This window comes from Rattus rattus, chromosome 17, assembly GCF_011064425.1.
Source record: "Rattus rattus isolate New Zealand chromosome 17, Rrattus_CSIRO_v1, whole genome shotgun sequence".
NCBI lineage: Eukaryota > Metazoa > Chordata > Mammalia > Rodentia > Muridae > Rattus > Rattus rattus.
In genome coordinates, this window is record NC_046170.1 from 36461024 (window position 1) to 36605202 (window position 144179).

A 144179-nucleotide genomic window follows, 5' to 3' on the forward strand; every position below is an offset into this window, starting at 1 on the left:
TTGTTGGAAGAAGTATGTCACTGGGAATGGGCTTTGAGGTTTCAAAAGACCATGCTAAGCCTAGGTTTCCCCCCCCCTCTCTCTGCCTACAGATCAGGATTAAGCTCTCAGCTCCTGCTCCATTGCCTGCCTGCTTCAGAAATAGAAGTTTACAGCCTCATAGTTCTAGAGTCAAATGTCCAAGGTCAAGGAGTTTATAAGGTCAGTATCCTCAGAGGCCCCTCTCTTCAACTCATAGATGACAATTTTCTCTGTATCTAACTCACCACACACACACGCACACACACACACACACACACACACACACACACACACACTGCCACCACCACCACTATCACCATCACAACCACCACCATATGTGTGTGTGTGTGTGTGCGCGCGCGTAAGTTTTACAATGTGTTACAAGTGTTTAAGTCTATTCTTATTATTACAGCAGTCCCATGGGATTAGGACTCACCTAATGACCTCATTTTAATTCAGTTCCTTTTTAAATACCCCATCTCCAAATACAGTCATATCATGAGGTCCTAAACATAAAGACATCCACACTAGAATCTGGGAGACATAAGTCACCCTATAACAGGGTCCTCTGGTCAAAACCAAGATGCCAGCTTCATGGACAACATAGTAATGAATCTCTGAGTTAAGAAGCCAGAGCTCTTAGACGCCTCCTCATAGCCTTAGAACCACAGTCCAAGGTACTTCTCCTCTGCAGCACTTTTATTTCCTTATTGACTGACCTCCGAGATGGAGTTGGTTAAGAGCTTTGAAGCATCATCAATCAACTTGGTCACTCCAACCTAAACTCTATTCACATAGAATGAAAATGCTCCGAGGCCACTTAAAAAGCAGGAGTCCAGATTGCTTTTACAGCTGTAATGTTTTATCTGCTGGGGCAAGTTTGGTTTTTCTGTCACAAAACACGTAGAGACAAACCTGGGCAATATATTCCTCTATACAATATTACAAAGAAGAGGGCAACTTCTTTAAGCCCTTAGTCGAGCACGACAAATTAATAGTCTCCATTCTTTGATTAGTTTGGTAGCACAAAGCAATGATTTGTCAGAAAAGACCTGTCTTTCACCCCTTTGTACTGGTCATTTGCAGCAGTGTGCCCCTAGCACGTTGGTGATGGTGTCTATAACAGCACAGGTCTCCATGGCAACCAAATGACATCCTCAGCTCCCTCGGTATCAGCATCTGGATGAACCCTGAGACATCCTGTCACCTCCGTGCCAACCCTCTTAGCCTTGCTCTCAGGAGTTGGACAAATGTATATTTTCTGATGTTTCCTTTGTTTACCTTCTGTCTCCTTTGGATGATCCTCACCTATCTATAATCCATCTCTACATGTCCTCACCACATCAGAGAACTCATTACAGTTGTAAAAAGCAACTTGAACTCCTGCTTCTTAAGACCGTGAACCTCAACACATGTCTTTGCTTGACTTGATCTCAGCCATGCTTCTTCCCGGGGTCTCTAGGGTTTCTTTTATTTTATTTTATTTATTTATTTATTTATTTTTATATTTTATTTATTTTTATTCATATAAGTACACTGTTGCTGTCTTCAGACACACACACACCAGAAGAGGGCATCAGATATCATTGCAGATGGTTGTGAGCCACCATGTGGTTGCTGGGAATTGAACTCAGGACCTCTGAAGAGCAGTCAGTGCTCTAACCACTGGGCCATCTCTCCAGCCCCTCCAGTATGTTTCTATGACATGACTACGGGAGTTGATGGATGAGAACTTCCTCTTTCTGGACCAGCCAAGTGGCTCATAGAGTAAAGGTGCTGGCTGTACCAAGCCTGACCACCTGAGTTTGATCCTTGGGACCCAAATAAAGAAAGAAGGAGAGAAATGACTCCCTCGAGTTTCTCCATGACTTCCACCCCAACAACACGCACTAAATATATAAACCTAATATTTTAGGGACAACGGGGTTTATTTTGGTTTATAGTTCCAGAAGAAATTCAGCACACGATGGTGGGAATGCTTGCCACACAGCCAGCACAGCCGCATGGACCAGACTCAAGAAATGTACATGTTTTCTTATTTTAAAAAAAGATAATTTCTTCCTTTCGGGACTTTTCTCCATCCATCAATAGGCTGTTTCTATTTCCCAGTGGAGAAGACCTCTAGTTCCAATGCCAGAGTCACCCATGATGCTTATAGAATGTTGAGATGATATCATGCCGTACACTGAATCAGTGACCACAGAGAGAGAGAGAGAGAGAGAGAGAGAGAGAGAGAGAGAGAGAGAGAGAGAGAGAGTATGGAAAGCCCACATGACACAAGCAGCCAGCTTGAAGAATGCTGGTGTCCGTCCCAATGTCAGACTGGGGGCATTTCTCTACCTCCAAAGTCAGTGTCCTTGAAGGCATAAATGGAAAGGTACAGACCCACGTATAAGACCTGCAGGGGGTCTTGGGCTGTCCCTGGTTATGTGTTCCTCCCATTTTGTCCTCAGAATAAAGGATGCCATTGTTCCCGATTTAGTCAAGATTCTTGCTAACAGATGACACAGACCTAAAGAAAACCAGCCTTAGATAAGAGGATTTTAGTGTCCCAAAGTAAGAGAGCTTCGAGGAATCGAGGTTTAGGGAAGAGAGCTTGGCTAAACACTACAGAATTTCCTAGAGAATCCTGATCGTATTCAGAAGTGGGATGTTTGAATATGTAGTTCAATTAGGATGGAGTTGTATGGGGCTGGAGAGATGGTTCAGCAATTAAGAGCACTGACCTTCCAGAGGCCCTCAGTTCAATTCCCAGCAACCACGTGGTGGCTCACAACCATCTGTAATGGAAACTGATTCCCTCTTCTGGTGTGTCTGAAGACAGTGACAGTGTACTCGAATACATAGAATAAATAAATAATTCTTTTGAAAAAAAAAAGATAGGATCATATTAGATTTGAGGACACTCAAATACATTTGGATAAAACCATATACTGGCCTGGAGAGTTGGCTCAGTGGATAAGAGAACTTACTGCTTTGGCTGAAGACCAGAGTTCAGTTCCCAGCACTCATATCAGGCAACTCACAACTGCATAGAAATCCAGCCCCAAAGGATTCAAGCCCTCTCTGGCCTCAGCAGTCAACTGCACACATAGCACACGTATGTGCACATGCACACATGTGAGCGTGCGTGTGCGCGCGCGCGAACACACACACACACACACATACAAAAAAATCATTTTTAACAAATATTTTAAGAAAGAAAGACATCTGACAGATACAATTGAGATGGAACGTTGGACATGGACAGCCATTGGCCACCAGAGAGCTGGGAGAGATTTCTGGACCTGGTTCTTCCATCTGTCTTTAGAGCTGTGGGAGAATTAAGGCCTATTGATTGTTTTTTAAGCCATCTCAATTAGAATTATTCGTCAAGTAATAATCCAGACTCTCATGTAAAAGATGAGAAAACTCAGACACCAGCACACATAGTTGTTTGCTTGAGGTCACATTGCTATAGGAAGGGAGCTGGGATTGCTTGAAACTGCTTTATTGAGGAATGGTTCACATACAGACAAGACATCTGTGGAAGCAATGACTCAACGACTTAGGTACCATCATGAAGTTGTGTCTCTGTCCACATTACAGTCAGTAATGAACCCATGCAGTGTGACTCCCATGCTGTACCTACAGTTCATGTGTTGTGCTGTTAGAAGGAAGCAATAAAAACATCCTAGCCAGGTAGAAAATTATAACTGGGGGCCAGAAAGCTAGATCCGTTGTTAAAGACATCTGATGCCGTATCTGATGTTCAATCCCTGGAACTCACATGATGGAAAGAGAAAATCAGCATTTTCCAGTTGTCCTCTGGGATCAGAGTGTACAACATGGCATGAGTGTTACCTTAGTCGGGATTCCTATTACTGCAATAAAACGCCATGAACAAAAGCAAGTTGAGAAGTGTAGTGGCTATTCCTGGTTGTCAACTTGACTGTATCTTGAATGGTCTACAATCCATAATTGGAAGGCTCACCTGTGATCCAGATCTTGAGGTTGGGAGATACAAGTTTCTGACCTGGATCTTGGTATGGAGATCTTGAGGCAAAGTGACTATGAACCACATGATCTTAAGGCAAGGAGATCTCTGAGTTCAAGGTCACCTGGGACAAAGCAAGTCCCAAACTCAGGCCTGGCGGTACACACCTTTACTCTGGGACACACCTTCTGCTGGAGATTTACATAAGGACATTGGAAGAAGGAAGAGTCTCTTTTTCACCTGCCTGCTAGATCCTTAGACTTCCATTCACAGCTGCTGCTGAGTTGGACTACAGGCTGTAAGTCATCAACAAATTATCTTACTATATAGAAACTACCCATAAGTTCTGTGACTCTAGAGAACCCTGACTAAGGCAGGGAAGAAAAGGTTTATTTCAGTTCATAGTTCCATATCACAGAAGGCAGAGCAGGAACTCAAACAGGGCAGGAGCTTTAGGCAGGAAATAATGCAGAGAGGCCACGGAGGAATTCTTCTTGCTGTCTTACTCTCCATCATCACCTGATGCCTTTAAAACCAGTACCACCTTTTAAACCTATTCCCAAGTTTGGCTGGCAGTGAAAAATATAGTTTTAGTCTCTTTTGAACCACAGCTTCTGTGTCAACCAGAAGAAATATTTAACTAGGGGACTTCCTACAATTATGTTGGCCTTTTCTTCATCACTGCTAATTTCTCAGCTCTCACTGGCCAGCATCAATTGTCTCAGAAAAACAAAGGTTTCACTTTAATGGTTTGTAATTCAAAATATCACTTAAACTAACTTAATAGAGTCTTTGCTTCCCCCTGAAACTTCACAAGGCATATCTCCATTGTCTGTATTTCTCCCAGAGTTCTTATCTTCGAATCTTTCACAGAACAGCCTACTGGGCTCTGAGCACTCAACAACTTACGTAGTTCAATGTTCAAATGCAACCACAATTCTCCCAAAAAACACATAGTTACAACCTGTCACCCCACTCCTGGTACCAACTTCTGTCTTGGTTGAGTTCCTATTGCTGTGATCAAACACCATGGCCAGAAGCATCTTTGAGAGGAAAGAGTTTATTTTGCTTACACTCCCAAATCACAGTCCATCGTCAAAAGAAGTCAGGGCAGTAATCAATCAGGACAGAAACCTGGAGGCAGGAACCAATAAAGAATCCATGGATGAGTGCTGCTTCCTGGCTCACTCCCTTGTGGCTTGCTTTTGTATTGCACCTAGGACTATGACACAAACAGGGGATGGTGAGATCTTACATAAGTCATCAATTAAGAAGATTCTGAAGCACTTGAAGTCCTAGCTAGAGCAACAAGACAACTGAAAGAGATCAAGGTTAAACAAATTGGAAAGAAGTCAAAGAATCTCTATTTTCAGATGATACATTAGGATATAACAAAAATTCTACCAGAGAACTCCTACAGCTGATAAACACCTTCAGCCAAGTGGCTGGATACATAATTAACTTTAACAAAACAGCAGTCCTCCTTCATACAAATGGTAAATGGGCTGAGAAAGAGATTAAGGAAACAATATCCTTTACAATAGCCACACATAATATAAAATATCTTTGTGTAATTCTAACAAAGCAGGCGAAAGAGCCGTATGACAAGAACTTCAAATCACTCAAGAAAGAAACTGAAGAAGCTATCAGAAGATGGAAAAATCCCCCGTGCTCATGGATCAGTAGGATTAACATAGTGAAAATGGCCATCTTACCAAAAGCAATCTACAGATTCAGTGCCATTCCCACCAAAATTCTGACACAGACCTTGAAAGAGCAATTCTTCATATGGAGAAACAAAAAACTCAGGATAGAGAAAACAATTCTCAACAATGGGTCCTGGGGACCAGGTGAGGGGAGAGATAGGAAAGAGGGCCAGAGGGCCAAGAGAATAAGTAGAAATCTGAAGCTGGCAGGGGTGGGAAATGGGAGACATCTTGAGAACATGCCAGAGATGTGGTAATAAGGAGGCTCCCCAGGAATCAGTGGGGCTGAGACTCACAACAGTGGTGATATGGAACCCTAAAAGGCCACCTCCTATTGTCAGGCAGTAACCCCATTGAAGTGGTAGAGACACCAACCACACTCACAAAACTTTTCACCCAAAATGTATCCTATCTACAAGAAATGCAGGGATGGGGGTGGAGCAGTGAGCAGGGGAATAGCCAGCCTATGACTGGCCCAACTTGAGACCCAACCTATGAGCAAGCTCCAATCCCTGACACCATGATATTCTGTAATACTTCTAGACAGGAGCCCGACTGCACGACTGTCCTCTGAGAGGCTCCATCCAGCAGCTGACTCAGAGGGACGCAGAGACCCACAGCCAAACAGTGGATGGAGCTCCAGAACTCTTACAGAAGAATTAGGGAAGAATCGAGGGCCATGAAGGGGATAGGAACTCCACAGGAAGACCAACACGACTCACCTGGACCCCTGAGGGCTCTCAGAGACTGAACCATGAACCAAAGAGCATACACAGGCTGGACCAGCCCCCACCCCCCGCACATACAATAGCAGACGTGCAGCTCCGTCTTCATGTGGACCCCAAGACAAGAACTAGAGCAGGAGGTATCCCTCAATCTGCTACCAGCCTGTGGAATATGCTCCCCTAACTGGGGTGCCTTGTCTGGCCTCAGTGGGACAGGATACACCTAGGCCCACAGAGACTTGACATGGGGAGATACCCAGAAAGGCCTCTACCTTCTCAGAGGAGAAGTGGAAGGGACTGTGTGAGGGGGCAACAGTCAGGATGCAAAGTGAATGAATGAATGAATGAATGAATGAATGAATGAAATTTTTAAAAAAGGAAAAGGAAATTCAACAGAGGTTTGCCCACAGTCCAGTATGGTGGAGTATCTTCTCAAAAGATGTTCGCTCTTCCCAAATGACACTGGTTTGTAAAACTAGTCCATCTGTCCATGTGTACATATTTGCTCACACATAATTAAATCCATATGCACAGAAATAAATAAACATCTAATTTTTAAAAGACGAATTGTAATGAATGTCCCAGTGCATTCCATTACTGGTGCTTTGTGATAAACCCAGCACTTAAATCTTTACTACAGATATTCTAGACTCCCTTTGGGGTGTCAAGCATAGTTACCGGATTAGGACTGGATACGTTGTTTTGTCTCTATTTTTCTCAGCAGAATCTGGGCACCTTCTGTGTGTTCTTAGTATATGGGAGAAAATGCCTGGGAAGTATATGGAGACTCCCAAGTGGCAAGCTAAAAAGAAATCTCGGTGGGTATGGGACAAGAGTTCTTGCAAAGGACCCAAATTTAGTTCCTAGCACCCGTTAGGCATCTCACAGCCATCTAAGCTATCCACTGCCACCTTTTGGACTCCCAGGGTACTGCATGTCTCTCTCTCTCTCTCTCTCTCTCTCTCTCTCTCTCTCTCTCTCTCTCTCTCTCTCTCTCTCACACACACACACACACACACACACACACACACACATTTTAAATAAAAATAAAATGTTAAAAAGAGGTTCACAAAGATCAAGTTAAAGATCAAGTTGCTGGGGTATACGGAGACATTGGTAAGCCCCACCCTAACAACTGTGGCATCCAAACCAAGACTGAATCCCAGCCGCCAGGGCTGGAGAGACAGCTCAGTCACTGAGAATCCTTGCTACTTTGCTGGACCCAAGTTGCATTACCAGCCCCTACATCAGGTGTTTCACAACCACCTATATCTCCAAGTCCAGGGATCTGACACCCTCTGGTGGTGGTCTCTGCTGTGACCCAATTATATACGCACAGGCCAACACATAGACCCAAACACCCACATAGTGATAAAAATAAAATACCATTAAAAAACAGAAAAAGAAGAAGAGGAATTCAGCCCCAATCCCTTTGACAACTTTGGCATCCAGCGGAGTTGAAAGTCTCCATAAAATTGTGCCTCTTGGTACCCCGCAAACTCTAGTGAAAACACGCACAAAACCCTAATTGACCTTTGCCTTAGAGGCCCTTCACAGTGATTTTCTGAGAGAAGTGTCCCGTAGGATCTTCCTCAGCATGGAGCAGACCCGGTACGTATTTTTTTGTTTTTTGTTTTTTTGTTGTTTTTTTGTTTGTTTGTTTTTTGTTTGTTGTTTTTTTTTTTTTTCGGAGCTGGGGACCGAACCCAGGGCCTTGTGCTTGCTTGGCAAGCGCTCTACCGCTGAGCTAAATCCGGTATGTAGAAGCACAGCCTAGCAGCGCAGAGACCGACGGGCTGAAGGTGTCGTAAGTGACTCTATTCAAGGCAGCCAGCAACACTTGGAACCCGCAGCACTGACCTGCCTCCAGCAACTGGGAGAGCATACCGGCTGTGCCACCACGTTACCCTGCCAGTCACAGCCAAGCAATTCTTCAGGTTATCAGTCAAAAGCCTCCATGGAGATGAGAAATGAGCCTGAACCGACAGGCTGTTTAAGAAGAATTTATTGTAAAATGCGGATCCAGGCACTCAGCATAAATCACACCAGATAAGGTTTGGAGAGGCGGCAGCCAGCGCACCTGGGTATGCATCAGATCTGACCTCAAACAGCACAGCCGCAAGAGGAAAGAACATCCAGAAGAGGGCAGGCCGTGGGAGAAGACGGGTAACCCTGGAGACATACATGACCTCGAAGCCCAGCGCTCATGTGATGCTGCTCTGGTGGGTGGGTGAGGAAAAATGGGGCTACATTTCCATGTCAACCGGGGAGGACAGATGACAAGATTTAGTGCCTGGATGTTTTTCAAAGTCCTGCAGTAGCACAGACATGGCGGGTGAATACGCAAACTGAGACTGGCAAGATTGTGATCGTGGCGAAGCGGAGGGGCGGATAGCTCGGGCTTCATCGCGGCGTCTTTTTTACTTCTGTGTGTTCTGATACACTGAAACCGTGTGTGAAGAAAACAGGTTTCTGTCCACATCTGTGGATCCTATCTCTGCAGATGCGTACTGGACATTTTGGGTGGCATGATAATTTAAGAACTGGAAATTAGGGAGCATAAATAAAGGTGAGTCAGCAGGTAAAGGAGTTACCTCCAAGACTGACAGCCTGAGTTCAGCGCCCAGGACCCAAGCTGTGAAGGAGAGAACAGATTCCCACAAGATGTCCTCTTAAAGCCATATGTGTATTATCAAGCATACACACACACATACACACACATATACACACTACATGTACACCCACACATGCATGCACACACCACACACATATACTAACACATATATATACACACACATACATACACACTACATGTACACCCACACATGCATGCACACACCACCCACATATACTCACATACCACACACATTTACACATACACATCGCGCACACATGCACATGCACACACACATCACGCATATATATGTACACACCACATGTACACACACACTCATGCACATACATCACACATACATAACACACATATATACACATACAATATACAACACAAATGCACACGTGGACACATACACATAGACAAAAATAAATAAATAAAGTGTTTTAATTGAAGGTATAGTTTACAATTGTCTTTTGTATACATATGCACAGTATATACACAGATATCAGTATTAAATCACTGCATGTGTCCTACATTCAGTGTCAAGACAGTTTTTGTTCCCTTCATTAATAAATTTTCATGGCAGTCTCCTTTGGCAGTGGACTTAAGTCGGACAATGTCTGAGAGCTAGTAAATGCCAACTCTGGGTTTCAGGCTCACCCCTGTCCAATATGAGATCTAGACTCTGGGTTTTTTTGTTGTTGTTTTTTTTTCTTTCTGCCAACCCACAATGCTATGAACACCTTACAAGGCCAGGACTCCCATCTACTGACTCCCAAGGCTACTGACTCCCATCAGTCAATGATTCAAGGTCAAAAGAGCCTCAGCCCAGCCTGGATGGCTCTACTGTACCATCTGGTTTTGTGTGTCAACTGACACAAGCTGTGGAGTTATCACAGAGAAAGGAACTGCCCTTGAGGAAATGCCTCCATGAGATCTGGCTGTAAGGCATTTTCTCAATTAGTGATCAAGGGTGGGAGGGCCCATTGTGGGTGGTACCATCCCTGGGCTGGTGGTCCTGGGTTCTATAAGAGAGCAAGCTGAGCAAGCCAGGGGAGGCAAGCCAGTAAGTAGCATCCCTCCATGGCCTCTGCATCAGCTCCTGCTTCCTGACCTGCTTGAGTTCCAGGTCTGACTTCCTTTGGTGATGAACAGCAATGTGGAAGTGTGAGCTGAATAAACTCTTTCCCCCCACAACTTGCTTCTTGGTCGTGATGTTTGTGCAGAAATAGAAACCCTGACTAAGACATCTACCCTGCTTCTCTATGGGACACATGAATACCGCTCCTTCCTCACCTCTCTTCAGAAAAATCTATATTCAGAGTCTGCAAGGGGCAGGTTCCCCACAGAGGCTCTGTCTGGATGACACTCTCATAGGCATACATTGGCTACACAATACAACCCCAGAATTGAGTTTGGGAGCTGGCGTGTGGGGAAAGGACAGACAGAAAACCCACCATTATCTTTTAAATAAAATGGACTGTGTTCCAATTTTCTACTCATAAACATATTTGGGGACAAAATTAAATCCATGTTCTGGGACCATAGACACTCATATTTGGCTCAGAGTATGTTTTTATATTTACTTTAAAAGTAAAATGAGAATAGAGGTCATTGGCTCCACTGGCAGTAGACTTCGAGAACATGTAGTCTGTTGAGGCAGTCATCAGAGGCATGGGAGGGGAGAAGGGACCGTGAAACAGAGGGCAGCCAAAGCAGGGTTGCATAACCATGCACACAACCATGGTGGGGTGGAGATCCACTGAGAAAGCCTGAGAAACCTTAGGGATGCTTCAGAGATCCTTCTCTGGTTCTCAGCACCCTTGGCTTGATGTTGCCGCTGGAGTCTTCCTGCTTCTAGCCTGACTCCTGTGGATCCAGAATAGCTGGCACCTGAGGAAGAGGCCCAGGTACCTCAGGAGGACGCTTTGTACATATTTGAGCAGTGAGGCCGAGAGTTAGGAGCAGAGCACCCAATGCTACAACCTAGTCACTCACGTATCCTTCTGTAGATCACTCTGACGATGAAGCCACTACGACACTTCCTCCTAGTACACCCACACATACCTCCATGTCTTCTTACCAATAGCATGTTCACATGGGTTCTCCCCTTTGGCTTTCCATGCTAACCAAGTATCAGCCCTTGGACTGGTGACATGGCCCCGTGAATAAAATCACTCATTGCATGAGCTTGGCGACCTGAGTTCACTTCCCGGATCCCACAGCGGAAGGTGAGAACCCGCTCTCAGGAGTGGTTCTCTGACCTCTGCCAATACATGCACACACGCATGCTCACACGTACAACAGTAATGAAGAAAGTGTTTTTCAAACACAAGCGTTGGTTCTTGACTGTCAGGTGCTGTCTGGTTGATGTCAAGACCAATGGCTTTAGTAGCAACAGTTCTGCAGATGACACCATAAGCCCTGTGGCCTTCGTGGTCTGGCCACCGCATGACCACACCTAGCTAAGCCTACTACTGGAGAAACACCAATACATTTGTACGGGGTCTGTGAATCAGTGCTCAGCAAAGGCTTCAGTCTGCGAAGCTTTGACTACAATGTTTTCCTGAGGGAGAACTCCTAGAAACAGATTTGTCAAGTCATCTGGGTAAGAACTCGAATATCCTGTTTGTAGAAGCATCAAAATATGCTCGCCTTTTTGTCGTTTAGTTTTGTTTTATTGCGATGCTTATCCATGTCTTTGGAAGCAGGACAGACCAACATACTGGGGCACACATGTGACAGTCAGAGAACAACTTGTGGAAGTCAGATCTCTCCTTCCATAATGTAGGTCCTGGGGATTGAACTCTGGTGATCGGGTTTGGTGGCAAGTGTCTTTGACCACTGAGCCATCTCATACCCCAGGCTAGCCTTAAACTCATACTCTCCCTAACTCGGTTTCTCAGGCACTGACGTTACAGAAGTGTGCCAACATCAAAATATTGCTTAAACCCTTAAAGTCATTGCCCCCTGCAAATAAGCTCTCTGCTTTGTACCATTACTAAATAAATAAATAAATAAATAAATAAATAAATAAATAGTTATATGTAGCTGATTGTGGTGCCCTATAAGGGCTGAGAAGAACAACGCATGACCCTTATGTGAAGCCCCATGGAAAAAATGATCCTGCTTGCAGCGACAACATGGAAACGGCAGACGTCTTCTAAAACCTCTGTCATAAAGCTATGTGACTGGTGGCATCCCATTTTCATTTGGTCAGAAGAAAGGTCAATATCAAACATGAAGTTGCGGGACTGGTGAGGTGGCCTCAGCAGTTAAGGCATCTGTGCATTGGCTACTCTTCCAGAGGACCCGAGTTCAGTTCCTATCACCCACATCGAATGGCTCACACCTGTACCTCTAACTCCAAGGGATCTGACGGCCTCTGGTGGCCTCTGAGGGCCCCTGCGTTCCCTCTGCAGGCACCAATCCCCATAAACACAAGTAAGATAAGTCTGTTTTTAAAACTCAAGTTGATTGCCCGTTCTACATAAAATCCCTCTGCGCTTGATTTTCTTTAATCCGTGTGCATGTTTTCCTATGTTCTTACATGTGGGTTTTGGTTTGGATGCTCTGTTCGCTTAATTTTGTTTGTTTATTTTGTAAGCCAGTTACAAATATTTTGTAGGGCAAGACAGAATGTAAATAAAATCGAGCTAACAATTTCCCACTCTGCTAGTCGAGAGCATTCCCACTGGGTTTTCCAGTGTCCAGAAGAGCCTGGCTGTGTCCCCACCAATGGGTCTTCAGCTCCCAGCTCTTGAGAGAGGATACACAGAATAATAAAACTATTACTGCACCAGACTTTTTCTCAGCTCTGCGACAAGCCATTGCTGGACCTGACCTCGGGGCCCCTGCTTCCTTTATTAGGCAACAAAAAAAAATTCCCCACAGGGACTCATGGAGACTTTCCAGCTGCATAGACATCCGCTTAGGCTGACTTCACCATGCAATGGCCAATAAGCCTCCCATTACCCAGATAAAACCTGAACAGGCTATGAGTATCCAGCCAGCAACACAAATACTCCTTATGTTGGCCCCACAAGGCAGTGAGACCACCACCCTAATGGCCAATGGCAGGCTCACCAGAGGGGTCTCCTTGGTGGTGACTGAGCATAGTAACTGCCATGCTCAAGAGAGAAACAGAGTCCAGTGGTGCGCAGTGAGATGTGCCTTTAATCTCAGCACTCGAGAGGCAAGGCAGGCAGGTTGAATCTCTGTGGTTCTGAGGCTAACCTGGTCTCGTAGAAAACTAGACACACACACACACACACACACACACACACACACACACACACACGGGGGGGGGAGAGAGAGAGAGAGAGAGAGAGAGAGAGAGAGAGAGAGAGAATGAATCCTAGTCTAATCTCCTAGCCATCACAAGCAGTACAGGTGTGGGCCCTAGTATCAAACACTCCAGGCAAACTTACAATCAAGCAAAATATGACACAGCAGCATGGAGGTGTCTAACCATGGAGGTGTCTAAGCATGGAGGTGTCTAAGCATGGAGGTGTCTAAGCATGGAGGTGTCTAACCATGGAGGTGTCTAAGCATGGAGGTGTCTAACCATGGAGGTGTCTACCATGGAGGTGTCTAAGCATGGAGGTGTCTAACCATGGAGATGTCTAACCATGGAGGTGTCTAAGCATGGAGGTGTCTAAGGATGGAGGTGTCTAACCATTGAGGTGTCTACCATGGAAGTGTCTAAGCATGGAGGTGTCTAATCATGGAGGTGTCTAAGCATGGAGGTGTCTAAGCATGGAGATGTCTAGCCATGGAGGTATCTAACCATGGAGGTGTCTACCATGGAGGTGTCTAAGTCCCCCAACAACTGCACAGGTCATTAAGTTTCTATCTTGGTCTCAATCAACCTGTCTGCCAGTTGATTCACACATCTCACCCATCCGCCATTGGTACCGATGCAGGCAGTATTTCTCACTGTCTGACAGTTTAGTGGTGTGTTTTCTGGCTGGGGCTGTCCTGAACACTGTAGGATACCATTGAGATTTGGATGGAAAATGTCCAACAGGCTCGTGTCTTTGACTACTTGGTCTTCGACTGTCACTCTTGTTTTGGAAAGTCGTGGAACCTCATGGAGACTCATTGGAAGAAGGGGGCCACTGAATGGGCAGTCGGTGTTACAGACCACACCTACTTTCTGTCTAATTTCTGTTTCCTAGCTTTGGACACTGGTCCAGACACCTAATGTTTCTGCCATTGCCTACCACAATGGCATATATTCCAATGAACGCTAAGTTACAAATAAACTCTTCCAGGACAGGAGGGATGGCTCAGCAGTTAAGAGCACTGGTTCCTCTTCCAGAGGACCCAAGTTCAATGCCCAGCCACCACACGGCAGCTCACAACTGTCTGTAATCCATCTCCAAGTGATTTGACACCCTCATACATGCAAGCAAAACACCAGTACACATAAACTAAAAAATAAATAAACCATTAAAAAATGAAATAAACCCTTCGTTGGACTGAAGAGACATTTCCACAGTTAAGAGTACTTGCTACTCCTGTAGAGGGTCAGAGTTCGGTCCCCAGCACATACGTTGGCTGACTCACAACCATCTATTATTCCAGCCCTAGAGAATCCAACCACCTCTTCTGGCCTCGTCAGGCATCTGGACACATATGCTTACACACGCACACAGACATAGACAGGCACATAAATAGATAATTTAATGTTTCTAATAAACCCTTCTGGTCAGGCATTCGGCCACAGCAATGAGAAAAGTAACTGAATGGAGATGCATGTAGCTGAATTGATAGAATGCTCACTTAGTGTGGAGAAACCTTGCAGGACTGCTAAAACGGCCACGGTAGCACATACTTGTAAACCAGCATTCAGGAGGTAGAAGTACAAGCAGGATGACCATAAGGTTATCTTCAGCGGCCATTCTACCTGGTTCTTCAACTAAATGTTTATGACCTCAAAGACACCTCCGTTTCAGACCCCTGAAACACATGCTTATCCTAAAGCACTCATTCATTCCCTTTGGAGGATTCTGAGTAGTCCGTATACCACTGCAAAGCCCCAGATTTCACTAGCTACCCATGTATAGAGGGAGGCTACGAAGAGGACCCCAAATGGGGCTATACATAAGTCATTGAGACATTCCACCCAAGGAGTCCAGAAAGGTGTGAATTCCATGAGGGCAGACTGATAATACCCGGTATCCATTGTAAACCCTGTGATATGTGATCAAGAAGCAGTTTCTGTGCGGTGGAGATAGACAGATAGCCCAACAGATGGTCCAATGGATAAATGAACAACAGAGACGACAACACCTAGGAACTTCAGTTGGGTCGCCCAGCCTTTTAAAGCTCCAGCATCACCACGCGTATTGACTGTGGACGGCAAGCCCTTCTGCATAGGTTGATGGAAAGATTAAATGGAAAGGACTATGTATAGCTTCCAGCATGAAAAATGTTTAATGAAGTACCTGGCACACAGCAAACGCCGGCTCGCTTCCGTCTTTTCCAGGGTCCAGAGAACAAATTAAATTTAATTAAATGGCTCTAAGATATGGAAAAAGATAGGAGAGGTTCTCACAATGCTCCCAATGCAGACAGGCAGGAGCGAGGAATTATAACCACTCATATCTTTCTGTCTGTCTCATAGTCATAACTTCACGTTATCCCTAACTCAGATAATGGATACAATAAATCGAGATGCCACAGTGCCGTGCCAAGCACTCCGTCTGTGTGCCCTAGCACCTGGGAACCTTTAGTAAGCAGCCCGTTCTACATGTTAGTCTCATCTGTCTCTGAACCATTCAGACTCTTGACACATTGGTCTCAGTGTTAATCCAAAAGCCAGAGGAAGAGGAGTACAGGAGACTTTCCCAGGCTTTACTTAGTACTCTAAACCCAGAGAGTCCTCCTTGACTCAGGCTAGGTGTCCCTGATATTGGTAGACATTAGCAGATGTGAGTTCTGGGAATTGAACTCAGGTCCTCTACAAGAACAGCCAGTACTCTTACCCGCAGAGCCATCGTCCAGCCTTGCGTGTTGCATTAACTTTTAAGCTCTACTCTTTCCAGACTTGGCAGTCTATGTCCCGTTGTCAGGGTGGACTGAGGTAGAAGGATCATGAGTTAGAAGCTAGCCTGGGCTACAGAGCACTTTAAAAGAAACAAACAAACAAACAAACAAACAAAAAGTCTATCTTCAATTTCAAGAGCACAATTAAGTTTTATTAACTCTGTTTTCCACGATGTCACCAGAGCTCCAGAACTGACCTTGTCTACATGATTGAAGTGTCACAGCCTTGGACCATCACCCCCAACCCCGAATCCCCCTTCCTTAGAGCAGAGACAGAGAAGGAGACAGCATCAGAGAGATTTTTAATGAAGCTGTCAAACATGAATTTAAAAAGAACTTCAATGAGCCTCAAATCCTCGTACTTAAGGAGGCAGAACAAAGTCATGTCCAGATGGAGATATGAGAGCTTGGGACACGGTAGACCAAAGCTGCTCTTCCCACGCAAGCAAGAGCACAACCAGGGCTCCCTGGACAAATGCATGAGTGAATGAATGAATGAATGAATGAATGAATGAATGATTGAATGAGTGGTCATCCTTGGCTAGTCCTTCTCTCCCACACCTGGTTATTGCACACTCTGGACGCCTTCTTTTGCTATCAAGGGGGAAGGTACAGAAATTACCTGTTTGGGGACCAAGCAGTCTTCAACAGTGCACACCATATTAGTGGAGAAAAAACAAAACCACAAATCCTATGGCCTGCTCCAAAGCCATCTGGAGAGATTTCCAAATTTAGACTGAGAAAGACACCTTGCCTTGGGTACCTATGGCTAAAGCAGGTACTCCATATGTCTGCTCCACCTAATTACCTTCCAAGGTGGCCAGATTCTCTCCTGGGAGAGCAGAAATCTTACCCTCTCCCCACGGCCTGCTCTTTAAGGGGGTAGGAGGTGCACTCGCGTTTGGGGGTGCAGTTGAACATGTGTGCACATGCATGCAAAGGCCAGGCTAAGCTCTGGTGCTCTCAGGAGCCACCTACCTTGTCTCTGGAGATGGTCTTCCACCGGCTTGTAGCTCACTGAGTAGGGTAGGCTTCCTGGTTACCAAGTCCCAGGGATCCTCCTGCATCTTCAGCACAGAAATAGTTTTTATATGGAGTCTAGTAATCGGGCTCCACTTATAAGCACTTTAGGAACTGGGCCATCTCTCCTGCCTTACTACTCATTCTTCTAATAATTTATAAAAACACATTTCCTTACCCAGGTTGGGGCAAAGGCCATTCGGGGACTGAGAATTTGGTGGCCACAGCACAGCCCGGCCCAGTTCTCCTGTGTGAGAATGACTGACTAAAATGGCTCTAGCTTTTCTCGGATGCCGCCCCACTCCCTCCGTGGTTGAGCAGAGGCAAGGCGCAGAGCCAGCAGCCCCTTCCCATAGGCCTCTTCTACAGAGTGACTTTGGTGTGCACACTCCTAGTCAAGCACGGTCAGCTCTGTGGTTTCTCTTTTTCACCGTCCCCCATGTCCCGCCTTCCTTCCACAGGCATCAGACCTTGTCTCTGACAGGTTGCCTTGTCCCATCTCTTCCTTTTTCTTCCCCTCTAATGGGTTTCCACCGTCCAAGTCTCCTAGTATATCCTTTGCATTGTCTGATCCTATCTGGGTGCCTAGAGTGTGGGCCCGACACAGACAGCCTGGCTGTTTAGCGAATCAGAAAGGTTGTGGACGCTGAGGGTCAGCCGTTTGTGGTTTGCATGTTGACGAATGCAAGCAGGCTCTGATCGGCCTGTTATTTTTATTTTGTTGTTGTTGAAAAGAGAGTGGTGGGATTTAGAATTTGGAGAGCAAAGAGAGCAGGCAGATGGAGGGTTGCCATGGTAACCGTCTCCTTGACCAGCGGTAGGAGACAGTGTGCAAAGTTGTATGGGAGATGGGATAATGACCAAAGTTGAAAGAAGTGAATTCAAGAGAGACAGCATCAGAAGTTGTACGTGAACAGTTGTGACAGAGAGTTAGGCAAGCAAGTAGCCATCCTCACCGCTGGCCCTGGAAGCAGCTATGCCCTGTGGAATCATCTTCCCTGACGATTGTGCCAGCTAGCTACCGCTGTGTAACAAAACGCTCCAAAGTCACTGGCTTAGAACAATACCATTCACCATTGTTCTTGTGTCTGCGCATCAGCAGGACTTGGACTGATCTAGGCTGAGTTTCACTGAGGCACCTTTGCTCTACACATCCCTCATCCTTGTCTTTGGACTACCTGGTTCTGGGAATGTTCCTTTTGTGGTGACACTTGAAGAATAGAGAAAAAATAGAAATGTGTGAGCTCCAACGTGTATCATTGCCCAATGGAAATCATGTGCTCAAGGGTTACATTAAAAACCCTTCACCTCTAAGGAGGCCTTGCAAGATCATGGGGATGGAAAAAAATGAAGGTTCTCTCACTAGGGCACCAGCAAGGAAGAAAGGATCCACGCGGGAAAGTCAACCAAGAGAAGAAACAAGAGTGATTTAATCCTCTACCATGGGAAACCTTGCCTCCCTCTAACTCTGAAGACGTGAGTGTTATCTGCAACATAACTATGCTGAGTAGTAAGAATCGCTCTGCCCCACTTCCTCTGCAGTGCTCACAGTGAGACCTTCTTTTGACCATCAGCTCTGTTCTCTTGCTAACTATCTTCATGGTGAAAAAGATAGCTGCAGGAGATCAGAAGACGCTCCCCCAACCATTCAATAAAGGTCCAACGTTGCCTTTTAGAAAGACCAACCAAGGGGCTGGAAAGACTCGCTGCTCTTCAGGGGGTGCCAGGTTTAATGCCCAGCACCCACATGGACGCTCACAATTGTCTGTAACTCCCCTGTCAGGATGTCTGACACCCTCTCCTGGTCTTCACGGACACTGCGCACATGGTGCACAGACATGCTTGAAGGCAAACAGCCATACACATAAAATAAAACATTTTAAGTCAACCAAGTATGACCAGGCAAACAGTACCTCAACCATGATATACTGTACTCCAGACAGTGCCAGCCACTATGACAAGAACGAGATCTCCTGTTAACTATACAACAGGGTAGAGTTCATCTCACAAAGGAAATGATGGCTGCTCTTAGGAAGGGTAAGGAGGGAAAGGAATGGGGAAATCAGGTAATCAGTATCCATTAGAAGCAGTCAACATACACATCTTTGTCCTCACAGAAGGCAGAGGGGCAGGTCAGATGATTTTGGAAGCATATCATAAGAAACTACTATGCCCACACAGGGAAGGTATGATGGTTTGTATATGCTTGGCTCAGGGACTGGCACTATTAGGAGGTGTGGCCTTATTGGAGTAGGTTTCACTGCATGCGTGGGCTTTAAGACCCTCATCCTAGCTGCCTAGAAGTCAATCTTCCACCAGCAGCCTTCAGATGAAGGTGTAGAACTCTCAGCTTCCTCCGTACCATGCCTGCCTGGATGCTGCCGTGTTCCTGCCTTGATGGTACTGAACCTCTGAACCTGTAAGCCAGCTCCAATTAACTGTTGCCTTTTGTAAGACTTGCATTGGTCATGGCGTCTGTTCACAGCAGTAAAACCCTAACTATGACAGAAGGGATAATGGTAACATTGACGCAGATGATTAGGGGACTCCTGATACCTACAGAAGGATTATTTGAAAGAGTAGGCATGATAAATTGGGTGAAAGGGGTTGTAGGTTGGGAGCAGAGGAGAGGTATGGTTAGAGCATCCCAGGTAGAGGAACAGGGTATGGGACCAAAAAGATAGAGAAAAGGAAGAGCTGAAAAGGTCAGTGTGGCTAGAAGTCAAAGATAAGTCGAGATGTGAGCTCCAGGGCTGCAGAGAGGAGAGAGCAGAGAGGCAAAGTCCACACGGCACCAAAAGCTTTGCAGGGTATCTGCCTTTGACTGTAAGGGTGGATGGAACCGTTGGAGGTTTCTGAGTGAGTATGGGAGTGTGGTTCAGTGGTAGAACATTTGCCCAACAGGCAGAAGCCCTAGGTTTGATACATAGCATTCCCAAGAAGAAAAGGGGAATGGGAAACAGACATAAAGAAGGAGGAAGAAAGACAGGAAGAGAAGGGACGTTAGATAAAGAACAGGATCCAGTTCTCCCATACACTGCAAAGGAAGTGTTGGAGGAGTTGGAGATCTGGACCAGTAGCTTGGTTGCTTGCCTAATGTGCACAAGGTCCTGGGTTCTAGCCTCAACGCAGTATAAACCAGGTGTGGTGCCTCACAGCTATGATCACAGCAGTCAAAGGAGGGAGGGGGAAGGATCAGATGTTCATCCTTGGCTCCCTAGTGAGACCCTGTTCCCTCCTCCCTAGATAGAGAATGAGAAAGTGGATTACGGTTGACAAGAGCAGCAGCAGAGAAGGCTGTGAGGAGATGCCACTTAAGGCCCATGAAAACAAGAGTGGAATTTGGAGATGAAACAAAATAGGCAGACCTGGAGGGAAAGACATAGAATCAACAAGAGTTAAAGAGCCATGAGGAGGAGCAAAGAGCCTTTAACTCTTGGCACCATCCTGGATTAAGGGGACTCTGTTTGACTATGAATCTTTTTTTTTTCCCATGTAGAAAGGTTTAATGAGAGAAGAAGAGTAGACGAAGAGAGGAAAGGCAGGCCATGGGCACGTGGGAGGAAGGGGGGGAAGGACAGGGACCAAGAGGGCACCAGAAGAGGAAGAGCAAGAGAGAGCAAGAGCTTGACTATGAATCTTATTCAGGGGACCCCACAGATGCCATACGAATGACCTTGGTGTGTATAAACTGGACTTCTCAATCAAAGTCCACCTAACACTACTATAAACACTCTCATTCTGCCTTCAAAGGATTCTCAGTCACAGAGACCAACAAGCTGGGGCGTGATCCATCTCATTACACATCCGTTTCTAGATCCATAGAAGGGGTGACACACACCTCTGTGGTGGACCTGACCTGGGATAATTCAACTACAAGAACTATAGGAAAACCTCATGTCTCTTCCATGCAGATGAGGTGTTTGGCTAGAACCCAATCTCTCTCCTTCCACTCAAAGGCCTAGAGATCTAAACCAGAGACCACCATTATGTCTTTCAGGCTAAACAAGCAGAGAATTTAACTTGAGGGGCTGGGACTATACTCAGTTGGTATAAAGTATAGGCTTCAGTTTTACCTCCCAGAACTCATGCATTAAAATCAAAATAAAACACCCAGGTGTGTCTATTTCATTTCGGTTTCTGGGAATAAAATACCCTGTTAAAAGCAGCTTAAGAGATTTTTTTTTTTTTTTTTTTTTTTTTTTTTTTGGTTCTTTTTTTTTGGAGCTGGGGACCGAACCCAGGGCCTTGCGCTTCCTAGGTAAGCGCTCTACCACTGAGCTAAATCCCCAGCCCCTTTTTTTTTTTTTTATTTTTTTTTTTTTTTTTTTTTTTTTTTTTTTTTTTTTGGCTCACAGTGCAGAGGGATACAGTCCATCCTGGTTCAAAAAAAAAAAAAAAGGGGGGATTAGGCTACATATATCTGTAATCAATTTATATCAGCAATCTAGAGGTGGGTCAGACTATAAAACCTCAAAGACACATTTTGCCAGGGGTAGGGGATTCTGAAATGGTGATTAGTTTTGTACAATCCTAAGTGAAGTCGCTGTCTCACAAGCACATTTATCCAGTACATGGGAGCCTGGAAAACAACTGGTCTTGTAATTGTTCATCCCAAAAAGGGAAAATTGTTTCACAGCTCTTTGTTTCCATGCCGTGCCCCTACGAACTCAGGGGCCGAAGTTTCTCGGCGTGGCTTGACAATGAAGGATTTCAAATGGAAAAACACAAAGTGTGCTATTTTGGGCACAGCTCAGGAAAACCTGTCGTCAGTGATCTGTCACCTGCGTCTAAAGCCCTCTTTGATAAATTACACAGGTGTTAAAGCCACAGGCAAGCAAATGTTCAAGGCACAATGGGGTCAAAGAGATCAAGCAAAGGATTGGGTTGAGCTTCAGCAAAGACCTTAAATCATTTCAGCAAAAAAAGAGAAAAGGAACTCTTTAACATGGAACAGTAAAGTGCCAGGGTCTGCAGGAGATTGGAAGAGGAGGATTCTGGGAGTTACACAACGCGTCCCTTTGTATCACCTGCCCTCCCATCTTCCCCGTCCAGTGCCCCCAGGTTCAAGGCCAACACAAAAAGAGAGAAAGTTCCTTTCCAGGAGCTCTTGAGTAAGTCCTAGGTTTCACTCTGATTAAACCAACTTGAGTCACATTTTCATTCTTGAAACGGAATGGGGGTGGGGGGTGCACGTCTGAATCTGGGTACGGAAGCCTATGTGGTCCATATCCAGGAAAGCCATGGTACCGTTTCTCAAGCACCATCCACCTGCCGTTGTTGTTTGAGACAGAGTCTCACACAAGCCTGGAGCTTATCAGATGGGTTAGGTTAGCTGGCCAGCGAGTTCCAGGAATGCACCTCCTCCAAATCCATATTATAAGTTTACCCCGTTGTATGGTGTGGTTTGAGTGTAAAGTGTGCCCCCATAAACTCAATTTGAACAGTTGGTCCCCAGGTCGTAGCTGTGTTTGGGGGAAACAATAGAACCTCTCCAAGGAACCTTTATATTACCGAACCCTGCTGGAGAAAATATGTCACCAGAATGGCTTTTGAGGTTTTGTAGCCTGGCCTCATTTCCTGCGCCCGCCCTCCCTCCCTCCGTCCCTCCCTCCCCCTCCCCCTCTCTGACAGCCAACGCCATGCGACTGAACTGACTTCATGTTCCTGACACCACGCCTTACCACCACATTGGATTATGTCCCTCAGGAGCTGTGAGCCGAAATAAACTCTTTATCCCCCAAGCTGCTCCTGCCGGGTGTTTGATCACAGTGACAGAAATAAATCCAATGCCCCTGGTTGTTTTTCACATAGGTCCTGAGTAGTCAGATCGAGCAAGCCGTTGAGACCAACTGAGCCTTTGCCTCAGCCCCAGAAAGTCATTTGACCTGGAGAGAATGGTTCTGACTGCTTTGGATCTCAGGGCCTGAGTGGAGAGAGCGAGAGATAGGGCTCCAGCCAAAAACATAAGCTTGGGAGAGCGAGATGCAGTCATAATACCACCCAGAGATTACCGCAGAGGAATGGCATGGAGACCCCCTCACCCAAGACAGGCGTGGGGTCCCTCACCCAGCCTCACCGTGGCCTCTCCTTTCAGCTTCACTCCAGCTCTGGCCCCGTGTCCTCGGACTATGCCGAAATTGACTCTCTCCCATAATGATAATTTTACATGGCGTCACTTCCCCCATCCGTGGCCCCTTCGCTCTCAGGGAATGTGGCTTTCGGAAGAAATCTTCCCCCGTTCTCCACATGCTGATGATGACTCGCATTCAAGGTACCCCTCCCCTTCAGCCCTGGCCACCACCTACCCCTGAAGCTACCCAGTGCGCAGCGCCCCAGGTCTCTCAAGATGGACAGCGTCTGGTATGCGTCTGCTGAGCCCACAGCCCTTCTTGGTTTGCGCTCAGTTTGTGTTCCACTCCCTCCTCTGGTCCTTCAAACCCATGGAGGACAACAGCTTCCACCCCTTGCTCCTCCGTAGGATTCCCAAGAGCCCTTGTTGGGCTTCTTAATCCTAGCCTTGTCTCTGAGATTGCGCCCCTTATGAAAAACGTCTCAACCCATCTGAAGCGATGTTCCCTGCAGGACTCTAAGTGAAATCTTTAGAACATTGTTCCTCCAGCACCACCCTCGGTCCTCCACATCCATCCCGCGCCTTCCTCCCCTCTGACTAGAGCCTGACTCGGCTTTCCCCAAACTTTTCAGCTCTCAGGTCTGTCACATTTCCTCTTTCCCTCGCCCTGAACTTCTATATTAAATACGTGTATCAGGCACAACACTCAGAACTGCTTGCCCCTTTTGATTGCTTTCTTCTCCCAGAAAGCTCTGGCAGCTCCCTCTCTGAAGGTCAGCCAGGATATCCTGCCTCAGACTCCCCAGGTCCTTGCCTCTTTGTCACTTCTCTACCTCCTGAGTCTAAAATATAGAATTTCACCTGCATGTGGTCCGTGACTTTCTCTACCCCTTCTACACTCGGGCCCCTGATCGATGATCCTGTCTTGCCTTCTACCTCATTGCAAGTCACCGTCTGCCTGCTCCAGACCCCTCGAGGCTCAAGATTCTGGTCTACACAGGACCCAGTAGGGTCATCTTCACTTGGACAACCCACGGGCAGCCTCGAACCCATCCCCCCTGGAACTTGAGCGTGTCAGGACCCCCGCTAGCCAGGATTAATAATCTCAGGGTTATGGAGGCCAGAAAAATCCCAGCTTGCTTTCTGCAAGCTGAGATCCAGGGAAACCGGTGGTATAATTAAATCTGAGGCCCAAATCCAGAGAATTAAATACAAGCTGAGTCACGAAGTCAAAAACCAGGAAACCAGGGCCTCTCACATCCAAGGCGGAGAGAGAGAGATGGATGCCCCAGCCCAAGAAGACAGAACTTGCTCCTCTCCTGACTTTTTGTTTCATTTAGCCCTTGATTGATGGGGGTTGATCTTCACTCGGCCCATGGACTCAAATTGTAACATTTCCTGGAAAGACCCTCACAAACACCCCAGAAATACCGTGTCACCGTAAAGCTCTCTGGCACCTTTAGGCCTGCTATACATACAACAGAATTTCTATCCACCACTGTCTTAGTCAGGGTTTCTATTACTGGAATGAAACACCATGACCAAGAAGCAAGTTGGGAAGGAAAGGGTTTATTCAGCTTACACCTCCACATTGCTGTTCCTCACCAAAGGAAGTCAGGACTGGAACTCACACAGGGCAGGCGTCTGGAGGCCATTGAGGAATGCTGCTTTCTGGCTTGCTTTCCCTGGCTTGCCCGGCACAGCTTCTTATAGAACCCAAGACTACCAGCCTGGTCACAATGGGCTGCGTCTTCCCCCTTGATCATTAATTGAGAAAATGCCTTACAGTTGGGTCTCATGGGAGTATTTCCTCAATGGAGGCTCTGTGATAACTCCAACTTGTGTCAGGTTGACACACAAAGCCACTCAGTACAACCACCACCTCCATTCTTCTGTCCACACTGCCAGCTCCCATCTGAGACATTCCCAGTATCTCATGGGTTTGGTTCTGTGAGGCCAATATCTAGTGGCCTCACCCTTGCCTTCTCTGCCTGCTCTATGGGTACGCACTGCCCTGGTGCTGTCTGGACAGTGTGCAAACCTGTCATTTCCAAACCTAACAGGCCAAATTGACCAAGAGTACTTAAAACACAGATCTCTAGGCCTCACCCAGCGACAGCTAAGTAGGCTCTCCAGGGTGAAGCCCATGCTTTTACATTGTTCAATCGAGCTTCTAAATGACAGACATGAGAATGTGCTCGGAAAGCCTGTGACCCACAGAGACGGTGGGGTACACCATTACATTAAATTTTCTATTCGAATAAATAAGGAAAAGCAAAGTAATGCTAAGCAGCTTCTAATGTTTTTTTCAGTTCTTGAAGTGTGGCTTGTTTTAAGTTTTATAGCAAATATTAATGATATATAATCATGGCTCTCATTAGAACATGTATATGTATGTGTATGTGTGTATGTGTCCTATATGTGTATGCATATATATTGTATATGTATATGATGTATATGTATGTGTATGTGTATATGTTGTGTATGTATATGATGTATATGATGTATATATTGTGTATGTGTGTATGTGTATATACATATGTGTATATGTATGTGTATATGTTGTGTATGAATATGATGTATATGTATATGTGTATATGCATATGTGTCATGTATGTGTATGTGTGTATGTATATGTGTATGTGTGTATGTGTATGTGTATGTGTGTATGTGTATGTGTCATGTATGTGAATGTGTATATGTATTTTGGTCGTATTCACCACCATTACCCTCTTTTGTGGATTTCCTTCTGTGGATTTCCCCTCCCCTTCTCAACTAAGGCCTCTTCTACTTCCACAGGTCTTGCTTGGCGTTTGCTTTTTGTTTAACTTTTTGGTGACCAATGACTTCAAATAGGTTCTCTTACAGCAGTATGGGCAATGTGCTAGGGGTTACATTGCTGAAGAAAATGGTTCCTTCTTCCTCAATACCCATAAACTGACTACAGCTCTTGGGGTCACCCTATCCCATAATGGAATTATTCACCGCCTGATATCATGCAGGTAACCACTGCCAGAAGACTGTGTTTTCTAAAACGGTGCCCATTCCTTCGGCTCTGACATTCTTCCTCCCCTTTCTCCCAAGTCCTGGAGGTGATGTAAATGTCCTACTTATAGCTGAGGACCCAGTCTCTCTAAGTCTCATCACTGTGACTTCACCGGAGTCTCCTCAATAACATCAGCTAATACCAAAAAAAGTGCTTCTCTGACGTTGACAGCACCACTACTTTGAGGGCATAAATACAAGCAGTTTGAAGGCAGTCCAGCAGGTGTACCCTGTAAATTCAGCCAAATAGCAATAGGAGCTTCCTCCTCGAGAGCCCAGCCACCACAAGCTGCTGTCTTTTGACCAGTTTCGTCACAGAAGATGAGCATTCTCTTGGATGGAGCAGACCCCATCCAGCTAGAAGGTGGTTGGTTACCACCAAAACAGCCCCGCCACTATTTCACTGAAAGCTCGCCTTGCTCTACAGCTTCTGACTTGAAGGCAGGGCTTCAACAATGGGTACATGAGAACTTACGGGAGATAGTGTGGCATTCCTGACTAACAATAGGGCAACAAGATGAGAGAGAGAGAGAGAGAGAGAGAGAGAGAGAGAGAGAGAGTGTGTGTTATGCCAGGGGGAAAGAGAAAAGAAATAAGGAATAGGAAGAATTCATAATATAGAATACTAAACCACTCATTTTTTTTAAAAATCAGGGCAAACAAGTGTAGCGCTTACTAAAAGGAAATAAATTGAGGCCAAGATATCAGGATCTAGGAACAGGTGGGTCAGCCACTACTCTAACTAGACTTCTGTGGCTCTCAATGCTTTTAGCCCTACTTTTAGTTTTGTTTTCCCGTGATTTACCAGATGTAATTTCCCCTTGTGAGCCACTCAACGCTGGAGAGCGTTCTTAGGCTTGCATACAGCATCTTGGAGCTAACACTCACCGCCCATTTTTGAAGCACTCGATCTAAACTGTTCTCTCTAAAAATAACTCAAGTGGCCTCTGGTACCTGCTTTCAGCCTCTCAAAAGGAATATTCCATTTTTCTTCCTAATTTCCATAATTATTCTTCCTCTGGGATTCAGACAAAGGAGAAAGGGGACTCTTAAGGCAATTTTACTTACAACCTCTGTTTTGAAACCTACTGAACCCTCGTATCCCCTCAGAACAGCAGCTGAGATCGCTGTCCCAAGCTGGTTAGTACAGCAGTCAGTCCTCCTGCCTCCAGGGCCCTGGGCCACTGAGACGCTATCTACCCAAGGGTCTGGGATCACTGTTTGGCTGGGATTCTGTCTCTAAGCAGTAACGTATGCTCGAAGCTCCTCGTCAGCCTGAGGAAGCAAAAGTGAGCACATGGATCTGCCATGTTGCTGGGAGCTTGCCCTTCCGTGTCCTAGTTCATACCAGATTCAAAAGGAATTCTGGGAAGCTGGAGGACTGTCCATCCCCTCGGCAAAATCTGAGCAGCACTAGGCTCCCATCCAGTTTCCCTGTTGTTGCATTTTCCCTTCCTTGCAGTGACTGAAAGATGCTGCTCTGCCGGACTCTGACCCAGACCTCTAGGAATTACTCACACTCAAGGGAGACCTGAGGCCCTGGTGAAGCCCAACCACTTTCCCCCTGATGGCCCCTCCCTCTTTTTTTTTTTTTTTTTTTTTTTTTTTTTTGCACTTCCTAGGTAAGCGCTCTACCGCTGAGCTAAATCCCCAGCCCCGGCCCCTCCCTCTTGAGTGCGCTCTCTCTCTCTCTCTCTCTCTCTCTCTCTCTCTCTCTCTCTCTCTCTCTGACACATGCCAAGAAAGGTTGGAGAGTTTTAGAATACCAGTATTAGATGGGGCTCTGAAAAGCTTCTCCAGCAAGGGACAGGGGCAAGACCAGAGCCCCTAAGTCTTGGTCTAAGGCTGAGCATATTGTATTCGTCAAGGTTCTCCAGAAAAAAATAGGTATGGATAAAATTAGTCATCAGTGGGGTTATCAGGAGCTCTGTTTAGGTCAGTGTCTCTGTAAAACAGCCATCTGGTGAAGGTGCTGTGGACGCCACTGTAGATCCCAGAGTAGAGTTTAAAGAAGACACAGAAGGCAGAGGGCAGCAGAGTAGCCTGCGGGGACAAAGGGTTGGAGAAGATCACCCAAGAAGACGGTAGAACAGAAAAGAGACCCGAGGCCTGAGCAAGGAGAGCCGCCAGCATTATAGAGTGAAAGAATGGCAGAACTCAACAAAACTGACTACCCAGAAATGGGAGGAGGGCCAGGGGAGGAGGCTATCCCAGAAGTGAAGAAGAGAAAGTACAGGAGGAGGGCCAGGGGATGAGGCTATCCCAGAAGTGAAGAAGAGAAAGTACAGGAGGAGGACCAGGGGAGGAGGCTATCCCAGAGCAAAGAAGAGAAAGTACAGGAGGAGGACCAGGGGAGGAGGCTATCCCAGAAGTGAAGAAGAGAAAGTACAGGAGGAGGACCAGGGGAGGAGGCTATCCCAGAAGTGAAGAAGAGAGCCTGACCAACTGTTTTAAATACTGCATACAGAATTTAGCCACAACGAAGACACTGGAGCCTGGGCAAGCACAGTTGTGGGGGAGTAGAGGCATGGAAGGTTGATGGGGTGGGAGAAGAATGGATGAGCAGATGAGAGACATTAGAAGCTGAGAGATAGCAGCCAGTCTCAACCAGCCTTCCAGAAGGCCTCTGAACCCATAAGGTTTTTTTTTTATTTTCCCTTAGCGTACTATGAATCCACTTAATTTTAAAATTTCCTTCATTTTTAAAATCTTTAGGCATGTAAGTGTTTTGCCTGAATGCACATATGCATACTACATTCGTGCCTGGTACTTGTGGGGGTCAGAGGAGGGCATTAGATCCCCCCGGAACTAGAGTTAAAGGTGGTTGTGAGTCACCATGACGCTGGGAACTAAGCCTGGTCCTCTGCAAGAGCAGCCAGTGCTCCTAACCTCTGAGCCATGTGTCCGGCACCTGAATTAACTTTCCAATAGTCACAATCTGATCCCTCACCCCAAAATCCAGACCTATAAAGGAGGAAGGCAGGGGACCAAGGATGCTATTGAATGTCTCCTTTGTGCCAGGAATTTCATATACACCATCTCATTTAATTTTTACTTAATTTATTTAATTAATTAATTTAATCATGCTCTAAGCAGCTACTATTTATCTGAGCATTGCAGGTAAGGAAACCGAGGCTCACAGAAATGAGCAAAGTCTGCTTTTCAATTTGCATCCAAACGCAGCGTAACCACCACAAACGGAAGAGGACTAAGAGAACCAGGGGGCCACCGAAGCCCCATTTTTTACACGGGTTCACGCCAGCTACTCTCAGAAACGTCTGGAGAAATTGTAAAACACAGGCTGGGGCTGGGAAGATGGCGGTGTTCACCACGCGCCTCTGTTGCAGAGCTGAGAACCATGAGCAACTCCACGAGGGAAGGGTTTGTTTCAGGTTACAACGCTTAGGTCTCCCCCCATCACTGAGAGCAGTCAGGGCAGGAACTGAAGCAGGACGGTGGAGGGGTGCTGCTTACTGACTGGCTCCTCATGGCTCTCTCAGCCTGCTTTCCTATACAACCTTGGACCACCCATCTAGGGGTGGCGTCACCTGTAGTGGGATGTTCCCCTCATATTAATTATTCATCGGGCCAATCGGGTGGGGCATTTTCCCAGTTGAAGTTCCTTCTTCTCAAATGATGCTAGCTGTGTCAAGTCAACAAAAAGCTAAACAGGACTTTACATAGTCATGAGGACCGGAGTTTGGATCCCTGAGTGCGCACAAGTGCCGGGTGGTGTAGCTGACCACCTATGATTCCAGTCTCTGAAGCTCTGAGCAAGGTCACCAGGGAGACTACGCACATCCGTGAGTTCAGAATTTGGTTGAGAGACTCTGCCTCTACAGAGTTGAGGATGATTCCTGACTTTCTTTTTTTTTTTTTTTTTTGGTTCTTTTTTTCGGAGCTGGGGACCGAACCCAGGGCCTTGCGCTTCCTAGGTAAGCGCTCTACCGCTGAGCTAAATCCCCAGCCCGATTCCTGACTTTCAAGCTCAGCCCTGCCCCCTCTCCGTGAGTGTGTGCCTGTATGTGTGTGTGCGCGTGTGTGTGTGTGTGTGTGTGTGTGTGTGTGTGTGTGTGTGTGCCCGGCCTGACTTCTCTCACTGATGGAATGAGACCTAAGAGTTGTAATCTGAAATAAACCCCACACACACACACACACACACACACACACACACAGAGAGAGAGAGAGAGAGAGAGAGAGACAGAGACAGAGACAGAGAGAGACAGAGAGAGACAGAGAGAGGGGAGAGAGAGAGAGAGAGAGTCAATTAGCCAAATACAATAACATCACTTTACAGTAGTCCAAGTGAACTAGGGTCCTGGAGGGGAGGTTGCACTTATAAATAGGAGGATCAGTCCAGGACTCACAGAATTGAGCGAAGACTAGAAGATGAGGAGGTGAACTTTGAAGACTCAGAGCAAGTGTCCTTGGGGCAGAAGCAACAGTACATGCAAAGGTAGTGGGGTGAGAGCCTCTGAAGATGAGCAAAGCAGTCACAGGACCCAGTGAAGGAAAGAGTTCACAGTGAAGTCAAAACATGATTATGTGGGTTTTATTCCACAAAGCCAGAAGCCAAAGGCATCACAAATGCACAAATGCAATCTTTGGTGTTTTCCTGTTGCTGTGGGAAAACATCATGACCAGAAGCAGCTGGTAAAAGGAAGAGTTTATTGGGGGGGAGGGGGTGCAGTTCCAGAGGGATGAGTCCGCATGACACAGGCAGGATCAGGAAGCAGAGAGCTTCCAACCTCGACCATAAGCATGAAGCAGAGAGAACTGGAAGGGACAAGGCCATAAACCCCGCCCCAAAACACACCCCCAATGACATACTTTCTTCAGCAAGGCCACACCTCCTAAACCTCACCAAACAGTGCCACCACTGTGATGAAGATGCAGTATTCCATCCAGTACCTGAGCCAGTGAGGAGCATTTCTCCCATGAACCGCCCACGGTGTGTAAGTCAGTTTTGCCTGGGAAGAGCGACCAAATTGCAATCTTAATATTCGCAATATTTTTACATAACACTACAGTCTTGGCAAACGTAAGTTGTGTAGAGTCTGGTATTCTATTGCCAACTGTAATTTAAGAGGAAGAAAAAAGCGCAACCTTCACTAATACCAATCAAACCCAGACTCCCAGAGGGAGAAATAGAAAACAAATCTCCGTGAATCTGCTCAAGCAGAAGGGCAGGCGGACCTCTGAACTCTCTCGCTGTGTCTGTTTTCTTTTTGGAATCCATCGCAGTCACCAGCGCTCTGACTGCAAAGGGATGTTGCCTAGCGTCTTGCCCTGCCCTGCTCCCTTGGGGAGGAGCCTCGCTGCTGTACACTTCCCTGAGCACCATTGGGCTGAGACTGGAGGGCAGGATGAAGTGAGCACAGGGACTTATGGGTTATGTGACTACCTGGGCTCCAGTCTCAGGCAATGTACTGCCTGGTTTTGTGTGTCCACTTGACACAAGCTGGAGTTAGCACAGAGAAAGGAGCTTCAGTTGAGGAAATGCCTCCATGAGATCCAGCTGTAAGCAGTTTCTCAACTAGTGATCAAAGTGGGAGGGCCCCTTGTGGGTGGTACCATTCCTAGGCTTGTGGTCCTGGGTTCTATAAGAGAGCAGGCTGAGCAAGCCAGGGGAAGCAAGCCAGTAAGTAACATCCCTCCATGGCCTCTGCATCAGCTCCTGCTTCCTGACCTGCTTGAGTTCCAGTCCTGACTTCCTTTGCTGATGAACAGCCATGTGGAAGAGTAAGCTGAATAAACCCTTTCCTCTCCAACTTGCTTCTTGGTTATGGTGTTAGTGCAGGGATAAAAACCCTGACTAAGACAGACAACTTCTCTTTACTTGTTCATTTAAGTCACCCCTGCAGGATGAATGGCACACTAGGCAACATGGATGTCCTTCGACGCCTCTTTCTGTCAGCCATTCCTCTGAGAGAAACAACTTAATAAAGGAAGGATTTATTTTGGCTGACGATTTCAGGGGTTTCAGCCCATGGCCAGTGAGCACCACTGCTCCTTGTTCAAAACAAGGCAAAAGATCCCGGAGAACCCATCGTAGAACAAAGCTGCCACCATGTACTGCACAGGAAGCTGAGAAAGATTGGGGGAGGTGGACAGACACAAGAAAGACCCTTCAAACACACACCCCAGCAACCTACATGTAGGATGTCATACAGGTGAAGGCAGGTACAAGATAGAAAGAGGCCTGTCACTGGAAGGATGGGCGGGAGAAAAATTTTAGAGATAGGAGGAGACTAGAGAGAGGTTGGAGAAGCAGCAGAGAGAACATGGAGGCTGACGTTAAGATTCCTCTCTGCACCTTTACAGGTTATGAATGTTCTTAAGGGATGGATGTGTTGAGGGCTTTGTGTGTGTAGGTGGGCAATTATGTATTATCAATTGGTTGTAAGTTAATTGTGTGGATGTATTGTACATTGAGCATTTAACACATAAATCTGGTTGTTGCGTTCCAGTTTGTTGAGTAATGATTTCACTGGGTGTTGGGAGTGTGAACAGAGTTTGCGACAGGAAGCCATGCTAGTCTATAGAATGCTTGGGGCTAGCATGGTGTGGGCCCACGCTAGCACGGTCCACGGAACGCTATGTGAGTCTCAGGCGTGGTAGCAACCGCCAAGGGGATGGTGTGTGAGAGCGGTAACAGAGAAAGGGCTAGAGCGCGCGGATCCTCGGAACTCACAGGAACCAGGAGGAGTGTCATTTGTAATTTTAAAGCGACACCTACTTCCTCCAGTCAGATCCCATCTCCCAAAAGTCCCTTCGGTTCTGGGGCCATCTGTGGGTTAATTCATCAATGACTTCAGAGTTCTCGTGACTCAGTCACATCCCCTACTTCGAAACACTGCTTACACCAGGGGCCAAACCCCTCAATACTTGAGTCTTTCATATTATTAACAACAAAATTGGGGGTTGGGGATTTAGCTCAGTGGTAGAGCGCTTGCCTAGGAAGCGCAAGGCCCTGGGTTCGGTCCCCAGCCCCGAAAAAAAAGAACAAAAAAAAAAAAAAAAAAAAAATTGGCACATAAACCCGAAGTGGGAGAGAGCAATAATGGAAATGATATCCGAACCACGCAGGACAATGGGGGAAAGCCGCTGAAAGGCAACCCTGTAATCTAAGACTTGGGGAGAAGGACCCAGCCTTGCCAAGGTGAAAGAGACCTGTAGGGCGGGCCTGGGTGGAACAGGACCTAGCTGTGTTGCAGGCCCTGGGAGGAAGCCAGGAGGCTGCTCAGTGGTAACAGGCAAGGGAGATTTATGGGATTTATTTTGGGATGTATTCCTAACGTGCAATGGAATGCCACCGGAGTCTTAAAGCACAGGAGCGCCTGATTGACATGGGATCACCCAACCCACGCCTGCCTCTTGAGACAGTGTCTAGACTCCACCCCTCGGTCAGCTGTTGTCTGCAGCTGTTCTTCCCCGGCGGAGGCGGGGCTATCTGACTCCCGGGAGGCTAGCGGCCAATGGTAGCAGTGGGAATTGGTCAAAATGAGTAAATGATTAGAAAACTGAGATAGATTCTCAGACACAAGGAAATCGTTATGTAAGAAGCAAAGAGACGCAACCTGTAAGAGGGGATGGGGAAGGATTTGCTGAAGATATGTTTAACTGAAGAGAAGCTAAAACCCCCTACCCACTACATACACTATCTACCACAGAGAGGGGACAAGGTTCTGCCGCTGAATGTTAGCCAAATCAAGTAAGAAAGTCTCCAGTCTTGATGTCAAGTGAGAGGGCATTACAGACTTCTTCCTCTTGGGGACAGCCTCATCCCTCTCGGGAAGTTCTCAGGGGGGACTTCTCATAGTTGTGATTTAAATACAAGGAGGAGCAGGTTAAGGGAGGAAGGGTTTCTTTGGCTGCGTTTTGAGAACACAGTGCATCATGGTACGGAAGGCGTAGTAGCGAGGAATACACTGTAGCGGAAAAGACTGGACAGTGGGCGGGGCTCTCAGCTGTGGTAGCAGGAACGTTAGGCTGCCTGCCCACATCTGGGTGGGTCAAGCAAAGAGCAAAGCCAGACCTCAAGTACACTTCAAGTCTGAAAGAGATGATTCTCTCCCGCCAACCAAACTCCAGCTCCCAGAGAAGAGTCTACACCTCACAAAACACTTCGAGCACTTCCAGCTAGGGATAAGTATTCAAACCTATGAGTGGGTGGGAGATGTTTCACATGCAAGCCACGGCACCAGCTGAAGCTGATCAGCACTGTCTTTCCCCAGAGAATGAATTTGTGCAGGATCAAGAGACTGCCCCCCAAGCCCAGGCATCTGATCTCTGGGAAGTCCTAAGGTGTTTGTTTGTTTGTTTGTTTGTTTACAAGATTACTCATTTAAGGATTGCTGTCTTAGGTAGGGTTTTCATTGCTATGAAGAGACACCATGACCAAGGCAAGTCTTCTAAAGGAAAACACTTAATTGGAGCTGGCTTACAGTTTCAGAGGTTTAGTCCATTGTCTTAAGAGCAGGAATCATGGCAGTGTGCAGGCAGATATGGGGCTGGAGATGGAGCTGAGAATTCTGCATCTTGATTTGAAAGCAACCAGGAGAGACAGACTTCCAGGCAGCTAGGAAGAGGCCCACCCCATCAGTGACACACTTCCTCCACCAAGGTCACGCCTACTCCAACAAGGTCACACCTCCTAAAAGTACAATTCCCTATGGGCCAGGGATATTCAAACGACCACAGTAAAGGGTCTAATAAGCCTCATACTATTAAGAAGAAACTTTCAGAGAGCCTCAGTGAGCTCAAAGTGAAACTCAAACATGAGTTTTGCACTTTACTCATCAGCTATCGTTTTTTTTTAAATATGTATGTGTTTATTTCATGTATATGAATACACCCAGATCCCATTACAGATGGTTGTGAGCCACCATGTGGTTGCTGGGAACTGAACTCAGGACCTCTGGAAGAGCAATCAGTGCTCTTAACTGCTGAGCCATCATCACTCTAGCTTTTTTTTTTTTAATATGTATTTACTTTTTTATTTTATTTTTTATTTTTTTTCTCATCAGCTATCTTAAAGGTGATGTCCAGTTCCTCATATAGGCCAGTGCTAGGATCGAGCTTCCTGGTTTCCTCGGAGATATGTGGGAGAAGCTGAGTGCCCACCAGACCCTATTCAACTAGGGCCTCTCACATTCTGTGTACAAGAAGGGAATGTGTACCAAAGAATCATTTTTCCCTCCTGAAATCTGAGTGATTCATCTCAGTTTAAGGGAATTTCCTCAAAACTTTGTAAATTCGTCTCTTACCCTTCACAGTGTTAAACTACCAGCATGATGTCTCTGAACACAGAACTGGAGATTCTTTGATACATGTTCCCTTCCTATACATAGGATGTGAGGAGCCCTCGGCAGATAGGGTCCCATAGGCACTCAACTGCTCCCAACTATCTCTGAGGGGACCAAGAAGTGGACATCACTTTTGAGATACTCCAAGCTGACAAGCAGTGTCTGCATTCTCAACTCACCCAAAACCAAACCACTCCATTGAACTTTGAGTCACGGTTGCTGTGTGTGCATCTTGGCATCTTGGCCAGATGAGGCGCCACCTGCCGTCTTCCCACGCTCAGCGGTGCATCATCTTCATGACATCAGATACTCATCGCTGCCTCTGGGACAACATATTTATTTGCAGCGTCTTTATTTCCGCCGCTAACGAAAGCACCATTAAAATCTAGAGCTTACGGCAAGCGCGCTCTCAGGATTGCCCCCACATTACTCAGGAGGCCCCAGATTTGGTCCAAAGTGGCAGAAGATGGGATTCAGACTGCCAGCCACCTTAGGAAAGGACAATGACTAACGCAGAGCTCTCAGGGTTCTCTTATTTGCAAAAGAAAGAAGAAGAAGAAGAAGAAGAAGAAGAAGAAGAAGAAGAAGAAGAAGAAGAAGAAGAAGAAGAAGAAGAAGAAGAAGAAGAAGAAGAAGAAGAAGAAGAAGAAGAAGAAGAAGAAGAAGAAGAAGAAGAAGAGGAAGAAGAAGAAGAAGAGGAAGAAGAGGAAGAGGAAGAAGAGGAAGAAGAGGAAGAAGAGGAAGAAGAGGAAGAAGAGGAAGAGGAAGAGGAAGAGGAAGAGGAAGAGGAAGAAGAAGAAGAAGAAGAAGAAGAAGAAGAAGAAGAAGAAGAAGAAGAAGAAGAAGAAGAAGAAGAAGAAGAAGAAACAAAGAAAAGAGCCACAAAAACTAGATGGCAGGCAGAAATATTTAAAACTAGAAAGGAAGACGTCACAAAACTAAAATCATGGGCTTGAAGAGATGGGGACACACCATGCTCCAGCCGTATAACTTATGAGGAAAATTCACAGTGCAGTGGATGCTGCCAGACTCGAAGGTCTCCATGCTACCCAATTCCATTCCCATAACATCCTGGGAAAGGGGAGACCGTGAGGCAGAAGAATAGAGTTGTGAATACCAGGGCCTGAGGTTTGGGGAAATGGGAGTCAAGTGCCATGGGGTAGGTGAAACTTCTCGGCTGTATTTTCGGTGACATGGCTGTGTGCATTTGTCAAAGCCCTTTAAGTCTGAGTTTTAATGATAGGGCTAGGGTTGCTGCGCTGAAGAAAACGTCATAGAACTATATCCTCCCCACATATGTGAGCATCCTAATTGGACCAACTGTGGATATCAGCAAGAGTCTCTCGGCGAGGCCTTGCCTGTTATAAAACCAGTGGGTAGTGAGGCCACTAGACTCTAGCCTGAGACTGCAGCCATGCCTTCCTGAACCCCCTCTGAGCTGTATGCAATTCTGTCCCAGCTGCACATGGTCTCGGGGTACGCCACAGAGGTGGGAAGTCAACCAACATGAAAACTTCCTCTGGGCAGTTTTGGGGGTGTCATCACTGGAGTGGGAGTTTTCATCAATAGCAACTGTGTTGGGGTTAGTCACATTCTCGTAAGTAACCCCAATAAACCTGTTGGTTCATCTAGCTAGACCTAGAAGGAACTTTCACTTTGATGTGTCATGGGTGCCCTATCTGGAGTGAGTAGACAGCTGTTCACACAACAAAGATGGAGAAAAGTAGTTAGATGAGATGTGTCAATGTTTGAAGTAATTCTGAATTGAATAAGCACTTTAAGACCCAATGAATAGAAGCTGTGTTGGGAGCGATGCCCTTGAAGCCCTCCATTATTGATGTTATTATTATGGTTAGCGTTAAGTATGACTGGGTTCATGGAAAATCCCCAGCCAGCTGCAGAAGACTAATACATATCTGGTGGTCAGGATGAATAATGATATGATAAAGCTCTGACCTTGTTGAGAAATACATCTGACGTCAAGATGCCCAATGTGATGACCTATGACCTTCCTGAAAAACCAACATCCTGCTGACTAATAGATATGACAAACCTGTGACCTTTCTAACATCCTGTCAACATCAGCTGATTCCCTGACCACACAAATATTGTGTCCTTGGCCTGCGTAAATGTTTCTTACTTGTCCCCTCCCTCTGTTACCCCTGTTACGGTATAAATTCAGCCTTGGGGAAAAATAAAATTGTAGCCTTGATCAGACTCTTGTCTTGGCGTCCTTCTTCGTGTCTCTTGTCCCCCATTCTCTTCCAGGTACCCCCTGGACCCGTTGCTTACAAAGCTGGAGAGATGGCTCAGAGGTTAAGGACACTGACTGCTCTTCCAGAGGTCCTGAGCTCAATTTCCAGCACTCACATGGTGGCTCACAACCATCTGTAATGAGATCTGATGCCCTCCACTGGTGTATCTGAAGGCAGCTACATATATTAAATACATAGATAGATAGATGAATAAATAAATTAATAAAAATTTAAAAACCCAATGAATAACTATGGAAAGGATGGAAAAAAATTCCATGGGCAAATTGTTTAGATGGGTATACGAGGAAATCTATGCTGTTGAATTTTAAATTTTTATTGTTTGTGTTTATTTATGTGTGTAGGTATACACGTGTCATGGTGTGTTTGTTGGGAGGTCAGAGGAACAAGTTGCAGGAGCACTTCACACCTTGTGGATCCTGGGGACTGAACCCAAGTTGTCAGGCTTGAGAGCAAGCACCTTTACCCTCTGCTTAATTACTTTCCTGTGACAAAATATCCTGACAAGGCAATTTATAAAAGAAAACATTAAGTTGTGCTTACCATTTCAGGGGTTAGGGTCCATGATGGTGGCGATAAGGCACGGTGGTAGGAACAGCTGAGAATGCATATCTTGATCCATAATCACGAGGCAGAAAGAATTCACTGAGAACTTTGTCTTTTGAAACCTCAAACCTCAAACCTCACCACCGGTGGCACACCTCCAACAAGGCCACGCCTCCTGATCCTTCCCAAACAGTTCTATTAACTGAGCACCAAGTATCCAGACATACGGGCCTATGGAGGCCATTTTTATTCACACCAGCACACTGTGGTGTTTGGGAGGCTATGGGACTTTAGAGACATGGATCCTTGCTGGAGAGAGCGTGTCACAGGGGTGGGCTTTAAGAGGTTACAGTCTTAGTTCAGATCCAGTTCACTCTCTTGGTTTCCTGGTAACAAAACGTGACCAATTTGGCTTTCTGCCCAGCTTCCTGCTGCCAGGCTTTCCCCACTGTTGTATATTCCAGCTGTCTGGAATTGTAAGCCAAAATAAATTTTCTTCCCTGAGTTGCTTCTGGTCTTGGTATTTTTATCACAGCAACAGGAAAGTAACTAACACATTCTCTGAGCAATCATCGGCTCCCCGTTAAATCTCAATGTGGTCCGAGGAAACCCTGACAAGTCATTTACAAACTCCCCGATTTGGTGAAATCTCACAAAATAGCCAGTATGCTTAGTGGGCCAGGCAGTAATAAAAAGAAGACCTACGTTCATCGCGGTCATCAGTATAAATAGAGATGACCTCTTTGGGAAACAGTAGCAAACATTTCCCATAACTTCAGCCTTGGAAATGTCTCCTAAAAGAAATAATTCAGCAAAATCAGAATGCCATGTGTCACAAATATGCTTATTACATTGTCAGCTAATGCAGAAAAATAACAATGACTAGAAATTGAATATCTAACACCGGCCTAACACCGGCAAAATGGGATGATAAATTATGGCCTATCCACTAGAACTGACACCTGAAAAGCTGAAGAGACCATAAAAATGCTAATGAGCATTGCGGGTTTAAAAAATAATACAAAATTTCATCTGCAATGGCTTTTCACCACAAATGGGAATGAGGTTTTATTGTCTGTAAACAAGAGCAGCCTATGTGCTTCAAGGTAACAGAAGCCAGCAACATTTGAGAAACAAGAACAGGATTGTATCCACTTCCGTTTCTGTCCGGACATTGTATCCACTTCCGTTTCTGTCCAGTTCCCTTTCCTTATGAGCTACAGGAGAGTCACCCCCCTTAAGTGTCTGCTCCTGGCTCATAAAACTAGGTGAATTACAAGTGTGAGGGCGGGGAAAGGGAAAGGAGAACCCTTCCTGTCAGGCTGAGGGCACAGGGACACAGCTCCAGGCCCTCACTGTTAGCAACCTGAGGATTCCCCCCCCCCTAATCTTTTAAGAACCTCGATTCTGGGGAACCCAGATTTGCATCTTTGCGGGGCTGGACCATGTGAGACAGACTTGGATATTTTATAAAGGAGATTTTAAGATAGACTTCAAGCACAAGAGTTAAGTGAAGAAATGCAGAGAAAGAACTGCATACCTCAGGCCAGGACAGGGGTTCCAGAAGAGCTACGAAAAGGGAGGCAGACTCAAGCTGTGGGTACCACTCAAGCAGGAGTAGAACTGGCTTCAGCCAGACCGTTAAGTGAGGAGCTCTTTTTAGCTCCCCAGTCTTCGTGTAGCCTATCTCTAACCTATAATGTACTACATAAGGGGAGAGTTTAAATGACCAGGACATTTTTAAAAAGTTAAGAGTTTAACATGAAGTTGGGAGCTGAACTGCAGCTTACTGGTGATGAAAGTTCTTGAAACCTCAGGAGAGTCCTGTTACATGCATGTGTGTGTTCTTGCACATAACTGTGCATGTGTGTGCGTCTCTGTGTGCTTACCTGTGCACAGGTGCCTTTGGAGACCAGAAGAGGGAATTGGATTAGGGTCCTAGAGCTGGAGATGCAAGTAATTGTACTGTGGGTGCTCTAAACCGAACTCTGATCCTCTGCAAGAGCAGCAAGCACTCTTAACCACTGAGCCATCTCTTCAAACCCCAAAGAGTGTACTTACCCCTGTGTTTCTATGGCTAAGAAGAGACACCATGACCACAGCAACTCTGATAAAGGAAATCATTTCCTTGGAGCTGACTTTAAGAGTTTCAGAGACTCAGTCCACTGTCATCACGGTGGGAGACATGAGAGGACGCAGGCAAACACGTGCTGGAGAGGCAGCTGAGGACTCTACATTCAGATCTGCAGGCAACAGGAAGACAGAGTGAGACACTGGGCCTGACTTGAGCATCTGAAACCTCAGAGCCCACCCCCAGGGACACACATCCTCCAGCACGGCCACACCTCCTAATCGTGTTACTCCCATGGCGCTCGTAGGGGCCATTTTTATTCAAACCACCACAACCGGCAAAATAAAACGTCATCCCATATCAAGGAAGGACGATCTAAGTATAAAGTAACAAAAGATCAATTACAAAAAGAAAAGAATCAAGAGGGCCGGGGAGATGGATCATTGGGTCAGGCACTTGCCATTCATGCCAGCTGACTAGAGTTTGGATCCGCAGAACCCACACAGAAGCCTGGCACAGTAGCACAAGGATCGATAACCCCTGCACTGCTGCAAGGAAGTGGATGCAAGATCTCCACAAGCTCCCAGGCGGCCACACTGAGAGTCTCAAAGCAGAGAGAAAGGGCTCAAGGCTGCCCTCGGACTTCTGTACTTGCTCTGTGGTGTTCATGCACCGATACCTGCACACACACACACACACACACACACACACACACACCTCTAAAGTAAAACAAAACGTCTGGCACGACCTTGCTGGCAAGCCACCCTCTCCCAGATTAAAGTCTACATCTACAGTTTCCACACATGGCTTACATATCAAGTCCTAACTGATCTCGTCGCTGATATAGAAACAGAAGACATGTTTACTGGGAAGAAATAGAGAAAGGGCGAGAAACAAAAGAGAAAAGAGAACACAGAGAGATGAGATTCGGAGGGGGGAAAAAGAAGGGAGAAGTGATATAAATTTATTATAATCTCCAAAAACAATTATTTTTAAAAGAAAAGAAATAAAGGTTCCAAACGCAGATGCTGACTGGGAAATATAACCCCAGGGTGCCCCTCCCCACCTACACCCACTCTGGTCCCACCCACTCCTGTCCCACCCACTCCTGTCCCACCCACTCAAGCCCCACCCACTCTGGTCCCACCCACTCCGGCCCCACCCACTCCAGTCCCAACCTCATCAGCTATCCAGTGCCCTGTTCAGCCCTGCTGCACCTGCCCAAGCCCATCTCAGGGCCGGTACAGATTCTCCCAGTTTAGCGGACTACTCTGGTGATCAGAGGTGTTTGGCAGCCTTGAGGAGAGACTAGAACAGCATTTTCACGTCTGATGTCCCTCTCTGTACCCACCAAACCCCATGGCCACCGACCACTGGCTGGAACGAACACTCAAAGCACAGTCATCAGAGAAAACAACTGGTTTGCAGAAAGGTAAGAAGAGAGTCCAGAAAGTGTCCAGTATAGGATTATAACGCTGGGTCCATTTCCAAAGCATCAGCAAGTGGAAGACACATGTCATTTAAACTGGATAGGCTTCATATGGACAAGGAAAGAAAGGAGTGAGGTGGAGAGTGAGGAGTGGGGAGAGCTGGGGAGGGTAGGAGGGGGAAGGGAAGGAAAGAGAGAGTTTATACTACAGAACGGCAAATATGAGTGCATATCTCAATTTTTAAAAATTCCAAAGTGGATAAAACAACACAATGATTTTTTTTTAAGTTGAGTTTTGTTAAGTCACTTTAGCTTGACCTTGAACTTTCGATCCTCCTGCCTCAGTCTCTTGGGTACTGGAATTATAGGTGTATACATCAGGCCCAGCTAAGAGGGTTTTTAATGGAGATGTTAGGAAACAAGTTGAGGACTCACATGACAGCACTCTGGAAGTAATAAGTTACAGAAGACAACCAAGAAAAGATCTATATTACAATTAAAATGCCAGATAGGTTAGAACTCAGAGAAGTTAACAGAAACAGTAGAAGGAACACCTACTATGTTTGAATAATTTTTTTAAGATAGACAATCCAACAGACATGATATTCCTGGATATACACATATTATTTCCTTAACATGTAAACAAAAAAAAATACTAGCATAATGGTCACAAAGGTCTAAGTATGGGAAGAGGTTTATCTTGAAAATATTTTACCCAGCCCAATATCCCTTCCTCTAGGAAAACAGGATTCGTAAATCATTATCAAACAATTTCAACATGTAATCCAGGCATTAAGAGACGGCAATTCAGGAATGCAAACAAGGGGACCCTGGGCCAGAATCCCAGCACTCAGAGGTAGAGGCAGGAGGATCAGAAGTTCCAGGTCCTCCTTAGCCATAGAGCAAATCTAAAACCAGCCTGGGCTTCAGGAGAGCCTGTTTCACAAACCACAACAACACCCATCACACAAAACAAAAACTGAGGGTTAGTGATAAGGACTGTGTCTGAACATAGATTATGAAGCCACGGAGATGGCTCAGGTGGGTAAAAGCCCTTGCCAACAAGTCTGTGCCAACCTGTCCTTTGACCTCTAAAAGCCAGCTGCAGGAGAGCAAGAGAACCAGAGGGCAAGAGAGACAGAGGGGGAGGGAAGGGGAGAGAGGGAGGAGGAGGGAGAGGGAGGGAAGGGGGAGGAGAGGGAGGGAGAGGGAGGAAGGGAGAGGAGGGAGGGAAAGAGGGAGAGAGGGAGAGAGGGAGAGGGAAAGAGAGGGAGCAGGGGGAGGAGAGGAAGAACAGAGTGGTCTATAAGTTTAGTTCCAGGGTATCCAATACCCTCTTGTAGCCTCCATGGGCACCAGACAAACACATACATATGCACAGACACATGTGCAGACATATGTGCAGGCAAAATAGCCATACCCATAAAATAAGAAAATAATAATTAAAAAAATTTAAGTAGAGGCAAAAGGGCAGAGGTTCAAGGCCAGCCTGTCCTTTTAAAAATACAGATAAGTAAATGACCAACAGTAAAGAAGGATGGGAAATACATTAATGTAACTCAGCATTGATGTTAGAAAAGTGAGCGATTAAAAGTCATCATAGGGACTGCAGAGATGGCTCAGTGGTTAAGAGCACTGACTGCTCTTCCAGAGGTCCTGAGTTCAATTCCTAGCAACCACATGGTGGCTCACAACCATCTGTAATGGGATTTGATGCCCTCTTCTGGTGTGTCTGAAGACAGCAACGGTGTACAATGTACTCATATACATTAAATAAATAAACCTTTTTTAAAAAGGAACCATAGTATAACTTACAAATCAAGAATCCAAGGAAGGGATAGGAGGAAAGATTCGTGCTAAATGCTTTCTGATTCCCTAGCAGAAATTAATTAACTAGCTAAAATTGAAACCCTGAGCTTTAAAACATCCCCATCCCCTTCCCCTTCTCCATTTTCTTTTCGAGTACTTCTCAAAGGAATAAAGAATATTTTATTGTACATCCTGTAGTAAAATAAATTTACCTAAAATTCGACAATTCTTCCCATTTCACTGTAATTTCTTGGATCTAAATAAAATTTCTAAAGTGATTTTTCTTTCATCTTAAAAGCACCTATTTTAAGTCTCGTTTTAATAAGATAGTTATCCCTTTCGTCTGACGACATATACCCATAAAATAAGATACACCTGTGTGGTGGTCATTCTCGGTTAACTGGTAATTCCTCCTCCCGTAGTGAGGTTTTTGGTTTTCTCCAGTGAGAAGTTTATTGCGTCTTTTGATTTCCTTTACACAAGCTCATTGCCTCCTCGAAGGCGGAGGAGATTGGCTGCCTGGGGTTGATGGAGGCGAGGCGGAGGGAGCAGAGGAGAAGGAGGAGGAGGAGGCTTGGCAGGGGAGGGAGCCCAGGCTCCGCAGAGGCAGGAACCTGTCCAGGAGGCTGCTGGCCGCAGAGTGACCTACTTTCTCGGTCGGGTTTGCAGCCAGCGCTACCGCGCAGCCTGGAGCTGAGCGGGAGCTGCGGAGGTAGCCAGGCAGGCTGCGCGCCAGGGCTTTCTGCGGACGCCAAGGGCTGTGGGTTCCTTCCAACCCGCTTGCTTCCTGGCGGGACATCCCCTGCAGATGGAGGCCAGGCTTCTAGAAAGAGGACCCAATCGTCTTCCTCCCGCCTACTACGGTAGCCCCAAAGACCTCTCTTTTCACCTTGGAGATGACTAGACCCTTGGAGACTCGGGGATCCTGGCCTTTTCAGTCCAAGTGCCCTCTGGTTCCCATGGCCTAGGGACACCCTCACAGCCACAGGCACAAGCCCAGGTCCTTCCGGGTCCAGGTGGCTCAGAGCACCTGCTATAAGACCGGGAAGGAGCTGGATTTGTCCTAATGGTGCTGACTCTTTCCAGCCCTTGTCCTTGGATGAATCTGCCGCACCTGGGAGTCTCTGTTGTCCTTGGACAAAGTCAACTGCACCTGGAAGCCTCTGTCCTCACTTTTTAAAATGAAGATGCGATCTTCACATTAGCCTCACGGTGGAGATTGTAGAGAAGGCAACACATGTGTGCATGCCCGACGGTGCACTGACAAGAGGAGTGTGCTTGGTGAAAATTCGGGGTTCAGAAGAAGCTCCCTGGTGGGACATCTCTGCTCCTCGCAAGTCGGGCTTTGCACGATGGGCAGATGATCTCCAGTGTTTATGCGATCCTAGTCAGAGTCCTGAGGCGACACCTCCTTCCTGTGGTATTCTTTAAGAGATACTTAGGCCTCCTGTCCACTGCCAAAAGATCTGTGTTGGGGGTTATTGGTATCGAAATAAAAATATAAGGTCACCTGGCCAATGGCTCAGGTGCTGGCCACCAAGCCTGACAACCTGAGTGCCAACACTTTTAAGGTACCTAGCAGGAAACGTGCCCATAAGAAAGAAAGGCTGGGGGCTGGGGATTTAGCTCAGCGGTAGAGCGCTTGCCTAGCAAGCACAAGGCCCTGGGTTCAGTCCCCAGCTCCGAAAAAAAAGAAAAGAAAAAAAAAAAAAGAAAGAAAGAAAGGCTGGTCACTGATAGGCAGAGCAGGGACCTCAAAGGAAGAGTGGGTAGTGGCCATCAACACACCTTACAGATTAGTGGAGGCTGGCCTGAGTTTTCTTGGCAAGATGACACATTTAATGTGGGAGAGCTGAAGCTGGTGTCCCACGGAATGGCTTCCTGGAGCTCCGTGAAGCTCCCCAAAGAGTATGCATGGTGGGGCACATTTCTGAGGAACAGTGCCCGTACCTTCCCTGAGAATCTCAGAGGGATTTGTTGTGCCAAGAAGGCTGAGAGCTGTTAACAGCATGATTTCATGCCTGCCTGGGAAGTCTCAGTATATCCCAGTATCCTCAGGCCAGGACACTAGCCTCTGGTTATGTGGTTTCCCATCTGGCTTGCCTCTAGGAAGAGAATGCAGGAAGCTGTTGATAAGGATTACTTGGGCCCTGTGAGAGAAACTGTATTTCTCACTGGAGAAGAGAGAGAGAGAGAGAGAGAGAGAGAGAGAGAGAGAGACAGAGAGAGAGAGAGAGAGAGAGAGAGAGAGAGAGAGAGAGAGAGAGAGAGAGAGAGAGAGAGACAGAGAGAGAGACAGAGACAGAGAGAGAGACAGAGAGAGAGAGAGAGACAGAGACAGAGAGAGACAGAGACAGAGAGAGAGACAGAGAGAGACAGAGAGAGAGACACAGAGAGAGACACAGAGAGAGACAGAGAGAGAGACAGACAAAGACAGAGAGCCATAGACAGAGAGACAGAAAAAGACACACACAGAGAGAAAAAGATAGAAACAGGAAGAAAGAGAGACAGAGAGATACAGAGACAGAGAGACAGAGACAGAGAAAGACACACAGAAAAAGAGACAGGAAGAGAGGGAGAGACAGAGAGAGACAGAGAGGGGGCAGAGACAGAGACACAGAGAGAGACACAGAGAGAGAAAGAGACAGATAGGAAGAGAGACAGAGAGAGATAGATGGGGGGCGGAAAGAGAGACAGAGAGAGGCAGAGGCAGAGACAGAGATGGGGACGCAGAGGGAAGAAGACAGACATATCTACACAGCTGTAGGTACAAGAACCACAAAACCTGGGGTAATAACTAGTCTCCCGAGTGTGAGTTCTGCCGTGTTCATGTGTCACCGCAATCCATCACCAACCTGCAAGGTAGAAGAGCTCTGTTCTCATGGAATCATGGTCAATGGAGATAAAATTGCCTCAATTCGCATGGCTGCCTTCCCTCCAGTACAGTGAGTTCTTCACACTGACACCAAGCACTGCAAACGTCACCTGTTACACAGTAGCCGTGGGTCTTGGATTCAGTCAAAATGCCCTCTCCTGTGATTCCAGCAAGAACAGGACCTCCACACCTGCCCACATCAAGTGAACACAGCCTGGAAGATTCCTCTGGACAGAGGTTAGGCATAGAGGTACAAGCCACATCTGGTCCACCCATGGTCTTCCTCCATCATTGCAAATGATGATGACAGCTGGGCGGACCTTTGCCTCAGAGTGAGCAGAGACTAGCATCACAGAAGCCTGAAGAGGTAAGAGGTGAACAGTGGGGTTTTCAGACCCGCATCAAGTTCTCCACATTCTGTGAACGTCCCTCATCACGTCCTCAGCAGATAGACTCCATCAGTAAAGACAGAATATAATAAACATACCTTCTGCCTTGAACTGCATTTTTCCTTACATTAGAACTCTATACTAAAAGATACTGAAATGGCATAGCAAGGTCAAGCTACTGACCTGAAATCCACCCCAGGGGCCCACATAATGGGAGGAGAGAACCAACACCCACAAGTTGTCCTCTGACCTACACACACAGAGAAAGAGAGACATATATGAAATAAATAAATAGAACTGCATTTTGTTATTAATTTTATTTCATGTGTATGGGCGTCTTGTCTGCTTGGATGTACACCACATGTATGCAGTTCTGACATGGCCAGAAGGGGGTGTCAGAGGCCCTGGAATTGCAAAACGGCTGCCCATTTAACCTGGAATGAGAATACCAAGAATAAGAATAAAGAATAAAGAGGTGGTGGAGGAGGAGGGGGGGGGGGGAGGGGGAGGAGGAGGAAGACGGAGGAGGAGGAGGAGGGGGAGGAGGAAGACGGAGGAGGAGGAGGAGGAGGGGGAGGAGGAAGACGGAGGAGGAGGAGGGGGAGGAGGAGGGAGAGGAGGAGGAGGGAGAAGGAGGAGAAGGAGGAGGAGGAGGAGGAGGAAGACGGAGGAGGAAGAGGAGGAGGAGACCAAATGCTCTTAACCGCTGAGCTAGCTGTTTCTTCAACCCCTAGATTTGCTTAAAAGCTTATTTCTTGCACTCAAGCTAGCTGCCGAGGTAGGTATGTTCAGCTTGAATCCATGAGTCTCTTACCCCGGGACTCAGGTAGAGGGAACAGCCACACTGTGGCACTTACTAGTCTTGGGGCAGAAGACAGGATAGCAAGAGACAGACAGAGCCTGGCTCTGCGGGGAAATCAAGAGTCAGCCCAGCTCTGCAGGCTCACGGAAGATTCTGCTCCAGCTCTGAATAAACCGTGCCCACTCACATGCAGTTGGCCGAGCCTACAGACGTTCCACCTACTGGAACCACTCCTGAAAGAAATCGTTTCTGTTTCCTGGTGTGTTCTGCAATGGCTCCTGGAAGCCACAGGACAAAGTGGGGAGAGGGGGGGGGGGGAGGGAAGAGGGAGGAGGGAGGAGGGAAGTGGGAGGAGGGAGGAGGGAGGAGGGGAGGGGGAGGAGGGAGGAGGAGGAGGGAGGAGGAGGAGGGAGGAGGAGGAGGAGGGAGGAGGGAGGAGGAGGGAGGAGCAGACAGCAGCAGTGAGGGTTATACCGAGACATAAACAGCACGTGGCGAAGACTCTGTTTCATCAAAAAGTCTAGCCAGCAGGGCTGGTGCACAGAGAACAGAGGAAACTCCCAGATCCTGGAACAGAGTCCTGGCTCTGTACAGGGTGGGTTCTACCGACAAAAACAAATCTTGGGTACTAGAGATTTCAACATTTGGGGCCCAACTGGGGATCTAACGACAAATCCGAACACGAGGACCCCAGTGGGTGCGTGAGCGTCTTGGGCACTGTTAGTAATCTCCCCCGTGCCCTGTTGGGCTACTTTCAAAATTGTTACATTAAAAAGAAAGAAAGAATAAGGCTGTGGGGTTGTTATTGTTTTTAAACTACATGCCCTTCCTGAAGCCCCGAACAGCCACACCGAAGGTGGCTGCTTTTCCGTGACCGTGACCGACCTGGGGGTAGGGAAGTCTTGCAGATGAGGAAGTGAGGTGCCCATTTCAGTCGCAAATCATCGTCCTGCCCACCACACCTGACAATGGGAAGACAACAATAGGGTAACCGCTCCTTTGTGTTTTGTTTGCCTGCTTACTTTGTTGGTGCCCCCCCCCCGAGGAGGGGGGACAAATTAGATTTTACTTCCCACTCAAGAATTTCCTGTAATTTTCCACTTGCAAATTCTCCCTAAAGTTGAAGGAAGAGAAAGGCCACCATGAGTTCATTATCCAGGATATCCTGAATCTTTTTCTGGCCCAAGACAGATTAGGGAACAGAGACTTCTAAGTGTCTTGGCTGGCAGGGAACCTGTCGCCTGTCGCCTGTCAGCCCTGTGGCTTTGTAGTGGTTAAATATCAGCCAGATTTAAGATGAACAGAGACTTGGGCTTTTAGTTACATGGACCTTTGACACTCAGTCTTCTTTCATAGCTCTGCAACTTTGGGCAAATGATTTAATTCTTTGAGCCTCCATTTTCTCTTTTAAAAATGGGATAATAGGGTTGAGGATACAGCTCAGCGGCAGAATGCCTGCCTAGGGAGGCATGAGGCCCTAAATTCAATCCCTTGGTATCAGCAAAAGAAAGAGAGGGGGGAGGGAGAGAAGGAGAAAGGGAAGGAGAGAAACACTAGGGTCTCCCACATGGGGAGCGAGTTTAGAATGAAATACAGACTTACATCAAGGGCATTGACAGTTTTGATTCTACGTTGTAATAGGGAAAAAATTGATTCATCTATGTTTGTTATGTTCCCTCCCCTGCTTAAAAAAAAAAAGTTAACATCGATTACACTTCCTTCCTCCCACATATTATCCTCGCCCCTGGGGAGATCGGACAATTATTGGAAGAACCAGAGAACTGAGAATGGGGATTGCGATAGACTAAACTAAACCGGATAAAATTAAGAAGAGCTTACGGGAGGGACGGGGTGGGGGTGGGGAGACACAGCGGGGGTGAGGATGTGTGTGTGTGTGTGTGTGTGTGTGTGTGTGTGTGTGTGTGTAAGTCTGGGGAAGTGTCAAGGGCAAGGAACAAGATGATAGACTAAGGACTGTTCCACAGTGTGAGGAAAGCTGTGCTAAGTCAGGGAAGGAGACGGAGTCAGTCATCAGCAGCTGCAAAACAAACTACCCCAAGACTAAGATAATGAGTGTGTATTCTCTCCAGCGTCTGCAGATCGGGGACTTAGAAGCTGTGGCTCAAGGTGTCTTGTCTGTAGGCTTAGGATGCCTTCCTGTTGGGCTGGAGGCCACTGAGAGCTTGACTGACAGACCATCTCGGAAGGTGACTCACCCAGGGTCTCATTTCTCACCACATGGGCTCTCCACGGGTGAGGGTTACAAGAGAGGTATTAGTGAGGGCTGGAAAGACCGCTCCCTAGCTAAGAGCACCGCCGTGCTCCTACGAGATCCAGTGGATCTGATGCCCTCTGCTGGCCTGTGTGGGCACACATGTACATGTGCATGCACGTGCAAGTGAATGAATATAAATCTTTGGAGAATAAAAGGATGAGTGTCATAGAGTTCACCCCATACTGAAGGAGAAGGACAATATCCTTCACTGTGGTTGGGGCAGACATAGTGGATGGATGGATGGATGGATGGATGGATGGATGGATGGATGGATGGACAGACGACATTTAATATCACTTTGGGAATTTTAGGGAGCATGGCTGTAGATTGTAAATTTACTTCCCTTGAGTATTTTTGGGAGACCAGATATAAAGCTCAAGACTGTTTCTAGTTCAGGTTCTGCAGTTGTCCCTGCTGCTCTGTTGTGGCCCTTAGGTTGGTCTACCTCCCGCCCATGGATTCATCCTAGAAATATGAATAAGTTTCAGTGTCACTGGTACAGATAAATGCACAAAAGGAGGGAACTTGCAGCAGAGGAGGAAACGGCCAAGCTTTCCTCCTCACTGAATGTGCTGTCAGAAACAAGGAAGAGGGTTGGGGGAGTAGCGTCCAGTTCACCCGGGAACAGCGCACTGCTAAAGTAACTGCCAGCTCCTTAGTGTCACTCCGCTCCCTCCTACATAGTCTGTCCCCTCTGACCAGAATCCTCCTGCCTCCCGCCTTCCCATCATTTGGATTTCTAATGACACAGTCTCACAAAAGTGGTCTCTGAACACCCTCCTGGGTAAGAAATTCACCACTTCTCCATTGCTTGTTTGCTTTTCAAACTTTAAAGATTAATTTACTATATATAAGTACACTGTAGCTGTCTTCAGATACACCAGGAGAGGGCATCAGATCTCACTACAGATGGTTGTGAGCCACCATGTGGTTGCTGGGATTTGAACTCAGGACCTCTGGGAGAGCAGTCAGTGCTCTTAACCGCTGAGCCATCTCTCCAGCCTGCTTTTTAAACTTTAACATTTTGTCTTTAATCTCAGGACTTGGGAGGTAGAGGCTGCGTGGATCTCTGTGAGATCGAGGCCAGCTTAGCCCACATAGCAATTCTGGACTGCTCGGGGCTACACGGCGAGATCCTGTCTCAAAAAGCAAAGCAAAATGAACAAAGACAAGAACCAGAACTTTAACTTTTAAGATTATATTTATCTGCTAGTTGTGGTGATGCATGCCTTTAAAATCAGAACTCAGGAAACAGGGAGCTGGTGGATTTCTGAGTTCCAGAAAACAAGAGCTATATAGTGATATATAGTGAGACCCTGTCTCCCTCCCTCTCTCTCTCTCTCTCTCTCTCTCTCTCTCTCTCTCTCTTTATATAAAATAACATATTTTATATAAAACATATATAACATATTATATATAAAACATATCTATAACATATTATATAAAACATATTATATAAAAACATATAACATATTATATATAAGACATATCTATAACATATTTTATATAAAACATATTTTATATAAAACATATATAACATATTTTATATAAACATTTTATATATATATATATAAAATATATATATATATATATAGAAAGAGAGAGAGAGAGATCAGAGGTGCATGTTGGGTGATCAGGAGTTGGTTCTCTCCTTCCACCTTGTGGGTCCCAGGGATCGCACTCAGGCTGTCAGGCTTGGCAGCAAGCACCCTCACCCACTAAGCCATCTTGCCAATCCAAAGAAACCCCGTCGTTACTATTAAAATTACTACAAAGGATGATATGCGGCTGATTGACTGCTGATGGGCAGACAAGATCAGTCCGTGCCTGAATCTCTGGAAGCTGGGAACAAACTTGGAAATCAGTGCTTAAAAATTGAGAGCAAGGTGAGGACATTATGGGCCCATCCTGGATTGCCCAAGTGGTTCCATACCCTCAGGTGTCCTGCACCAGACAGAAGAGGAAAGGAGCTAGGGAAATGGCTCAGCAATTAAGAGCACTGACTGCTCATCTGGAGGAGCTGAGTTCAACTCCCAGCAATCATCTAGTGGCTCACAACCATCTGTATTGGGATCTGATGCCCTGTGTGTCTGAAGAGAGCTACAGTGTATTTATATATAAATAAATCTTTTTAAAAGAACAGAAAAAGAGGAAAAACTGAGTAACAAAAACCTAGTGGGAAGCCGATACCAACAGCCACCAGAAGCTGGAGGAAGCAAAGGACAGCTTCTCCCCAGAGCCTTTGGAGGGAATGGGCCTGCTAGTCTCTTGTCAGACTTCTAGTCTCCAAAACCACAAGAGAATAAATTCCACTGAGCAAGGCCACCTAGTTGGTTCATTTGTTGCAGCAGAGAGACACAAATGAACGGCCAGGGAACACCCGTTCTCAGAAGACAAGCTTCTCTCCCTACGAGATCTGGTTTCCTTTGTGCTCATGAGTCTCGGTGACTAACTCCTGCTAGTACTTACCTACTCCTTAGGAGTGCCTGGCCCCTGAGTCACGTGCTGGAAACGTGGTCCACAGTGTGAGAATACTGAGAAGAGGTGAAGCTTGGTGGAATGGGAGGTCCTGGGGCATTGTTCACAGAAAGGATGGATGCTGGTCTGGTACCCGCAGGAGAGAGAGCTTGTTACAAAAGAGTGAGTTTAGAGACATGGAGATGGTTCTTTCGAACCCCAGATAGAAGAAGTGAACTCTTATAAACTATAATCTGACCTCCACTTGAAGTGAGCATGTTTTGAACTCACACACACACACACACACACACACACACACACACACACACACAAACACACAGTGCTCTTAACTGCTAAGCCATCTCTCCAGCCCTCAGACACATTCTTACACTGTCCTAAGCCCAGGCCAGATCCCGAGAGCAAAGACAACCCACCCTACCCAAGACAGAACTGATGTGGACTCCACCCATACATAATCTGTCAAAAGGCTAATTTTCTGTTGTGGTTTTCAAGGAGGTGTTGTAGTGCCCCCTGGAGGACACATGTGTGGCGACATTTGTAATGATCTTGCTTGGGAACTTCCGGGGGGTGGGAGGTGGAAAGGTGTTGCGGGGTGGTGTCCAGCTCAGATATCGAATAGACTACAGTAAACAATAGAGGGTGAGGAACTGCCTGGCTTAAAAACTAGACAATAGGTGGCAGAGAGGTGGCTCAGAGGTTAAGAGCACTGGGCTGCTCCTCCAGAGGTCCTGCGTTCAATTCCCAGCAACCACATGGTGGCTCATAACCATATGTAATGGGATCTGGTGCCCTCTTCTGGCCTGCAGGCATGCATACAGGCAGAACGCTGTGTGTCCATAACAAATAAATAAATCTCAAAAAATAAGAAAGAAAGAAAAACTAGACAATAACCTTTCTGAACCTTGTCAATAATGGATGGCCAAGGGCATAGCTTGATGTCTTCCTAGCTGTTGTTCCAGGCCTAGACTGAGCCCTGACAAGGAGGGGTTCCATCAATACTCGTTGAGGGGAAGAAACAGGGAACACGGGACTCTATGATTCTGGGAACTCCGGCACCTGCTGCACACGCACTGTAAGACAGGGGTGTTAACGCATCAGCGAGAACCTGAAGGGAAAAACTGTAGCTTGTTAGGATTTTCCACAGCCGCTAATAACCAGAGTGGGGAAGAGAAGGGGGTGAGTCTCATCCTACAGGACAATAAGGCACGCAATTAACATCTGAGCTCATGGTCACGGCTCATGACACCTACGGGATGAGACTGACTTTAGGTAGGTGGCCGAGCTTTCTAATCCCCAGCTTCTTCATCTATAATATGGAGAGAATTATGCCTCCCTGAAGGGTAATGGGGGGGGGGGTGGCCAAGTCAAGGAGAGCACGATGCAGGGCGTCCTGACCTTAGTGAACTTCGTTAGCATCCTTAGTACGTTGGAGAGCAGCCTCAGACAAACAGCGCAGGCATAAAGCCTGCGACCACCTCGGACCAGATTTGCCTTTTACCCCCAGGGCACAAGCAGACAGAACATCATGTTCTTAAGAGACACAAATGAAATAACTTTATTCTGCCTCTAAGTCACTTGGTTCCCTGAACAAGAGGGCGGTGACTCACACTCTCCATTATAACTGTGCTTCTCTATCCCTCTGGTGATAAATAGATCGTTTTTAAGCCTCCTTTCCTAAAATGAAGGTCTTCCAGACAGCTAACTCTGCCTGCAGGCTTCATCGCATTCCCACTTCCCATCCCGCCGCCCTCCCCCTCTCCCTGGCCTTCCTGGGCATTTCGCTTTACCGAGGAGTGGGTTTGTGTTTTGTTCCAATGCCTCTGAACAGCCGCTCTCATGGGGAAGCTTGGCATCTGTTTCCTGTTGAAACGTGAATGCTTTGGGGCAATATTTACCAAACCCACTTGCCAACCGCTGCTCTTAGATTTGATGTACTGACAATAAAGGCTGTCATTCCACACCAGAGCGACAGGCTCTTCTCTGGCTGCACCGGGCCCAGCCTTTAGGTTTTCTTTTTTTTTTTTTTTTTTCGGAGCTGGGGACCGAACCCAGGGCCTTGCGGTTGCTAGACAAGCGCTCTACCACTGAGCCAAATGGATGAATGCATTGCTTAAGAAACACCGCTCGTCCAGCCCGAGGGAGCAAAGACGCCCTTGTCCGGTTCCAATGCCGTGTTCTTCAGGTTCTCCTTGCTCAAACCCAAACTCCTTCTACTCGGTCTGGAGGTTGAGAGTGAGTCAAATGTTGGTGGATTGTGCCCTGGAACATGCTCATGCCCTTTAGTAAAAACTGATCTGACGTTAAACAAAGCAAGGTAATTCACAGTAGGACCAAGACCAAGGCAGAGAACAACTTATCTCTCTCTCTCTCTCTCTCTCTCTCTCTCTCTCTCTCTCTCTCTCTGAGATCAAATTCTCAGTATCCATCCAGAATGCTGAGAAAATGCCTTCCCAAGCAGGCAAGCAGACAAACAGGCAAGCAGGCAGGCAGGCAGGCAGGAGGCACCACAATTGAGAAGTGCTATTACCAGATGTGGCAGGCTGACTAGGAGCCTTCAGAGACCCAGTCCCAGAACCCATCTGTTTAACTGGATAAAGAATCTCTGTAGGTGTAAACTCAGGCTCTTCTACGGAGGCCATGGCAAGAGCCTACACACCATCATGGGGGACAGGCTTCACATAAGAGATGTAAAGGAAGGGAGGTCAAAGGTGACTAAGGAGAAGGCCACAGAGGGAGGCTCATGGAGGGACCAGTTGCTATACAGATCCCCCAACAGGCAGACAGACAGGAAAAGGGTCACAGACAGGTAAGGAAGATAGTGAACTTCCGGCTTCTTCCTCACCCACTGGACCTGAGACAAAGGCCTAGAAGGTTTTATCTCCAGCAGCGTGGCCCCCTCCTTCCAGAGACTCGTCCAGATTAGTTAGATGTGTTCTAGGCCAAACCTGAATGTGTTTACCTCAACACATTCCTCTCATCTAAATTGTCCAACCCAAAATCAGGGGAAGGAAGCCTGTCCTGTGTCACCAAAACCACTTTAAGTAGCTGGGCCCTCCCAGGAGATATGGATTTTGGTTCCCTCTGTGACCTGGGTGTTGGGGGTAGGGAGCATTTCTCTGTGTGTGCGATGTGGATGTGTGCATGCTCTCTCATTCCACACAAGATCTTCATTTGTAATAAAGCCTCTTGCTACCTGCTGTGTCTGAATTTTTCACAGAGATTTAATTGGTGAAGAAAATGAATCCAATCAAGATCCTAGATGGTCCCAGATGAATGTCCCATTAGCCAAGGAGCATTCGCTACCACCAGAATAGAAAAGAAGTCAGGATGGATTCTTCCCCGGATCCTCCAGAGAACACAGCCTCTGAACACATTTCAGCCTTTAGCATCCACTTCAGAGTTAAAAAGTAAACTGTTGTTTCAAGGCCAATCGTAACGGTGGTGATGTCACAGATGTTGCAGGACATGAACGCACGGGACAGGCATGGCGTCTCACACCAGTGGTTTTTTTTTTTCTTTTTTTTTTTTTTTTTTTTTTTTTTTTTTTTTTTTGTGGTTGGGGGCCGCACCCGGGCCCTTGCGCTTTCTAGGCAACCCCTCCCCCCCCGCACGAAACCCCCAACCCCAGTGGTTTTTTTTACAGTCCCACATCCCAGGCCTTCTTGAACACACATCTGGCAACGCTTGTCTCAACAGTCTGCTCACGTGACCTTCAGAGGAGCGATTCCTCACACTGAGACAGCCCAGTGTCTTAGCTGGGAAGACAGAAGGCACGTGCCAACCGCCAACATATGCTCATGGGTGCGTTTCCAATGTGCCCTGTGTGTGTGTGTGTGTGTGTACAGACAGACAGACAGACACACACACATTTAGACTTCCAGAAAAACTGTGGTAAGCTCACCACACACGAACTGTCGCTGAAATAGTTCTCATTACAAGCCTATGAAACAGATGCCGTAAGTCATTACTCCCGTGGCAGTGGGAAACTGAGGTCCAGAGCTTACTCACGTTTGGCTTCCATAACCCTCACTAGCTCATAGGTGAGGGGTAGGGCCTGAATATAGACCTGATTCCAGCTCTCTAGCCCACCCCTTAAGAAACCTTGAGAGCCAATGAGATGGCCCAGCTGTCAATGTGCTGGCTGCCAAGCCAAAGTATCTGAGTTCAAACCCGAGGAACTCCACGGCAGAATGAAGAAAAAAAAAAAAAAAAAAAAAAACCTGACTCTTAGAGGTTCTCTTCTGACCACCACATGTGCAGCATGGTGGTATGTATATGCATGACACGCACAAACATACATGATCACACACACACACACACACACACACACAAAATCAAACACAGAGAGAAATAAATGCAATTTAAGATTTTTAAAAAAAGAACATCTGGGAGAAAAATAAATTTAGATCCATTAAAAAAAATGGATCCCTGGAGTGGAAAAATGTCTTCAGAGTGGGTTTGAGTAGGTTTACACATAGGAATACATGCTCATATTTGACCGTCTTCTTCTTCCACGGCAGACATTCTCATTGCTAACAATTGTTTTGGTTTTATTTGGGTGGGGGGTGTGTGCTAGGGTGGGGGTTGCTATATTTGAACGGCTGCCTTTGCCTTTAGCAAAAGACCCCAGAACAATCCAGAGTCAGAAAGACCAAAATAAATCTTAAGGATTTAAGGAAGGAAAAAAATCAGTTTAAATCTTTTTTCCTCAGAAAAGTGCATACTTCTGACAAGTTGTAACTCTGTATAAAATTGCTTCTAGCTTCCGGTCCCAGGCTCTGCCAACCAAAGCCCAAGGTTCAAACCAAGGCAGAGGCCACAGCTCCAGCTAAGGCCCAGGCTTCAGCTCCAGCCCAGGCTCCCAAAGGTGCCCAGGCCCCTGTGAAGGCCCCATAGAAAAGGCTCCTGCCAGTGTGAAGACAGACGGACCGCTGTGACACAGCTACCTACACGCTATTTGCAGATGACCAGAGTCCTGTGCTGTTTCTACAAATAAACTTGAGACGAGAAAAAGAAAAATTGCTTCTAGACCTCGAGAACATCGGGTGTTAGAGGCCTGTGTGTTTTTACATACACGGGCATTTGTTTGCATGTATGTAATCGTGCTGTGTGCGTGCACTGCCCGTGGAGGCCGGGAGAGGACATCTGATTCCATGAACTTTCTCAGGCAGTTGTAAGATGCCGTGTGGGGGCTGGGAAGGGAACCCAGGTCCTCTCCTAGAACAGCAGGTATTCTTAACCCCTGAGCCAATATTCCAGCCTCTTGACATTTTGTTCTGGTTGCTGTTGGTTTTTTGTTTTTTTTTTTTCCGGAGCTGGGGACCGAACCCAGGGCCTTGCGCTTGCTAGGCAAGCGCTCTACCACTGAGCTAAATCCCCAACCTCCCCGCCTTTCACAGTAGTAAGAACCATCTCCGTGAGACCAGCCTGGTTCCCTCTAATCCCTCTGCACCAGGTTTGTTTGCAGAGCCACACGTCTACCATCCCCCTCCCCCTGTGAGTACTGCAGGGCATCTTCAGTTATGAGACCCTTTTGCTGAACATAGTTGAAAAGTCATTGTCACCCTAACCAAATTACAGTCAATGCTTAGTGTCACCGCACACCCCATCATGCTCAGACTTTTCCAACGGCCTCAAAACATTTTTTTTTCTTGTCAGTCGGTTTCCATCAGAACCCATGTTCACATTGCACATGGTTTTATTTTTAAGAATTAAAAAAAATTAAATTTATTATTAGTGTGTCAGACTGGGTACCCATCAGAGGAGTCAGGAGACAAGCTTCAGGAATCAGGTCTCTCTTTCTGCTGTGGATCCCAGAGACCAAACCCAGGCAGTCAGACCTCACAGCAGATACCTTTGCCTGCTGATCCATCCCACTAGTCCACCCTCATCCTTTAATCTACGTGGTGAGAGCTTCTGGTGCCGCCTCTAGGAATTTGGCGTTGGTCACTGGGCTTGGACAAGGAAGCAGGCTCAGATAAGAATATTATAAACAGTGGCTGTGTCCTTTACTACTTTGCTTGATCACTGCCTTGTGTGACCTCCTTGTTTACTACTTCGTCTTTGATCTAAGAACTGACCATGTGTTTTGGATGTACCTAGAATGATATAAAAGCAGGCTGGAGAGAAATAAGGCGGCTCAGCCTCAGCGCCAGCCAGAGCCATGCTATAGTGCTGTCAAGTTGTCTTTTTCTTTTCAACCCCTACTCCCTCCCTTGAGACCCGGTTGACTGGCTGAGCTGGCTTGGTCACCTACAAGCCTCACCCCCTCTGTTCTGTACCATTTCCTAGCTATGGTGACTCCCGTGGCAGCTGCAGAGCCTGCTCCCCCAGCCCCCAATTTACTAAGTGGAAAGCTAAAACAGGCTGATGAGATTTTGGAAACTACGGCAGGCAATTCATTCTTTTAAAGATGGCACGGCACGCACACAGCTCGCCTCTCTGTCACGCGGGATTGATCAGCTCATATAGGACTCACCGGTCTGATGAGCTCTTTCTCCTCTTACCTGTCAATATTTCCCTTTGACCTAACGGTTCCTATCACACGGGTTTTAAACATCGCGGATCTGTTACTGCGTTAGGGTGCTGCAAAGCAGTACTTTTCTATCGCTCTCCCTGTGTTTATTAACTGAGAGTCTTCGAGAAAGAGCTTTGACCCTATTCAGCAATATAGAGTGAATAGCCCACAGCACAAGGATGAGCCTTGGGAAAGGTTGGGCTGGGAGAAAGAGCCTTGCAAAGGAATATGCGTCATTCCCATTTTTTATTTTAAAGTCTGCAAAAGGAGAATCCAGAGCAAGAACAGAGATTAGTGGATGCTCCAACTAGAAAGATGGAGAATGTTCTCTCCTCCAGTCGAGCAAGATGCCCAAAGGAAAGAAGGCCAAGGGGAGGAAGGTGGCACCGACCCCAACCACTGTCGTCAAGAAACAGGAGGTCAAAAAGGTGGTCAATCCTTTGTTTGAGAAAAGGCCCAAGAACTTTGGCATTGGGCAGGACATCCAGCCCAAAAGAGAGCTCACGCGCTCCGTCAAATGGCCCCACTACATCAGGCTGCAGTGGCAAAGAGCCATCCTCTATAAGCGGCTCAAAGTACCTCCTACCATCAACCAGTTCACCCAGGCCCTGGACAGGCAAACAGCGACTCAGCTGCTTAAGCTTGCCCACAAGTACAGGCCAGAGACAAAGCAGGAGAAGAAGCAAAGGCTACTGGCCTGTGCTGAGAAAGCTGCTAAAAAGGAGACGTCCCAACTAAGAGACCAACTGTCCTCCAAGCAGGGGTCAATACAGTCACCATCGTGGTGGAGAACAAGAAGGCTCAGCTGGTGGAGATTGCCCATGATGTGGACCCCATTGAGCTGGTAGTTTTCCTGCCTGCCCTGTGTCGAAAGATGGGGGTGCCCTACTGCAATCATCAAGGGAAAGGCCAGGCTGGGGCGCCTGGTCCACAGGAAGATATGCACTACTGTTGCCTTCACACAGGTGAACTCGGAAGACAAGGGTGCTCTGGCTAAGCTGGTGGAAGCTATTAGGACCAATTATAATGACAGATGTGACGAGATCTGCTGCCACTGGGGAGGCGACATTCTGGGTTCTAAGTCTGTGACTCATATTGCCCAGCTAGGAAAGGCAAAAGTTAAAGAACTCACCACTAAACTGGATTAAATGTACACTAGGTTTCTGTACATAAATATAATTACAAAATTAAAAAAGGAAGAAAGATGGAGAATGACTACTTGCCGGTTCAGAGCTTCTTCTAAGGATGAAAATGTTCTAGACTTGGGATATGGTAAATGCTTGTAAAACTTTATTGTGAGTCGCCCTCTCCCTCATTGGCCACTGGCCCACAAGGACAAAGGGAGCAGAGTCAATAAACAAGGGTTTCAGATGGCCCATGAGTATGAAGGGAAATTATGTCATTCCAGGATCAGCTCTGGGGATTGGGGTGAATCAAGGATTATATAGTTTTGGGGGAGGGGTAGGAATATCCAGGGTCAGCAAAGGTTATTGAAGGCTGCCATGCTGAGACGATGCCTCATTAGCACAGGGAGACATTCCAGGAATCTCAGGTGCTTGCTGAATGAATGGGCTCTTGCTGGAAGAAAGGAAGCTGAACCCATAATCTTATCAAGACTAAGTGACATTCCGCAGGTAGAAGATGTGGGGTCTGGGATCCCCAGATTGAGAAAAAAAAGTCCTCATCAAATAAGGGAGTCTGACATTTTGCACTGAGCTCAGGGCTTCCCCCTAATGTCATAGTTTGACCTTAGTTAGCAGACATTTTATGAATATAGCAAAACCATTATATTAAATGGGTGGGTTTTATGGCATGTGCAGAATTATAGCCATATATATACACATATATATATACATATGTATATATATAAATGTGTGTATATATATATATATATATATATATATATATATATATATATATATAGAGAGAGAGAGAGAGAGAGAGAGAGAGAGAGAGATCTTTCCTTTGGGGGTGGGGCGTGGAGCTCAGTGAGAAAGTGCTAGCCTGGCATGCTTGAGGCCCTGGATTCAATTCCTAATACCAAGGATTTTTTTCCTTTGAATACGGCTTATCTAGTAAAGCCAGTATAACTCTTTCCCTTCTGAGCAACGAGCTGGATGCCCTCACAGCCCTGCAACGTCACTGCCTTTTAAAGTATTTCCACAGCTCAAGGATATTTATTCAATGTTTTCAAGTCTTGTGTTCATTATTGTTGGGATTTAACACTGTCTGTCCATAGTGAGTGGGTGCCCCTATGTCTGGTGTGACCTCAGTAGTCTTTAACAGGGTCCTCGTTTTTTGGTACAAGATAGCCTGATGTTGCTGCCTGGTTGCTGGACTAGCCTTCTCCAGTGGCCTGGTGTCTTCTAGGGACAGACCTTTGAAAAGCATCGTCTGAGAACTGATTGCTGCTCTTGGCATTCCACGCACCCCTCTAGTGTGTCTCAGGAAGAGAAGAATTGTGACTTCAAAGTCCTATTTCCAATTCAAATGGATGACTACAGTGTCCTGCCTTGGGTTTTATTCTTGTTCTTTGCTTTGTGATTGGCTGAAAACCCGGTTTCTATTGATATTATCACGGTCATTATTTTTCAGTGTTTTATAGCAATGATATAAAAGTATCCAAAAGGCCAGGATCTCCACGCTTTTAGATCTTATTATGTGTGTCACTCTGTGTATATATGCCACGCATAGACAGATGCATACAGAGCCTGATATTAGGAATACTTGCTGCTTGTGGTGGTTTGAATAAGAATGGCTCCCATTGGCTCATGTATTTGAGTACTTAGTCACCAGGGAGTAGCACTATTTGAGAGGACTGGAAAGATTAGAAGGTGTGGTTTTGTTGGGGGAAGTGTGTCACTGGGGGTGGGCTTCAAGTGGTCAAAAATCAAATGCAAGACCCAAGTGCGTGTGCGCTCTCTCTCTCTCTCTCTCTCTCTCTCTCTCTCTCTCTCTCTCTCTCTCTCTCTCTCTCTCTCTCTCTCTCTCCATATCAGGATGTTGCTCTCAACTACATCTCCAGCAATATGCCTGACTTGCCTGCTGTCATGCTTGCTACCATGGTGACAATGGACTAAGCTTCTTAAACTGTGAGCCAGCCTCAATTAAATGCTTGCCTTGGTCATGGTGTCTCTTCACCACAATAGAACAGTGACTGAGATACTGTTCTTGAAGAGAACCTTAGTTTGGCTCCCAGCACCCGCATCAGAGGACTCACAAATGCCTATAGCTCCAGTTCCTGGGGATCTGATGACACCCTCTTCTTGTCTCCATGAGCATTTGCATCATGTGACGATACCTTCTCACAGATATACACACACAGATAAACCTTTTAAATCAATTTAATTCATCTAGTGAAAAGGCACTTGGTGAGCATCGGTGGACCAAGCATAAGCATAAGTTTCTCTATGAATAGAGAACTCTGGCAAGCACCCTGCCACAGACGTTTCCGGTCAAGACTTCACCTCAACCCCAAATATCCCAGTCATACCAAATTATCTGCAAACTGGAGTGAACTACAATTTCAGTAGATGAGGCCAAGATAGCATCTTAGACGGTCTCTAGGGTCGTTTTCTGATTTGCTTTATATCTTTTTGGATTATTGCTTGTAAGTCTAATCGCTCGTAAGTCTAATCGAACAAACCAACAGTCAAGGGACATGGGTATATATGGATATCCACTGAGACCGTCTATCTAAAGCAAGCACCTTTAATCAAAAACATTTTTTTAGTGGCACAAGCGCAGGACAAAGACCAGAAGAGGGCACCGGATCAATTGAAGCTGGAGTCACAGGCATTCATTAGCCCTCTCAGCTACTGAGCCATCTCTTTAGTCCCAAGGCCTACACTTGCTCCAACGTGCCCACACCCTTTAACGCTCTCCAACACCACCAGCAGCTGAAGTCCAAGAATGCAAATGCCCAAGACTGAGAACCATCTCATCCAAACCACATCATTTTCATCTCTTCCTATGGGTCCTTAGTGCCTTCAAGGAACTCTCTCAGGGAGTCAGACAGGCTACGTGCGGACTGAGGAAGCATTGGGGGAAATCTAAGATGCTAAGGGGCTGGAGACTTAGCTCGGTGGTAAGGCACTTACCTTGCAAGCACAACACCTTGAATTCCTTCTGTTCCCAGCACCAAAAAAGGAAGAAAGGGGGGAGGGGTGATATGAATGAATGGATGGATGGATAGGTAGGTAGGTAGGTAGGTAGGTAGATAGATAGATAGATAGATAGATAGATAGATAGATAGATAGATAGATAGATAGATAGATAGATGAAGTAAATTGGGCCACTGGATATAAATAATTCAGCAGGTACCAACTTGTTCTAGGCTGTGGTGGAAAAGGCAATGCCTCCGTGCCTATGAGACATGTTTTGTCTGTCTTTGCAAAGTACAAAATGAACTGTCTACCAGGCAAGTCAGGGGCACAGTTTATTTGGTTCAGGCCAAGATTTGTCAGAAAAACCCTGTGCGTTCAGCTAAAACCTCGGGAGATTAGCCCGATTTTAAACTCCATTTACAAAAGGTCAGCAACGGCTCAGCCTTCTCTCTTCACTCTTAAATAAAATCCTTCTGCTCCTTGCAATAAGCGTTAGTAAATTTGTTATGAGTGGAGCATCAGGGTTCAGTGTTCGACAAAATTAGATTTCTCAGGAAAACCTTGGTCTGAGCCCTTCAACTTCCAGGGGACTGTACCTTATGACCGAAAGGGGCAGGAAGTTGAAAAGTCAATCTATTCACCGACTGCTTCCCGCAGACCAAATGTTTGCCCAGTTACCACAGAAGGAAAGCTAACCCTCGGAAGGTAACTTAGGTTACACTTGCAGTCATGAGACCCCACTCACACCACATCCCTGTTGCTCTCTACTTCTCTGCCGCCTTCAGCAACACCAAAGGCACTGCTCCCCAAAGACAAGAAGAGGGAGCTGCTCCTTTCCCACCAGAAGAAAAAAAAATCAGTTTTTGTTTGCTCTAGATAGAGTAACAAGGAGACTGCACCCTCATATACAGGACACTGAAGAAAATCAGGGGAAGTACAGATGTGGTGTAAGCCAGAGGTGATGTGATTGGGGAAGGAGATGGTCAGCCTTTTTGTCCATGAATAGAGGAAACCAAGGATCCAGAGAAGGTGGTCAGGTTGGGGTATGTGTGGGTTTTTCAACTTGACAGAAGCTTGAATAATGGATGTATTCATTACCTTTCAATTGCCGTGATAAAACACCATGACCAAAGCAATGTATAGAAGGGTTTTTGGGGTTTCGTTTCAGAGGGTTGGTACCCACAACGGCAGGGATGGCAGGCAGATGTTAGAACTGGAAGCTGAGAACTCACATCTCGAACCACAAACAGGAGAGAGCAAACTAGGCGTGCCACATAGCTTTTGAGACCTCAGAGTTCACCGCTGCCATGACATACTTCCTCTACCAAGGCCACACCCCTAAAGGGCCCCCAACAGCGCTATCAACTGCAGACCACATACTGAAATGCCCAAGAATATGGGGGACAACGCATTCATACCATACTTGGTAAGAGGGCACCTCAGCTGAGAAAATGCCTATAGGCAAATCTTCGGGGCGTTGTCTTGAGTCATGATTGGGGTGGGAAGGATCCATTATGGATGCTGTCACACTTGGGCATGTGGTACTTACTGAGTTGTATAAGAAAGCAGGCTGGGAACGCCACAAGGAGCAGGATGGTAAGCGGTGTTACCCCATGGCTTCTGCTTTGGTTCCTGCCTCCAGGTTACTGTCCTTTCCTGCATGATGGACTGTGCCTGCAAAGTGAAATAAAGCCTCTCCTCCCTAAGTTACAGTGGTGTTTTATCAAAGCCACAGAGGGCAAACTAGAACAGGGTGAGATCTATACACTGGCCCCGCCTTCTGTTTTCTAGCAAGCCCTGCCCCCCGCCCCTTCCCCATCAGTGGATTCCTGTCCGAAAGGGTGGTTTACACACGTGTTATGGTTTATTCCACAGAAATGTAGGGGAACGGTCTCCAATACCCTACTTTGTATGCAGATACAAGAACAACAATGTTGACACAGCCTTGACTTTATGCCAAAGAATCTGCTCTTTAATACATCTCAATGAAACCCCACCAGAACTCTTTATGACAGGCATTCACCTCTCACCTTTCTTTCCCAGAAGGCATAGCGATAAAAGTCTAAGGAAGGTCAAGATAAAAGCATTCCACACAATAACGTGTAATAAACAATATCTCTGTGGCATGCTGTGATTCCCAAAACCTGGGTAGCGTGGATCCACCTCCTCTCTTTGCCTCACTTGGCCTTGTTCATGCTACTCAACTCTATGGTATTTTCTCATCCTCAAACTCCAAGACTGACGAACCCATGTTGCTAAGGCCTTGAGTATTTACTTCACAGAGATTGAGAATGGCTGTAAGACCTTACCCAAGGCTTGATGAGCTGGTAAAGGCCTTCCCAGGCAAGACTGCAGAGAGCCCAGATGGAACTCAGACTAGAGCAGAATGATTCTGCGTAGGACTCGGCCCTTCTGCAGAACCTCAATACTTCGATAAATTCCAATTGGTAAGGGGCCCCAACGAGGTGAGAAAAGTCAGCACAGGAAGCTGAGGCTTCTAGATCAGAAGGAAGACAAGACAAACAGAAAGGTGACCCACTGCAAGTTGTCAGCTGTCATCTGCATTCCTCTGATGTCCACTTCACTAGGGAGAAAGGATGTTACCTCAGCTGGAGAGGACACTGGGTGGGTGATAATGCTGGCCTGTCACGCACAAAACACCAGGCACATCCGCACACACACAGAAAGCTCCCTCTTGCTTCTTTCTACTTATGATGTAGCAGCCAGGTTTAAGGAGCTTTGGATTCTGTCAACGTCTGGTCTCCATATGCATAAAGATACACATATGTACACACAGCTACACACAAGGTGTATACACACATGTGTGTGCCTCACCTCCCGTGCCCCAACACCCAGACCCTCACTAACATTAGAGTTGAACCAGAAGTGGATGTGGCGTAATTTATGAACTTAAGAGACAGCCACGGTCACCTGTAGGATTCACCTGGAGCTCGAGCTGCTAATGTAATGCCATCGTGAAGTTAGGTTTAGGACTAGGGGCCGCCGATCCCCTGCTCCTGGGCCACAAACCCAGGTAGGTGTCCTTGCGTGCTTCAACCCACCTAGCATGGCTCAGTCTTCTACAAGATGTCTTACCCAAGGAGACTTTTAGGACCGAGAGGGCAACCTGGCCACCCCTGAAGCTGTGAGCGGGTGTTACAGTTAGTGCCCACTGCCAAGTTCTGTCAGCTCCTGTCACCTGCACACCTCTGACGTCCATTTTCCTATAAACAGGACTGGGAGCAGGGCAGCTGTTCCTTGATTAGCACGACTGGACTCTTCCTTGCTCTTCTGGCTGCTTAGAGCAAAAGAATTGATTTTTTTTTGGTCCCCAAAACTTTCATCATCATCATCATCATCATCATCATCATCATCACCATCACCAAAACAAAGAAAAAAATCTCATTAAAACGCAAATGGAAACAGCCCAGTCTTGCAACTCTCTCCCCAAACCCCTGCAGACAGACACAGAATTCAGAGCTGTGTAGGTCCATCTTCCTCCACCATCGGGTCTATCTCGCAGTGACACTGATGTCCTGCTTGCTGGTGCCATGATGCTATCCCAGCCTACCTTGCCAAGCCACCTTCACCAAGCACCCTTTCTGCAATGACTCCACGAACACCGGGCACAAGTTCCCTTGCTTCGTTTTCTCCAACACCTCTCTGATCATGGGGCTTTTGTAATCATAGCTGACTGTGGTCAAGCCAGTCTGCTGGTTTGCTGTAAGAGTCTATGAGCAAAATGTCCGGTTTTGATAGACTGTATACAATGTATTCACAGTGATTGACACAGAGGAGACTTCAAGAATTCTGCTCTGGCCCCCACCCCTTCCACCAGCTGTTATCCTGTTAAGCCACCCTGCACATTCAATGTTCAGCTTCTCCTGCAATAGGAAAATCACTTATTAAACACCAGTGGGGTCTCACACACCAAACACCGTGAGAAGCTTACAGCTGGGTCTGTCCTGTGGCTCCTGAGAAGGCCCGAGACACCCTGCTGTGGCTGTGGCTGGAGTTGCTGGGTTCCAAACTGTCACAGGTCTTAGAAACCCCTGGAAGTAATATCCATGAGGTGGGGATGAGGGGTGAACACAAGAAGAGCACTGGGGTTCTAGGCTCAAGCCCAGGAGTTAACCGGTACCATGGTGAGAACATGGTACCCTAGCTGGATGCAATCTTATCCACATTAGGCATCACCCCAGAGGTCCAGGCAGTGTGTTTCTAGAACACTTTACATTCAAACCTGCAAAGGCTCAAGTCCCTTAAGAGCAAAGTATTTGCATAAAACCCACCTGCGTCCACCTGTGGCCACTATAGCTCTAGCTTACTTGTGCCGGACAGATTGCTACACTGTATTATTTAAAGAATGGCGAGGAACACACACGTGTTCACTACAGGCCCAATTTTTTTTTTCAAATATTTTCCATTCATAATTTTAAAGCTAACTAGCAATGTGGAACCTTTCGGAAAATGACTCTTCAAAACGATTAAACTGGGAGCTTTGGTAGAATTCCCCGGAATTCCCACGTTACTCTGTCCTCACTACATGATCTTCAACCACCATGTTCTCAAACAGAAGAACACACAGGCACCACTTTCGCCCTCGCCACACGAGGGTTAAAGAACGGAAGACCACACTGTGCTAAGCCTTTATTGCAGGAGGCGAGTCAGGCCTGGGTGGACACGGATTCAGGGCAGCAGTGAAGGAAACTTTCAGAGGCACAGTGCATGGCATTAAAGTTCAGCAAGTCCCGGACCCCACATTCTCCTGATTCTCCACGGCTCAGTTCTTCATAGAGTGCTTTCCATTCAAAGGGTCCTAGAGGCCAAAAGGAAGGGATTTTTTTTTTTGGCTACCGGCCACCTTCAGGTCTCCCAGCCGAGGCGTCCAGTGAGCCTATCTTCCAGCTTCCTCTGGAGGATCAGAAAGCCTGCTTCGCATCGCAGCGCCGTGCTCCCTGCTCCTGTTCCTCTTCTCCATGTACTGAAGGGAGGGGAGGGAAGAGACAACAGGTCACAGCAGCCCTGGCTCAGCTAAGCACCGACTCTGCTCTTTCACCCACTGAACCTGAGATCAGAGGCAGGGATCCCGAGGAATGGCCCTTGCTTATCCAACAAACCTGTCAACAGCTGCATCGAGCCCCTCCCAAGAAATCAAGGGACATTTGGACAGATGCATTCTGTCCCTGTCCCCAGCAGTTCTAATCACTAGGGTCACTACCTTAAGAGCAGCCTGTTCAGCTGCTGGGCGGCTCTGCTTATTCGAAGTTGTCACAGTGAACCGGTATTTTCCAGTAAACTCCCCTCCTGCCTTCTAGTTCTCTTGCTTTAAGAAACTGATGGCCAATAGTAATCCTTTCCCTTGTTTCTAGCCAAAATGTTACTGGTTTCTCCAATTCTTTAGAGGGCTTGGCCCCTGTCTTCTGACCCTGTAAAATGGCTTGTCCTATAGGACACTTTAATAGCAATACCTTTATTAAAAGTTCAGAACAAGGCTGAACAAACTCCTCAAGCCAGTGGCTGGCAGATGGGTGAGGGAGCTTCTTCTGACGTGTTCCTCGAAGCAGCGTGAAGAGGCAACAGCTCTTGGTCATAACCCTCCCCACTCCCCAACCCCGCTGAAAGAGCACTGAGATCTTCCCAAATGCTTACTAACCTATGTTCAAAACAGAATGTCTTAACATACATGTGCTTATATGTTATCAATAGATAAATACAGACAGATTTTAAAAATAAATTATTCTTCCCTGGGGAGGGGGAAAGACAGAAATTGAATTAAAACGTGAGCATATATGAACAATGGAACATCTTTTAGGAGCCATAGATATGGAAGAAAGAACACAAAAATAGAAGATTTAGTAACAACCAGCCAAGGACTTGACTGGAATTCCTGCCCAACTTCTAAGAAAAAACCATGTAGATTTTCAACTTTTCAACTCCTCTACTCATCTGGGGCACAAACAAAAAGAGCCACGCCACATAACCACTAACAAGTGTCACTCAATACAATTTCAGACTAAAGACGGTGATTGAAGACCTGTATAAATCCCTTTGTGTGGCAGTTTTTAAAACCTACACTTATTGCCAGGCGTAGTGGTGCACACCTTTAATCCCAGCACTTGGGAGGCAGAAGCATGTGGACCACAGTGAGTCGGAGGCCAGCCTGGTCTACAGAGTGAATTTTAAGACAGCCAGAGCTACCTGGTGAGACCCTGTGTCAAATACATACATACTTTTATTATATATCTACGTGTTTATGTGTCATGCGTGTAAGTGTACACATGTCATGGTTCATGGTTTATGTGTGAAGACCAGAGGACAATTTTTAGGAGTTAATTCTCTCCTTCTACCATGTGTGTCCCAGGGATAGAACTCAGGCGGTTGGTCCACTCGGCCTCAATCTCTCACCCAAGGAGCCATGTGCTCAGCCCTTAAATAAGTTTTCACACTGCTTTTCTTCATCAAAAGGCTACTCCAGCCTGGGTACAGCAGATCGCATTGGTAATCCTGGCTGAGTACAGAGGGCTGTGAGTTCTGGGACAACTGGGCTACACACAAAACCCTGTCTCTGAAAATGCAGACAAACAAAAACAAAACAATAGTCAAACACCAACACCAGGGAAGAGGTGAGGAAGGGCAGGCACAGGGGCTTTTCAAACAAATTTGTGGATGTAGGGGGTCTAGGTGTGGTCTGGAGACCCCAAGACTCTGTCTCAAAGACAAACAGAACAAAAGGACTACCTGGGAGAAAACAATACAAACCACCACCCCAGAGCACACAGAGAGAGATGTGCTCTAGGGAAAAAGATCTGACACTGGATGGTCCATGACAACCACAAGAGGAGGGGTCAAAGGTGATGTGTGCATCAGGTGTCAAAATGAATTACAAAGCTCACTGGGTAAAGTCTGTGCTGATGGAGGAAGTCCAGATGGCCTTGAACAAAAGGGGAAAGAGTGAGGATAAAGTCAGTGACAGGACATCATCTAAAGGTACTGACTCAAAAGGACAGCTAATCACACAATGAAGTAACTGGATAAAGGACATGCAGGGGCAGTAACAGCAAAGGAGAAGGCAGCAGAGAGAGGCAGACACACGCCGACCTTTAAAGTGGTGTGGAATGTTCCAACATGCTGGGGCTGAGGACAGCTCTTGCAGGGACTCAATTTCAGTCCCCAGCACCCACGTGAGGCACTGCTCCAGCTCCAGGGACTCTAACACCTTCAGCACTAATATGCATGTGCTCATACCCACACACATACACCTAATTTCTGTAAAAGTCCCAACATACGGAAGGGTGGTGGCAGGAGAGCCTCTGACGACACTATTAAGAACAGGGAAGCTGGGAGGTGGTGGCACATGCCTTTAATCCCAGCACTTGGGAGGCAGAGTCAGGTGCCTTAGAGGCTAGCTTGTTCTACAGAGCAAGTTCCAGAACATTCAGGGTGACACAGAGAAAGCCTGTCTTGAAAAATACAAAACACCAAAAAAAAAAAAAAAAAAAAAAAAAAAAAAAATCAAACCAAAAAAAAGAGCAGGAAATTAAAAAGAAACAGAGCAGACTGGGGAGTAGAGAGGTCAGACAGTGCATTCATAATCTGCAGAAGCGAAGCAACATTAAGAGCAGGGGAGGTGCACTGCTTAGGTTTCTGTCAACCTGACACGAGCTGGAGTTGTCAGAGAGAGGGGAGCTCCAGTTGAGAAAATCTCTAAGATCAGCTGCGGACAAGTCTGTAAACCTTGGCTGTAAACCTTTTCTTAATTAGTGACTGGTGGTGGAGGGTCCCGCCCATTATTGGTGGTGCCATCCCTGAGATGGTGGCCTCGGGTCCTGTAACAAAGTATGATGAACGAGTCAGTCGGCCTGACTCTCCATGGCCTCCAGGTTAGACCCTGCCTCCAGGTTCCTGCCCTGCTTCAGTCCCCGTCCTGACTTCTTTCAGTGATGAACTGTGGTGCCGAAGTGGAAGCCTCGGTACCCTCTCCTCCCCAAGTTGCTCTGGTCATGGTGTCTCGTCACAGCGATAGTGACCTTGACTAAGACTGAAGGAAAGAGGAAATCTTATGAAAACAAATAGAGACAAGACGTTTCTATGACATCCAACTTAAGAGTCACTAACAACATTCAGGACCAGCAGGGAAGAAGAGTTCACGTGAGGTTTTAGTCATCGAAACGATGGCAAAATTACTGAACTACACAGGGACAGTAAATCTAAACATAGGCTTTACATAGGCAAGAAGCTATACAATTGATTATGTGTGAACAAAACGGTCCTGGCAGACAGAATACCACAGGATGTGCTTTCTGCAAGCACATTACACAGCACATTACACAGCACTAGGTTTAGTGGCCACACACCAGCCCCTGACTGGGACAGAAAAACATTTTTCAAGACTCATCTTTAAATCCTAACATATATATTTGTTACTGCAAAGAAAATCACCCTGGATACAGCCCCTGGGTGTGGCAGCTCACGCCTTTAACCCAATATTCAGCAAGCTGAGGCAGGAGAAATGAGAGTTTAAAAATCAGACTGGCTATTAAAAAAGTGGATCTTAAAATTACTCCTGTATAGAGTTATTTAAATAAGATAGTGTCACAATGAAAAGTTGCCCAGAGTAGAAAAGTCACAATCCAATATAACTTCAAATATTATATTTAAACTTTTAATCTGAAACTTTGCGGGGGTGCAGTTCAAACACACACACATCCAATTCAAATTGGAAAATGGATCTTTTAGTCTATATATAATATTAATATATATGCACATATACATGTAATCATTTCTTACTTTACTGGAAATAAAGTAACTGATGTATGAAACAGAAATGGGAGTAATTTGTTTTCAAAAGTTTAAAGTAAATCTGCTCGGTCAGTGGTGCCTAGAAAGAGACAATGACTGGTACTTTAGCTCTTGGCCCACGCCCAGGTCCATGGTGCAGCCTTCACCAGTGTCATGTGATCGCACATGATCCCTGTTGCTGTCCACGGCACAAAGACTCTAAGAGTCTCATTAAAGATGGAAGAAGCCTAAGTTAGCCCCCTCACTTTACTTAGGAAACTGAGGCTCAACACTCCTGGTCACCTAAAAAGCAGTTCATCAATGTCACCAAGTATGTCCTTGATGCCAGAGGCTAGATTTCTTGAATATTTTCAATGAAAGCAAAAACGCTTTCTCCCCTTGTGTACAGGGAAGAGGACAACATTCTAAAGCTGCTCCCACAGCAGGCTCAGTCCTCTTGGCTTTAAAGAGAATGTCATACATGTAACGTTGATTTGCTGTTGGACTAAAAGTATAGGAAATCTAATAATGACAACCACGGATATCCAGAAATGTTCTGCTGCTTAACTCTGGGCACCAGTCTTACCTCATTCTTCAAGCACTTCCTCATTTCCCGATCAAGATCGTTGCAATGACCAAAAAATTTCAGAATGTTGTGCTAATGGGAAGAGAAGGGAGAAACAGTTCATCTCTCAATCTGCCAACATCTCTGAAGCACAGACCGTAAAAGGATGCTGCTGTGGAAATGTCACCTCCTGTGTGGCTCTGTGAGTAAGTTAAACAAGGCTACTAAGGAGGCCTGCCCCCCCATCCTTAAAAAATGTTTGCAGGACAGAATCCAAACAAAACTGAATGATAAGATGACTTCATGGCTCATCTCGTAATGCGTGTAAGGTCAAAGACTCGAGTTACACCTCCAGTACCCACGTAAAACGCAAGCAGCCGGGGAAGAGGGGAGGAAGAGACGCCAGGGCTCACTGATCAGCTCACCCAGCTGAATCTATGAGCTCCACAGTCAGTGAGAGACTTTGTCTCAAGACAAGACTGCAGATTGGAAAAGGCATCAAACATTGACCTCCACACTCATGTACACACACACACACACACACACACACACACACACACACACACACACACACACACACTTTTTCTTAGTTTAATAACACAAAATAGCCCCCTAACCCACTAAAACCTCACCTAGTGAGAGAGTAGAAAAGTTTAATCACAGGGCAAGAGAGATGACTCAGCAGTCAGGAGCACCTGCTATTCTTCCAGGACCCAAGTTCAGTTCCCAGCCTTCCCATATAACAACCTGTAACTCCATCTCCAGAGGAATCCAATGCCTCTGGCCCCCAAAGGTACCCATACACGCATGCTCTGACAGAAAACCATGAACACATTAAGTTTAACCACCTAAAACCATTCATGTCCTTAGGTACCACACACCCTGCCCATCCCTGGTAGAGGGATGTGGCTGAAGTGCAGGCCCAGTGACAAGAGCAAAGGCCTCCTTCACTGGTATCTCACTGTGGTTCAGCACTCCGTGGTGAGGAGTGCTTGCTACTCGTGTAGAGGACTGGATCGGATTCCCGGACAATTCCGGTTTCAGGGTATCCCATGCTCTCCTGACCTGTGAGCGCCTGCATTCATCACATCGGCTTGTTCACACCTCCCTGTGCGTCTGTGTAATTCAAAAGACCTTTAAAGGTTATTTAATAATATGCTTGCTGCCAAAGCCACTTTCTCATTCTATCCCAAATGTCATCAAAAATACATCAGAAATATACAGTATCATTTGATGACCTATATAGAGCCCATAAATAAGCCTGAATAGTTTGTAAGAAAATCCTGTGTTGGGGCTGGAGTGATGGCTCAGTGGTTACAAGGGCCACTGCTCTTATGGAGGACCCGAGTTCTATTCCCAGCACCCTCATGGCAGCTGACAAGCTGTAACCCCAGTTTCAGGGGATCTGACAACCTTGTCTGGCCTCCATGGGCACTGCATGCATATGGCACACACTTGCAAAACGGGCAAAACACCCATACACATAAAAGAAAGATAAAATAAACCTCAAAAAAATGTAAAGAAAAATGTCTCTCAAGTTCAAAGTCCGCTTTGCTGGAAAAGCGAAACTAAAACTCTCCTGTATGTTTCCAACCCTGCTGCCGAACTACGGATGCTGCCGGGCAGATGCTGAGGTTGGCACGAAGGACCCAGCTCTGGTAAAGGCAGAGAGCTCGGATGTCACAATGTTTAAGGTAGGCTGGGCAGCACAGTGATCTGCTGTAAACGCTGGACCTGTGGCTGTAATAAGCAGGTTTCTCCTTCTCTTCCTAATTACGGTTTTCACGGAAACCCGACAACACATAATTAGTAAGCGACACCTTGTGATATTTCTCTCTTCTCCTTCAGGGCCACTGTGGAAACCCTTCTCAGGTCCACACTGAATAAATGGTCTGAGTTGTTTCAATAAACACTTCAAATAGTCCAGGATTTCCTCTTTGTCACCTACTGGCCTTTTCAGAACAAGCACTTCCTGTGTTTTCCCTAAATGATTTCTGTGACAGCAGACAAATAGGACCAAGGCATGTTCACCCTTTAAATAAAAAATGGCACTTTAGAAATCACAGCACAGTACCCATGCCTACAGCACCTGGCCCCACATACATACATACATACGTACATACATACATACATACGTACGTACATACATACATACATACATACATACACACACATACACACATACATACATACATACACACACACACATACACACATACATCCTAATATGTACACAGGTTTGACTATGATTGTCTATGTACACGTGTGTGGAGACCAGAGGTTGATGTTGGTGGTGTTTTCTTCCACCTCTCTCTGCCTTATTTTTTGAGTCAGGGTCTCTCCTGACCTGGAGATTTCCAATTGGACCACACTGGCTGGCTAGCAAGCACCAGGGATCCTCCTGTCCATGCCTCCCTGGGGCCAATTACAGCCCACACTGCTGTGCCCGGTCTTACACAGTCGCTTGCATCAGAACTCAGCCCTCACACGAGTTAGCACTTACAAATAGCTGTGCCCCAGCTGCCCTGAGTGTGTACATCTTCTTTTAAACCCAAGATAAAAGGTGACTCCTGTCCTTTCACCTCCACATTAGCTAAGCCCAAATCAAAGTGACACTTTATGAAGTGGGAAATGTGGTACCCAAATACCCTAGAGAAACCAGACAAAGCACCGTGGACTGAGTTCCCTTCATCTGCGAGGACTTAGATGGGTACATGAGGTGGTGTCTGAGCACCTTTTACACAGAGAACAGCGCACCGGGCACCAGCAGTGAACAGTGAATGACGTTGGCCCAGCTTTCACTGCAGAGTGAGGACAAAACACACCATTTCCATATAACAGCACTGTAGACCACAGACACGCTGGAGGGACCCAAGAATCTGTCACTGGGAGATGCTCATGCGTGGGCCTGGCTAAATCAGCAGTGGTGAAACAAAACAAAAAGGCATGAGTGTGGGGAAGGGATCAGCCAGGAGGGATGGAGGGGTCAGTGAGGAGGGATGGGGGGGTCAGTGAGGAGGGATGGAGGGGTCAGTGAGGAGGGATGGGAGTCAGTGAGGAGGGATGGGGGTCAGTGAGGAGGGATGGGGGTCAGTGAGGAGGGATGGGTGGGTCAGCCAGGAGGGATGGGGGGTCAGTGAGGAGGGATGGGGGTCAGTGAGGAGGGATGGGGGTCAGTGAGGAGGGATGGTGGGTCAGCCAGGAGGGATGGGGGTCAGCGAGGAGGGATGGGAGTCAGTGAGGAGGGATGGGGTCAGTGAAGGATGGGGGGTCAATGAGGAGGGATGGAGGCGTCAGTGAGGAGGGATGGGTGGGTCAGCCAGGAGGGATGGGGGGTCAGCGAGGAGGGATGGGAGTCAGTGTGGAGGGAGGGGGTCAGTGAAGGATGGGGGGTCAATGAGGAGGGATGGAGGCGTCAGTGAGGAGGGATGGGGGGTCAGTGAGGAGGGATGGAGGGGTCAGTGAGGAGGGATGGAGGGGTCAGTGAGGAGGGATGGAGGGGTCAGTGAGGAGAGATGGAGGGGTCAGTGAGGAGGGATGGAGGGGTCAGTGAGGAGGGATGGGGGGGTCAGTGAGGAGGGATGGGGGTCAGTGAGGAGGGTCAGTGAGGAGGGATGACAGAGGGAAGGAGGGACCAGTGAGGAGGGATGATGACAGAGGATGAAGGAGATGAGAAGATGTGGAGAATAAACAGAAAGCTCTGTACACATGCATGAAACTGTCAAAGAACTTAATAAAAATAGACAAAGAACTCTGATATAAATTTAAATATGTGAAAACTCTTTTCCAATAACTCCAAGTATTTATCGGTTCTGCCCACTCTCACCCTCCCACAAGAGTGACAGCAGACGTTTCCAGAGACTGGTAAGAAGTGGGGCAGAAGAAATTAAAGAGTAGTTTCTGGCTCTGACAAGAAGATGTCACTAAGACAGAAAGGGGAGGTGGTTTCAGAAGAGCTAAGCCCATGGAGTTGATATCAGCAGAGATAAACAGAACTCAGGAAAAGCCTGAGCTGGAGATGTAGCTGCTGACTTGACAAGGGAACTTCTCAGGTGGTACAGCTGAGAATCAGGCTTAGGGTAGGGGTAAGACAGCCGAGTAGATGAGGGAGAGCAGTCAAGACGGAGTAAAACCAGGTTAAAGAATCAAGGTTGAAGAATGGAGCAAACGATGGCGATGGCGGGAGAAGCCGGGAACTTAAACGTGCACTTGGCCGTGACCTCGGCCGGCAGTGACCTCAGCCGGCAGTGACCTTGCAGGCTCAGAGTCCTCAGGAGGATCAGAAAACTGAGAGGGGCGAAAGCAAACACTTTCAAGTCTGCTGTGAGGCCTGGGATTACTGCAATTATGTGTTTGTGTTCTCAGCACTGGGAAGATGTAAGTCTTTTAAAATGTTAATAGGAAGACGCCCCCACCCCAAAAGGGGGAAACAAAGAGAAGAGGATGCCCAGTAAAGCCTCCTCTCAGTGACTTCCTTCTGGTGGTGAAGGAATGGGAGGGAGTTCCTGTTTCTCTGATGCTTTCCTGGGCTTTTCCTGTACTGTCTACAAAGACATGTGTTACTTAAATGTTGCCTTTATACACCAGGAAAAAACGACATTAAGGGCTCAGCAGCTCTGAGGAGATCAGCTGCTTTGCATCCTGCACGTTAAGTGTAGATGATTGGAGTCTTGCTGACGAATGCAGGCAAGACAAGCCAGTAGGTCAGGAGCAGCCTGTGGATGCTGACGGCTACAGAGCCGTCACGTGGCTGCCAAGACCACAGGAAAAAACCAGCATGGGAGGAATGAGGAAAGCGCAGCATGGCTTGATTGTGGAGATGAGGAGGACCAGAGAGCACTGCAGAGTTCCCACCTGGAAAGGGACATGCATAGTGACACAGCCTCCTAATAGAGATTAAAAAAGCTACACCAACTGAGGGCAGAGGCTAGACAGCTTGGTCTACCATCCTATCAATGAAACTACCAGGCAGTGTGACCCAGTATCCTCTGAGGTGCTGGAAACAGCAGGAAGTTGCAGCTTTAGCAAAATCTTCACAGAAGTGCACATATGCCATGTTCCTGCTTACGTCAGACTTGAAGCTCAGTTCTACTGTGAGCACAAGAGGTGTGAGGCCCCAGGGATGCTGCTTTAGTGACTCGATTCTGAAGGCAGTCTCTCACGGCTCACCTCTGAGGCACACAGAGCACATGGAAGGCACTTCTCCAACGCTGACTCGCCAGAGCCCAGCTCTACCAGCAGCAACACCACCCTTAGCCTGTGTTCACCTTACTTCACTGTGGTCTCCCTTCCCTGTGGTGTGGCGAGATGACTCATCTGGAATACGGTTATAATCATATGGTTTCACTCATGACACACTTCTGAGTCCAGGGATTAGAGGTATGGGCCACCACACCCAGCTAAAGGTGGGCTGGCCTTGAGCTCCTGGTCCTCCTGACTCTTGAGCGTATCCTACTGAGTGAGGCCTGAGCTACCACTAGCTTCTCTACACAGCACACTGAAAGACATCGGGGCCCAAAGCTGAAACAGACCGGGCTACAAAACCTGTATTGAATTATAACCCCGGTGTGCATGAGTCCACACTGACAGCAGTAAATAAGTAAGGCAGGTCTATAACCCAGACTCTAAAAATTAACTAACTACATAGATCAAGGAGAACTTAAGTCACTACTCTTTAAATGTGCACAGTGACTTCCTGTCAAAGAACTATGGAAAGGAGGAAAGGAACATTTAACGACAGACTCTAGACTCACAGTGACCCGTGGCCAGTCTTTCCCTGTATGCAGGCTACACACATGGCTTCTTACGATGTGTGCAGTTTTTGTTTTTGTTTTTGTTTTTGGCATTTAACCCCTGACCCACCAGACCACATTCATAAGTCTAGTATAAAGAAAAGATCTAATTTTAACTTTTCTGGGTGATTATGTAATTGTTCTAGTGTCATCCATTAAAAATCCATTTGAAATCCTTGGGAAAGAACTGGTCTCCAACAACCAGAAGCATGGCCAGAACACACGAGAAAACCACCGACAGTAAAGGTCTGTGGCGTTTGAGAAGAGGCAGAACAAGACGAGCCCTGTGTTTACCTGCCTTCCACACTGTCTGTCAGGGAGCTGAGGAGTAGAGCCCCGGGGGCTGGCTCGGTCAGCTAAGAGTACCACACAGGACTGTCACACCTATGGGCTGACCTGTCTCAGGGCGGCAGAGCCTATAGAACAAACGCTGAAAAGCAGCTAAGGTCCATGGAGTTCTTACGAGCCAAAACAGACCCCCTCAACACTCGAGCAGAGAGAACCCTGCTCAACACTCGAGCGGAGAGAACCTAGGGTCGAGATTGATTAAGCTACTCCAGACAACCCTAAAACCATCCACAAGGTCCCTCCTCTGCAGATGACTTCAATCAGTAAATTAACTTTCCTTGGGGGCTGAGGAGGATGTGTGGCTAAAACCCAAGTGTTCAGTGCCAAATGAAAACTCTTAGAAACCTTTTCAAGTGACAGGCTAATTCTAAAACATCTGAGGAATTAAAAAGGTTCTAGAATAGCCAAAACTGTGGTTGATCTGGGTATAGTGGTGCATGCCTCTAATCCCAGCACTCGGGAGGCAGAGACGGGCAGATCTGTGAGTTCAAGGCCAGCCAGGGCTACAGTGTAAGACCCTATCTCCAAAACGAAAGGACACAGTTGGGGTATGTATGGGTTTGAGACAACACAAGGCAACAGTGTCCATGGCCGGGTGATACTAGGACAGACATGTGGCCAAGGAGATAGCACAGTGCAGAAGCATAAGGTACTTGCCTCATTAGCCTGACGAACTGAGTTTGGTGCCCTAAAACCCTGTAAGGAGCTGAGTCTGTAACCCTGTATTACTAGGGCAAATTAGGAGGCAGAGACAAAATGGGCAGAAGCTCTCTCACCCAGCACAATGGCAGCAATCAGAGATCCTGCCTCAAAATAAGGTGGGAGGGACAGACTAAATCCTTAAGTTGTCATCTGCCTCTACATACACACACACACACACACACACACACACACAAAACATACCCTATGGGTCTCAACCCCTTTTGGGGGTAGAATATCAGATATCCTGCATATCGGATACTAATATTACAATTGCTAACAGTAGCAAAATTAATTATGAATAGCAACAAAAATAATTTTATAGTGTGGGGGGGTCACCACAGCATGGGAAGTGTATTAAAGGGTCACAGCATTAGGAAAGCTGAAACCAGTGCTCTTAATGCTGTGATTATAGACATGCAGTACCCGGGATTGAACTCAGGGCACTCTGGCAACCGAGCTCCAATCTACATCCCCAACCTTTTAAAAAGCTGAAAAAAAAGAAAGAAATGATTTTTAAAAAAAGAGAGACATTAAATTTAAGAATGAGTGAGCAGGCGGCAGAACCAAGAACACCTACCTACCTACTCTTGTAGAGTCAGCTGATTTCTGAAGATATTTTGGAGGTTGGAGAGGCAAGACAGTCTCTTCAAAAAATGGTGTTAAGACAAGTGTTTATCAGCAAAACAATGAACTTCAAAAAAAAAAAAAATCACACCTCACACCACACATGGACCTTAACCTCATCCACCAGAGACCTACATATAAAAGCAAAACCATATGATCTAGGCAAAAACCGTATGATTCTAGTTTTTAAAAAAGCACAGGAAAATCTTTTCTTTGTGACTACAGGGAACACACTAGATCCTTAGGATTGTTTTAAAAAAAAAAAAAAAAGACAAACCATAAAAGAAAAGAGATAAACATGACCTTAACAAACTGCAGGGTGGGCTGGAGAGATGGCTCAGTGGTTAAGAGCACTGACTGCTCTTCCAAAGGACCTAAGTTCAAATCCCAACAACCACATGGTGGCTCACAACCATCTGTAATGGGACCTCTTCTGATGTGTCTAAAGACAGTGACAGTGTACTCACATACATGGAATAAATAAATAAATCTTAAAAAAAAAAAGAAAAAAAAACCTGCAGGGTTCTCTTTGAAATAGAGGGCTGGAGAGATGGCTCAGTGGTTAAGAGCACCGGCTACTCTTCTGGAGGATCTGGGTTCAATTCCCAGCAACCACATGGTAGCTCTCAACTGTCTGTGATTCTAGTTCCAGGGGATCTGACACTCTCACAAAGACATACATGCATACAAAACAGCAATGCAGGAAAAATAAAATAAATGTTAAAATGTTTAAGAAGGAAAGGAGAGAGGGGAGAGGCAGGTAGGGAGAGAGAGAAAGAATAAAAAGACAGGTGTGGTAGGACACGCCTTTAATCCCAGGACTAGGGAGGTAGAGGCAGGTGAATCTCTGTAAGTTCATGGCCAGCCAGGGCTACATCCTAAGACCGCATCTAAAAAGAAAAGGCTGACAATACTACAGAATAAAAGAAAATAGCACACTAATCAGACTTACGTGCCATATCATTTAAAAAAAATCAGGCAACTCAATTTTCTCAATATAAAGGAAAGACTGTATAAATGGCCAAAGTTTACATGAAAAAACTTAACATTATTACCCATCAGACAAACACACTCTTAAAACCCAAAGGCGACATTACCACATCCTCGTAGCATTAAAGCGGTGCTGGTGAGACCTACACAGCGCACGATGGAAGGGAGCCAGCCCATCTCCAGACTCCACACAACCCGGTCCTAAGCATTCAGCCAAGATAAATAAAAGGGCGTCCACACAACTGCTGGAAACCAATGTTCAGCCAAACGTCTGCCAGTAGGAATAAGCTGCAGAGTTCACACAAGGCAGCGCACTCAGAAATAGGAACCTCGGAGCACTGACACAGAAGAAAGCAGGCCCCAGCCCCACAACAGCGGGTGCACCAGAGGACATTTACAGCGTAGTCCAGAGCAGCGAAGCCCCTCGATAGAGATCAAAAGGTAGTGGTGAGCTCCTGGCCAGGCCGGCTGTGAGGAACATGCAAACCTGGCAGGGACACCAATGGAGGGACACTGTACACTGACTATAACATGGTGACATGGGTACTGGCCAAACGCAGCCAATTGTACACTTAGAATTATACATTTATTGTTTACGGATGTACTGATACTAATTTTAAAAGCTTACCTTTTGGTTCTAGAATTTGAGATGTTACCCTTACTGTATGAAATCTTTTAAAAATGAAAAACAGAACCAAATACGTAAGATGACTCAAATTTGCAATAGTCTAGAACCAAATGTTAATATGCAAATAACACGTAACACAGAATAACTTAAAATCACATTCGTGTGAGTCAAGTGCACACTCAGGCATGGATCTCACAGCACAGCTCTTGGGATTTGGTTCTCCCCTTCTATCCTGTGGGCTCTGGGGTCAGATCCAGGTCTTCAGGCAGCATGCACTGCCTCCTGAGCCACCCTGCCAGCCCAACAAAGAAGATTTGAAAACAAGGACCAAACTCCTGACCCGTAATTCACTAAGTAGAGAGGACATATGAAAAGATGGACTTAATGTTACACCTGAAGGCCCTCCATGACAAGATGGAGCTGTGACTCTCTGAAGTCTCTCGCTCCTTTTCTGCCCTTGTCTGCAACTTACTGTATATAGCACGGAGATGTCCTGTACTAAGTCAACACAATCGGCTCCTTTTAAAATAAGACTTTACAGTTCTAGTTTAAAAACCCTGAAGCCGGATTTCACTTACATCGCCTGACTCACTTTCCAGTTAGGTACACCGTGTACAAGAGCGCCTAATTCTTGGTTTCTCTGTGTAGCCCTGGCTGTCTTGGAACTCGCTCTGTAGACCAGGCTGGCCTGGACACCAGTGATCCACCTGCCTCTGCCGTCTGAGTGCGTGTGAACTGCTTGCCCAAAGTGTGTTGTCAACAGTGAAATGTGTCTGCCAAGGCTGCAGCATTCCTTATTGTCATCCCTTGGTCCTAATCTTACTCACTATTGCTAAGTGTGATGTATTACGGTTTAGAGCATCATGAGGTAAACAGAAGCACAAAATTTAAAAATCACCAATGCTTCATGAAACTGTAAAAATGAACCAAATATCCGGAATCTACAGAAGCATTAACTTGATTTGCAGCAGTCCCCACGTGGGCTCATTTTCTACTTTCTGCTCCTCCAAGACTTAAGTAAACCCATCAAATCTGGCCATCCGAAAGCTGCAGCTAGTTAATACAGACACCAATAAAGGTGACTATCGAGGGGCAACCTCGAATGGATGCCACGTGACCACTGTCCCAGCGTCCTTCACTAGGACAAGTGAGGACATGCACTGCAGCTTCCGAGAAGGACCACACAGACTCTCTACCTCAGCAGTCATAAAGCACATGGAACCACACACGTCAAGCCTCAAGCAGCTCACACTTGTTACTCATGCTCTGCCACTGTCCCTTTGCACCAACAGGGAACACGTCTCCTTAGACTTGTACCTAAGTTTCACTTCTGCCTTACGCTCACTCTTCTGGATTCTTACATTTTTGTGACATTCCTTAAGCAAGTTAATCAAGGCGTTGCATTCTTCAGTGTGCAAGTGTGGAGACAAGTCAGGATGCATCGTTTGGAGGACGAGCAGGTGCAGACCTGTGGACACAAGAGTGCATTGAGTACGCAAGAACACAGTTGTAATTTCAAGAGTCAGCAGTGGCCTTTATCAGAGGAGAGGGCTGGGTGTGCCCGGCCAGGATGGAATCAACCAGCACTTTTCCTGGATCTAGAGAGGGATAGCAGTCAGGCTGCAGGGGCTGGACTTGAAGGACTTTTCACAGACTCCTGAGGCTGGTTACTACTCATTTTATTCAGGTAAAAGTTTACCAATTATGAGAGCTGGCTCATTACGTCTTTTAAATTGTATATTCCTCTAAGAGAGGTATAAAGGGCCATAAGTCAGTCTCACATTAGTGAGACTTAATACAGACTGGCTTGCTTATCTAGCTGAGACACTTAGCTAATAAAAACAGTTTTCAAATTTAACAGATCTGTGCACAAAAGTAATTATTGTACCGAAAACAAAAATCCAAGCTCCCAGAATTAGTTTAATGGGTCAACTACAAAACAGAAAATTAGTGACCAAGGTTAAGAAAATAATTATTTTAAAGTGTCTGTTATAGTGTTACTCTGCTATTTTTCAATCTACACTTTCTAATTCAGAAACATGACCAAAAGAACCACTTAATTGTTTTAATCTTAAAAGCTCCCAAAAAAGAAAACATAAGAACTACCTCAGACCTATTAAGGAAGCTACTGTTGCCGGGTATAGTCCAAGTGTTTATCCCAACACTTGGAGGCAGAGGCAGGTGGATCTCTGAATTTGCAACTAGCCTAGTCTACAGGGCAAATTCCAGGAAAGCCAGGGCTACACACAGAAACCCTGACTTTCTCAAACAAACCAAACAAACAAAAAGAAAGCTGAGATGGGTGGAGAGAGAAGAGGATGCTGAGAGATGACTCAGTAGTAAGAAGTGCTTGCTATGGAGTTCCGGTCCCAGCACCCATCTCTCTCTCTCTCTCTCTCTCTCTCTCTCTCTCTCTCTCTCTCTCTCTCTCTCTCTCTCTCTCTCTCTCTCTGACCTCTCTCTCTCTCTCTCTCTCACACACACACACACACACGCACACACACACACGTCTTGTCTCGTCTTTTTTTTTTTTTTTTCCTTTTCTTTTTTGAGACAGGGTTTCTCTGTGTATTCTCTGTGTAACCAGCCCTGTCTGTTCTGGACCTGATTTGTAGACCAGGCTGTCTTCTACCTCGCTGAGACCACTTGCCTCTGCCTCCTGAATGCTGGGATTAAAGAAAGGAGTGTGCTAGGCTAAATAGTCTTTTCAGAGTAAAAGACAATACTGGAGAAACTGGGAGACTGGAGCCCTTGTGCACTAGGTGGTAAGGCCATATGGTGAGTCATGTAGCCATTCAAACTACGCCACAGGGGCCCAAGTCTGCAAACTCAGCACTCAGGAGGCAGAGGCAGGAAATCGAGCTTAAGGCCAATCTGACACAGTTCCCAACAAATCTGATGACAGTCTAGATCACATATCAAGACTGTCTCAAACTGAGAAAGATAAGAACCAGCAGTTCACTGACTGCTCTTGCAGAGGACCTGGGTTCAGTTCCCAGAACCCATGGCAGCTCACAGGCATTTAACACTAGTTCCAGGGCTTCCAATGCCAGCATCTACCCTCTGCAAGCATTGCACAAACCTTACGCAGGGAAAGCCCTCATGCATAGAAAAGAAATGTTTTTTAAAGGGAAAAATAAATATAGAAACACCCCTCAAGGGGTTGGGGATTTAGCTTAGTGGTAGAGCGTTTGCCTAGCAATCGCAAGGCCCTGGGTTCGGTCCCCAGCTCCGAAAAATAGAAAAGAAAAAAAAAAAAGAAGCACCCCTCAAAGAAGTGCAAGCAGGGTCTTGAGATACCAAGACACCCACATGCAGAGCTGATTACTCCCAACAGCAAAACAAACACCAAGGGGCTGGAGAGATGGCTCAAAGGTTAAGAGCACTGATTGCTCTTCCAGAGGTCCTGAGTTCAAATCCCAGCAACCACATGGTGGCTTACAACCATCTGTAATGAGATCTGATGCCCTCCTCTGGTGTGTCTGAAGACAGCTACTGTGTACTCATATAAATAAAAATAAATAGATCTTTAAAAGAAAAACAAAAAACAAAAAAATAAAAAAACAAATGTCCACCCAGACCAACAGGCAAGCTCTCCCTCGGCCACAACACTGGACTAGCATTGAGCCTTATGAGGAAAGTCGCCACATGCTGCAACATGGATGAGGTTGGGGATATAATGCTGAAGAAAATATTCTCAAGACGAAGCCCACAGTGGCAACAGCACTGCCTGAAATACTTGGTCCACATGCAAACATAAAGCAGGGGCTGCTGGGGCTGGGGATTTAGCTCAGTGGTAGAGTGCTTACCTAGGAAGCGCAAGGCCCTGGGTTCGGTCCCCAGCTCCGAAAAAAAAAAAACCAAAAAAAAAAAAAAAAAGCAGGGGCTGCTAGGCTGAGGGCACGGGAGCTGTGGAAGGGACAGGTCCTTCTCAGACACACGCAAAGGTGCCACCAAAGATGGTGTGGCCGCTGTACATTAACCTGTTCAGCACCAGCCTGGAAATGGGTAAGATAGCACGTTCTACGTTAAGTGTATTTTACTACAGGGAAGGGAGGGAAATAAAAAATAAAAGCATGACATTGGGCAAAGAGTTCTTAGGTAAATCAAAGGATTATCCGTAAAATTTTGATTATCTCGCCAAAATTAAAACCTTTTGTACTTTAGAGAACACGGTTAAGAAAATGAAGTCCCAGGCTGGCGAGATGGCTCGGCTGATAAAGGCATTGCTGCTAAGCCTGGCGGCCCGAGTTTCCAATCCCCAGGACCCACGCCGTGAGAGAACTCTCAGAAGCCACACACGCACCACGGCACGCACATGCCCACACACATGCACACACTGGAGGGGCAGAGGAAGCCCCGAGTGAGTTAAGTCCCAGGGAAATGTGTTTCACTGACAATCACAGCCATATCTAGGACTCCACACCCTCAGACCCACGGAGAAAATGGCAAAGCCTCCCCTCTGGACTGTGTGTGGATATCGCTAGTGTGGGAAGAAATGTCTACCATAGCTCACCCCACCTCCCCTACAGACTGCTCCTACAGAGATTAGCTCAGCCTGTCCCCTGGATCCAGCTGCTCACCATAAACCCTGTCTCCCTCTCTGCATGCAATCACCCACGGTCTCCCCTGACTCCGTGCAATAAGAGAGTTAGGGGAGGATGCTGTTTCTCCAGCCAAGAGCCCAGACCACCTGACCCTGCTTTCTTGTCTCTGCGTCTGTCTTTTCCTCATTCCCTCAGCTCCCCAGTCAGGTCTGTCCCTGGAGCCGTCTTCATGTGGCAACATACAAAAATAAAGAAATTTTAAAACATTAAATTTTGATTTTTCCACTGGGGTGGTGTGATGGTTTATACATACTTGGCCCAAGGGGTGGCACTATTTGGAGGTGTGGCATTGTTGGAACAAGTATGTCACTGTGGGCGTGTGCTTTAAGACCCTTATCCTAGCTGCCTGGAAACCAACCTTCTCCTAGAGTCCTTCAAACATGTACAACTCGCAGCTCCTCCTGCTGGATGCTGCCATGCTCCGATCTTGTTGATAACAGACTGACCTTCTGAACCTGTAAGCCGGCCCCAATTAAATGCTGTCCTTATGACAGTTGTCTTGGTCATGGTGTCTGTCACAGCAGTTGAACCCTAAGACAGGTGGTGATGAGACGACAATGTCATCAGCTATATATAGCACACTACAGCTCGAGTTTCCAGACTGACAGCTCTGCGCAGGTTGAGGAAACAGGGTATGGATGGAATCTCTGTAATTTCTGATCAGTTTCACTACAAACCTAAAACTACTCTAGAAACTACAATCTATTAAAACAAAGAAACCACAAAGAGATTTGTAGACTATTGTCTAAGAATATAAAAAGGCCTACAATTCAGTAAAACGATCCAATTTGTAAGAGCCATTAGATGGGCAAAAGACCTGAAGAAATACTTCTGTGAAGAATAGTTAAGTTAATGAAGCCCCTTAAAAAGACACTCAACGCAAGAGCTCATGACCCAGGTCCAGGTCCCAGCATCCACATCAGGAGGTTCCCAACCCCTGGGAACTCCAGCTCCAGAAGATCTGATGTCCTTCCTGGACTCCACAGGCCCTACGTTCATACACACACACAGCACACAAATGTGAACATTTACATAAAATCAAAAGCTGTAAGTCTATTTTATAATGCAGTACTGGTTACAGTGGTTATCGCTGGATGTTGTACTGAAAGTGAAAACTGAACGGCTTTGTGGGTGCTCACCATTAACATAAACACTCTGAAGCACACTGGGCCGCAGGAGTCTGCAGCACTGAACTATGATCTAAGCTCTATAAGAGGCTAGAGACTTGGGCATCAGTGATGTCTTCTGATGAGGCTCAAGAAAAGCTTGTGGAAGGCAGAGGTAGATAGTTACTGTTAGTAAACATCGTGTTTTTCAGGAAAATGCCATTCTGACTTCCCACTTTCTGGGTTTTGAGATGTATTTCTCTACACCAAGCAAGAGCATCCTGTATCAGTCTGTCAGCACTCACAAATCTCTCATCTTCTAGCATCTGCATGACCCGGCTACTAGTAGCAAATGCTTCTGCCAGTTTCTTGGCTGTGAATTTTTTGGTGCCTTAGGCATAATGACTTCTTCCTCCGTTTCAACTGCTTTCCTTCTTTCTTCCCGCATTTCCATCAGTCTTCGTCCTGACAATCTCATGAATGTCTTCCCCATTGATGTTCAATTCCAGCCGTTTCCCTTGTTACTGACCATATCAACAGCATCTTAGTCAAAGCCTTTGAGTGGACTCACATCTTCAGAATGCTCTTCCAGAGACAGTTCGCACACTGCTGGGTGACTTCTGCCCATGCAGCAGCAACGTTCTGGATAGCACACTGGGTACCTTTCCAAAACCCTAGGAGTGTTTGGAAAGACTCCATGGCTTCCTCAGCTTGGGTAGATGCCTGGTGTGAACTGTGTCCTTCAGAAGCAGCTATCGCACCCTGGTCCATTGGTAGGGAAAGCATGGCAGTGTCAGTAGCAGGTGCCCCTTCACATCAGGATGCATGTCAACCAGCAGCCATCAGTGCCTGGAGCATCATCTGGGATCGGAAGGATCGTGAATGGGATGCTGCTTTACCTATGATATCTCGAGCTTGTGGAATAAAACAGTTCAGAAACCAACCCTCACTCACAGATGATGTCATCCACTGTCTTGTTATGGCAACAGAAAACCGGACATGTGCGCTGGCTCATTCTTGAATGCTCTAGGATTCTCCAGATGGGAGGTGAGAAAGGCTTTAGTTTGAACCCCGCCACATTCCCTCCCAAATGTAGAGTTGCATGGTCTTTGAGTCCCAGGATTATCTTGCACTCTGGATGAGCATACCCACTGGGATATGCTTCCAGAACAAGCAGGTTTCATCAACACTAAATATCTGTTCTGGTAAGTATTTCTAATCCACAATTACCCTGTGCAATGCTTCCTTAAAAGCTTCAGCAGTCAATATCAGTAGCTATTGCCCACAGTGACCTCAATAGTATGAAAGCTGTGATGCTTTCTGAAGCGCAGTCATCACCCGTGGCTTCTGTAAACACCTGTTACATGTAGGATCGGCGTAGTCTCTGAGCATGTTGGAAAGGCGTACCTGTCTCCTCAGCAGGCTGACTGGCAGGCGCCTCCACATATGCTCTTCTATCTACCCCACAAGCAAGTTTTCTCTATCGCTGATTGGTCCAGCTCTCTTAGTGACAACGGCTAACGTAACAACGAACACTGATGATTTTTACGGCCCACTGATCTTCTCATCGTTCAAGATGGTTGAGACTGTGGACTGGGAAACTCCTGACTCCCACGCGATGACCGTCACTGGCCGGCCACCCTCATGCTGGGCAATTTTGAGTCTCATCTCTAGAGTAATCGCCTTCCTCCTTTTCTTCACACCATAAGCAGGATACACAGAAGGGCATTGTGTAGACATGATGGGGTACACAGAAGGGCATTGTGTAGACATGATGGGGTACACAGAAGGGCATTGTGTAGACATGATGGGGTACAAAACCACAACATCCAAAGGCACTGGCAACAGATACTGTAGAGATTTCCCTTGTGACCCCGAGGCTGACTGGGAGCCACAGCCAGGCACTGCGACCTGCCATCAAGACACCGTCAGCCAGGGAGAGGACCAAAGGCAACATCTAAACATTATTTAATAACATTATATATTTAATAACTTTTTATTTTAAAAAAATCTGAGAAATATGTATTTATTTCTGGAACTTAACTACCCACTCCATTTCCAGTAAACACCAAAGAAAGCCCAAGGACTAAAGCAAAGCCCCTACCTTAAGCTGCAATTTTAACCGCTGCCTTTTCAATTCAGTAACTACCAAACACCACAGCTAGAGACCACAAGTCAGCCTGCTCCGCTCAGCTAAGTGTTTGAAATGGAAAGTGGAAACACAGCCAAGTTCAGATTTTGTTTGCTCTGCACTGACTACAGGTTGTATCATCATCATCATCATCATCATCATCATCATCATCATTTACTTTATGTATATGAGTGCTGTTTTCATGTACCCCAGAAGAAATACTAAGATTCCATTACAGATGGTTGTGAGCCACCATGTGGGTGCTTGGAATTGAACTCAAGACCTCTGAAAGAATAGTCAGTGCTCTTACTCAGAAACATGAAGTTTGGGGCTGGAGAGATGGCTCAGAGGTTAAGAGCATTGTCTGCTCTTCCAGAGGTCCTGAGTCCAATTCCCAGCAACCACATGGTGGCTCACAACCATCTGTAATGGGATCTTAGCGCCCTCTTCTGGTGTACAGGCATATGTCCAGGCAGAACACTGTATACATAACAAATAAATCTTAAAAAAAAAAAGCATGAAGTTTAATATCACTCATCTACATAAGCCATCAGCCACTGTTACGGCGGTAAGCACCAACATCTACTGTGTGCGATACTGTAACAGAGCATAGTTAATTTTGTTCTCATCTCACTTGTATTTTCTGAAAATACAGATTTGCCACCTAGAAAATGACTTGAATGTTTCACTTCAAAAATGTACTTGTCAAAATATTTTTGTACATTTTGATCAGGCAGCCCTCAAATTTGTTCCTTTATAGGTCAAACACAAACTTAAGATGTTCTGAGCTATTTAATTAGCAAGGCGGACATATGGTCTCCAAGTTCTGATGGCCCACCTTATAATTTCTCAATTTCATCATCATAGACAGATGAGATGCATTTAGGACCTGTTGTTCAAATCTTAAGCTTTTCATAAGCTAGCAATGCAGGTCACTGCTGTCTCTTGGTGGTCGGTAGTGGTGACCAGTCCTGGCTCTTGAGTCACAAAGTGTAGAGAAACTACCTGTGCAGGCTGGTAGGTACAGTGGACGGCGCAGGCTGGTAGGTACAGTGGACGGCTATTCTTTGAAGCTCTGTGTTTTCTGTTTTGACATTCATGTCTGGAAAAATGCATATCTATGTGTCATAATAAATGCAATATTTTATTTAAAGAGGATTTGTGTGAGGAGATTCTGCTCCACCTTAGACATTCTGGGCCTGATGGCATAACCCAGGGAAACTACTGTATTCAGTCCATTAGGAACACCAGATGCATTGTCTGTTCGGAGCTGAGGGTCAAACCAAGGGCCACGTGTCCTGCCAGCCAAGCGCCTGCCGCTGCACTGCCTCGCCTTGCCCTTTAAATGAAGTTTTGGTGTAAAGTTTGACTTTCAGTGCATTTATCTGGACATAATCCTACCACAAGTTAGTAAGTATCCATACCTGAGATGGCATTTGGCTTCTAATCTATATATGCTTATCACAGACAAACAAACACACACAAGTACATGTATTTTCTTCCCTTCATGACAAAATTTACTTAAAATATGTATGTTACTACAGTGCTAGCCAGAAAAAAAGAAAAAGTGTTTTCATTTTATATTTAACTGAGAAATAAAATTGGGCTCTTCTCATTGCTTATCCTAGGTGGCTGTTTCAAAGAATAAAATGCTAATTTTGTTTTCTTCCACTCTTGGCAGGAAGAACACTATTTAACCTAAGCCCTAAACACCCAACCTCATCAAACAAGTTCCTTGCTTTAGCACCAGGAGTCACATTTTTAAATAAAGAGACTCTAGTATGGGGAAATGCATGCTAACAACAGAGGGCATTATAACAGGTGATATCCCTATTTTAATGCCATCTGTGTTTCTTTTAGAAAGATTTTGCTACTATGGCTGCCCAAGAAAGAAACTTACACTACAGTTGCCATTTCTAATGCTTTAAAATAAGCAAGGAGCTGGGGAGATGTTTGGTGGGGAAAGCTCTTGCTCTGCCTTGGGTGTCTGCAACCCTTAATGAGGAGACAGGGACAGGCAGACCCCCAACAGTGCTCATGTCCAACCAACCTAGCCAAAACAGCAGGCTAACACAGTTAAGAAGAAACCAGGTCTCAAGTCTGTAAGGCAGAGAGAGATAGAGCCTGACACTTGACTGGACTGAGGTCAGCCTTCATACCAAAAGTGACATATACAAACCCACACATACACTAATTAAGGCCAGCAAGTGCATGAGGACTTGAATTCAGTCTTCAAAACCCACATGGTGGAAGGAGAAAACTAACTCCAGCGAGCATCTTCTGATAGACAGACGGACAGACAGACAGACAAACGGGCAGGCAGGCAGGCACGCAGGCACGCATGCACGCACGCACACATGCACACACAGTCACATCTCAACTATCACCCTTAGAAAAGATAGCAGTCCCACTGCTTACTACTTTTGAATTCCACTAAACGCCTTCTCAAAAGTACAGGTGTCCTCTGCATCATTCTGAAACAATCTCTTACTAGAACCAGGCAGGAAGGTAAGCAGTCAGCTAAGACCAGGGGAATTTTAGAGAACAAAAGAAATCAGTCTGCAACACAGGTGATAGAACAGAAGCTTGTGAGGGAGTAGTCTAGAAAGTGCAAACAAATGCCCAATAAATGTCTGCTGAATGTTGACATTTAACACTGGAAATGAAAAGGCTTGTTTTCACTTCGATCAACCAAATGCCAAGGCCTGAATGTACAAGACAGAAAGGATGACATGGGAATGCCTTTGCCAGGGCCAAGTCCTGTACGCTTAAAGTGTGTTTTGTTACCGACACGGGGTCTCATGTATTCATTCCAGCCTGGCTTCAAATTCCCTATGTATCTGAGGGTGTCCTTAAACTCCTAATTCCTGCTTCTACCTCCTCCCCAGAGCTGGAAGTGAGGCATGCACCACCATACCCTCCTTGTTTGGGATTTTGCTTGATTTCGCCAAGTTTTAACAGAGCTTCTAATATTTCGACTTTACATACATCTACTGTGAAAACACTCACAAGTCGTCCTCGAAGCCTATAACCCTAAACATTACTTTCCTTGCCAAGTGCACTGTGGGAGATCTTTACAGATATCCATCTCACCAGCCAGTTAAGTGACTTTTCAGTAAAGTGACTTTGCCGGCAGCTCCCTCGATTAGTAGCCATCCAGAACAGTTAGCTCACTGCGCCCTCAGTGTCACGCCTCTCCAAAGTTCTACGGAAGGGTGGTGCGCACTCGACGAGGCGGGCGCGCACCCAAGGTCGCACTGCCAGCGAGCGGCGGGCAGACCTCAGCAGTCACTGTGACATCTCACGCCCGCGGCTCACCAAGTGAGTGTTCCTAGCAAAGGTCCAAGGGCACGGACATGGGTGCACCTAGCACGGCTGGCGTGGGAAGCTGAAGAGTGGCATCCTCCCGCCGCAGGCTCCCGCATGCCCTGAGGCTGATGGACACCCGACACTCACCGCCACTCAGCCCTCAAGGGAAGCACTGAAAGAAGTCACGGACGCGGAGCCCGCAACTCCCTCAGGAGTAAGCGCCTGCCCCGACTCTCCACGCATGCGTCACCCCGCATACATCGCCCCGCCTGGACGGGTCCACTGTCCCAGGCTGAGGGGGATGCAGTGCCATTCCACCGAGGCTCGGCGCGGAGAGCACACAGCGTTTACTGCCAGGAGGAGTTCAAGGCGAAGGACACTATTACTTACCTGGTCCTGTCCATAAGTAGAGCGACTCTGGGGATCCAGAGCGTTATCCATCGGGCGTCCACAGCCGCAGCCCCTGGGTAGCCGAAGCAGTGCGGAGACCTTGTTAGCTGGGCGGGGCCCGAGCGTCCATTGGCGGCTTCGAAAGCGTCTCGGCGGGAAGTGCTGCCGGCGCGGTGGGCGATGCGGACTGGATAGGTAGGCTTCAGCGATACCGGTTGGGACTCAGAGGGCGGCAGGAGGACTACGGGAGCCAGGCCTCAGATCTCTACGGGGGCCTTGCCACAGCGCAGTCCCGCCACGCGATCTCGGCCTAGGAGTGACACTAGTGGAGCCCAGGTACGGACAAGAGGGCGGTGATGAGCGTCCGTGGCGTCACTTCCGCCCGGATTGGGGCGGGGCTTTACTTGCGCCTTGGTGTCTACGCTGTGGCAGCTCCGGGCTACTGGCTCAAGGGCTGCTTTACTTTGATTCCTAGGTTCCGTTCCGACTCGGCATCACCTTCCTAATTTCTTGCCTCGCGTCTGTTTTTGTCCGTGCCTCTTGTTGCTTTACTCCTTATGCTCCCTGCGCGTCTACGAGCTCGATATTGTCACGTGTTCATTCAACAACCGTGTCTTAGCAGCTACCTCCGTGAAGCGCTAGAAAAATGAAATTGAGATAGTAACGGGGAAAGTTCACTCAAAGGCTTGCTAACTTTGTTAATGTTTTACGCCCTTTCTGTCAGTTCTTTTAGGAATGCCATGCTGCATATCACTCAGAATTAAGAATCTTCGGGAGTGCTAAGGAATGTTTGTTACATCTTGCCTTTGGGCACCCCATCCCGAATGTCCTGATCCCCGAAGCTCATAGCCACATCTAGCCTGGTCTGTACTGGGATAGGAGAAATGCCTGCTTTGCATACACCCTCCTCCAGTTTACCTCATCGATGCCCAGGAAAGCCCTCCCAGATGTTCTCATGGACAAGGTGTTGGTTTAATAGTTGACAGACCGTTGAACCATATCGTTCCCATGTGCACACTGCTTAGGAAGGGTATCCAGTCATTCTTCCTTCAGGTGCATATGAGATTGTTCTTGGGTGACCAGACTCACTGTATGATTTGACTAATGTTCACTGACGTTGTCAGGATCAGAGAGCCCCCGGCCCTAGCAGCACGAACAGGCTAGGCTCAGTAGGCCAATGAAAGGACAAGTAAATAAAATGCAGAAAAGAGAGATGTATTCAGTGTGACCACAGTGGGAAGAACAAAGAGGTCTAGTGACCCACACACCAAGTGTTGAACCCTGAAACAGGAAGTAAAAGGTATACACAACTGGTCCTGGTCACAGTGTGACCCTGCCCATCTCTGAGCCATCGTCGTCTCCTCTGCAAGAGGGTCTGACAAGGAGACAAAAAAGCTCCCTCTGACTGGCACCAGGTGTCAGCCTTTCCTTCTCCATTAGATTCCTGGGCAAGTCTCCATGTCTCTGTTCTGTTGTCTCAAAGGGGAAGCTTGCAAGTGACTCTCCTCAGAATGGCTTTACTCCTGCCAGGACAGTTATAACAGGGCCATAGGTTTTAGAGACGTAGTCGTGAATAAGATCAATATAGCCCCTGTCTTTGACACAAACAAAATTAAAATAAATTAAAAATAAATTAAAAATTAACTTATATTAGCCATGATAAGATTATAAAGCTGATTGCAGGTGGTTCTGTAAAAACAATAAGCAATGGAAGATGGGGGAAAAAACTATTGGATGGTTGCAGTAAGCTTCCAGGAGAAAAGCCAAGCTGAGAACTGAATTAGCACAGGAAATTATACAGACCCTCCAGTTGAGGGGAGCTGCAGGTACAGTGCTCTATCCCCAGAGGGATCCTCTTGTCTTGCAGGAACTGAGACACAATGGAACTGAGGAGGTTGGGCCAGGGATGTAGCTCAGTTGTACATTGTTTGCCTCAAGGAAGACCCTTGAGTTCTGTCCTCAAACACACAGACATGCACACAAAAGGAGGGGAGGCAGGCAACAGGGAGGAAGCAGACGCCATGTAATACAGGGTCTTGTAGACCATGCTAAAGGTTTTGGTTTCCACTTTAAGGAAGAATGGACTCATAACTGAACAGTACAGCAAGTGATAACTCCATTTTCACAACCTTAATTCAGTTCTTTTGTTTTTTTTGGTTTTTTTTTTTAACCTAAACCATGCTGTGGTTTTCATCTTCTTTTTAAATGAACTCCACTGGAATTTGAGAGGGAGCTCCATTAGCGGAACGCTCGTCTAACGTGCATTAAGCCCTGGGTTCGTCTCTCACACCTCATGAAACTGGACAAGGTAGCTCATGCTTGCAATACCAGTGCCTGGGAGATGGAAGCAGGAAGATGAGGAGTTCAAAGTCAGCCTGGGTTATGTGAGACCCACCCTGTCTCTAAAGATAAGGACCTGCAGAGTAGCTCCTTGTTGCTCTTGCAGAAGACCCCAAGTACAGTTCCCAGCAGCCACATCAAGGGGCTCGCAGCTGCCTGTGTCTCCAGTTCCAGGGGACAAGACCCCTGTCTAGACAGGGCTACCAGCACACCCACGTTGTAATGGTCACACATATGCAAGAAAAAGTACAGTCAGGTGCATATCTTTAGCCAACCGTCAGTGGCAAGAAATTACACACAGCGCTTGAGACGTTCTTACAATATTAGATGCCAGGCACAGCCAGGACTCTTGTGAGGAATCGTAGTCCATTTACTCTGTCCTCGGGTGCGAGGGAAGTGATACGAATGACAAAGCTGCCTTTGATCTTAAACATGGACACCAAAGAAGACAAGCTGGTCAAGGAAATTAAAGTCTACAAAGACCTTGTTTCGCCTTCACATGGAAATCATGCCTGCTTGTTGGGCAGAGTAGGTATGCCTTTAACCCCAGCACTTGGGAGGCAGACACAGGTGGAGCTCTGAATTGGAGGCCAACCTGGTCTACATAGTGAGTACCAGTATAGCCAGAGCTACATAGAAAGACCCTGTCTCAAAAAAAAAAAAAAAAAAAAAAAAGGAAATTATGCTTGTTTGCATTTTACCTCCTGAATTGGTATTCCGATTGAGGTAACAGTAGGGTTAACTGTGCCTCTTAAAAGCTCTAAAGGAAAGAGATAAAAGGCTCAGGATCTCCCTTCCCTATACCACAGCTTTAATACTTCTGAGTGTCACCTGTTGCTGACAGAGCTATCCCGTGTTTGGGGCTCACGACAAAGTGGGCACTGGATGACTTCGCCTGCAGACACAGCAGGGCGATATGGTCAATTGGCAGTGTGCTGAGGCATGAAAACCAAGTGCTACAGGTGTTCACACCCAATGGTAGTTTCACAGGGTGTCAGCTACTACCTAAAGTATTACACGGCGAGTTCCAGAAATAAGTTTCCAAGTAACTTTCACTCTATCAGTTGCATCACAGGATGGCAGAGGCCTTTATCACAGGATCATGTGTGAGGGGCACCTGAGAAGGCAGGAGTAGTCAGTCAGATGGCTGGAAGAGGCCAGAGAGCTGGGGAAAGCCATTCAGTGCGGCACCGCATAGCCCTAGGCGGCCTCGTTGCAGCTAAGTTGACAGCTGTATCCTGGACTCCTGTATCCCCATCACCAGATCAACACATCCTCCAGCCCAGGTCTGTCTGCCTGTGTGAATGCAAGTTTGCATGAGCGTGTGAGTGTCTGTGTTCTAGAGGTAGACATTTGGGATCTTCCTTAGTCACTTTCCACCTTATATTTTGAGACAGACTCTGACTGAATCTGCAGCCTACCAATCCTGCTAGACTGCCTGGCCAGCCAGCCTCCCCACCTCAAGGCTTCTGCCCCCCAACACGCACACTGTGCTCCACCACCAAGATTTGTACAAGAATGTTAAGGATCAGACTCCTTATAATGTATAGCAAGCTGTTTACTGACTGTACCACCACCTCCCTCCCCCTTAAAAGAAGAAAATCCTTGTAGGAAACTAATCGAAGTCCCACTAGATCTGACTTCCCCTGAGAGTGCATTAATCCCTTCTGAGGGTTGTACCCCTGCGACCTACCGAATCACCTTCCACTAGACTTCTTAAAGAACTGTCACCTCTCAGTACCATTAAGGTAGTATTCAGTACAAACTTTCGGAGTACAAACCCTATCCATATTATAACAGCACTAATTTTTCATTCTAAAGCATCCTGGGTATAGTGACTCATACTTCTAACTTCAGCTCTTGGGTTGAGGCAGGAGGATTACCACCACTTTGAGACCAGATTTGGCTATATAGTAGATTTCAGGCTAGCCTGAGCTACAAAGTAAGACCCTGTCTCTGGAAAAATGAAGGGGAAAAAAGTCTAGAGATTGGGATGAAGGTATAGCTCAGTTGATATTGTATTGGCCTGATACAGAAAGCCCTGGGTTTGACCACCACTGACTAGAACCCAGCACAATGCCTCACTCCATAATCCCACACTTGGAAAATAGAGGCAGAAGGATCAAAAGTTGAAGAGTCAGGCTGGAGAGATGGCTTAGCAGTTAAGAGCACTTGATATCTTGTTGGAAGACTCAAGTTCAAATCCCAGCACCCACATGAGATGGCTCAAAACCGGCTATAACTTCCGTTCCAGGAAGTCTGACATCCTTAGCCTCCTCAGACACCTGCATTCATGTGCAGAAGCATTTAGTCACACCAAGAAATGAATGGTTAAAATAAGTATGTATATTTTTAATGATTTAGGTGATCCTCGGCCACATATTGAGTTTGAGCCCAGCCTAAGGCTACATGAGACCATATGAATATACATGCATGTATACATACACACATGCAGCTTAAAGAGGAATGCATTACTGTGTTCTTTTTGTTTTGTCCAAGGGCCAAAGAGATGGATGAGAATGTTGCCGAGTTTCTCCGGAGGATCATCCTGAAAATCCCTCTGTGTGAGATGAAGACCATCCTAGAAGCCTGGGACTTTTTGTCTGAAGACCAACTGCAGAGCATAAACTTGAAGCAGAGAAAGGAATTTCTGGCCCAGGAAGTGATTCTGCTGTGCGAGGTAACGCTGTTCAAAATTATCAACCAAATAAATTGATAGAGTAGACTATAGTTAGACCAGTATGTACATATGGTTAATGGATTTTTCTTTTTTAAATCAAAGCTACAAAGAACAGTTCTGGGTGGGAAGAACATTCTTTTTAGCAGACGGGCTACAACAGTTAGATGCTCCTATGCTAAGCGCCTTTGCTGCTCAAGGCAGCCCACATGTTAAGTCCCGGAACTATGGAAACTGAGGCAGGGAAATCTACAGTTCAGGTAAAGCCTGAGCTAAATAGTGAATTCAAGATTAGCAGCATAGGAGGACTGTTTCTCAAATAAGACAAGGTCACTCTATCCCATCTACTGTTTAAAAAAAAGTTGGACTCAAATTAGATCCAAGACCCAAATGCTATAGACCTATATAGACCAAATGCTATAGATCCTAAGACCATAAGCTATGTAGGGAAAGCAAGAGGAAAATCCTCCTGGTGCTGGACTAGGCAAAATTTCTTTTTTTTTTTTTTTTTTGGTTTTTTTTTTCGGAGCTGGGGACCGAACCCAGGAAGGCAAAATTTCTTAGCGCACCAAAGTGGTGGTTCATAAAAGAAAAAAATAATTGATAAACTGGTAGAATTAATCACTGTTTTTCATTGGAAATGCTGTTAAGAAAAGCCACAGACTGAAGGAAACTTTCTAAATGCTAGTCCATCAAGGCAGCTAGCATGTTAGAATGTCTCAAGTCAGTAATATGAAAACAACAACAACAACAATAATAATAAAAAACGAGGTTCGGAAAGATGGCTTGATGGTTAAGAGCACCAGCTGCTTTTCCAGAGTATCTGATTCTATTCCCAGCACCAAAGTGGCAGCTCACAACTATCTGTAGCCCCAGTTCCAGGGGATCTGACACCCTCTGGGACCTCCAGGATACCAGGGACACACGGTACATAGACATATATGCAGGCAAAACACCTATACACACTGAAATAGTTTTTTGGACATTTGGCTAGCTCCTTCCGGACGGAAGACGATCCGATGGTAAACAAGCACACGAAGAAGTGTTCAGAATCACTAGTCATCAGATAATAATGCAAGTAAACGCCACAAAATCTGACAGCTAGCACTGGAAAGACTGGCCATACCTGTTTGGAACAGATGGGATTCGTTTCCTTCTGGTGTTGGGCATTGCACCCAGGGCTGGGAACGTGCTAAGTATGGGCGGCCTGCTCAGCTGCATGTACCTCAAGTCCAGCCTTCATTTTGAGTTTTAGTGCTGGGGTGTAGGCCAGGGTCTCAGACATGCTGAGTTGGCGTTAACTGAGCTATAGTTTCCAGCCCTTGACAGTTCTCTAGAAATCTAAATATTTGCCACTGTAGATTGAGCCATTCCACTGCCAAACATTTTCTCACGAGAAATGAAAACACAGGTGTATTCCCAGAACGGCACATATGTTAGCACAGTGCCCATATCTAAAGCCTAGAGGCAGCCCAAGTCCATCCACAGGTAAGCAACAAGTTGTTTGTATTCATGTAACAGAGAACTGCTAGCAATATAAAGGAAGTGAGCTATAGATGCAAAAATATGGCTAAGTGTCAAAATAATTATGCTGAGTTAAGGGAGCCAAATCAAAAAAGAATCCAACCGTATGTTAGCATTCATATAAAACTAGGAAATTCAAATGTTATGACAGCAGAAGAATCCATAGTTGTCTCAGCACCAAGGATTGGGACAAAGAGAATTGGGGACAGGAAAGGATCTGAGAGTGAGAGCCACAAGGAAATTGGACGTAGAGTCTGCTGGGCATGTTTGCCACACTGATATGACAGTGGCCACGTCTGAAAAAGGTAGGCATATCATCTTACAAAATGCCCTGACAAAAGCAGTTCCAGCAAGAACAGGTTTGTTTTGGCTCTCGTTCCTGGGGACTCAGTCCATCATGACTCTGAAAGCACGGCAGCCTTGGAAGAGCACAGGCAGCAGGAGCACACTGGCCAGTCAGGCTGCGTCCACCCTCAGTGAACAGGAAGTATAGCAGGCTCCCTTGCCTTGTGGCCCCACTCCCGGTGACCTGCTTCCTCCAGTGAGGCCCCACTACCACCACCACCCAAACAGCACCACCTCCTGGTGACCAAGCGCTCCCCATGTGAGCCTCTGGGGACATTTCACATGCAAACCATAGCGTGTATGCAGTTTCATGTACGTTCAAGAGTGGTTTTTCTGCTCTGTTTTGAGGCAGTCTCAGTAGTCCTGACTGACTTCAGACTCTTTACTGTCCTTTTGCCTTTGCTCCCCAAGCAATAGGATTTCTGGCTTTTTCCTGTTTTAAAATGTAAACATTAAGTGATAAATATAGAGAGTTTCAGGAGAGTGTGGTCTGAGGTAAGAATTGGAGGGGTAGCTGTTGGTTACGAAGAGACTATATATAGATTGGAGATAGTTAGCCAAGACAGTAAGCACTTCAGGCATGCTAGTGGGATGCCCTGGCCAGGGCTTGAGGGCCTAGTGCCCCATCTCCTAATCGGTCTACCCTCTCTTTCAGGACAAGTGTGCAAGTCTTGATGACATGGCCCTTTTAGACCTCATGTGTAAGTTTTGGGGATTTCTCTTTATTTTGGAATTTTGTGCTCAGAACCACCTGTAACTCTAGTTCCAGGAATCTGATGTCCTCTTCTGGCCTCTGTGGCCACTGCGTGCACATGTACATAGACACACTGAGGCCAGACATACACATAAAGATAAATAAATCTTTAAGGATACGGATTCTAGAGTTGAGGGGCCTGGTACCAAATTCCTGCTCTCTCACTGACACTGTCACTGTCTAGTGTCCTTTGTTGTTTCTCCACTCTGACCCTCAGACTTCGCCTGTCAGTGGACCCACATGGAACAGTCAGTCCCTCTTTAGGACTGTGGAAAGTCAGGACCTTTAGAGACAGGCACTGGCTCATCGTGAGTGTGGAGCATCCGTTGGTCGGCCTTACTTTGGTTACGTTTGAAAACGCACCACCGAGAATTTGTCGTTAGTGCCGCCTCTCACTTTTTGCTATGTCTTGGGTTTTGTTTTCTTCAAAATTCACTTACTAAGGCGTCAGAGTGTAGACCCTAAGACCGGATTGATCGGGTTGGTTTCGTGGCTCCCCCATCGCTTGCCTGTAAGTGCTGGGGGATGGTGGCTCGCACGCCTGCCTTGCTACTTCCTTTTGGTAAATGTGTATAATAATGATCGGGATCTAGTAAGGCTGTGCTGGGATCGGATGACACTGCAGGTCAAGCCCTTGGAACAGAAGCAGTTTCTCTGGATATGGGGTTTGTTATTACATTTTATTTATTGGGAGGGGCACACAAGTGGCACACCTGTAGACCTCGGGACAGGTAGCTGAAGTCAGCTCTGTCTTATCTTGAGGGCCCCAGGGACCAAACTCAGGCTGCCAAGCTTGGCAGCTGGTGCCTTTAACGGCTGAACGGTCTCTGACCCAGAGCCCTTTTTAAAAAAACTAATTTGTTGTCATTATACATTGTCCTAGTTTTCTTCTATTGCTGGGATAAAAGCCATGATGAAAAGCGACCTGGAGGGTGGGGTGTAAAAAAGAAAAAAGAAGAGAAAAGCGACCTGGAGAGGAAAAGGCCGCTTTATTTCAGTTTATAGTCCATCAGGAAGTTGAAATTCAGGGCAGAAACCTGGAAGCAAGAACTGAAGCAAAGGCCATTGACCAAGCCAGCTCAGCAGTCAAGAGGGTCTCAAGGGAGGGAGTGAGGATTGAACAAGAAGAAAAACAGACAAAATTATGGCTCCAGACAGTACTGAGGTTGAAGCCACTTTATTTTCTCCAGCCTGCTTTTATATCATTCTAGGTACATGCAGAACACATGCTCAGTTCTTAGATCAAAGACAACGTTCTCAAGCCAGTAGTAAACAAGGAGATCACACAAGATAGCAATTAAGCAAAATAGTAAACAAAAGGACCTCACCAGGTAATAATTAAGCAAAGCAGTAAACAAAGCCCGTGGTCACTGTTATCTCAGCCTTCTTCCTGGTCCGAGCCCAGTGACCAATGCCAAACTCCTGGAAGCAACACTCAGACCATGAAGGACTGACTGTTACACACTGGCTTCTCATCATGCCTTACTCGGTTTGCTTTCTTATAGAAGCCAAGGATGCCTGCATAAGGGCGGCACCACCCACAGTGAGCTGGGCCATCCCATAACCAATCAATAATCATTAATATTAATAATAATAATAATAATAATAATAATAATGATAATGTCCCACAGGCTTGTTGACAGGCTAGTCTGATGCAGGCATTTTCTCAGTTGAGGTTCCCTCTCCTTAGATGTCCCTAGCTTGTGTCAAGTTGACAAAAAACTAAGCAGTTACATTGGTTTCACTGCCTATGTGACTGCAAGTGTTTCAAAGACTCGTCTCTATCAATTTTTTTCCCTGCTGTGTATGGCTGAGTCTGCCTGTGATTGTATGGCCGAGCCGGCCTGTGATTTAGTTGGCCTTGTTCTCTCGGTGATTGGACTCTAAGCTGGGAGGTGGGCGCAGGGCTGGAGAGATGGGTCAGCAGCTAAGATCTGCTGTGTTCTGCTACCTGCGTTCTATCCACCATCCACACAGCAGCTCACAGCTGTCTCCAGCCCTGCTTGCAAAGGCTCCAATAACCTCTTCTTGCCTCCTTAGGCACGGGGCCCACACATGGTGCACTTACAGCAGGTAGACAAATACACATAGAATGAAAATGATTAATTCCTTTGTAAGAAAAAAAGGTGGCTCCACAGAACGCTGGTGGGGAGAGCAGGTGACTCCCACTCTGGCAGATGCTGACTGGGGTTTACCTGAGGAGAAACGTTCCTCGTCTCAGGGATACCTAGTGTGCGAAGGGGAATTAAGAGTGTATAGGAGCACAGTGGGACTTCTTTTTCAGTGGTCATGTAAGGAAGCTTCCTTGAGGAGATGGTATTCAAATTAGAGCCAAAAGACAGTTAGCACTAGCCAGGCAGAGCGGAGCAGCTGAGGAGGGGGGAGCTACCAGGGACGGGGTGGGAGAAGAGTACCTGAGATGCAAGCGTAGAGGCAAGCTGGGCTCCAGTGGAGGGGAACGTGGAAATAACATGGAGACTTGGAAGCCACTAGAAGGCCCTCAGTGTCTCTCCTAACGATGTCAGCCCTGGACAGGTTCTGAGCCAAAACAATCAGACGCCTGAATTTTGAAAGATCATGCTGGTTACAGCCTAAGACAGACCGGGGGCGCTGAGGATTCAGACACCTGTGGGGTCGTCTGGAGAGGCATAAGGAAGAGGGGAGGGGTAGTCAGGATAGAGAGGAGGGTGGGGCCAAGGCACAGAAGGGGCTTACACCCAACCCCCTCAAAGAAGTGGGTGAGCTTGCAGGACACATGACCTAGGGCCTCCCCTTTCTGATGTGGAAGCTGCAGATGCAGGTATATCAGGCACTTCACAGGTGTGGGGTAGGCTAGCATGTGCCTGCGGCAGGTAAAGCTGTCTCCATTTGCTCTAAGTCCTTGCTGGGCCCCTTCCAGGTGACGTGCAACAGGGCTTTTGACAAGAGTTCTGACTTCCTGCTGCCACAGGCTTGTTCAGAGGCCGGGTAGCGAGTCTTCCCAACTCAAACACAGAACCAGGTGAGAAAGGGTCAGAGAAAGGAAACAAGGAAGGACGGATGGATGGACAGAAGGATGGACGAACCAAATGAAAAGCACTGGGGACTGGCATCACACTTTGCCTTCTGACACCAATCATTCAGTGATCTGTTGCTCCACCCATTACCATGAAGGGAAGTAGGGGCCGTAACCAGACATGCAGTAACCAGACAGACATGCAGTAACCAGACAGACATGCAGTAACCAGACATGCAGGCTCAGGAAAGGAAAGATGTGGAAAGTAGAGAAAGACCAGGAGAACATTGATGCCAACGTTGACCCTGAGTGATGAGTCCACATCCCCTGGAGAGAGTCAAAAGCCTGGTCAGAGGTCAGCACCAGTGCAGTATGAGCTGAGGAGGAGGATGGGAAAGAGCGGGCCTTGCTGGCTCCCGTTCCTGCTCCAGGTCTTCTTGCCTTTGAAGGGCACCTGCTTGTCACACACTTACCCCGGCCTTCATTCCACAGTGAGTGCTTTATGCGGGCAGGGTTAGCTGGGGCGACAGCACTGAACAAGTCCCTCCTCTTCACAGGGCCCTGGAGGGAAGCAGGGGCAGTTTGAGGGCAAGGAGGGTAGGCACCGAGTGGTAGCTGCTGAGGAAGAGCAGGCAAGTGAAGACTGAGGTGTCTGAGGAGGAACTGGAAGAGAGCCCTCAGGCCTCAAGGCCAGCAGTGACACTCTCGTGAGTCATTCCATCCTGTGGGTGTGTCCTGGGTTTTGCTTAGCAGATGTTTGTAAAACTGACAAGGGCTGAAGAGATGGCTCAGTCCTTAAGAACACTTGCTATTCTTCCAAAAGACCAGGGTGTAGTTCCCAGCACCCACATGGCGCCTTACAACTACCTGTAGCTCCCCTCCCAGGGCCCCTCGGCCCTCTCCTAGCCTCCATGGGCACCAGGCACTCACATGCATAGACAGACATAGACTCAGGTAGAATACCCATGTACAGAAAATACCTCTGCCCATTGAAAATAAAAATACCAGGCAAGGTAATGATAAATACTGAGACTGAACTGTATCATCTTTGTGGAGTTGAATAATTCGGATTTGTTTGTCTGCAATAGATTTACTCCATTTAAAGTTTATGTTTTGGGTTGTTTTTTAAGTTTTAACTTTGATTTCAAAGCTGTGTCACCTCATTCTTTGGTTACTATTATTGTATTAAAAATTTGTATTTGCTGGAGAATGAGGAGAAAAACACACTATTCAAAAATGTCTGTGTCATCTAACACATTATGTAGTTTAAAAAATGATTGTTTCTTAGCACACACTTCAAAGTACAAAGATACAGCTCTCACTGTAAGCGCTTCTCTCTCAGATACTCAATTTCATCGGCACCAGAAGCTTTGGAATGTCTTTCAGATGAGTAAAGAACCAGGTAATGTTTTCTGCTTTAAATTAAACATCTGTATTGGTATTTGGCAGTTTAAAAATGAGTAGCAAGGGGTTGGGGATTTAGCTCAGTGGTAGAGCGCTTGCCTACCAAGCGCAAGGCCCTGGGTTCGGTCCCCAGCTCCGAAAAAAAGAAAAAAAAAAAATGAGTAGCAAATGTCTTTTTTTGTTGGAGTTTTTTGTTTGTTTGTTTCTGAGACATTGTATCCCTGTGTATCATCGGCTAGTCTAGACTTCACTATGTAGACAAAGCTGGCCTTGAACTCACTGTGTAGAGGAGGCTGGTCTGGAACTTGTGGTTTTCCTGCCTTTGCCTCCAGCGTGATGAGAGTAGGATATGCTGCCACACCCAGCCTAGCCGTCTGCTCTCGTCGGCTTTTGAAAAATTGTGACTCTTCCTCATGTGTATCTGCTGGCACTATCAGGAGCATGGGTGTGGTATGGTCATTGCTGCTCTGGGTACAGGGGACAAAGACATTGTAGCTCTCTTCATTTATTTCTGTATCTCCGTGTTTTGACAGGTGAAGATGATGTGGACCTTTTTGATATGGAACAGTTCCAAAGTTCATTTAAGAGAATTCTTCAGAGAACATTAAAAAATGTAAGAATCCAAGTCCTCTTGGATTTCTACAGAACTCAGTTTAATGATATCTGGGAGATGTGGGCGGGGCAGTGGGGGATAATATGCCATTTTACCATAGCAAATTGAAATATTACTTCCATCTCTCAGCTGCCCGTCCCACCCAGTACTTAGGAGCAATATTGTTAGTGGAACTCTGCCATGGCAGAAGGGCCTTCTATTGACAATGTCCAGTTCATCCCTGGCTGCCACATGCAGACTTGATAGGTGGCTGATAGGCCCGAGCGAATGAATCTTTAAACTTACTTAATGAATTCCCATGAGAGGGTCCCCATGTGGCTCTGCTATTGGTCCTCAGTCACACTTGCATGGCGTTAGACGCTCTGCTGTTCCAGCCAGGAGGGGCCACTGAGCCCCAGAGAAGAGCAAGCTCTCTGCGGCCCACCAGGGACACCCCAGCCCACACGGGGAGAGCTCCTCCTCTTTGCACGAGGCGGTCAGGAAAAGCAGCCTCGCAGGCAGCATAACAATGTGCTCTCCCGGGAGTGGGCCCGCGGGAAGGAAGGTGGGAAGGAAGAGCCATCCAGCTGTCCCTTTCTTCCGGTTCTCCTTTGCTGGGTCGGAGCCCAGAGGTGGACTGAAGCTAGCCAACGACCCAGCAGTAGTCATTAAATTCCAGAACAAGTCCGGTCGTAGCTGAAGGTTTAGAAAGGCTGATGGCTGGCCGTGAAATGGATACCGCACAGCCTCCTGGGCTGCCCCGTTCTCAGTGGCTCTGGCTGCCGAGGCACGTGCCTCAGATCAGTGCATTCGGGGCTCACGGGAATCCTGCTGTAAACACAGGGGCAAGCCCAATGTGAGCCTCAGAAGCCAGTGTTTCTAGAAGGCCATCCCATCGCTTTGGTTTGCTTTAGTTTTGAGGTGGGATCTCACTGACTGGCCAGAATTCACAAAGATCTGCCTGCCTCTGCCTCCCAAGGCTGAGATTAAAGGTATGCCCAGTCAGATACCTCATTTTTTTTTATTTCTTTTATTACTTTATATGTATTAATGTTTGTCTGCATGCATGCCTGGTGCTTGCAGAAGCGAGAAGAGAGCATCACATCTCTGGGAACTGTAGTCACAGATGGTTGTGAGTCACCCTGATGGTGCTAGGAACCAAACTGTAATCTTCTGCAAAAGCAGCAAGTGCTCTTAACCTATGGGCCATCTCCCCTGCCAGATTACAAGGGTTTTTATTTTTAAGGGATTTTTTTTTTCAGATATACTTTACAAGGTGTAAATAGATCTTTATAAAATAATCATAAAAATATTTCCCCAAGCAGTCCCAAAACAGTATATAAGAAGTAGAAAGGGGGTCTGGAGAGATGGCTTAGTGGTTAAGAGTGCTGACTGCTCTTCCAGAGGTCCTGAGTTCAGTTCCCAGCAACCACATGGTGGCCCACAATCATATGTAATAGGATCCGATGCCCTCTTCTGGTGCATCCCAAGACAGCAACAGTGTATTCATATAAATATAATCTTCATTTTAAAAAAAAGTAGAAAAAGAACAATGACTTCCATACATGTGTCGTGGTAATGTGTGTACAAATACTTATAAAGAAACTTAATTTTTAAAAAAAAGGCTGGGGTTGGGGATTTAGCTCAGTGGTAGAGCGCTTGCCTAGCAAGCACAAGGCCCTGGGTTTGGTCCCCAGCTCTGGAAAAAAAAAAAGGCTGACAGGAGCCCATGTGCATGAAAAATTATACTAACATTGATTGTGTCTCAGAGGCCTGTAGTTGGTGTCATGGTGAGATCTTTTCTCTTTAAGGTTACGGTCAGTTTCAGAGTCTACGAGAAGAATTCGGTGTGGATTCGGGTTGCCTGGGGAACACAGTATTCACAGCCAAACCAGTACAAGCCCACGTTTGTGGTGTATTACCCCCAGACCCCATACGTCTTCATTTCCTCCTGCTATCTGAAGAGCACTGTGCCCCTTCTCCATCAGGTAGGGACAGAGCACAGCAGCTGACCGCTCAGGCCTCTTATCGCAAGGGTCCGCGTGGCTAGAAACCACATACCTAGATCAATAAATACCTAGCCCCTCTCCTAAGGAGAGCTTTCTACCTCCACTGGAAATGCGACAGAAGGTATTAGCTTGCTCTAGTCTTTATTGTCAGTGTAAAAGTAATGCATGCTTATATTAAAACCAGCAAGTCCCTAAAGGTAAGAGGTGAGTCGTCCAATCTCTCCGCCCCTTCTTTCTACTCCATTCACCCAAACTCTCGGTCACTTTGCCAGTGTCAGGATTTCTGTATCTACAGTCTGCCTGTTGATGGCCATTGACGCTTATGACCATTTCCCACACATGGTGTACACGAAAACTCTGCCTGTGTCAGAGGTAGCCGCTCTCTTTTAAAGGGTTCGACTTTGTGTCTTATTCACTGTTCTGTTGTGGGGAGACACCATGACCAAGGCTTGCTCACCATGTCAGAAGTTGGGTCCATTACAGTCATGGTGAGGAGCTTGTCAGCACACACGGCACTGAACTGTAGCTGAGAGCTACATCCGGATCCACTGGGTAGGGGGCATGGGGACTAGGTCATAGGCTTTTAAAACCTCAAGCCGACCTCCAACCCCCAATCCGCAGGGACACACTTCCTACGGTATCCAAGGAAGCCACACGCCTCTCATCATTGTAACTCTTTCAAACATTTCACTCCTTGGTCTAAGCATTCAAGTATAGGAGCCTGTAGGGGCCATTCTTACTCAAACCTCACTTCTGTGCTATGGGTGTCCTAGCTTCTTCCCTAAAAATAATTCACCCCAAATTTGGGCTCGTCATTACTACTCCTCTGCTAGCATCTCCTGTGCGTCCAGGGTCCCGGTGTGAGCTGGGTACAGGTGAGCAGCTGCAGCTGGCTGCACAGCCCCCCACGTGCCTTCTGTCTGCCCACACTCCGCGGTCAGCAATAGCCCTCGAGGTCCCACAAAGGGAGATAGGGTTACATCTTCTCACTTGCGAGAGTTGGGGGGAGGTGATTTGAGACAGGGCTCACCCCTGCCTCAGCCTCCCTGGGGCCGGGATCTCAGGTGTGCACCGTGCCCCACACAGGGCTCTTGCCACTCTCAGTTGCAGCGCGTACATTTCACTGAGCAGTATGTAGAGACTCTCGCACAGCCCTAACAGGCCCGCTCCTTTCCCTCCGAGGCGCTGAAAGTCGCTAGCAAACACCATCAGATGGCGCAGCTGGACCTGAGAAGCAGGCACCTGGACTCACTCAAGGCTATTGTGTTTAACGAGTATGACCAGGTGAGCCTGTCCGCACTTTTTTTTTTTTTTTTTTTTTGGTTTTTTTCGAGCTGGGGACCCAACCCAGGGCCTTGCGCTTCCTAGGCAAGTGCTCTACCACTGAGCTAAATCCCCAACCCCGCCTGTCCGCACTCTTTAAAGTTGAGTTTTTCTTTTCTTTTGCACCCATGAAATAGCCGCAGGCCACGCCCAGCCTGTCCCTGAAGGCGAGTGGATGAAGCTTGTAGTCACCCATTTTGTTCGCGTGTGTTTATTTTTTCACAACTTTCATACATACACAATGTACTGTGGACACAGCGGCCCCCGTTATCCTCTCATCCCTGTCCTCATCCCACCAAACGCCTTCTTCCCAACAGGACCCCCTCCTGTCTTCATGGGGAAGGCAGGGAGGGGCCTTGGAGTTCACTGTATTTATGTGAGCATGGGTGTGGAGTTTGACTCCTCCCCCCAGCTCCTCAGGAAGGGGTGGTGCCTCATGAGCCCCTCCCTCTCCTAGATGGAATGATGACTGGTGTTTCCGTTTAATGACAAGGACAGGCCTGCCCCTGTGGTCTTAAGGTTTCTTCTATGCATGGCAAATGTTTGCACAAGGTCAGACTCTGGAGTGGATGGAATTCCTTAAGGAGGCTGTGCTGTATCTTATGTTCTAGCTAGAGAGAAGTGATGGCTAACTGCAAAGCACTCTTTAAGGGGGAAGGGTGGTAAGATGAGGATGTTTTTGCCTCAAGGTCCTGCCTCTGTGACTTTTAGCCACTATAAACAGGAACCTCTGTGAGCCAAAACAAATGCTTCTTCCCTTTGAAAAGGAAAATAGTTTCCCTTCTGTTGGTGTTGGGAGCTTTGGATTGGTATCTTGTATACCCCATGCTGGCCTTCAATTTATTACTTAGCTGAGGCCTCTGCCTCCCAAGTGCTGGGATTACAGGCATGGGCTGCCATGCTGGCCTGGTAAGAAGTCAAATGATGGTTTTCTCCCTGACAGCCCCTCCTTTGTCTGCCCTCCACCTCTTGCTAAGCAGACATCAACTGCTGCCCTGTGGTGCACCCAGACCATTGTTAGAGAAGTCACTGTTAGCTGCCAAGCTGGGAAACTGTCACTCACTCCAGCGAGATTCAATAAAAAGGGTGCAAAAATGTGGGCTCTGGTAGCAAATTATCTTTCCTAAAGGCCCCTGAGAGATTTTTCAGGGTATGAAGCCATGGTGCTGACGCCAGGGTGTCAGGCACTGTCCCTCGTTCCTCTGGATTTCGTGTAGCCCCTGCACCTTGACATAGTTTGGCTTTGTTTGGTGCTGGGGTGACCCCAAGGCCTCACAGGCACCTCACATTTGCCAGGCAGATGCTCTAACATTGTGCCCAAGGCGCACTGATACCTCGCATGCTGCACGGCCTGCTGCCCTGGGAGCTGGGCTCAGTTTAGCCAGCCTGTGGCAGAGCTGGTGCGTCTTCCTATTCATAAGAATACAAAGTCCACGACTGCTTTTACAAAACTGAAGATTCAACACATTTACGCCTTAGAACCAGTTAGTCTTAGCCCAACATGTTCAAATCAGTAACGTGTTCACTTTTTCTTTCTCCCAGACCTTTGAAAATTACAACTCCACAGCGTCTTGGCGTGAAGGAGGCCTTGGACTGAAGACAGATTGTATGTGTGCTCTGAGACAGGGTGGGCTTGGGGCGGCGCCTTTGCTTTCAGTTGGCAGCTGCGCAGTAAAGTGCAGACAGTCATTGAGAGTGCATTCATGCCGAACTGCATGCCGCCATTTTTGCATGTGATCAACAGCTGTCCTGCGAAGAAGCGCTATGCTGGTTCTAGAGCAATATGGTTCTAATAATAATGTGCCACTTGGGAGAACATGAGTCTCTCCCTAGAAAACCTAAACTCAAGATTAACAGTGGAAGGAAATCAAACCGATGCTGGGAACGGAAACTCTTAGACTCCAACAGCATAAGGCCTGCCGGTGGCCCTATGCTAAGTAAAGAAACATGGTACAAATTTACTCATGGGAACTGTGAGGAAGCTACCCAGGAAGTGTATTAGAACCTAGACAGGGACGGCACAACGGGGATTGCTTATTCCCTTGTGTCAGCATGTGTCAGTCTGTGTCAGCATGTGTCAGCATGTGTCAGCCTGTGTCAGCCTGTGCTTTCCAGCTCTTCTGTAATAACATTATTTCAATGAAAAGAAGACACTGGACACCCTGAGGTGCACAAACCATCTGCAGGTTTAGGAATGGGAAGACTGCTATGGATGGCGAAGTATATTGCTAATGGCGCTTTTTTTTTTTTTTTTTTTTTTTTTTTTTTTGGAGCTGAGGACCCAACCTAGGGGCCTTGTGCTTGCTAGGCAAGTGCTCTACCACTGAGCTAAATCCCCAACCCCAGCTAATGGTGATCTTAATCTGACTCCTCCACAGTGGATTCAAAGATCATTCATGAAAACACAGAGGAAAAAGTGAGAATCCACAGAGCCACGCAAGAGGCCTTTGGAGCCTATCCTCAGCCACAGCTAGAGTTCGCACAGTATAAGGTAGGATGCTCAACGGAGTCACCAGCAATCGAGCGACAGAAACTGTAGTTGAGAAACACGTCCAAACACTGTCCTCCTTTCATTTATTACTGCAATTTTATGTAACAATTTTGTAAGTTATCTACATCTTTTCGTTATATCTCTAAATTCTCTTGTTTAGCAAAGGGAACATCATGAAATTCTGAACTGCTTTTGCATTTTGTCTTCGTGGTGATTCGGCTGTGTATTGCTCGCTGTGGGGAGAGGGGAGGTCTGTACCCTACTAGCCTGTCCAGTAGAACAGTATTTAACACATAGCAAATGCTCATAAATACTGGGAAGAGTTGGGTATGGTGGCACACATCAGTAATGCTAGCATTTAGGAGAGTGAGGTAGGAAGATCTCAAGTTTAAGGCTAGCCTGGGCTACTTTGGAGGCAAACCTGACTGACTGACTCAGAAACCCAAAAACGAGAGAAAGCACACATCCTACCAAGCTGATTGGCCTCTGATGAGAAAAATCAATAGTAAATACACTGTAAATTAAACTTGTTCCAAAGAGTTGTTGCTGCCATGGCATGGCTGTGTAGGGATACAGGTGCACAAGTCCATAGCCACCATTAGAAGAGCTGAGTGTGTGGCATAGGTCATAGGCACCCTAACATGTGCCCATGCTCCTACTCAGAATACCTTCCTTCCCAACCCCCAACAAAATTATCTCCATTGAGTCTTCTTCCAGCTACAGGGCACACTTAGAATCCGCCATTGGCCTGCTCGCTTAGGCCCAAAGACTGGTTGGTTTGCTTCGGTTTGTTTTCAAAGGAAGAAGCTGGAGATTTTCAAGTGGACTTTGAGAGGCTGTATGTTTGCTAAGGAGTATCCACACAGCTTTGCTCACATTGCTAACACTCTTGAAGGCCAAAGGTCAATGTTGGCTATGGTTTGACCCTATTCTTTCACGCAGAGTCTGTCACTGAGCCTGGAACTCCATTTCAGTTGAACTAGCTGCAGGGAGCCCCAACCTCCTCCTGTCTCTCTCTGCCCTCCTCCCAGGTTAACACACAGCCACCACACCTAGCTTCTGCATGGGTTCTGGGGCCCCCAGCTCTTTACCCACTGAGCTGCCCTTCCCGTCAGACTGCTTGTTTTTCAGACCCAGTCCTGTAGTCTAGGAAAGCCTCACCTTCACCGTGTAGCCCGGGCTCACCTTGACCTTCTGACCCTCCTGCTTCCTTCCTATCACTGGCCACCGCTCTCAGCTGTGTAGTGTTAGCTAAGCTTTAAAGAGCCCATAATCGAGGACAGTGGCCCTCAGTGTGCTCTCTGGAGTGTGGGACCAGTCACTTGGGGAAGGGGAGAAAGCATCGCTTCCCTCCACGCCGTTCCTCCTGGTTCAGGAGAGCTGTGCCCAGCATCCAGTTCTGCATGCTGGCTGCTCTCGGCCACACGCAAAGCTGGAGAGCCCCTGGGTTAGGAGACGACGGTGTTGCTTGTTCAACATCTTCAAGTGGTTGAGTTCCGCTAGTCAGGGTGTGCAGCCATTTCTTCACACGTGACTTTCTCCAACCTCAGCAAATGGCCTAGCAGAAGACTGAGCCGTTTGCCCGCATTAACGCACCAATGGCCACGATTCGAGTTGACTGCAAACATTAAGCATCCTGCAGATAGGGCAGCACCGTGCCTCAAGTTTAAGACTCGCTTAGGTTGGAGGTTGGTTTGTAACAGGTGACTCCAGAGCTGTTGGTAGCAGGTTCAGCTGGATGGCAACACACGTGGGACTCCTGTGCCTTCTGGGTGATGTGGTCAGGTTGGGAGGCTCTCAGCGAAGCTGGCTGTTGAGATAGTGTCTGGCCTCAAACGTGGAGTCCTCCTTGCCTCCTCCTCCTGGGAGCTAGGATAAGGATGTGCTACTATACCCAGCTTCTAGGCATGTTTGAGTCTTCCTTAATAAAACTCTAAGATTGTGTGTGAGAGTGTGTGTGTGTGTGTGTGTTGTCTGGATGTGTATATGTGCTCAGTGCAGAGGCCAGAAGGCAGTGTAGAATCCCCTGGAACTGGAGTTAGGGACAGATGGTTGAAAGCCACCATACTAGGAACCTACCTCAGGTTCTCTGCAATAACAGCAAGTGCTCTTAACCACTGAGCCCTTTGTCCAGCCCTGAGACTTAGTGCTTCTATTTGAATGCAGAATGTAACAGGCACCTGAGGGCAGCTCAGACTTCTGGCTTCTTCCGCAGGTAGGATGCTCTGCTGAGGGAGTGTGGATACTCTGCTTCCCCGGTAGATCAGTACCATGTGAGGGCAGCTCTGACAGACAGCCTCTGCTGTGAGTCAGACGCAGTGCTGGCATTTTCTGTTGAATAGCTTTCCTACACCAGATGCTTTCTGTCTGCAGTTAACAGGTTAGATGGGCTTTGCCTATATTAGTCCATGTGTAGGAATTAATGAACTACATAATGTGTTGATTAGCTCTCACATCCCAGCTGAGCCCAGTACGTGACCATCATTTACAAATATATTTTCGACAGCTGAAACCAAGTTCAAGAGTGACGTAGGTGGGGGCATCTTGGCTGACAGGAAAGAGCCCCTCCGGTGCCTCGTCAAGTTCTCCAGCCCACATCTTTTGGAAGCGTTGAAATCCTTAGCACCAGCGGGTAAGTGGTCAGCCATGTCACCAGACAGACAGATAATACAGTGGCCACTGCTTCTCAGAAGAGGACTATCCGGTTACCTGTAAGCCGGTTACCTGTAAGCCGGTTACCTGTAAGCCGGTTACCTGTGAGCGTTCCTACCTCTCCCTCTGCCTCCCATCAAGCCCTTCTTGTTTCCATACCTAGTGGGGGTAGGAGAAGGTGCCCATAATTTGCTTCTGATCTCAGCCATTTTTAAACTGATTGTCCCCATGATCATTCTTATGTTTTGTTTCCTTTTTTCAGGTATAGCAGATACACCACTTTCTCCACTGCTCACCTGCATACCAAGCAAGAAAATGAATTATTTTAAAATTAGAGATAAATGAAATGCATTTGTCTCAGCTTTTATTGCACATGCGATTCCAGTTATAGCCGGCTAGCTCCTGCGTATAGCCTTGTGTTTTAGGAACCAATCCTTGGCATGGGAAATTAGTGTTTCTAATGTAACTGTTAGGACTGAATCTGTCCTCCGTATGTGCGTGCGCTCTCTCTTCTGAGTACAGCAGCTGTGGGCATTTGACAAGTGATAAATGTGTGTGTGTGCACACACGTGCACGAGCACGCACACATGTACACACACATGCACGAGCACACACTCGAGGCTGCAGTGATCTCAACCCTGGGACACACAGAAGTCAAGCATAGGCACAGTGGTGAATCTGCTGTCCTTTCTCCCACTGCTGCTGCTTATCCTCAGAAGTCTGGTTTCTGTGGCATCTGTTACACCCTCGTTCACAGATAGAAGAACCAAGAAACTACCCAACCCAAACCCCAAACTAGGAGAATCAGTGGGGAGAGCTGGGGCTACTACCCAAGGCTGCATATCTAATGGCTTCTTTGTGTAAGTAACTTTTCTGTTGTACGTATTCTTGTCACGATCTCTGATCCATGGAACACTGAAACTGAGTGCCACTGTTACACTGATGTGTGAATAAAGATACTGACAAACTGCCGTACCCGTTGCTTTGGGTGAAAATCAAACGGGCTGAGTAGAATGCATAGTTGTGAAAGGACTAAGTAATGTCTTTTACTGTGGATCATCTGATATGAAACCGTTTTTAGACTTACTGTGATCAGACATGTCAGGCACTTCCCTTGTCCCTCAGCGATCGGAGTATTTGGGCTTTGCTGACAGTCCATATCAACCTGATACAAGGAGGGGACCTCGATCCAGAAAATGCCTCCATAACTTCAGGCTGTACACAAGCCTGAAGGGTATTTTCTTAATTAGTGATTGATGGGAGAGATGCTGCCATCCCTGGGCTGGTGGTCCTGGGCTCTATAAGAAAGCAGGCTGAGCAAGCCATGAGGAACAAGCCAGTAAACAGCACCCCTCCATGACCTCTGCTTTAGCTCCCGCCTCCAAGTTCCTGCCATGTTTGAGTTCCTGTCTTGACTTCCTCCAATGATGGACTATAATCTGGAAGTGTAGGCCAAATAATCTTTAGTTTATTTATTTATTTATATGTAAGTACACTGTCTTCATCAACACCAGAAGAGGGCATCAGATCTCATTACAGATGGTTGCGAGCCACCATGTGGTTGCTGGGATTTGAACTCAGGGCATCTGAAAGAGCAGTCAGTGCTCTTAACTGCTGAGCCATCTCTCCAGCCCAAGGGTAGGCCAAATAAACCCTTTTCTCCCCCAACTTGCTTTTTGGTCACTGTGTTTCATCACAGCAAGAAAAGCCCTAACTAAAGCGTAAAGACACTTCCCCCATACATACCTTTGTGGTGGGGCGGTGGCAGGGTAGGGGTGTTTTATTTGTTTTGTTTGCAGCTGTGTATGTGTACCACATTCGTGCCCAGTGCCCTCACAGATAAATCACTGGATCCCCGGAACTGGAGTTAAGGGTGGTTGTAAGCCACCCTTTGGGCGCTGGGAATCAAACCTGTCCTTTGTAAGAATATTAAGTGCTCTTAACCAGGGAGCCATCCCTCCAGCCCCACTAAACTCCCTTTGACCACTGTCACGACCAGTCCCATACTAAGAAGGCATTCTTCCCCCGAGGTCCCTGAATGGCTGACTGGGAACTGCAGAAGCCCTTGAACTTCCTGGGGTATTTATTCTACTACATAGCTCTCCCTAGTACAGCTGGCAGGAATAAAGACCTGGAATCTGAACAAGAAAGACCCATCCACATCCCACCTCTAGCGGGCTGCATCCTGTAGACCTCCCAGAGTGAGGCTCCTGGTTAAGAAACTTCAAGATCTGAGCTTCTCAAATTTACTTGTTAGATACTCACTGGGGGACACTGCAATAAATGCAAAGCCAGAGACCGATACAGTCAGAACTGACTCAGTGGAATCCCTGTCTTAACTTTCCTATTGTGACAAAACACCACAGTCAAAGCAACTTGTAAATGAAATCACTGGATGGGGGAGGGGCTCTCCGTTCCAGAGGATTAAAGACCAAGACCGGACATTGAAGAGAACATGGTAGCTAGCCGGCGGGCATGATGCTGGAGCAGTAGTCAAAATAACTTAGACCTTAGCTACAAGCATGAGGCAGAGAGAGGGAACTGGGAATGGGTGGGGTGGACTTTTAAAGCCTCAGAGCCCACCCCCAGGGACACAACTCCTCCAACTTGGGCATACCACCTAATCCTCTAAACAGTTCCCACCAACTGAGAACCAAGCGTTCAAACACAAGCCTATCTACGGCAAAAATTTTCATTCAGATCACCAGTTCTCAAAAATGATGGCTGTTTATTGAACACCTGACCTTTGGTAAACACTGTGGTACTTACATCATTGAGTCATTTTCACGCTCTTTTTTTTTGGTTCTTTTTTTTTTTTCCTTCGGAGCTGGGGACCGAACCCAGGGCCTTGCACTTCCTAGGCAAGCGCTCTACCACTGAGCCAAATCCCCAGCCCCCATTTTCACGCTCTTATAAGCAGTCAGCATTCTGAGCTTTTGGGGGTGGGCAATGTTTAGGACCTGTTTGCTGTGTGTTAGCTGACCTTAACCTACAGCTATCCTGCCTCTGCTTCCTGAGCTCTGTGGTGCCAGGTGGGCTACCATCTCCAGCCACACTAAGCTTACTTTTCTGTCACGAATATCCACCCAGCATTCAGACTTAATAGCCTAACGCTGTTCTGAACAACTCTCAAATATGTCTGCTTCATAATTCCTGGAGTCTGAGTGTGTTCCCAAGGCAAAGGACCCTGCAGTGGAGCGAGTGGCCCTGTGATGACGAGAGATGTCAGTTATGGAATGTGACAGACTCAACTCCTCATTACTGATTTTGGTGTAGAGGGAGGGCCATTGGCAAAGAAATGCAGGTGATTTCGAGAAGCAGGAAAAGGAAAGGTCCTTGGAAGAACAAGCCCAGCTGACATCTTGGTTTCAGCTGACTAGATCCACTTCCTACTCTTTCCTCTTCGGAGATATGAGATAATTAGTCTCTGGGGGCTGGGCTGTAGCTCAACTAGCAGAGTACAAGGCACTGGGTTCAATCTTCAACACCACCAGAGACCTGCTAAAATCCCAGGACTAGGAAGAGAGAGGAAGAGAATCCGGAGTTCAAGGACTCCTTGACTATATGGGGAGCCAGACTGGACCTCAGAAAATAAGACAAATTTGTTTTGTTTTGTTTTTAATGCGCCGCCAATCAATTCCAGGACCTTAAGCATGCTAAGCAAATAGTCTATAATAGAAAATTAATGCCGAATAACAATAAAGCAACTGTCAAAAAAGGTTAAGACTAAAAGCATCCCTTTTATTCTATCCAGCTGTTGCCTGAGCTCAGGTCTCTAAGAAGAATAAAGTGTGGGTCTATGGAACCCATCCAATTCACCTGTTCCCCAGCACTTGGGACTTCAACCTCCAACACGCGCTCGTCGCGGCCGGCTGGGGGCGCTGCGGCCGACGTCCGGCCGGATGCTAATGAGCTCGGAGGCCCCGCCCCCTGCCGGAAGTGGCTGCGGCGGGGGCGGGCACAGTGAGAGGGGCCTGGCGGCCGTGCGGGAGCCATGGCGGCCACGGAGGCGGCGGCGGCTGAGTCTGCGGGTCCGGCCCCGGGTGTCCCGGTCACGCCGGCGAGCACGCGGGGAGCCGCCGCCGCCTCAAGCCCGTGGAGGCCGTCGGAATCGCGACTGCAAGGCAGTCGACCGCGACTGGCCAGGGCTCGGGCCGCGGCCCCGGAGCCACCGGCCCGGGAGCTGATCCAGCCGTCTGTGAGCGAGCTGTCCCGGGCTGTGCGCACCAATATTCTGTGCACTGTGCGCGGCTGCGGCAAGATCCTGCCCAACAGTCCTGCGCTCAACATGCACCTAGTCAAGAGCCACCGACTGCAGGTGAGCGGGCCGCGGCGGGGGCGCGGGATGTGCGGGGTTTGCGCGGTGCCCAGCCACCTGCGCCCGACCGAGCACGGCGAGAGCGCGGGGCGCGCACACGCACGGAGCCAGCAGCTTCTCGGTGGCGTGCCCACAACACCTCAACGAGCTGCCTGTTTACCTGGGTGCGGAGGATGAGCGACAGGTGATGCCGCCAAGGCACCCTGATGCAACCCTACAGGCTTTCCACCCCTCCCATGAAACTGCCGGTGGGTCCTACCTGGTCATTCAAAAGCAGCTGCGGGTTGAGCTCCGGGCACTTGAGCTACAAGTTTCACAAGGTTGCTAAGATCAACTCTGAGCAGGAATGAGACGGGAGGGAGGTTTCTCCCGTGGATCTGTAGGAGGAGGTCCACCGGTAGAGTGTGTGACGGTTGTCTGACCCAAACCTCCCCGTGTTACATAAATGGGGACGGTGGCTTTCAAACCTACGTTATACTCTGGAAGCTTGGACAAAATCAGATGTTAGGACCCCATGCCAGACCTGTTAAGTCACAGCTTCTCAGCTTTTACAGTAGAAAGCTTCCTTCCACCATCAGATCTCTGTGCCTCCAGTGCTCCGACTGGAAAACGCAAGTCACTGAAAGCAGTTTTATGCACGTTTACCCTGGTTAGATTTGACTCATTACTTCGGGTTGCAGCATCTATCTGACCTTCAGGTAAAGCCACCTAGGGCATTCCCCCGAGAACTCCCCAACAGCGGCTTTGAGGTTTTAGTCTGTCGTAGGGCAAATACATGCGTCGTTCTTGAAGGGATGCCCTGCCTTTACTTAGCACCTGAACACAAGAGGCAACAGTGATCTCAGAGAAAGGTCAGTCAGGAAATGTCAGCAGGGGCATGCCGAGGAAGTTCTGTGTAGAGGATTGGGCCTTCCAGAACACACAAGTACAGCTCATTGCTGACTTGGACCTGCAGTTTTCTGTTTCATCCTAAATGTTAACTCTTCCTCACCATGATTTTGGTGGACGGAGTGTGCCTGTAAGAGTTCCACAGCCTAATCGCTCAGTTCCTAACTATTACAGTCAACAACCATAACCTGCCTTCAGTGTAGTCTCCGTGACTGAAGGATGCATAGCCCATGTCCTCGGATAGGGCAGGCTGACCTCAAACTCACCATGTAGCTGAGGATAACCTTGAATTCTTGATCCTCCTGTGCTGATAGCAAGTGCTGAGACTGCAGGTGGGGGCCATTATTCCCATTTTTATTCAGTGCTTGGGATCAAATCCAGGATTTCATGAATGCTGGGCAAGCGCTCGTCTGAGCTCCATCTCCATCCAGGTGGTTTCTAATCACAAGACAAAGCTGCCTGTCGGTTGGTCTGACCAAGGGCTGGCGTCCTCAGTGTTGGCTGCAGCGACTCTAGCCAGCATTTCTTAGCAAGGTATTTGTTCTTTTCTCTGTTGGGAGCACTGTACCCCCAAAACTTGGTAATGTCTTGGATGTGGAAAGATGCCACTGGCTGTGGAGAAGTGATGTGATGGTGTGCAGTAGATTCTGATAATGGTTTAAGTGCTCAAAGCTTAGAAATGCACAAGAGGCTAGGTATGACAGGTGACAGGAGGAACCAGTCTGAGCCAGTACAGGCTTGGCTTGGTTTAGTTGGGTTCAGTTGGGTCTTGCTATTTAGCCCTGGCTAGCCAGAATTCACTCTGTGGACCAGAGGACCCTTAAACTTACCAGGAATGTTCTCGCCTCCACCTCCCAAGTGCGAGGAATGTGCTCCACCATGGCCCGCTCTAGCAAATGTGGATATCAACAGTCATAGTTTACTCAGATTTGAGTATGTCAGTACCAGAGTCCTCTCTGGCCTAGAGCCTGTGTGTGAAGTAAGTCATCCTTTCCAGAACCGTCATTCTTTTTTCAGATTCTCTTATCTGGAGACAGCAGTGAACAGGCTGGTCCATTCCTTAACCCAGATATTGGCAACAGAAAGATGGGCTGTGGGAGATTCCAGCTTTGTCTCTGGAAGCTTTGTTTAGCAGTATTTAAACTGCCTCAGGGCTATGGCTGCTGTTTCCCTGTCAGGCAGCTCACTTCCTCCAACCTCCGCCTTGGTAACCTCAGGGCCCACAGCTCCTAGACATCTGTTGTCTGATGGAAAGGGAGTCTGTTTTTTTCTAATGAAGGGGCCTGTGTGACATAGCCCTACCTTTGTGGTAAGGCCTCAAGGTAGCAATTATGTGTACCCTCAAGCTGGCCTCTACGGAGAGGCTCTTGTCAGTTCAATTCTTGACATGTGTTATTCTCAAGATATTATTAGGAAAGAAAAGAGTGTCATGAGGACAGACAGTCCCCAGAAAGAAGGCCCTATGAGTGTGGGGGAGCAGGACTGATCTCTCCAGCCCCATACTGGCTGAGTTTCTTCAACTCAGTGGAAATCCTCATTGTCCTGGCTACAGCTACTTGAGTGATTCTAATTTTGTTCCCTGTTTTTCTGTTTTCCTGGCCATGATAATTTTTCTCTCCCCTACCAGTGGTTGTATGGTTATTATATTCTAATCTACCCCGCAGCCTAATACCCAAGCCCTTCTGAAGGTTGGCAGATAAGGCTGAGGAATTGTAATCAGATTTTGGTTTGATGCAGGTTCTCGAAATAAATGTTTATATTCCACGCCCTGAAAGGAAGTGTGGACATGTCATCAGCCAGCCGTGCCTGCAGTGGGCTTGGCAGAGAGAGGGAGTGATGATGCAGTGAGGAGAGAGCTAAAATGATCCGGAGGATGAGTGGGAGGAAGTAAGCTCTGCCTGGCTGCTGGAGAGGCATTTGAAAGCAGGGAAGGGCACAGGTGGGCACTCCAGAGCCTGTCATCGAGTGGCATTTGGCTTCTTAAGGCCCAGCGTATCGATCCTGTGTTCTGCTCCAGCCAGGGATATGTGTTCAGTGGCTTAGAAAGGTTGCAGTAGGTTGCTCCATAAACCGTCTTATATGATGACGACTCACTTTCCGCTTAGAGTGGGCTCCTTGGTGCTTTCGGCAAGGATGGTGAGTGCCAGAGAGTTTGCGCCACCATCTGGTCTTCTTGACTCTACTCTTCAGCCCCACACCCTTGGCCCACCTTTTTCTGTTCTTTAAAGTCTTTTTCTTTCTTTCATCTTTGTGCATGCGTTCATGTCAGAAGTATGGACGCTTACAGAGGCCAGAAGCCAGCGCTGTGTCGTTGTGAGCTTCCAGCTGTCACGTGGGTGCTAGAAACTGAACTCTGCAAGAGCAGCCACTGCTCTTAACCATCGCGCCACCTCCCTGCACCACCACCCCCAGTCCCACTCCTTTGCTCTGTCTTTTCTCCAGTCTTGTTTTGTGGAGGCTTTGTTGTGTGGTGTAAAGAGCCTGGGGACTCACTCCTGCTGGCAAGTGCTTCTCACTGAGCGACATCCTTGGTCCCCACCATCTTGGTTTTGGGGACCATCTTCTCTTTTGCAGATTCCTAAAATATTTAAATATTACTATTTAAATTTGTTATTTTTAATATTAGTAATGATAATGTTACTTTAATAAAGTGTCCCCACGTTTCCATCTGAGAGAGGAGTGTTTGGCTGGGAGTAGAATACCCTACAAGCAAGAAGTAGAGCTAAAGGAGCCACCAGCAGTGGGGAGAGTCAAGGAGTGAGAGAAGGACGTGTGCGAGGGGAGTTCGGACTCTCATGGTGTCCTCAGACGAGCGCATGTCTGACTTGCAGAGGAAAGGCTACCATGGCTCCTGTTGTATGGTGTGCAGTTGTCTCCTCTCCCCAGCCAGCCTTTCAGCTCACTGGCTCAGAATGAGCAGAAAGAAACCTCAAAGGCCTGTGGGCACCTATGATAAAGAGGGAAGTGTGGGGCGGTGGGTGGCTGCCGGGGCAGAGGAGTTTAGCTCCATTTGCACGAGGGATATGGTCTCAACCCTACATAATCCTCACTTCCAGGTCTGGTGGGCCTGGTGAGCGTGACACACAATACGCAAGGTCACATGGAACATTTACTGAGTTCAGAAAACTCAGAGCCAACCAGTACCACAAATGGGAAATTTAAATTACAGGCTGAGCACCTAAAATGCTCCAAATCCAGAACTCTGACCACCAACCTGAGGCTCGAAAACCTTCCAGTTTAGGAGCATTTGGGGTTTTCCAGCTAGGGACACTGAGACAGTGAAGTCTGTGCAGATATTTGAATCTCAGTCAGTTCTGGTCCCAAGCACTTTGTAAAGGACATTTTGGTGTGAGTTCCATTAGGTGTAAAAGCAGTGCAAGAAAGGGTGGGGACCTGAGTGTCTCAGGCCAGGAAGGTGTGGACATGGTGGCACAGGGAAGCTGCTGAAATGGACCGCACAAGGTGATGGCACAGTTGAAGGGACATTTTAAAAATATTCATCTGGGAACAAAATTTAACATTTTAAAATTATTTCTAAAATACTAATTAAAAGATATAGGGGTTGGGATTTAGCTCAGTGGTAGGGCACTTGCCTAGGAAGCGCAAGGCCCTGGGTTCGGTCCCCAGCTCCGAAAAAAAAAACAAAAAAAAAAAAAAAAAAAAAAAAGATATAGCTCAGTGGTTAGGAGTAAGTTCCGATTTTACAGCGGACTGGGTTCAGCTCCCAGCACCCACACAGATGCTCACACCACATGCAGCCCTAGTTGCAGGTGACCTGACGCCCTCTTCTGGCCTGCATAGGCTTGGCATGTTTGTGGTATGCAAAAACTCGTGCATACACACACAGTACTTCAGAATAAATATTTTTATTTTTTTAAAGATTTACTTACTTATTTGATAGATAGATAGATAGATAGATAGATAGATAGATAGATAGATAGATAGATAGACACAGTATTCTGACTTCATGTGTACTTATACACAAGAAGAGGGCACCAGATTTCATTATAGACAGTTAATGAGCCACCATGTGGTTGCTGAGAATTGAACTCAGGACCTCTGGAAGAGCAGCCAGTGTTCCTAACCTCTGAGCCATCTCTCCAGCCCCAGAATAAAATTTTACATACATACATACATACATACATACATACATACATACATACATACATGGCAGAATATCCAGGATGCCTCTTTGGGCACATTTAATAGCTTGGGACCTGATGAAGGAGACAGCTCGTGAATGTGATTTGGCAGAAGGAACTCCACCATGGACATGTGAATTAAGGAGCTGGGAAGCACCTTTCAGTTGAACATTCTGCTATGCGTCTCCTCTCACTGATAATAGTTCAAACGTTTCCCATTAAACAGATGATCAGAGGCCAGTGCTTCCAACCTGTGGGTCCTGACCCCCAAATATCAGCTACCCTGCACGGCAGATATTTACACTACAACTCCTAACAGTGGCAAAGTGAGAGTTAGGAAGTAGCAACAAAGTCATTTTACGGTTAGAGTTCACCAGACAGAACATGAGGAACTGTGGTAAAGGTCGCAGCCTTAGGACCTTCACAAGGTAACTAAGGGAACTCGTTTATGATGTCAAGTCTTTTGGCAAAAGCAGAAGTGCAGGGCTGTAGAGATGGCTCAGTCGGACAATAACAATAAAGAGTAAACAGCAAAGGTGAAGCCTGGAGCTGGAGAGACGGCCTGTGACTAAGAGTGCTGCCTGCTCTTGCAGAGGACCGGACTGTGGCTACTAGCTCCCACATGGGTTCATTCACAGCCCTGGGAACCCGGGCTGTCCTGGCCGCAGTGGGTACTGCACACGGGACAGACACACACAATACTCATAAGTAAGAATAGTTTTAAGGTCATAAGGGCAAGCCGTAAAGTAAAGCTGTGTTGCAGAGTGGGTAGTGCAGAAGCAAAAACAGAAAAAGGCAACTGCGGTGGCAGCTTAGAGGGATCGGGAGGTCCTAGAATCATGTACTTTGGTTAAACAGGGACAGATGAAGACTTTTACTGGAAACAAGAGAAAGGAGACTTCTGTGGGGGACCACCTAAATATGATAATGAGTATGACTTTCTAGACCAGCAGTTCTCAACCTGTGGGTTCAGTCCCTGTTGGGGGTCAAATGACCCTTTCACGGGGTCACATACCAGACATCCTACACACCAGATATTTAGGATTGATGACAGTGGCAAAATTACAGTTATGACGTAGCAACAAAACAATGTTATGGTTGGTGGTCACCACAACATGAGGAACTGTACAAAAGGGTCCCGCATCAGGGGTTGAGAACCACTTCCATAGACAGTGCTGTGACATGGTCCTGACCAGTGGACCATCTGAAATGGACAGTCATGTGACGGAGTCTGAACAAAGCAAGCGTCCTTCCCTCTCAGCGAGTGTGCAGTCAGTGAGGCCACAGTACCTGTGAGAACCTGGGGAAGACTTGGGCCAGCAGGTTGGTAACATCTCACACTGAGTGTGCAGCAGACAGGGCGCTGTGCCTCTTAGCAGGATGCTGGGGGAATGGGATTTCTAGGTGGTCTGCAGCAGCTGCCACCTGACCCGCCACTCATTTCTTTCTCTGATGACCTGGAGACGAGCAGGCCATGGCCCACCCCTCCTTTACAGCCAGCTGGGAGGGGTCAGACAAGAATTAGGTCTGAGGCCAGCAGGAGTCTGGGGCATGGGTAGCCACACAGAGGACCTGGACTTGATCCCCCATAGAACCCAAGTAAAATGCCTGGTGTGGTAAGGTAGCATGTGCTTGTAATCCCAGGCCTAGCAAATTCCAGACCAATAAGAGAGACTCATTCCTGAGGGTGTCACCAAGGTTTTCGCTAACCTCCACATATAGAATATACACATGCGTTTAAATTTTTTAAAACTCCCAGTTGACATCGCTTATAGCCTGGTGTGGTGTGTGTGTGTATGTCCAAAGAGCAGGCTGACTTGAGCCTCAGAGCCATCCCAAGCAACATACTAAAAGCCATGTCTCTTAAAATACTTTACATTTTATTTGTTTTTATTAGTCGTCATAATAGTAGGGGTGGCTTGCTTGTGTCGTCAGAAGACAGCCTTTAAGAAATGGTGCACACCTTCTATCATTGGCTCTGTGCCTGGTTAACATGGACGGGCACCTCACCTGCCCAGAATTAAACAAAGAAAGAAATTAGTAAAACATTTTAAAAGCTGGACAAGGTAACACAAACATTCCAGGCCACTTCTGAGTATGAGCCTGAGAAGTTCAAGGCTAGCCTAGACCACTCAGTGAGGCCTTATAAAGGAGAGTCTGGGAGGAGAAACCAGATATGGCAAAATACTGATTAAGAAAAATTGAGTTGCACTTAGCAAAAATTTACCAGAATTGGGAGGTGGCTCAGTGGTTACTGCTGGCAGCTCACAGTCATCTATACTTTGTAACTCCAATACCAGAGTTCATTCTGAGACCCTTTAGGTCTCAGTGGGCACCAACCACACAGAATGCCCATATACATAAAAGAAAACAGAAGGGTTAAGAGAAAGGGTGTAGGACCTTGTATTGCTCATTATACCGCAAACAGCCAATGCCTACAATCAGACTACTGCTGAAGCTACTTTAGGTGACAGGATATGATAATCAGATCCAAGTCCCAGCTGGGAACACAGCTACCCTTGCCTAGTGTGTGAAGCCTGGGTCAGTCCTCAGTACAATGGAGGTGAGCAGGGAGGTCGTCACATAGTGTCTATAAAGTACATGTGATGCACGACCCCGTGGGGGCCACACCTACATTAGTGCTGGCTGGGAAGGGAGCCGAGAGGAACACTGGAGCTCCTTAGCCACCAGCCTGGTGGAGTCAAAGAGCTCACGTTCAGTGGGTGTATCAGTCAGGTTCTCTAGTAACTGGGCTTACAGAATGAATCTCTCTGTATGAAGGGGATCTATTGGGAGGACTTACAGGCACAGTCTAGCTAATCTAACAATGGCTGGCTGTGCACAGAAAGCTCAGGAATCAAGTAGTTGCTCAGTCCACAGGCTGAAAGTCTGAGCCCGTCTTCTGTATATGCTGGAGTCCCAAAGAAGTAGGCTCCAATGCCAGTGAAGGAATGCTGTGCTAGCAAGGGGAGGGCAAGCAGGCAGAGAGCAGAGGCTTCCTTCTTCTTTTTTTCTTTTTTTTTTTTTAATTCTTTTTTTTTGGAGCTGGGGACCGAACCCAGGGCCTGCGCTTGCTAGGCAAGTGCTCTACCACTGAGCTAAATCCCCAACCCCTGGCTTCCTTCTTCTATGTCCTAACATAAACTTCTGGCAGAAGGTGAGGTCCACACTGAAGGTGTGTCTTCCTACCTCAGATGTTCAGACTGAGAATGGATACACCCATTTCAAACCTAGCAAAAGATCCCTCACTGCTGTGCCCTCCATTTTTGGATTGCAGCTCATTCCAGACATAGTCAAGTTGATAACCAAGAGTAGCCATCACAGAAAGGGACCATGTCTCCGAAATATAGGATGGAGGGCCAGTGGGACAGCCCACCAGGTCAAGGTGCTGGGCTGTCCAGCCTAATGCCCTAAGGGCAGTCCCTGGATACACAGAACAAGAGACTTTTACAAATTGTCCTACATGTGTTCTGTGGCACATGCATACACATACTAAATAAATAAACATGATTCTTGAAAGTAAAGATTAAATGGAGAATGATTTAGGCCTGCTGTTGACCTCTGACTTTTATACATTTGCACATCATGCATGTGTGTGCAGACTCATTCACGCAGTAAAAACTGGAAAGCCACAGTGCTCCCAGTGAGGACAGTATCCTCTCAGGCTGAGACTGTGATGAGGATGACACCCAGGAGCAAGGGCAGCCTGACGTGTGGGGGCTGGGAGGGCCGTGCCCGCCAACAGCCTGCCATGATGAGTTTTGTAAGACAGTCGCTGAGCCAAATGTGGGGCTGCACCTTTAATTCCAGGCAAAGCTTTGATTTCGAGGCCAGCTTGGTCTACACAGAGAGACCCTATCTTGAAGAAAGAAAAAAAAGATGGTAACTGCTGGATTTTACTTTTGCAGGATGGCATAGTAAATCCAACAATAAGAAAAGATTTGAAAACTGTACCGAAATTCTACTGTTGTCCAATCAAAGGATGCCCTCGAGGCCCTGACAGACCATTTTCTCAGTTTTCTCTGGTTAAACAGGTATGTGACTGACTGCACTTTGCCAAGGTGTATGTGTTAATTACTTTGCTGTTACCATGCTAAAGCACTATGACCAGGCTGGAGAGACGGCTCCGTGGTTAAGGGCAATGGTTGCTCTTCCCGAGGACCTGCGTTCAGTTCCCAGCACCCACGGGGCGAAACTTACAAAGATCTATAGCTGCAGTTCCAAGAAATCCCACACTGCTGGCCTCTGTAGGAACTACACATAGGCTGTACATAGACATACATGCACATAAACTACCCAAACACATAAAATAAGGATAAATGATTTTTTAAATAAACAAGTAAAACACCGTGACTGAGGGAGGCAGCTTATAGCAGGAAGTGATTGTTTGACTTACAGTTCCTCAGGGAAGTGAGGGTCCGTCATGGCTGGAAGCAGGCAGCATGACTGGAGCAGAAGCTGAGTGTTCATGTCTTAAACTGCAAGCAGGAAACACAAAGAGCAAACTAGGAACAGCACGTGGCTTTGAGCCTCACAGGCCATCCTCAGGGCCATACGTTCACCAAGTTCTCCATACCTCCTAAGCGTAACCAGACAGCCAGCAGTCCACTGGGGAGCAAGGATCCGAGTACCTGAGCCTCTGAAGCCATCAGACCAGCACATGCATACAGATGGCAGAAGCTCAGTGCGTGCCGTATCTGCTGAGCAGGCATAAGCAGAGGTCGAAGTGTGAGTTCTGTGGGAGCCTCCGCCCAGGTCCCACACTGGTTCCTCAGTCAGCGTGGGTGTAAGACGAGGCTTGTTCTGGAGTGAAAGGCCCATACCCAGGTTTGTAGAGGAAGGAACACAATCCAGCCAAGAGTTAGAGCATTTATGCTGCATACCGCTGAGGAGGTGTGCCTCTGAGGGCAGCAGCAAGACACAAGGCCAAGAAGGAAGAACATTTGGAAGGCCAGAAAGGCTGCTGTCTTGTGAGCAGGAAGGGATCCAGCTACTGAGGAAAGAGAGATTGGAGACGAAAAGATGGACCAGTGGCTAAAAGCACATACTACTCTTGGAGAAGACTAAAGTTCCACAAGAGTTTAAACAGAAATGAAGTGGTTCCTACCGACTGCCGTCCTGGGGACACTGCAGAGAGAGAACACTGTCTTAGTTAGGGTTTCTATTGCTGTGACCCAGAAAGCAAGGTGGGGAGTAAAGGGTTTGTTCAGCCTACACCTCCAGGTCGTAGCCCATCCATCACTGGAGGAGGTCAGGACAGGACTCAAGCAGAGCAGGAAATGGAGCTGACGCAGAGGCCAGAGGGCACTGCTTACAGGTTTGCTCATCATGGTCTGCTCAACCTGCTTTCTTGTAGAGCCCAGGACCAGCAGCCCAGGGATGGCCCCACCCACCGTGGGCCAGGCCTCCCCATTGATTCTAACAAGAAAGCGTCCTTACAGCCTGGTCTTACTGAGGCGTTTGCTCCTGAGGCTCCTCCCTTCAGATAACTGTGGCGTAGGTCACAGTGACATAAACCTGGCCGGCACACTGTACACTCTCGCCCACAGCACCTACTGTGTATGAGAATCTGAACACACGGGCTGCTCCCAAGGCAGCCTGCCCACTGTGCATACGGAGAGGCATATGTTAGACTGAGGTTTGTCCACTGGCAAATGCTATACCTGTGATCGTGGGGAAGCTGGGCGTGTGGGTGGGTCTGAATGCGAGGCTGCCTCTCATCGTTCTCTGCAGCACTTTATGAAAATGCATGCAGAGAAGAAGCACAAGTGCAGTAAGTGCAGTAACTCCTACGGCACCGAGTGGGACCTGAGAAGACACGAGGAAGACTGTGGCAAGACCTTCCAGTGTACGTGTGGCTGTCCCTACGCCAGCAGAACCGCGCTGCAGTCTCACATCTACCGGACTGGCCACGAGATCCCTGCAGAACACAGGTGAAGCCCTGAGAGGGGCTGTGGAGTAGCTGTGAGGAGTTGGACATGGGACTTCCTGAGCAGCCAGCCACAGAGGGGGCAGAAGGAACAGGGAAGGGACCTGTGGCTTTAAAAAGGGTGCTTGTGGGATAGCAGCAGGAACAACGGTAGAGCCCCAGGCCAGGACCTCTTTATTTTTTTATTTGAGGCTGGGCCTATTGATTACAGGTGTGTCCTCCTGGGGCAGCCCGGGTGCTGGGGTCTCAGGGGTGTGCCACAGTGCCCAGCACAGCCTGAAAAGCTGATCCGGGTGCTTTGTGGTTTGAAAGATATTTTATTTTTACCTGTGTGTATGTGTGTACCAGTATGTGTATGTGAACAGCATGTGTATGCGGGTTCCTACAGAGGCTAGAAGAGGGCATTGGAGCCCCTGGAACTGGAGTTACTGGTGGTGTGATCGGCCTGATGTGGGTGCTGGGAACCAAATTCAGATCCTCTGGAAAGCAGCTAGTGCCTTAACCACTGAGCCACCTCGCCAGCACACGGTTCCTGGTGCTCCCTTCCTGTGCCCATCTGAGAAGCTCAACTTCAGGCATCTTCTCTAGAAAAACAGATTGCTGAGAGCTCGGCGTTAGACTGTGACTCGTGTTTCCTTTCGTCTGTTTACCTACAGTCTGAGGTGCTGAGGATTGGCTCGGGGACCCTGAATGCGGAGCAAGGGCTCAGCCCTGAGTCACTGCCAGTCCTCATCCTTTCTTCTTTGACACCAGCCCTGGACTCTCTCTGAACCTGAGGCTGCTCTTACACATCCTGCCTAGCCTGGGTAGCTAGAACTAGAATTACAGAGTCAGCTTTAAATTTCATTTTAAAATATCAAATTTACATTTGGTGTGGTGGCTTTCTGCTGTAGGTGTGATACTTATAAGCTTCTTGATCTTAAAGTTCCTGATTTTAAAGATCTATCCTAAGGGAGATGATGGCTCAGTGAGGACAGGCTCTTGCCTTCAAGCCTGACAACTGAATTGAGCCTCAGGACCCACGTGGTAGGAGGAGAGAACCGATTCCTGTGAGTTGTACTATGTGTACTGCTTTAAAACTCCAAGTTGAGAATGGAGTGCATTTAACACATTTGTGAAATCCCTTAGGAGAAGCAGGAAAGATCCCAAAAGTTAAGGCCAGAGCTAGAGTAAGTCTCTGAAGAGAGGTTTCCAAGTGCAAGCCTAACTCTCAGCACAGCCAGAAAGGAAGCATGGCCACCGTCTGAATCCCCCCCTCCTGTGGGAAGTGGCACTGAGTAAGGAAGACATGGTAGGGTACTCAGTGAAAGCTACCCTTCGGGGGCTGGAGAGATGGCTCAGCAGTTAGGACAGCTTTCTGCTCTTACAGAATTCCTGAGTCCGGTTCCCAAACAGCTCAAAACCACCCATAACTCTAGCTCCAAGGAATCCCAAACCCACTCCAACCTCTGTCGCCTTGTACACATAACTAACACAGACACACACGCACGCACGCACATGAATAAATATGTCATCTTAAAGTTGAATTGATTTTGCTGTGTTCTGTTTCCAGAGACCCACCTAGTAAAAAAAGGAAGATGGAAAGCCAAACGCTGTCCACTAAAACCATTGGACCACTGGGTGACCAACCAGCCCCTCGCCAAGATGCCAATGAGCCACGTGCTTCGGAAGTGAAGCTAGCAGCCTCACTTGAAGACTCTTGTAGCTCCCACACCAAAAAGCAGAGCTTCCCAACACCTCCCAGGTGCCCCCAGAAGCTGCTTCTACCAAAGCCCAAGGTGGCTCTGGTTAAACTCCCAGTCATGCAGTTTTCCCCCGTGCCTGTCTTTGTGCCTACAGCGGACTCCTCGGCCCAGCCCGTGGTGTTAGGTGTGGATCACAGTTCTGCAGCGGGTGCTGTGCACTTAGTACCCTTGTCAGTAGGAACCTTGATCCTCAGCCTGGATTCAGAGGCCTGCTCTCTGAAGGAGAGCCTACCTCTCTCAAAAATTATCAGTCCTGTTGTCGAGCCAATGAATACAGGTGTTCAGGTGAACTTGGGCAAAGGTCTGTGTCGTCCTTTGCAAGAGGGCGGGAGTGGCTGTCAGAAGAACAGCATTTCCTCAGCCAACGTGCAGACAGATCTGTCATATGCCTCAGCCAGCTGGATACCCTCTGCTCAGTGGCTTGGCCCCGACTCCTCCGTGTCATCGTGTTCTCAGACTGACCTGTCCTTTGATTCTCAAGTGTCCCTTCCTGTTAGTGTCCACACCCAGACGCTGGTGCCCAGCTCCAAGGTCACTTCATCCATAGCTGCCCAGACAGATGCGTTTATAGACGCCTGTTTCCAGCCTAGTGGGGTCTCCAGAGAAACCCAAACCTGCAGGATACAAAACCGCACAGATGACCCAGTGCCAGTGGGCCACCCTGGGCTGTGTGGGGACATTTTTGAAGGCGTCCATTCGTCATACGGTGTGCCCAGCGACAACATCATGAGTAGCAGTTTAGTTGCAGAGACAGTAACTCACAGTCTGGTACCTCAGAGTGACCCCAAGATCCTAAGCCAAGTCGTGGAGAAGTCTGCGCCCGTGTTAAACTTCAGTGCCCAGAACAGCATGCTTCCTTCACAAAACATGACCGATAACCAGACCCAAACCATAGATCTCCTGAGTGACCTAGAAAACATCCTGTCCAGTAATCTGCCAGGCCAAACGCTGGATAACCGGAGTCTCTTGTCTGACACAAACCCCGGGCATGACGCCCAGCTCCCATCAGGTTCAGCGCAGAACTCCGGGATTGATTTTGATATTGAAGAGTTCCTCTCAGCCTCAAATATCCAGACTCAGACTGAGGAGAGTGAACTCAGCTCCATGAGCACTGAGCCCGTCTTGGAGTCCCTGGACATCGAGACACAGACTGACCTCTTCCTGTCTGATCCCTGCACACAGCCCTATGGGCTCAGGGCAGGTTCGGGTTTCCTGGGCCTCGAGATGTTTGACACACAGACCCAGACAGACTTGAACTTCTTCCTGGACAGCAGTCCTCACCTGCCCCTGGGCAGCATCTTGAGACACTCCAGCTTCTCCATGAGCACCGACTCCTCTGACACAGAAACCCAAACGGAAGGGGCCTCCCCAGCTCGACATGCACCCACGCTGGAGAGCAAGGTCCAGCTGAGCAGCACAGAAACACAGACCATGAGTTCTGGCTTCGAGCCCCTGGGGAACTTGTTCCTCACCAGCAATGAGACTCAGACAGCAATGGATGACTTCCTTCTAGCTGATTTGGCCTGGAATACGATGGAGTCCCAGTTCAGTTCTGTGGAAACCCAGACATGCGCAGAGCTGCATGCTGTCTCCAGCTTCTGAAAGTGCAACCAGGCACCCCACTCCTTGTGGGCTTAGAACATGGGGACAGGGACAGCGGCATGGACTGGGGTGCAGTCAGTGGGGCAGCTTTTAGGTTCTCTGCAGTTCTTGTTGTTTTGTACTTGTGAACACAGATTGGTGTGCAAATGTGAGTGTATTATAAAGTGTAAAGTGTTGCTCTAAGTGTCGCCTGCGTCTGCTCCTGTGTAGCCATTCTATTTTACACTGTAAAACTTAGACCTGTCTAGTTAAAGCCTAGCTTACCAGGCAGTCGGGTGCAAGCTTTGCAACTGCTTTAACTGAGGAACGGCACACTTAAACGGCGCCTCAAACGCTCAGACAACGCTTGTGTGGCTGCTGACTCCTGAGATACCACCACCTTGCCTTGTCACGTCCCTCTGACTTGGAAGCACCAGGGGAAGCCATAGCTGTCTTTAGCTTTTATGACAGTTTTTAGTCTCTGCTGTCTCTTCTCTCCCAAGCTGTGACTGCTGGCAGCTTTGTGTGCCGTCCTTCTCTCTGTGAGGTGACCAGCCATTGTGAGAACAGCGAGCACTTAGTGTAAATAACAGTTCAGTAAGAGGAAGGCATCCAGCCGGTGGAGATGTGCACTGTGGAAACCCGTCGTCTTTTTTTTTTTTTAAATCTTGGGCTGATCCTGCTTCATGGAAAAGCTTTTCCCTGCTCTCTTGATAGTGTTGATCAAAAAGATCTCTGTGACCAAATCTGTGGGATTGCCACTTGACAGACAGCAGCCAGCTGTAGTCACACAGTGGCTAGGTGGTAGTTACTGGTTGACCCCAGAGCTTCTAGCTCTCTATAAATTGGGGTTCCTGTGACTCCCCACTCTTTGTGCTCGGTTGATTTGCTAGAACTCAGGGATACTGTTTCTGTGAAGGGTTAGAATGGGTAGAAAGGGGGCAGAGTACGTCCATGGCTTCTCTAGGCACAACACCAACCGAGTCTGTGTGGTTAGCCTCGCAGAAACCTTCCAAACCCAGTCTTGCAGGGTTAATGGCTCCTTCGTTGTGTGGGTAGAGAGTTAACTTAAACCATTAGTGATCAACTTAACCTTGAGTGTTACCCTTCCCAGCTGCGTTGGGAGGTAGGGATGAAGCTGTAACTATCCCAACCTTTCAGTCATTAGTTATGCCTTGGTCTCCCCTGTGACTTGTCCCCATCCTAATATTACCCGGAAGCTAGCAGCTACCAATGACCTCATAGCAAGCAAAAGCAAAATATGTTTCCGAATGCTTTGGGTTTGGGGGAAGTTATGTGCAAATACACACTTTACATCACCACCCCACAAACATCCTTCCTGCTCCACAGGAGACCGTGGGCCTACCCGACTGTAATGTACTCCGAGACTCTCTAAGGATTAAAAAGGAAAATGTGGGATGAGGAGAAGACCTTTCTGCCCAGCCCCCTGTCAGTATGCTGCACTTCGAACCTTGACAGGAGAAGCAGGGCCCTGAGTCTTTCCTTCCATCCACCCCCATCTTTTCCTTGGCTCAGGCAAACAGATGATATGTACCTTGAGACTACAACTGTAGAATAGATCCATCAGTAGTGTGCTAACCTAGAGCCTGTTAGGATACATTCTTTAAAGAGGAAAAAGTCTGGAGACCAACTGCTCCAATAGATAAAACACTCTCATTCTGAGCGGAGAGTGAGGTCTAGCATGCCTTGGGGGGCTCTCTGTGCTAAGTAGATCATGGATTCATAGCTGTTGCCCAACTCGGAGGCAAATCAGAATGAGCACAGCCTGGGGACCCTTTCAGTCTAGCCTGGAAATCCCTGTTCTTTCTGTAGCATAGGTTTGTGCTGCCACAAGCTGAACCTTCAAAATAAAACCTAAGGGGGCTGGTGATGACTCATTAAATAAATTGGTATTGCTGCTGTCCTGTCCCATTCACCCGATGCAAAGGACTCAGTAATGGGCTAATAACACACCCGGCAGAGGAGTGCAACCCAGGAGCTAAACCGTGGTTTTGGTCACAGTCGTCTGTGAATGTGAGTTTCAGAAGAGACATAAAGCCTTAACTTAGATTTTCTGTTGTGTTGGAATTGTCGCTGCCTTAACGCTCAAGCCCTGTTTAAGCCCTCCGGCCCCGGGAGAGGTGCATGTGTGCTCGTGGTTCTTTGTAAATAGAAGTGCAGTGATCTATGGCTTTAAGTTTTTGTGTCTGTGGCAATGTGTCTTTATATATAGTTACAGGAAAAAGAATGGAGCATGTAACTGTCCTTCATGTGCAAGAACTGTTCCCACCAAACCTTAGTTACCTGAACTCCCCTAAGGTTGTAAACGTGAATTCAGTGATTAAAGAGAATTCTACACCTTTCTGTGTGGGTTTTGTCTACACTTACGATGCGAGTCTGTTGCCCTTTTAGTGAACTTGTGTATTTCAGAAGATGGTAATGAAATGGTTGTGCCCGGTTACTTTCACGAAAAGACAATGACACTTCCCTGAGCAGGTACCTGAGGGATGAAGAGGTGGCTTGGTGGTTCGGACAGCTTGATGCCCTTCCCAAGGACCCAGTTTGATTGCCAGCACCCATATTACAACCAGCCGTAGCTCTAGCTTCAAGGCTTTGATGCCCTCTGGACTTGGGAGGGAGGACACCCTACACATGTGCATACACGACATTCATAAATTAAACAATAAAAGTAGAAGCCCAGCACAGTGGTACCGGCCTTTAATCCCAGCACTCACAGGCAGAAGCAGGCCAGTTACTATGAGTTCAAGGCCAGCCAAGTCTACTTAGTAAGTTCCTAGGAACAGCCAGGGCTGACTAGTGAGACCCTTTGTCAAAAACACATCTCTTTTGTATTTTGAGATAGATATGACATATCTTGGGTCATTTTTAGGAACGTTTATTATTGTTAATAATTCTGTATGCCTTTAATCTAGCACTAGCAGGCAGATCTCTGAGATCAAGACCAGCTTAGTCTACATATAGAGTAATCTTGACAGCCAGGGCTGTAATACAGAGAAACCTGCCTCGAAGAAACAAAATAATAATTCACTCATTCATGCACTCAGCACATTTGATCCTGGTGTAATGGGCTACCTTCTCTCCCTGAACAGCTAAGACTAAAACAAGAGAAACAGCAAGTCAGTGGCTTTTTGCTGTGTTGCTGATCTACAGGAAAGATAAACCTGTGTTTTTGCTCCCTTTGATAAAAAGAAAATTTGAGTTTTTGTAGCCTTATATGAAAGATACTGAGTCCAGTTCAGTATTACTTTTTCATTTGTAGAAAATGGCCAGCACTGGTCTGGCTGTGAAGTCCCTCTAGAAGCTGATGGGGCTGTGTTCTCACTTGTGTGGATCCCATTACGATGTGTATATTAATTTCATCTGAATCTGCTCATCCCGACTGGCACCGCGGTAGCTGGGAAGGGAGCTTAGGGAATAAACCACCCAGCATCCTCACTTGAGGAATGAAGTGGACCGGAGTGGGCACAGCGGCCCACCAGTATGCAATCCCGGAGAGAGAAGATGGGATCCCTGGAGCAAGCTGGCTAACTAGACCGGCCTTGGCGGTGAGCTCTGAGTTCAATTGAGAGGCTATGCCTCCATGAGTAAGGTGGAGAGAATTAAGGGCGACTCCCAGTATCAACTTCCACATGAATATGTTCACCCACATACATGTGTGAACATACATATGAATGTATGCATACATGCAGACCACACAGACACATTTAAAACAAAAAGAAAATTCCCCAAAGAGCACTTGCTATAGATATTTGTGTTTCTTTCTTGGCTTTTTGAGACAGAGCCTTGCCACGTAGCCCTGGCCTGGCACAGTGCATGTGATCCTGCCTCAGGCTCCCGAGGCTTCAACTGATACATTTAAACCGAAGCTTTGAATGCTTGCTCAAGGCCTTTAGAGATCATAAGGAAGGGACTTGTAACTCTGGGACCCAGTGCTATGATACTGTGTTCTCTCTCTTCTTATGTCAGTGCATCCGTGCTGTCACCAGAAGAGTGTTCAAGTGTCACTGATCTGATAGTGGGAGAGGACAACATAGACGGCATATAGACCCCACATCCAGATGTGACTCCCATTGTTAAATGACAGGAATTTTCATCTAGTTTCTTCAGCCAAACGCTGCCTAGTACGATATTCTTAGGACCACAGAGAGCCTCGGTTGTCTGTGTGGTGCTCAAAGGGCCCTTTCTGTTGCCAGGGCTGTCTCTGTCAGCAGACACACTGGTGCCTTAGTTCACACATCAGGACATACGGACTATGGAACAAATGGAGAGGGGTCTCAGGCTCTGGGTTCTCAAGCAGTTAATAACATGGACTACACTGAAAGGGGAGTTTTGGGGAGGAAGAAGGGCCAGACAGGGTGAGTGAACAAAGAACACTGTCTGCTTGAACCGCATCAACAAGGCTCCTTGTTCTTTTAAAAGACTACATTTTATATTATCTTACTAAGTAACAAAATAAAGCCGTTGGTGACTGCTCTAAATGGATGGATTTCAGAGGCTAGCCTACAGTAAGCATATTGGCTCTCAGACATCTCTATTAACCTTCAGTTCCTTGAAGCAAGTACCAGACAGACGGCTACCAAATGGACAACAGCAACGAGATAAACAATTTTGTGAAAACGAGTCATAGTCCAGAGAGTATGTCTAAAATGAAAGCCAGGTTGAGAATAGTTCTATGGTGACTTGTCATCTCCCTCAGAGTTCTTCCCTCAACATCAAAGTTCTGTGCTCAACATGGGCAGAGACCTGTTGGCTCTAGAATGGTGAGTCGTAAAGCCCGCCACACACGAATGAAACCTTGTTCTGAGCATGGCATCACCTTGCTGCTGCCCCTCATGCAGCTATCTGAGCTGGGCTGTCTGGTGGCCCCGTGGCTGTTTGGGCCCCAGGTGAAATGTGAATACTTGACTGCCTCTTAAATATGCTGGTTGGGTCGGAATCTGAAACAGATCTCTTACTTTGTCTTTCTTTTCCTGTGCTAACGCAACTTCAGAAAATTTAGAGCCCATGCAAAACAAAAACAAAAAACCAAAGAGAAATCCTTGCCAGAAGTCGGTGCATCCAAATCGACTTGTCATGGGTAACCATTCACATTCTCCTCAGCGGAGCTGGGCACAACGCTCACAGGTTTAGAGCACTGGCTGCCCTTGCAGAGGTCCTGGTTCGGTTCTCAGCATCCACCTTGCAGCTCACAACCACTTCTGACCCCAGTTCCAGAGGACTTATTTATCTTCTTCTGGCCTTCATGTACGTGGTACACATACACGCAGACAAAACACTCAGGAACATAAAGCAAATCTAGTGAATTCTCGTTCTCAGAAACTTCTAAAATTGACATTTCTGTATGATGCCAACCTCGGCAAACTACTTTAGGAATTGTTTACTCTGCTTTATTTCTGTTCTCAGAAATTATTTTTGTCTCGCTGCTTGGAAGTCTGGTACTGCTACTAAACTACACTAGTTTCAATCTTTTTTTTCCCCATTTGCAGCTTTTTTATAGAAAGGTGTATTTTTGTGTCTTGTAGACACTGACACGCACAGACTTCTGCATGTATTACAAGAAGCAGCCTCTCCAGAGGGGACTCATCTGTGGCTGGAGCAGTGTCACCGAGAGTCGTTTTCTTGCTATATTCCCTCAGCAGGATAGTAGGTTACATTTTCCCCTAAGCCCCTGGCCTAGCTAGTCTCAGGCACTTGGCCACTTTAACAGTATCCTCTCTCTAGCCCGGTTTAGCTTGTATCTCTGTAGATGAAGACACCCCAGACCTTGCTCTGGTTTTGTGGAGATTAGTTTAGGCCACCTACCAGTCCTGTGATAAGCTGAGGGAAAGGCAAAAGGTGACAGGAATTTGAGTTTCCATTGGCTTCCCAGCCACTAACACCAACAGGAAGCCATATGTCTTGTGTGGAACATGTTACATTGAAAGTGCTGTGCCTTGAACTACCTAGAGGTCATGGCCTCCCTTGGGTCTTGTCGCCAGTGCTCTGCAAACCTAGCACAGAAAGTGACACCACCGGTCATTCTTCATCCCTTTGCTTTTGATATAAACATTTCCATTGAAATTGATGCGTGGGATTCTGGCAGGACCAGATGGGGTTTCCACATGGTTTGGGGCCACTCAAAAGGTAGGGCCTTGATATATATTACAAGCACGTGTCACCACACCCAGTTTTATGTCGTCCTGGAGATTGAACCTAAGGCCTCGTGCGTGTTCGGGAAGCACTGTGTCATCATCAAAGCTCTCCCCACTCAAGGCTCTGGGATCTATGCAGAAGTGGGGTCAGAAAGACTGTAAAAGCCAGAGGTAACAGATGACTTCAAAGAAAGTGTCTCCTAGACACAACAGGAGGGACTGATGCACGTAGGGATTTACAGAGACAGTGGCAGCATGCACATGGCCCACACAGGTTGAAGCCAGACAGGGGTCCAGCACTGAGAGTAGGAAGTAGACATGGATACCCAGCCTTTAACCAAAAAGCTATTTGCAACTGGTACTCACTGACACTAGAAAAATGTTTCCTCCAATGGAGTGTCACTGGGTAGGTGACCCCACTCCACGGCCAGCCCCAGGCCCAGTAGTAATTAGCCAACACAAAACAAACTTCAGGGCTGATTCTTGGGGAACTTTCCTTTTGGTTTGGCGTTTTTGTGTGTGTCTTATGGGCCTTTTTCTTATTTGATTTTCATTTTGTGGGTTTTGTTTTGGAAAGTGAGAGAGGAAGAACATGAAGTTGGGTTGCAGGGAGGGGAAGGGATCTGGGACTAGTGGGGAGGGGAAGAAACATGACCTAAATATATTGTATGATAAAACATACTTCTTCCCAACGTATCAGCTTCAAGAAATGTGTGTAAGCCATGATGACGAACGCCTTTAATCCCAGCACTCAGGAGGCAGAGGCAGGAGGATCTCTGACTTTGAGGCCAGAGTGAGCTCCAAGACAGCCAGTGATATATAGTGAGACCTTGACCCAAAAAACAAAACTACAGGAAAAGGGGGAAGGCTTTATTAAGAGAACCAAGTGCATTAAAATACCCCCATGCTTTTGGTCAGCAGTTCTAGAAGTGCTAAAAATAGTCATAAGTGCAGACATTTATATGAAAACTTCAGTATGAGGAAAAACCAAACCTCTAAAAATTAACACGCTAATGGTGACTAGAATAAAGCATCTCTGAGGAGCAGAATGGCAGCATCTGCGATTCCATTTATGAGGTACGCTAATGATATGGGGAGGAAAAATGGTCAAAATTATTGTGTGAAGATATATATATATATATATATATATGTATATATATATATATTTTTTTTTTTTTAAGAAAGATTGCAGGCGCTGTATCGGGCACTTAAATAATCCTGAGCAGGGAAGTGACAGTGCAAAAAGTTCCTATGTCCACAGAGGCATCCTCAGGATATCATCTGGTCAAAAAGACAAACAAACAAACAAGCAAACAAACGACAAACACAAGAGATGCCCACAGGGATGCCTTCCTATATTCCCCCAAATCCTGAGGATCGCCTGTCAGGGCCAGCCTGGATTACATTCTCAGTTTTCACTTCACAGAAACAAGGGAGGAGCAGCTGGCAGGACGGTTCTGTGGGTAAAGGGACTTGCTGCCAAGCCTCATGACCCAAATTCAATTCCTAGGACCCACTTGGAGAGAACTGACTCCAGTAGGCAGTCCTCTGACTGTCAAACATGTGTCACATTCATGTCACGTCACATTTACACGTGTACACACACACACGTGCACACACAAACGTAATAAACTTGTATGGGCTTATAGTGGAGCTCCTGGGTTAAAGTCAAGGCTTTGCTTGTACTACCAGACCCCAACTCCTGTATCACCAACAAGTCTCAGAAAATATGAGCCCCTTTTTCAGATTGGGCCTCCTCCCAAGTTATTTTAAGGGACTCAGAGGAAGAGCACTGTCTGTCATATGTTCCCACCAAGACCTATAGAACTTTCAAAGTGTTCTGTGTATATGCGAGTGTAGGTCCATGTGTGTGGAGGTCGGAGGGCCACCTTGCATGCTGACCCTCACCTTCCCCACTGAGACGGGGTCTTCTGCATTGCTTTTCCATGGTGTACACAGCCTGGTGGACCAGGAGCTTCCAGGGCCTTTCCTGTCTTTGCTTCAGTCTCCCTGGAAGAGCACTGACATTACCTATGCCCACACTGAGCTTGTTTTTAATGTGGGTGCTGGAGATTCAAACTTAGATCCTCACACCTGCATGGCAAACTCTCTAACCCACTGAGGTGTCTCTCTCTTGCCACTTAATCCTTAAAAGTTAGAATGCAAAATAACCGTCAGGGGCTGTGGCCCACGGATTTAGGTCAGAAGACAACTCTGTGTTCTGACCATGGGATCCAGAGACTGAATTCAGGTCATTGGGTTTGTACACGTCCTTACATGCCAAGCCATCCTGAAGCCCCAGGAATGGATTTTTATAACAATAGTTCATTCATAATGTATCCTAATTTTGTCCCTCAGAACTTAACTCTTATCTGAATAGAACACTTTTTCTAATTTTGAGAAATATTTGATTTTTTGTTGTTGTTGTTGTTTCTTTCTTTTTTTTTTTCCCCCGGAGCTGGGGACCGAACCCAGGGCCTTGCGCTTGCTAGGCAAGTGCTCTACCACTGAGCTAAATCCCCAACCCCATATTTGATTATTTTATATGTGCATGTGAACATTCTTTAAACTTACCTATCATTCATATTGGGGCTGGGGATTGAAGTCAGGTTCTCATGCTTGGTGACAGGGGCCTTTACCTGCTGAGCCATCTCACCAGTCCTCTAAGACTTTCTTTCAGAAGCTATCTCATGTATGAATGTCATAATGAAACCCACTACTTTGCATGGTAACTTAACCTTTTGTATTGTGTGGCACAGTAGTTAAGAGCACTGGCTGCTCTTCCAAAGGATCCACACAAGGATTTCTAGAACCCATACAAGGGCTCACAACCATCTCTAACTCAGGTTCCAAAGAGTCAGAGGCCCTTTTCTGACTTGTGTGGGCAACACACAAAGACACAGACAGACAGACACACACACACACACACACAGAGGATATGGAGATATACATGTAGGTAGAACATTCATATACATAAATCAAACCAAACTTTAAGGCATGCTTCTATTGTGACTTAGTCTTTCAATCTGCCTTAAAAACTCAAGGGGAAGGGCCTTCCCTGGGCTAAGCGAGGAAGTCCCGGGCACCCATGACTGGTGAGTGTTCTGCTAGTCCATGTTTCTTGCCTGCTTTGCTTTAGAGCTTATCTGTGCTTCTTTCTGCTGCTTAGTCAGGGAGTTAGAGAGAGCCCTGGCTCAGGTAGGCAGGCTCAGGGCCTGTTAGGGCCTACCTCACTGTCCACAAACAGTGAGGTACCCAATTTGTCCTTGGTATGGAATCCAGGTGGCTTATTTGGAAAAGGAAGAGCGGACAAGAGGACAAGTTCTTCCCGAGCTACCTCCGGCCAGCGCATTAGCTTCTGACCCTGTGCTGTGCCTTCTGCTCCTTTTCCTTCACTTTGGCTTTGTTTTGTTTTTCTGTGTTGGGACTGCAAGCTTCTACAATCAATCCTGGCTATCATTTTGGTTTTCGTTTTCCAGAATGCTAGACATTGTCACATGCCTATAATCTAAGCACTTGGGAGGCTGAGGCAGGAGGATCAGTTCAAAGCCATCTCAAGGCAGTAGGAGTTAGATGAAACTAAGACACCAGAAACAGTGAAGATAAAAGAAACAGAAAAACTGAGGCTAAGACAAGATGTTAGAGACGAATTCTGTAAAGCAGGAATATACAGTCATATTCTGTCATCACTGAGGAGATGGAAAATCTAAGTTTAGGTACAGCCTACTCTAAGCAGTTCAAACTATGTCATTACAAAGCAGTTTAATGATTACTGATTACCACAAAATGGTTGGAGCACCTGTCCACATAGCGACAGCACTTGGTATTAAGATATCATATTTTGGGGTTGGGGATTTAGCTCAGTGGTAGAGCGCTTGCCTAGGAGGTGCAAGGCCCTGGGTTCGGTCCCCAGCTCCGAAAAAAAGAACCAAAAAAAAAAAAAGATATCATATTTTATATCTAATATACAATGCATGGAGCTACAGACTGGTGAAAACACGCTTAGAGAAGAGGGAAAACGGATAAAGCTAACAGCAGCATTCCCTCTGTGTCTACAGGCCGAGGCTTCCCAGAGGCAAGGGAAGGCTGGAGAAGGGAGGTCAGGTCAGAGTAATCAGTAAGGGTCTCTCCAGACCAACCAATTCCTAACCTCCTCTCAGCTTTATAATCTGTGACTAAGTCTTCTAGACACAGAGGTGCCTGAGGCTGCAATATGAGGATGTGACACCCTAGGCAGGAGAGGTACTGGACATGTCTCTGGATGTAAGACAAAGAGATGGCATCTTGGACATTGGTATATCCACTTGGATACAGCTGAGACTTTCCATCTATCAAGTATCTAACATCATCACTGAGGGAAAGAAGGCGGCAAGAGCTGCCTTGTTCAAAAGGCAAGCCAGTGCCTCTCTAAGCAGACCATGCACTAATCTGGGCTCTACTGTGGCCAGAAGCCCTGTTGGGAAGCTCTGGGGCTAGGGTGAGAGCAGCCGGGTGCCTTTCCGATGCTCCACCTTCCACCATGGGAGCCACTGCCCAAGAAGGCAGACACAGGCTGACCCAACTTAGATTTTATAAATGGCTTAGCAGCAGAAGCAGGTGACATGCATACAGTGTCTCGTTGTATAGTCCAGACTGGCCTTCAATTTGGCGTCCTCGTGCCCCGGTCTTCCAAATGCTAGAATTATAGCTGTGTCAGCATACCTGCCTAGCTCAATGAATGAGTCCAAGCTCATTTTTAAAAGGAAAAGAAAAAGAATGGGTGAGGAGTGGAGAAGATGGGGAAGAAAGGGGAGGAGAAGGGGAGAGGAGGAAAGGAGGAAAGGGAGAGGAGGGGAAGGAAAGGAGGAAAGGGAGAGGAGGGGAAGGAAAGGAGGAAAGGGAGAGGAGGGGAAGGAAAGGAGGAAAGGGAGAGGAGGGGAAGGAAAGGAGGGAAGGGAGAGGAGGGGGAGGAGGAAAGGGGGAAAGGAGGGAAGGGGGAGGAGGGAAGGAAAGGAGGAAAGGGGGAGGAGGGGAAGGAAAGGGGGAAAGGGAGGGGAGGGAAGGGAAGGGGGAGAGGGGGGAGGAGGGGAGGAAAGGGGGAGAGGGAGAGAAGGGGAAGGAAAGGAGGAAGGGAGAGGAGGGAAGGAAAGGAGGAAAGGGAGAGGAGGGGAAGGAGGGGAAGGAAAGGAGGAAAGGGAGGGGAGGGGGGAAAGGAGGGGAAGGAAAGGAGGGAGAGGGGGAGGAGGGAAGGA

The 144179-nt window shown here is 47.0% G+C and overlaps 3 protein-coding genes across 4 annotated transcripts; 2 read left to right on the forward strand and 1 right to left on the reverse strand.

Moving 5' to 3' along the window:
* Positions 1–67749: 67749 nt before the first annotated feature.
* On the reverse strand, positions 67750–92941 carry Cmc2 (C-X9-C motif containing 2). Of its 2 annotated transcripts, none has more exons than XM_032887787.1 (4): positions 92845–92941; positions 82906–83012; positions 72482–72553; positions 67750–68098 (listed from the first exon to the last, which is right to left on the reverse strand). In XM_032887787.1, exons 2-4 carry the CDS (start codon positions 82984–82986, stop codon positions 68012–68014), a joined length of 240 nt encoding a protein of 79 aa, XP_032743678.1. In that variant the 5' UTR covers positions 82987–83012; positions 92845–92941; the 3' UTR covers positions 67750–68011. The 2 variants fall into 2 exon arrangements, with proteins under 2 accessions (XP_032743678.1, XP_032743679.1); XM_032887788.1 differs by lacking the exon at positions 92845–92941 and adding an exon at positions 92707–92838.
* Positions 92942–93091: 150 nt separating this feature from the next.
* Positions 93092–115168, forward strand: Cenpn (centromere protein N). The gene is made up of 12 exons (XM_032887789.1): positions 93092–93423; positions 93812–93950; positions 97935–98107; positions 100629–100674; positions 105065–105124; positions 105660–105739; positions 107530–107706; positions 108910–109011; positions 110593–110656; positions 111429–111548; positions 114048–114173; positions 114456–115168. Exons 3-12 carry the CDS (start codon positions 97937–97939, stop codon positions 114536–114538), a joined length of 1029 nt encoding a protein of 342 aa, XP_032743680.1. The 5' UTR covers positions 93092–93423; positions 93812–93950; positions 97935–97936; the 3' UTR covers positions 114539–115168.
* Positions 115169–118170: 3002 nt separating this feature from the next.
* Atmin (ATM interactor) lies at positions 118171–135160 on the forward strand. The gene is made up of 4 exons (XM_032887420.1): positions 118171–118511; positions 127450–127575; positions 129275–129474; positions 131023–135160. Exons 1-4 carry the CDS (start codon positions 118188–118190, stop codon positions 132815–132817), a joined length of 2445 nt encoding a protein of 814 aa, XP_032743311.1. The 5' UTR covers positions 118171–118187; the 3' UTR covers positions 132818–135160.
* The last annotated feature ends 9019 nt before the right edge of the window (positions 135161–144179 follow it).

What these genes read in the sequence shown, in the direction of transcription:
- Cmc2 (XM_032887787.1), bottom strand. Translation starts at nt 82,986, where the DNA reads ATGCATCCTGACTTGTCTCCACACTTGCACACTGAAGAATGCAACGCC. An exon ending in TTAAGGAATGTCACAAAAAT is followed by an intron (nt 72,554 to 82,905) that starts GTAAGAATCCAG and finishes TCTTCCCATTAG; the next exon opens with CACAACATTCTGAAATTTTT. An exon ending in GGAAGTGCTTGAAGAATGAG is followed by an intron (nt 68,099 to 72,481) that starts GTAAGACTGGTG and finishes CCCTCCCTTCAG; the next exon opens with TACATGGAGAAGAGGAACAG.
- Cenpn (XM_032887789.1), top strand. Translation starts at nt 97,937, where the DNA reads ATGGATGAGAATGTTGCCGAGTTTCTCCGGAGGATCATCCTGAAAATC. An exon ending in CTGTGCCCCTTCTCCATCAG is followed by an intron (nt 107,707 to 108,909) that starts GTAGGGACAGAG and finishes TTTCCCTCCGAG; the next exon opens with GCGCTGAAAGTCGCTAGCAA. An exon ending in CCTTGGACTGAAGACAGATT is followed by an intron (nt 110,657 to 111,428) that starts GTATGTGTGCTC and finishes ACTCCTCCACAG; the next exon opens with TGGATTCAAAGATCATTCAT.
- Atmin (XM_032887420.1), top strand. Translation starts at nt 118,188, where the DNA reads ATGGCGGCCACGGAGGCGGCGGCGGCTGAGTCTGCGGGTCCGGCCCCG. An exon ending in AGTTTTCTCTGGTTAAACAG is followed by an intron (nt 127,576 to 129,274) that starts GTATGTGACTGA and finishes CGTTCTCTGCAG; the next exon opens with CACTTTATGAAAATGCATGC. An exon ending in GAGATCCCTGCAGAACACAG is followed by an intron (nt 129,475 to 131,022) that starts GTGAAGCCCTGA and finishes TTCTGTTTCCAG; the next exon opens with AGACCCACCTAGTAAAAAAA.